The following is a 144,179-nucleotide window of genomic DNA, read 5'->3' on the forward strand; positions in this document are numbered from 1 at the left end:
TTATATCAAAAAGGTGGCAGTGCATGCTGGGATGTGTAGTTCCACAGCAGCTGGAGGGCCAAGGTTGAAGACCCCTGCTTTACAGTGTTTGAAAAATATGACAGGAGCCGATTGGTTGGTACCTTATATCTCTCCAAGACTTAGTATGTAGACCCCTAAGTTCCAAAGGTCTATCCACATGGTCTCTTTATTCCTGAAAGTTTGTACTGACCAGGTCAGTCTGATCTTCATTTACTATTACATCTTTTGAGGAGAAGATGGTTATGCAAAATATCCTAGTTTGTCTTCTATGGAACATCTTAACTAGAACATCACTCTGCACAATTTCTTATTTATAGCATTATACAATAATACAGTACACAGATTTCCTATGGCTGTAGGTGCTGCTATATGGACACAGTGATAACTTTCAGCCCTGGATATCATTTATTTTTTTTTACTTCCTGCAATTGCTGCATATTACAAACAGTAGGGGTGTAGGAACAAATTTTCGTGGAGGGTAAAATGCCAAGGACTACTATAGGGTCTGGAGTTCCTTTTTTCTTTCGTTTGGCATCTCGTTTTACGACAGTTGTAACAGTGACTGGATATATACAAATACTCCTATTCTTATGTTAATTTTCATCAGTGTTTCTGGGTTTGGCCAACCCCAGTTTCATTGTAAATAAATATTCGTTAGCTACCAATTAGTACAATAGTTATTAGAAAGATAGAAATATTCAATTGTTCATCTTAAAAATGTAAACATTTTTCATAATCATTAACCTAGTTTTAATTCAGAGTTTGTTGACAGCCTAATAAATACAAATAAGGTGTCTGCGCTAATCACTATATAAAAACATAGGCTGTGAAAATTATTATATTATTATTTTATTGAACATATGAAAAAAAATTAACTGCAGTTCAACTCTAAAATCATATAAACATTGCACATTAAATGAAAAAGTACCTTATATACTCGAGTATAAGTCGACCCGAATATAAGCCGAGGTACCTACTTTTACCCAAAAAAAGTGGGAAAACTTACTGATTCGAGTATAAGCCTAGTGTGGGAAATGGCAGCAGCTGGTAGTGCCCCCAGTAGTAATTCCCCCTGGTTGTGCCCCCAGTAGTAATCCCTCCTGGTAGTGCCCCCAGTGGTAATCCCCCCTTTCAGTGCCTCCAGTAGTAATCCCCCCCTGGTAGTACCCCCAGTAATAATCCCTTTTAGTGCCCCCTGTAGTAATCACCCTTTTCAGTGCCTCCAGTAGTAATCCCCCCTGGTAGTACCCCCAGTAGTAATCCCCCCTTTTAGTGCCCCCTGTAGTAATCCCCCCACTGGTAGTGCCCCCTGTAGTAATCCCCCCACTGGTAGTTCCCCCAGTGGTAATCCCCCCTTTTAGTGCCCCCTGTAGTAATCCCCCCCTTTTAGTGCCCCCTGTAGTAATCCCCCCCTGGTAGTGCCCCCTGTAGTAATCCCCCCCTTGTAGTTCCCCCAGTGGTAATCCCCCCTTTTAGTGCCCCCTGTAGTAATTGCCCCCTGATAATGCCCCTTGGTAGTGCCCCCTGTAGTAATCGCCCCCTGGTAGTGCCCCCTGTAGTAATCGCCCCCTGGTAGTGCCCCCTGTAGTCATCACCCCCTGGTAGTGCCCCCTGTAGTCATCACCCCCTGGTAGTGCCCCCTGTAGTCCCCCCCCCCTAGTAGAGAGAGATGTGAAAAGAATTTAAAAAAAAAAATCACTTACCTGTAACTCCCGCTCCTGGTCTCGCCGCTGTCCGCTCCTCCGGCCACTTTGTATGGGAGAGACGTCGTCATGACGACGTTTCTCCCATCACCCACTGCGGGAGCCGGAAGATGGCTCCCGCAGTGGGAGCAACAGCAGCCGCTGAGAGTCTGACAGACTCTCAGTGGCTGCTGATTACACCAAACACGCAGCTGCCAGCTCCGGCGGCTGTGTGTTTGGCAGTGTGTAGCGCTGACCGAACTCCGTCCGGTCAGCGCTACACTTGACTCGAGTATAAGGCGAGGGGGTACTTTTTCAGCACATTTTTTGTGCTGAAAAACTCGGCTTATACTCGAGTATATACGGTAATTGATTTTTACATTAATAGTCTAAACACATACTGTTTCCAATAGATCATAGGAAAAAAGATAGATGTTTTAAAGTCTATGTAGAGCCTTGATGGTAATCAGCATATGTTGCTATTGGCAACCAGAATATCAATCTGTAAAGTAGGTATAGTCACTCTGTTGAAACCTGATATAGGGTACAGTGACTCCCTAAATTGCGGAGCCATGGAGCTAACAAAATCTCGTTGTGAATATAGTAGTGGGGAGGGGGGGTCTCCAAACCAAAACCCGCAGTCCAGTATCTCACCTGTCCCAGTGGACTCAAAGCTCCAAAGACTCCATAGGAACAAACTGCTCCTGCGACTCCCAGACAAATAAACAAGCAGGTGTGATGTTGGTCCCTGTGACCAGCGCCACTCCGGCGGCTAACTGTGGGACTGTGCGTAGCTCAAATGACTCACAAGCAGGGAAGTCGTGCAGGATGGTGAGCCGTTCACGCCTCAGCAACTCCCGATCAGGCTGCAAGGAGTGAAGGCTGGACAGTCTGCCTCTGTAGGGAATCCCCCCGCCCAGCGGAGGCAACAGATAGCAGAAATGGTGGTCCGCACAAACAGGCTCAGCAGTGTCCGTGTGTCTCAGCAACACTGGCGGGCAATTAATATGCAGGTAGTGCAAATCACCAAACAATGGTTCCACAGATGGCATACAGCAGTGTAGTTGGTCAAGAGTTGGAAAAGCAGTCCAGAGAGCACCTTGACATGTTTCTCGCCTCTTGCAGGGATTTTTTCAAAAGGTAATGAAGTCACATTCCACTATGAGGACAGCCTATTTATCATGCACCTCATTAATTAATTAGAAAGCATCTGTGTAGCTACCAATTAGCAATCTGATTAACACAGCCTTTGAAATGCAATTCATGCACAGAATAATAATAATAATAATAATAATAAAAACAAAAAAATTTTACATTAAATATATAAATTGACACAGCCTTTGAGATACATTATAATACAAACAGAAAAGGAGACAAGACTAATAAAAACTAAACAATACATCACTAAAAATAAATATATAAATGAATATTAAATAGCATTGATGTTTATATAAAAAAAAACAAAAAAAACAAAAAAAACAAAAACACTACAGCTAGATCTTTCTAGCCTATAGGAAAGAGTGCAATGCACACAGAAGAGGAGACAGAGCTATTAAATTAATAATGTACAGTATAACACTATGAACTAGAAATATACCAATAAATAATATTTATAGGTATGCTGATCCAGTAGGATCCATGTGGCTAAAAAAGGACCATTAAATTAACCCACGCACATATCACAGATATTAACATTCACTATTAAGACTTAACAAGTTATTCACCACACCAGGATTTTGTTAGCTCCACGGCTCCGCAATTTAGGGAGTAACTATACCCTATATCAGGTTTCAACATTCGCAGCTTCCCAGTCTTGTGTGTCTATTTATGCTTACTGCAAATTGAGATATCAAAATAAGTGGATCTTCTAAGAAGGTAAAAAAAAAAAGTGTTTGCGAAAACTTCATTTTTGGTAAACAGAAACGAGAGAGGGTAATTTGCACAGTGTAAACGACAATAGTTGGAGAGTTCAAATAAAGCTATTATTGCTTCATTCCCAGTTTCATTTCATTCATCCCCATTCATTTTTATGTAGAAGTTCATGGTGGGGGCAAAACACAGTCTTCACCCACCCAAGAGAAATCATGGGGGGCAGCTGCCCCCCCCCCCCCCGCTCCTGCCACCTACACCCCTGACAAGTAGTATGTTTTATTGTTACAATACAGGCCTTTCTGTTTATGCAATAAACTGTGGATAGTAACCCTAGTACTCCCCTCCAGATATATTATTACAATGTACGGCCTGGGTGAGGCAGTAAGAGTGTGTTGGCTCCAACTTGCTAGAGGGTGGCAGTCCCATTCAATTTACTTAAGGCAGCAGCAGGAGGTATTGTGGGTAGCAGTGTGGTGCTGATGGCACACATTAAGTGCAAGTATTCCGTTGAGGGTGCCTAAAAAGGAACAACAATGAGATTAACAATCACCTTTCTTCTCTGCAGATCTTTTCAATAGACAGGTAGCACTATAGACATGGGTAAACTATACCCAACAAGGAACCTCCACCCAGACAACTCACAGAGTGTTGCAAAGGCAAGAGTAGGGTTAAAAGTGGAGACTTCTTTTGGATATTTCTAGACAATGACCCAGGGTGGTGTTTGGGAGATTGGGAGGCTGTTACAGCCCTAAAATGCTAGAACTGCATATGACCCAAGGCAAATTCCTGACTGTTCCTTATGGTCTGCAATAAAACAGTACAGCCTTGCATTGCTAGGCATTTAAGGACATTCAGTGATCTATCAAGGCGGATATGCAAACTAAGGTACATTGGAGGTCATGATAGGGACAACCTGTGCGCCTTACAGAGAGCGAGAAATCATGCAGTGCCATCATTACTCGTCACTCCCTGCCATGCAAACAGGGGTCTCAGGAAAGAATGAGGCAGACCAGATTCAATGGGCTTCATTGAAAAACTGGAAATAAAAGGGATCAGATATGAGGCAAGAAGGGTTTCACATGGCACTGTTCAGTCATGTTCCCATGGCATGGGAGTGTTGTGTAAGCAGATTTCCATGCTCATTTGTAGTGTCTGGAAGGAGATGTGACGCCTGTTTCAGATGGCTCTTTTGTACACAGCAAGGGATGGGTGCAAGTCAAAATACTGACGATGATGGCTATGGATGTAAAAGCAGTGCAGGTTAGGCTGCCACATGCAGATGCACAGATTTTCAGTATACATGGATGGAATATCACATTAACAAAGCAAATAGGCTGCCACAGCTGAACCAAAAAGCGCCTGCATATGGAACGGACTCCGAATCAGGTTACCCACCAATTCCCACTGTCATACAGGGCACTGGGGTCATAACCTATGGGCCTGATTCAGTACGGTTCGCAATTGTAACAGCGGACACAGATCAGTAGATGGTGCATACTGCGCATGCACCGCAGTGCGTGTTAGTATTGCGATCACTTATGCAGATACATAGCCATCACAGATCATGGTACGGGCCGTCAGAGTTTGGGGGGTGGTGACAGGGGAGTGGTAGGAGAAGCGCATGCGTGCCTGTCCGTTTAAACACATGCAGAAATTAGCCACTACGACAGCTTACGCAGCTTGAGTACTTACTGTGTGCGATGAGCGTTGTCATTTCTGAGTAAGGTCAGATCTTCTGTAATTGTGTGTGAGGGTCCGATGTTACAGATGTATACACAGGTCTGCGAGGTATTACGGATGTGAGATAGCGGTAGTGGGTGTCTCTATGCCGGCTTTGCGATTGCAAACATTGCTCTTGTTGCACACTGCTACAATAAATATATACATATTATGAACGGAGTGCTACACCATTGGACATTGTATGTATGTATGTATGTATACACACACACACACACACACAGTCACTGTATATATGTATGTGTGAAACTATGCTTGTGCATGACTGTACACATGTATGTGTATGTATGACTATGTGTGGGCTGCATGTTTCCATTCATGTTTTTCAAGGCTTAAAATGTTCAAAAGTTTCTATTGATTAATCCTCACTTTAAACATGGTATTTTCAACAAAATCAAATAATCTAAAGATTTTATTGACCATTTACATTTTGATTCCCATGAATGGGTGGGTAGGGGTCCCTGTGCATCCAAAATGACTGAATGCTAATTAAGTCATCTGTGCTCAGGCATGGATATCCTTAAAATCTGGACAGAGATTTCTGCATATGTGGCGTTGTTGAAGGGGCATACTCACATGATTTTGGGAACATGGCTATGCCTCGCTGGCAGTAGGGTGCCCCTGCATCGCCCCCAGCACTTTGTACTTGCCCGAGTACACCTCTGTGACTCAAAACACCTACAGGCAACCAGCAGCACAGAGTGGGAGGGTGAGAGTTATTCCCCTCATTCCCTGACAACTACCACTCTGAAAAGAACAATATCGCGGGAGATATGGCTGGAGGTCATCATACAGTATGGGTATGCTTTATGGGAATCGGTATGAAATACCGCCGGCCACATGGTTCAATTCCCTTCAGCGGCAGCACGACAGTGCTGGAAATCCCGAACGTCCTGAGGTAAGTAATAACTTACCTAACCTCCCTAACCCTCCTTAGGGGTGCCTAACCCTAACCTCCCCCCCCAAGTGCCTAACACAAATCTCCCCTCTAAGTGCCTAACCCCCCCCCCCCTTCCCCACTGCCTAGACCTAAGTCCCCCGGGGGGATGCCTAACCCTCCCATAGGGGTGCCTAACCCCAAGTCCCCTCCGGGTGCCCTAAACCTAAACCTTCCCACCCACGGCTGTCCGCTCGCGGCGCCTAGCATCACTACGATCGGGATGCCGGGCAGTTGTCTCCCGGCGTCGGGAAAATGACAGGAGTCTAGATATAGACGCCTGTCGTTTAACCCACACCGGGATAAAGCATTCGGGAAGCCGGCTGTCGGGATCACGTCAGACGGTTTCCTGATTGCATCCCTGCATTAAATCAAATCAAATTTATTGTCACATCCACATAAAATGCGTCAGCGAAAGTGAAATGCAAGATACTCACAGTCAACAGTTACATAACACAGTTTAAAATATTTAAATTAACAGTAGCAGCAGGGAAGAAAAAAAAAAATTATTCCGCATCCTACTAGTACGACACTTAACACATCTAAAACACTTTCCAGAAGGCAAAAGTGAGAAAAGAGAGTGACAAGGATGGCTATGGTCGGCAATCATCTTGTTTATATTAAAAGGTGTGCTTCTAAAGCAAATGTCTACAAGCCTAGGTAAAGACTGACCAATAATTCTTTCAGCTGCCCTGATCACTCTAGACAATGATCTATGCTCCAAACATGTGGAATTACCGTACCAAACAGTGATTGAATAAGTTAAAAGGCTCTCAATTATAGCCCGGTAAAAATTTACCAGCAACGGCCTAGATAATCCACTTCCTTTTAATTTCCTAATGAAGTACAGGCGTGGCTGAGCCTTTCCTACCACTGAAGAAACATGAGACGACCACGACAGGTCCTCCGAAAAATTGATACCAAGGAACTTAAAACCACCCACCCTCTCTACTTCAACACCATTCAGAAATAAGGGACGGGGAGCGCTTTTCCTTGACCTCCTAAAATCAACCACTACCTCTAGTTTTTTTACTGTTTAACAGCAACTTATTATCTTCACCTCATCTAGTCGATCAACCTCCACCCTGTAGCTATCCTCATTAGTAATCAAACCTACAGTTACTGTATCATCAGCAAATTTCACAATGAAATTAGATTCAGAACTGGAAACACAGTCCCTTCCTGTACTCCTTGTATACCTCAGACTAAGAACGCAGCCCTGAGGTACTCCTGTATTTACAGCAATTGGAGATGAAAACAGATCTCCCAACCTAACCGACTGCGAACGGTCAGACAGAAAATCCAATAAACCAATTGCAGATAGACACATCAAAACCGATTGCTAACAATTTTGCAATAAGTAAAGCCGGTACTACGGTGTTAAAAGCAGAACTGTAGTCCACGAACAACAGTCTAACATACAAATCCTTGTTCTCAAGATGGCACAATATCATATGAAGAACCATAAGAGCAGCATCCTCAGTAGATCTATTAGATCTATATGCAAATTGATAATTATCAAAAGCATCTGGGATGCTACCCTTAAGGCGTACCAAAATCAAACGCTCAAAACACTTCATAACTAATGAAGTAAGGGCAATAGGGCGAAAATAGTTTAAACCACAAATGGACGTGGTTTTAGGAAATGGAACAATTGTGGTAGTCTTAAAACAACCCGGGACAATACCTTGAGCAAGAGACAAATTAAAAATAAACGAGAGAATGCCAGATAATTGATCAGCACACTCACGCAAAACCTTGCGGAAATACAATCAGGGCCCGCAGCCTTCCTAGAACTGGTACCCCGCAAACAAGACCTAACATTGGCCTCTGCCAAGATCCAAGAACCCCCTGGATCATTAATCGGGATAGCACAATTATTATCCACAACATCGAGCCTAGCATAAAATTTATTAAATTCATCAGCCGAAGGGGCACCCACTTTAGGACCACCCGAATTCAGAGCTTTATAGTCGGTTAAGTGCTTAATTCCCTGCCACAAGTCCTAGAGTCACTAGATTCACTAAAGTGACCCACTATCCTATCAGAGTAAGCCTTCTTAGCCAGTCCAATACCCTTCTTCAAATCAGACCGGGCAGTAGAATATGCTAAACAATCCCCAGATTTAAATGCGAGGTCTCTAGCTCGTAACAAGGAAAGTACATTGCCATTCATCCAAGGCTTATCATTGGGGAAGAAACGTATGGCTTTCTTAAATGTTACACTTTCTATACAACAGTTCAGATACAATAGAACGATTGAGGCTAACTGGTCCACATTTATATCAGAACCCATCCTAGCATCCTCTAAAAATAAATCCCACTCGGTACAATCCAAGCAACCTTGTAGTTTCAGTAAGGCCCCCTCCGGCCAAAACAGTAACATTCTTGATAACCGCCCCAGATCGCCTAATCAAAGATAAATATTTTGGCACTAAAAAAAGGGAAACCTGATCGGACTGCCGAGGACACAAAACAGTTTTATACGCATTCTTGACATTAGTATAAATATTGTCTAATATTAGAACCCGGCATTGGTTGCTCCACATTCTGAATCAGTTTTGGAAAAACCAATCTCAAATTAGCCTGATTAAATTCTCCGGCAACAATAAAAGCACAATCCGGATGTTGAGACAATTGTTTTGAAAAAAAATGAAACAAAATATCCAAAGCTAAAGTAACATTAGCCTGCGGCGGGATATATACTGCTGCCAACAAGACCACAGAAAATTCCCGGGGTAAATAAAAAGGCCTACATATAAGTAGCATAAACTCAACATCAGCTGTACACTGCGACTCAATCATAACAATATTAGTGCACCATTTATCATGGACATAAACACAAAGTCCACCACCCCTTTATTTTTCTGGACTCCAGGGTCCTATCAGCACGGAACAAAGTTCTTTCTGGTAGCTGGAAAGGATAATCCAAATCACTGTCACTTAGCCAAGACTCAGTCAACATTAATAAAGAACAATTGTTAAGAGACTGATTACAATTCAGTCTAAGTCTAATCTCATTCATTTTATTGTGAAGAGATCTGACATTAGCCAACAATAAACTAGGGAGAGAGGGATTGAAAGGATGAGATCTGAGTCTCACCTGAATGGCAGCTCTTACCCCTATTTTGCCTCCTCTGCCTGCGAGGATGTCTCTGGAGCAGTCCCTGGTTCCACTTCCAATCTTGCATCCACCGCTGACCACCAAGACCTCCACTCCATCTCCAGTGTCCCCAGCTTTGCTCCTCCTGGCTGCCCAACCGGCTATTGCCGGTCTCGCCAGAGACAGCAGAATTGACCCCAGCACCTTCATCAATGGCGCCATCCGGACCTCCATAGCACTAGCCACCTGCTTCGGAAGCCCACACAGCAGCCCCAACGCCGGCAGCGTCATCAAGCCTGGACGCTGAGAAGGACCCATCCGAAGAACCCGCCTACAAGCCAGCCCTCGTGGATCCCAGACCCCGCAGCCTCAACAAAGCCAGCCGGGGATAGCAGATACGCCCGGAGCCTCCCTGCTGGGGACATGCCTGGATCAGAAGGAGGAGCAGCAGCAGCGGCCGGCACCCTCCCCAAACCCCGACTGAGTTCAGCAGCCGCAGCGTGTAGACGCGCCGCCATGCCTGACCATCAGCATCTTCCTTATGCCCGGGCCTAAGATAAGTGGGGACAGCTTTATGTATTGCGTGCGGTGGTCAGGGCTGTCATCAGAAATAGTGGGGCCTGGGACTGACAAAATAGGCAGGGCCCCCACCAGGGGGGTTTGGCAGAGGTGGGTGGAGCTACGCCAGAGGCTGGGACACCAATTTGTGCTTAAACCAATTTAAAAAGCAGTAAAGCAGCGAACATAAGCATAGAAAATGGAGCGCACTCAGCTCAAAAAAGAAACAACAGGTGCAGGGTCAGAGAAGTTCATAATAGCAAGTGGTCCACTATGGCTTATTAAATGCATCATATTGACGGTGGGCTGGTCCTGGCTCCTTTTTCTCCAGCAATTGGGGCCACTTGATTATATATATAGGGTCACAGGCGCCACCCACAGGTCTTAGTAGCAAACTAGCAATAGTAGTAAATAGGGAGACACTACTCCATATGGAATCGGTATGGAATCCCGGCTGCTGCATGGCCGGCAGTTCGATTCCCGGCAGCGGCAGCCCGACAGTTCAGCAGAGGAAGCCAGACTGCGCTGGAAATCCCGATCGTCCCTAAGGTAAGTATAAACTAACCTAATCCCCTAACCCTACTTAGGGTTGTCTAACCCTAACCTCCCCCCCAAGTGCCTAACCCTAATCCCCACCTTCCCTGCTGCTTAACCCTAAATGCCCCCTGGGGGTGCCTAATGCTAACCCTCCCTCCCCCTAGCCTGACCCTAACCCTGAGATGGAGATGAGGTGTGCTAAGAAAGAAAAGTGGGCTTCATTACACCGGCGTGCGATCACTCTGCCATCTCTAAGACAGAGGGCATCCTTAAGCCTGGCCATGTGATCGCAGGGAATCGGTATGAAATACCGCACGGTTCGATTCCCGGCAGTGGAAGCCCGATCGTCAATAGGTATGTTCTAACCTAACCTCCTAACCCTCACCTCCCCCCCAAGTGCTTACCCCTAATCCCCCCTCTAAGTGCCTAACTCCCCCCCTTCCCCGCTGCCTAAACCCAAGTCCCCCAGGGGGATGCCTAACCCCAAGTCCCTCCCTAACCCTCCCCCCTGCGGCTGTCCGCTCGCGGCACCCGGCATCGGGGAAGACACGTGTCTATAGCTAGACGCCCGACATTTCACCCTCGCCGGGATATGACAGTCGGGAGCCGGCTGCCGGTATTAAGGCAGCCGGTTTCCCGATTGTATATCCTCCATATAGTTGATTAATCAGAATCAGCGCTGAGAGAGCAGAGAGAGGGGGGGGGGGCCCGGGTGGCTCTGGCAGTAGCGCTGCATCATGCATCTGCATTTCAAATATGGCGCGGCCGTGAGCCAATCACAGCTTGCGGACCAGCAGCCAATCAAGAGCGGCTGCTCCTGATTGGCTGCCGGTCCGCGAGTTCCGGCTGGCTTGCGGCAGCACCATTAATGACATGCAGCCGGCGGCATTGCATTTCAATTGTAAGTGGCTGCCAGTGCAGCAGGAGCTATTAGTAACTGGTTCTGTCCTAGGTTATTAGTTCTCTATATACAGCACATTCAAAGAGGAATGGCAAAACAAAGATAGGTGTGCCAAGCTTGTGGCATCATATTCAAAAAGACATGAGGCTGTAATTGCTGCCAAAGGTGCATCAACAAAGTATTGAGCAAAGGTTGTGAATACTTATGTACGTGTAATTTCTTAGTTTTTTTTTAATGAAATTTGCAAAAATCTAAAAAAAAAAAAAAAGTTTTAAACGTCATTATGGGGTATTGTGTGTAGAATTTTGAGGACAAAAATGAATTTATTCCATTTTGGAATAAGGCTGTAACATAACAAAATATGGAAAAAGTGAAGCGTTGTGAATTCATTCCGTATACACTGCATTTAGAGAAACAATTTTTCATAGATGGAATTGTTTAATTTGCCTACTTACATTGATACAACTTATTTTAGAATTTGTTCAAACAAACTGTGAAAGAATTTTCTCACTCCACGCTCAAAATGGGGCATACAATATGACTTGAGAAAACTGCTCTAAAATAAAATTTCTGCAAGTTGGGATCAAGGATCCTGGAATTGAGTATTACAATGCAAGAATATGTGAAAAGCCGACTCAAAGCATAGTGCTAGTAGATCACACGTGAGCAACTTTGCAGCATTTTGTACTGACCAGCAGTAAAATTTATTATGTGTAATCAGAAAATGCATGCAGGCATAGGAATCCCAGTGTTGGCAGTAAAATATTGATATATAAAAATTATCTACACAGTTATCAATTAGAGATTTTTAAATTCATGTACACCTACTCATCTAAAATAATTATCCTAAATTGTTGTGAACTTTATACCTAATTTATGGATATTGTGTGTCAGCAGCTGATCATTATCTCTTAGAAAAAAAAGAGGCTGATATAAGATCAAAAGGCGCTATTCAAATTAAAACAAGAAATCCACAAAACCATATGCAAAACCATAGAATAGCCAAGGAATTTATATTATTCCCTTTTGTTCCTTATTGGAGTTCTTCTCCTCATGGAAGATGTATGTACATAAAAAGGAACAAAAGAGAAGAAAATATATGTCTAGTACAGTATATTCAAAAATACATTTCAAAAACCACCCGGAGTGATGATATAGGTAAAGTTGTGTACTCAGAGATTCTCCAAAAATAGGACCAGAATTGCCAAGGTTACAGGAACCACGTGGAAAAAAAAAAAAAAAAAACTTCTTAAGTGGAGGTAACAACAACGGTATCATACCCTACTCTACTCACTTCAATAATAAGTGAGCAAATCCTATCAAGGTTTCTTTATAGAGTAATATCCCCACTTCATACACCAATCTCTCAAGACAAATAGTTACTCATTCATACTCCAGAAGTAGCCGTGCATACCAATAAAGATTTCATATCTTGTGCGTACCCCAACTCACAATCAAAAAGGGTCGGGGTACTCATGTAAAGGTTTCTTTCCCACGTTCCTCTTTATTTTATGGCCCCTCTTTCATTGGAGCATAGATCATCCAGGCAGACCAAACTGCAGAATTCTTAGAATTTATTTTGATAGAAGACCTTATCAATACATAACAAGTATATATAATACCCTTTAAAAATTACTAATAAAAGTCCAAATTCCAACAGGAGGAAAAAAAGTCAAAACAGTCCTTCCATATACAGTGCCGTGCAAACGTATTCACCCCCTTTCTATTTTTTATGTTTTGTTGCCTCACAACCTGTAATTAAAATGGATTGTTTGAATGTGTGCATCATTTCATTCACAGAACATGCCTACAGCTGTGAAGTTATGTTGTTTGATTCACAATATAAAAAAACACAACAGTAAACTTCAGTGTGCATAACTATTCATCCCCCTAAAGTCAGTACTTTGTCGAGCCACCTTTTGCGGCAATTACAGCTGCAAGTCACTTTGGATAAGTCTCTATGAGCTTGCCACATATCTTGCCCCTGGGATTTTTGCCCATTCCTCAAGGCAATACTGCTCCAGCTCCTTCATGTTGTATGGTTTCCACTTGTGAACAGCAATCTTCCAATCTGACCACAGATTCTCAATTGGATTGAGATCTGGGCTTTGACTAGGCCTTTCCAACACATTTTAAATGTTTCCCCTTAAACCACTCGTGTGTTGCTTTAGCAGTATGCTTCGGGTCATTGTCCTGCTGGAAGGTGAACCTCCGTCCCAGTCTCAAATCACAGGCAGACTGGAACAGGTTTTGCTCAAGTATATCCCTGTATTTAGCACCATCCATCTTTCCCTCTACTCAAATCAGTTTCCCAGTCCCTGCTGCTGAAAAACATCCCCCAACATGATGCTGCCACCACCATGGTTCACTGTGGGGATGGTGCTCTTGGGGTGATGGGTTGTGTTGGGTTTGCGCCAGACATAGCGTTTTCCTTGGTGGCAGAAAAGTTCAATTTTGGTCTCATCTGACCAGAGCACCTTCCTCCATACATTTGGAGAGTAGTCCACATGCCTTTTGGCAAACTCAATTGTGGTTTCTTATTTTTAACACTTTGGTTCATATTCAATTAGCCGCGGGATTTCACCCGCGGCTAATTGACAGGCTAAAGTCCCGCAACGCAGGGTTTAGCTATTTAATTGAATAGATATTTCCCCGCGTCATTAGACCGGGACTCCCGCGCGAGAACACACTGATTCCGCAAGAACTGCGGAATCAGTGTGTAATAACCTCTCGCGCAAGGCCGAATGGGGCGGCATCACGCTGATTTTACCTCGCACCTACATGAGGTAAAGTCAAACAGCGGGGACTCGCGAGCAGGGGTCTCAGGGACACCCGCGCATGGAATCCCCGCTGATTGAATCCCATCCAGCTCGAGCATTAGCCACGGGGTAAAACCCACGGCTAATTGAATATGCCCATTGGTAATGGCTTTTTTCTGGCCACTCTTCCATAAAGCCCAGCTGTATGGAGTGTACGGCTTATTGTGGTCACATGCACAGATACACCAGTCTCTGCTGTGGAACTCTGCAGCTACTTCAGGGTTACCTTTTGTCTCTGTGCTGCCTCTCTGATTAGTGCCCTCCTGGCCCGGTCTGTGAGTTTTGGTGGGCGGCCCTCTCTTGCACATGCCAATTTTCAGAATTTTATTTATAAAGATTCTTTTTTATATATGTTTTTCTAATTTCACTTTACCAAATTAGACTATTTTGTGCAGATCCATCACATAATATTAAGATAAAAAAAATAAAAGTACAGGTTGTAACGTAACAAAAAAAAGGTAAAAGCCAAGGGGTGTGAATACTTTTGCAAGGTACTGTACATAGAGGTACTGATAGGGTAAGAATGTCCAGTTACCCACAGATGTAATAGATCAGTGTTGGCTAACCTTGACACTCCAGCTGTTGTGGAACTATATATCCCAGCATGCCCTGCCAGTTTTAGCATGCCCTAATAGCAAAACTGTAGCAGTGCATGCTGGGTTATGTAGTTCCATAACAGCTGGAGTGTCACGGTTAGCCAACACTGTAATAGATCATACTTCCACTAACACAGAAAAAGGAAAGGGGTCCAAGCTGTATTACCTCAGGGTCCAGAGTCTCCAGTACCAACGCATTTTGATCATACATGATCTTTATCAAGGCATCCTGGAGGAGTCAATGTACCCGGTATTTATTACGGCTAATTAAAATTAGTGTAACCAGAACTAAATTGACTTCATCCGAATAGATCTAATGTACACCTAATCTCCGTCGCGAGGAGACTTCGGATTCCTTATTAGGTATCTGGCGGTCTCTGTGGTAGATAGGGGGTCTGTGGATATGATGCATCCACAGACCGCCAGATACCTATTAAGGAATCCAAAGTCTCCTCGCGACGGAGTGAGTAGAGCAGCTGTTACCCCCGCTGAGCCTGGGTGCCGCAAGATCACGCGACACGTGACACCCAGAAGTCTCGCAGGGCACAGTGTGAACTGCACGATACAGGTGCGGAACATCAGAGACCAGGAGGACATAGCGGAGGACAACAAGTACATCTGGAGGTGTACAGAAAGGACGCAGAGGGTAAGTGCACCTGGGGGATACGGGACACCGCCCCACCAGACACTGCTTACACACCTCGCGTAGTGAACACACACCTTTAAAGCCAGATTTACCCCATTCTGAGCAATCAGCACGGACTACACTGCATGCTATATACCTAGACACCATATTTACCAAAGGAACTATCCTAAGATTTGGTCAGTCAGGTAATTCAGCAAAGAAACTATCAATGATAGACATTGATCCATAACCTGTACTCATAGTATACACACTTATTTTTGGACATACATCCATTGTTTTAATGAAGGAGCAGTGTGACTCCTAATAAACAGCATAAGACAGACAGTTAGCCTCATTTGTGCACACACAGAATACCCATTTCATTTAAGCGCAGTACCCCCCTCCATTTATCATAGACAGTCGTCCAATATGACGATTAAGTGCATACACACTTACCAATCATCAGCCCGATGTGTTGTTCCTGATGTCACAACTGGGCGGGCAGTTACATGTGTCCTCCCAGTTGCATTGTCAGGCACCAGTGGCCTCTCCATCAAGTGTACGAGAGGTTGGCTGACCTCCCGAACGCACAGCATGAGCAGATATATTGGCCATTGGCTGTGCTGCACAACCGACGCAATATGTCTGAACATTGTTCACAGACATATTGCTGGTACACACCAGCCAAGGCATCCATGATATATCGGCCGTTTAATGGAATAGCCAGTATATTGGCCAGTATGTACAGAGCATAAAAAAAAATTCAGGGAGTTCTCCCAAACTACTGTAACAGGCGGCTAAGTCCCAATTATTTGCTGCGAAGGCAATTCTCGGCATGGTGAAGCTGGGGGCAATACAATAATGATGAAAATTATGTTGCCACGCCCCCTGCATCTCCACTCCAGGAGCCCCTGAAAGGGAGGTGATAAATCTGGTCTAGAATGCTGTAAACTCATCAGGGGTTTGGCTGCAGTTAAAGGGATTATGGGACAGAGACAGAAAAAAAAAACAAAGTCAATAAAGAATTTACTATTCACATCATATGCAAATTAAAAAACCAATGTCCTTAATTATATGCCTCACACATTTTGGAACATCCACTTTCAAAGAGTTCTATGCCAGCTTTTGCATGTTTGTGGATCTGACTGGAAGGAACATAGATTAAAAAGTAAAGACCTACACCGGGCTGGAGCAAGTTTCTCATTGCCCTAGATCAGCGTTTCCCCAAGCTCAGCCATTATAGCCCAGGTTTTAAGAATATCTATTCTTGATTACAGGTGACTTAAGCTGGCCACACATCTAATGGAGCATACACACGGTCAGATTTGTCAGACTTGTCAGATTTGTCAGATGAACGATTGAACGATTAAACGATCTGAACGATTTGAACGATTTGACCAAAGTTTTGAACGATTTGAACGATTTGAACGATTTTTGACTGCATTAAAATGAATGGAATCGTCCAAGTCTGACTGCAAACCCATCAGATGTCAGATATCGTTATCTGACAAACGGGAACGCGCATCGTTGATCGTCCATCGTTCAGGCATGTCAGATATGAACGATTTTCCTTCAGATATGAACGATTGAACGATTTTTAAATCGTTATCGTCCATATCTGAAGAAAAAATCTGATCGTGTGTATGCACCATAAAGATTATCTGTCCAACCAGCCAACTAGTTGATTGGTTGGAATGAAAATCTGGTAAGGAATACAATCAGCAATTTGCTCCCAAACGCTGGAAAATGGACCAAAACTGTTGTTTGAACAAATAGTTTAGATCAAACATTTAACAAACTTGTCTGACAACCATTTTCATCTCTTCTGGCATTTAGGAGCAAATTGCTGATCATCATTTGCTCCCATACGTTACCAGATTTTCATTCCAACCAATCAACAAGTTGGCTGGTTGGATGTAAGTTGGTCTAGTGTGTGGCCAGCTTAAGTCAGTACCTCAGTCAATTTGATTTAACTACTGTATCTATACAAGGGCTGCCTTTGTATAGATGTTACCCTCTATACCAGACAGGTCATGTTGAAGGGGATATACTCATTGATTTTGGTACCGGGCCAACAATCTACCACCTTTTCTCTGCTTGTGAAGTGTTCAACAACATAACCACCTCTAACTTTCTTGAGCAAACTCACAAGGAAGGCAGAAGTAGCTGAGGAAGGACTCCACAAATAAAAAAAAATAAAAAATTATGTGCACTACGCTTTAAACGAATGAATTATGTGCACTATGCTTTAAACAAAGGAATTAGGTGTACTGCGCTTTAAACTCTAACAATAAAGTTAGCACATTACCTTAGGGCACAGGTTCTCAAACTCGGTCCTCAGGACCCCAAACAGTGCATGTTTTCCATGTCTCCTCACACAATCATAAGTGTTATAACTTCACCAGTGGAACATTCAAAAAGTGTCAATGAGTAATGAATACAAAATAAAAAAAAACTTCAAGAAGAGAAGAAGGCGGCGCTATTTAAGTAGGAAAAAAATACTCAGTTAAAATAAAACACATTTCATATATAAGAACAGTAATTCATATTGTATATTCACAATTTTAGTACCTAATCTAATGATCTTTACCTTAATACTTCCAATGCATATATTTATAATTATTCATATATACTCCATTAGCTGCATACACACACACCGATTTTTTTAATGATTATCGTTTAACGATAATTGATGGCAAAAATCGTTCACTTTCTGAGTCAAACGATGAACGATTATCGTTCATGCGCGTTCACGTTTGTAGTTTGTCGTTCAGTGAGACTTGTCAACTCAACGATTTTCATTAAGGGAATATGCAAAAATCGTTTGTAGTTCATAAAAATCGTTCATGACATTTAGTAAATGAACAACTTTAGCAAACGATTTTAGTAAATTTTTTCAAGGGAAAAAATCGTTTACTCAAATCGTTCATTAAAAAAATCGTTGTGTGTGTATGCAGCTTTATACTCAGTATTTCTAGTACATATAATTAAAGCCTTTACACAATAATTTTGTTCACGAAAATACACAATCACTTTAACAATTACTAAAATGGCTTATACTTTCACTACTTATTGACTAATACAGTGCATCCGGAAAGTATTCACAGCGCTTCACTTTTTCCACATATTATGTTACAGCCTTATTCCAAAATGAATTACATTTTTATCCTCAATTCTACACACAATTCCCCATAATGACAACGTGTAAGAAGTTTTGAGATTTTGGCAAATTTAAAAAAAAAAGAAAAAAATCGCATGTACATAAAAGTATTCCCATCTTTTGCCATGAAGCTCAAATTTGAGCTCAGGTGCATCCTGTTTCCATTGATCATCCTTGAGATGTTCCTACAGCTTAATTGGAGTCTTCCTGTGGTAAATTCAGTTGTCTGGACACGATTTTGAAAGGCATACACCTGTCTATGCAAGGTCCCACACATGACAGTGCATGTCAGAGCACAAACAATGCATGACGTCCAAGGAATTGTCTGTAGACCTCCAAAACAGGATTGTTTAGAGGCACAAATCTGGGGAAGGGTAAAGTAAAATATCTGCTGCTTTGAAGGTCCCAATGAGCACAGTGGCCTCCATCATCCGAAAATGGAAGAAGTTTGGAATCTCCAGGACTTTTCCTAGAGTGAGTTGGCCGGCCGTCTAAACTGAGCGATCGTGGGAGAAGGGTCCTAGTCAGGGAGATGACCAAGAAACCGATGGTCACTCTGTCAGAGCTACAGCATTTCTCTGTGGAGAGAGAATTTTCCAGAAGGACAACCATCTCTGCAGCAATCCATCTAGGCCTGTATGGTAGAGTGGCCAGACGGAAGCCACTCCTTAGTAAAAAGCACATGGCAGCCCGACTGGAGTTTGCCAAAATGCACCTGAAGGACACTCTGGTCTGATGAGACAAAGATTGAACTCTTTGGCATCAATGCCAGGTGTAATGTTTGGAGGAAACCAGGCACCGCTCATCACCAGGCCAATACCATCCCTACAGTGAAGCATGGTGGTGGCAGCATCATGTTGTGGGGATGTTTTTCAGCGGCAGGAACTGGGAGACTAGTCAGGATAGAGGGAAAGATGAATGCAGCAATGTACAGAGACATCCTGGAAGAAAACCTGCTCCAGAGCGCTCTTGACCTCAGACTGGGGTGACAGTTCATCTTTCAGCAGAACCCAGACTTGAATCCGATTGAACATCTCTGGAGAGATCTGAAAATGGCTGTGCACCGACACTTCCCATACAACCTGATGGAGCTTGAGAGGTGCTGCAAAGAGGAATGGGCGAAACTGCCCAAAAAGATAGATGTGCCAATCTTGTGGCATCATATTAAAAAAGACTTGAGGCTGCAATTGCTGCCAAAGTATCGAGCAAGGGCTGTGAATACTTATGTACATGTTATTATAGTTTTTTTTTTATTAAATTTGCAAAAATCTCAATAAAACTTTTTACACATGGTCATTATGGGGTATTGTGTGTGTAGAATTTTGGAGGACAAAAATTTAATTTATTCCATTTTGGAATAAGGCTGTAACATAACAAAATGTGGAAAAAAAGAAGTGCTGTGAATACTTTCCAGATGCACTGTATATGTAATGAAAAAAAAAAAGATTAAAAAGAGCATGCACATAATGTTTTTGCGAAGAAAGGCCTTTCTTATTGGAAAAACAGTCACTTTTGTAACCATAGGCTCTCAATAGCCTTTTATCCAACTATTGGTTGAGTATTGTAGTTGTTACTTTGTATTGTGAATTGCAGTATTACAGATACCATATATTCTCTGGTAGGTTCCTTATGGTAGCTGCATAAGAACACAGTCCAGACTCCCAGCGAGTTAGTCAGTCACTTGTACCTCCTGCAGCTGGTTATTGTACCAAAACACACAGCCAATCTGGAGTAAAACGCAATATAGTGTGTGTATATATATATATATATAGTGTATACTTCTCTCCTGGGTTTGGTCATGTTAGCAATCAGACTGTGCAGTCTCCTGTGGATAATGGTGTTGATAGAACGTGTTTCTCCACCTACTTGTGGTATCAGCGGCTTCCTCAGATATAAAATGAGTCCACACTGAACTTCTATTTATAGCGGGAGTCTACCTGCCGTTATTAGCTGGTCGCACATGCACTATCTTGCGCTGTACGTTCCAAGCCTCACTTTGAATGTTGTCCTTAAATAGACTCCGGCAGCCATCTTGAAATGTGTTCCAAGACTCATTTTGAAGCTCCGGTGGCCATCTTTTTCTCAGTGCCTTTCAAGCCTCGTATTCAGTGCTATCCCTGGACTGACTTCTGTGGCCATCTTTAAATATATTCCAGGTCTCGTTTTGGTACTATGGTGGCCATTTTTATTTTTCCAGACATCTATATAGCTTTTATAATGTCCATCTTAACACATCCGAAATTCACGGCAGCCATCTTTGTTTACGTAGGGTTTCACTAGGGGTAGCCATCTTTCTCCACCCATATTCCCCGATTTATAATTCATAAAACTTTTATTATTCCTAAATACTTAACATAAAACGTATGCTCAAAATTTAAAATACTAAAACCCTAAATAGATCCTATTAGAAGATCCTACCTTTATAAGAATGACGAGTAAAACAGACATATCCCATAAGGCAGGTACTATATACCAATTACTAATATATTCCTTTCATTAACTATATAATATAAAAATATATACCATTTAAGTATTAAATTCCTATATTGTCACCAGTACATTTTTATAGTTAAATACATATATTTATTCCCAAAAGGACCAGACTCCATCTGATAACATTATACTACTCAATAATACATGCATGCATATAATACAGTGCGTTATTTCTCATTTTCTTCACAATATTTGTCTTGTGCTCCATAAATCTAATATGCAGGGTTCTTGTGGTTCGGCCCACATACTGTAGACCGCAACCACAAGTTAATACATATTACAAAAACAGATCTGCAGTTCATAAAAAAAAGTTTTAATTTTACATTTTTCTAGAGATGCATAGGATCCAATTTCTAATGTTTTCCTTTCTGTGTGCTTACAGGTGTTACAATTTAGTCTCCCACATTTGTGGAACCCTTTCGGTCTTTGTGGCATCCAAGTATTTGTTTGTTCTACAGTCTTCTTACTAAAAAAAAAAAAAAAAAAAGCTGGGGGCTAATTGATGCTTAAGGTTATCAGGATTTCCTGAAGACTACTTGATCACAATCCTGGGATTTTATTAAGAGTTTCATCAAGTCTTAATAAAGAAAAATTCCTCTTAATGATTCTCTTAACCCTATAAGGCCTCACTATGTTTAGTCACGAACACCATGGACCTATATTTTCCCCCTTCCTTATTCTAATATCACTCAATAGTGCCCTTCTGTCAATATCTTCGATCGATTCAAGTGCTTTATCCAAAACCTTTTTTGGATATCCCTGTTCCACAAAATAATTATATAAATTAGATGCTTATTCGGAATATAGGGCCTGATTCAGAGCCGGACTCTCAATCAGAGCAGACGGTCGTTCTAAAAAAAAAAGGGGGCGGATATTTAAATTGAGTGCTCGCTCTTTGCAGTGTGTTGATGCCTCTATGTCTGAGCAAGCGTTCGAAAAATGCGCTTGCTATTTTGTAAAGACGCCCCTTTGCCGTTCACATCACAAGTCATCTCCAGTATTTATTAGATTGATCGGGAACATCGAAAGACATCTGAACTGCTCGCAGTGGTTGTGGTAGGATTTTCTTACCGCTATCACTGCGAGCAGTTTAGACTAAAAGACAACCAAATGACATGGTCGATGACGCTCCTTTACTAATTATGCACTCCCATTAAACTCCCTTTTGACAGTTAGGCACGCCTGCGTTCGGATCTCCACTCCGTTTTTAAGCACCTTCCCGTTACCACCCACGAAACGGTACATTGTCAATTAAATTAGCAGCCCCTCGCTGTTTTACGAGCGCATGATTTCCGACCACAATGACTGTTTTGCGCATGCGCATTACGACCCATACGCATGTGCAGTTGTACGAACATCGCTCAGAGCGAACGAACGGCCGCTTACGAGCGGCTCTGGATCAGGCCCATAGTTCAAAACGTAGAGCAATTTCCTTTTTAACCTAAGCAATTGTCCTTTAGGTATGTTATTTTTCCACTGTTTCAAGTGGCTACTTTTATCATTTATATATTTATTTTGATTTACCTTTCTAATATAAAGTTTGTTACAATGGTTTTATCCCTGATGGTCAGCGCAATATCCAAGAAGTTAATCTCAACCGGGTGTGTATTACTGGTGAACTTAATTCAAAATTCAGTCGGATTCAGGGCTTCTAAAAATAAATAACTGGGTGATAGTGCTTCATCCCAAACAAAAAATGAGATAAAAGGGTACGTTCTTACCAGGTTCTCTCTTTCTTCGAAGTACATAGGGTCCACAGGAGTTGACCTTGGGGTTATAGGTTGGGAACCAAATCCGGGCACCATGCAGTTAAGCTTTTAGCTCCCAGGATGCACTGGGTCCACTCTCCCTATAATCCCGCCCCCAAGCCATAGGCACCTCAGTTTGTAAGAAGCCAAAGGCCGGAGGAGGAAAGAAAGAGAGAAGACTGGAACACTCAAGAACCACACCCACAGAGAAGGGGAAACCGGTGACCAGTAACACAGGCCATATGAAGCCAGGTGCGTCAGGGCGGGTGCCCTGTGGACCCTATGGACTTCCAAGAAAGAGCTAAGGGCAAGTTCTTACCATATCTCTCATTTTCTTCTTCAGAGTCCACAGGGTTGACCTTGGGGATGTCCCAAAGCAGTCCTTATAAACGGTGGAGATGCTCCTGTGATGAGAGGAGAATCAGTCGCCCAAAAGGAAGCATCCTGAGAGGCAAAGGAATCCAATGCATAGAACCTAAGAAAGGTGTGGACAGAAGACCACGTGGCCACCTTGCAAGGCAGAACAGCCGAGGCGATACAGCGAGCCGCCCACGAGGGGCCCACAGCCAGAGTAGAATAAGCATTAACAGAAAGGCTGTCCTATGTGTAGGCCCCTGCCATCTAGGCAATTTCCGTTTATCGGCCGGCCATCCGTTCCTGTGAACTTCATCAACCAGAAATTAGGAGTCCGATGTCCTGAAGGAACTTGAATGGACCACGTAAATCCGGAGAGGCCGGACCACAGTCGATAAAGGCCACCCCAGCTGAGAGAACAAGAAGTTCCTGAATAATATGGAACTTAAAAACCACTTTAGGAAGAAACACAGGGTAAGTGCGACTCACAACCATGTCTTGGTGAAATATCCAGAAAGAGGGAGCCACATGAGAAAGCTCCCAAATCCGACACTCTCCTGGCAGAAGCAAACACCAAACGAAAGAGTCTAAGCCATAAACCACGTAAGGGCTATTAAAGCTAGTGTTTCAAATGGAGGCCACAGGAGGACACGAAGAACCACTGCCAAATCCCAAGGAGCCCCCAGGGGGGATAAAGGGAGGTAGAATTAAGGAAACACCCTGAAGGAGGGTTCAGATACCAGAGAGTGGAGCAAATCCACATCCGAATGAAACGGATAGTGCAGAGACCCGCACTTTCAGGAAGGCCAGGCGGAGGGCGAGACCTAAGCCAGCTGGAAGGAATGCCAGAAAATCCTTAACACCTGAGGATCATAGCTACAGGTATGATACCATAATAATGATGCATGCCACAGTCTGTGGTAGATCCCAGCAAAAGTTGGCGTACGTGCTGGAAACATCCCGACGATGGCAGTGTCAAAGAAGCCTTAGGACCACAGTAGGAACGCAGTCAAAGACAAATGATCCCGGACCAGGGAAAGGCGAGGACCCTGAGACAACAGATCCGAATATTGAGGCAACAGGAACGGAGTGTTGATGGGGAGACTCCGAAAATCTAAGTACCAGTGACGTCTGGGGCAATCTGGAGGCATCAGCAGGAGAGTACCTCCATCTCAAGTGAACTATCTTAGACCTTGAGGAAGAAGGGAGACCGAAGGAAACAGGTACACAAAGTGGAAGGTCCACTTCACAGACAACGCGTCACCAAAGGTTGCTGCAGCACCTCTAGTACCAGACTAACACCAGCAGTGTGTTACAGAGTCAGAAGGTCATGAGGACCCTCTGCTCACTAGGAGTTGAAAGCACTCTTGAAGAGACCAGACCTCGGGATGCATGTCGTGACAGCTGAGGAAGACCACTTCCCAATGGAGAACTCCCGGAGTGAACACTGCAGAGATGGCAGGGAGGAGACCACTGGAACATTCTTGTCATTGCTGCCCAACGACCAGTGTCTCCTAGATGAAAGCCACTGTTGTGACATTGTCAGACTGAACCTTTACAGGTTTACCGTGAAGTATGTGTTAGGCCAGAGTGAGGGCCCAAGACAGCTTAAAAGTTCCAACAAGTTAATTGGCAGGGCGGCATCGACAGATGTCAAACTGCCCTGAATGGAATGCGGACCAGACACTGCACCCCAGAGACTGGCGTCAGTTGTAAGGATTACTCTGGATGAGATGGCCATAACCACTCTCCGGAGAGCATAATGGTCTGAACAGTGATCCGATGGAGAAACCCGTTCCATCTGGAGAGGATCAGATCATGCAAAGGCCTGGAATGGAACTTAGCATACTCCACCCTGTCGAGGGTAGACACCCTGGATTCCAGAACGCGCATTACAGAGTGTAATGACACTTGTCGACTGTTTAAGACATCCGTGCACTTGTAGTTGGAGTGGAGATCTTGTCTTACGTCCGAAGAATTCTCAGATTCTGAGAATACAGCAGTTCTCCCAGATGAATCATACCTTGTAAGGGAATCAGGGAGGACTTTTTCCCAGTTGATTAACCATTTGTGCTTGTGAAGGAAAGCAATGGTTAATGTGAAATGACTTTAAAGTACCTTGGTGATCCTGCCAAGAGCAGGATGCCGTCCAGATACAGGAACAGTCTGATACCCTGAACCGGTGGGCTGTTATGAAAGCCACAAATCTGGTAAACCCCGGTGGGGCTGTGCACAGTCCAAAGGGCAGAGCCCGAAAATTGGAATTGTTGCTGTTGCACAGCCAACGCTGATGAGAGGGCTCTATAGGTAGGCGTCCTGTACATTCAGCGATACCAGAAACTCCCCAGGTTCCAAATCTCTGATTATGGAGTGTAGGGGTTTCCTCCTGAACCTAGGCACCTTATAAGAACTGGTTTAGGGATTTGAGATAGAGGATAGGCCAATGAGGACCATCCGGCCTCGGCACCAGAAAGAAAGTTAAATAACCAGTGCCTTGCTGAGACAGTGGGGTTGGCATAAACATTCCTGCTCCACGTGAGAACTGTATAGCTTTCTGGATCTATAAGGCCTTGTTCGGATCTGAAGAAGGGCCTGTGTAACAATACATGTGGGGAGGCTGTCTGAGCAATGCGAGGGTGTACCCGTGAGAGACGTCAACTCTTACCCAAGCATCCATGGTGCCTTGACACCAGCACTGGGTGAACTGAAAAAAAAAAAAAAAAAAGTCGGTATGTCACTCTGGGATCCCCCAGATGAAGACCTGTCCAGTCAGGCTGAAGGTTCATCCTTAGGTTTAGAAGCAGGGCGTCTGGATGTGTCCAGGTTTGCTCGGTACCGGGTATGGCGGCCCTCATGGAGGTAGACAACCTATGAAAACACCGGCCTTTAGGCTGTCCCTGAAGATAAAAAGACTTAACAGATTTAGTCTGAGGCGTGTAGTAGGAGCAGCTGAAGGTGGAAATTTGCGTTCATGATACTGTGCTGCAATCTTGTCAAGGCCAGGACCAAACAAGATCTCCCCAAGATAGGATATCCATTTTTAAGGCCCATCTTTGAGTCCACTTCTGCCATCCCTGAGCACAGCAGCACTCTTAAGCAGCCGAGTAACATGAGAATCCACCCCATGAGGTGATTCTTATGACTTGCAATGACCCTCAGGGAATGGAGATACCTCCTATCTGGCGATTGCCAGACCCCCGCCATGTTATCCACCCACTGGTCAGAGAGGGGGAAAAACAGCCAAAGACACTAATGCTTAAACTGAGGGTGATTTGATGTGCCGGTTCGACATCCTCTATAACTAGGATGGCTTGACCGCCCTCACCCAAGCAGAGATAATACTTGTTTCATGCTCCCCCTCATGTGAAAGGGATAGGATTCCGAAACATCATAACCACAGGGCTTTTACTACGCCATCTTTTACTCCTTAGAAACGACATCCACCCACGGTGGCTGTCATGGTAATCCCTGCAAGGGAAATGACAGACTGCTGTGGAACCTGAGGGAATTTGAAAAACCCCGGTAGGGAGCGATAGTCTGTGTCGCAGGGGTAAACCGCAAGAACTGCGAGATACCCTGAGAGGGAAGGGTAGCATGTTGAGGTAACCCCAAGTGGGTTACAACAATGGGGGCCGCCAGGTGATCCGCAATGCAGGCCTGGGTCTTGAGAAAACAAACCGCCCAAGGGGGTTGCTTTAAAGGGGCCAGGCCCCTTACACATATCCCTTCCTGAGTCAAATCCTCCATACTCACACCTGCAGTCCATGACTCACAGGATAGCAAAAAAAAAAAAAAATAGGTGCAGTATCGTGCTCTAATTCCTGGTCAGACCTATCTGACTGACCAGCCACGTGGAAATATCAAACAGCGCTACACTGCTCCTGACTGATGCCAAGATTAGCTGCAGGGACCCATTATCAGCGTATGCAACACAATTCCATCTAAAATATGGCAACATGCAGCACGCAACAGTATGTGACAAACCTCACAAATATTGACAAGTATATACATCTGAGGTCTCAGAACCACCCTAAGTACACCTGTATTAGGGCAGATTGTAAAGAAAAGGGATAGACATACACTGACAGGTGAGAGACAGTCAGCACTAGCATAAGTCACATACAATGCATATATACATATATATATATATATATATATATATATATATACACACACACACACACACACACATTACATATAATATACTGCAAATGTCGCTACATTCAACTGCCCAGATTCAGTGTCTGGGAAGGCTATAGCGCTGTGTACACTCACCCAAATGGCCAGGTACGCAGGGGGACTGGGCTCACTGTTATCCTAGGAGTTCTGCTGCTGCACCATAGAGAAAATGGCTGCCTGGAGACCTCAGAGGAAGCGTGGCCCACAGAGGAATAAAAATCAGGGACGCCAGACCACACACAGGAAAGGCGCACTGAGCTGAGGGGGAGCTGCTAGACAGGGAAGGCTGCCTCCCCTGGCTAGCAATTAACCCCAAAGACTCCGGCTCCCGCTGCCGAACTTCAAGTCCCTGGTGGTCTAGCGATCACACGGGGTTTGCCTCTACAGAGGGGGAGCCTGTCACTGCTGCTAGTGCCTCCGGTCTGTCCCCAGAGACCGGAGGCTGCATGTTACACATGCGGGTCACCGCGACTTACCTGATCCCCATCGACCTCTGGCTTGGGGGTGGGATTATAGGGAGAGTAGACCCAGTGCATCCTGGGAGCTAAAATCTTAACTGCGTGGTGCCCAGATTTTGTTCCCAACCTATAACCTGCAGTCAACCCTGTGGACCCCCTATGGACTCTGAAGAAATTAAATCAATATACCATCCGAAGAGGACCAGTCCTTCCCCCAGCCTGCTCCCCACACATGCAATGTTTATTATCCATGTCCTGTATTGTATTGTAAGTCACTGGTTACTTATTTGTCTATGTACGGCGCTGCAGAACACTTGTGGCGCCATATAAATAATAATAATAAGTAGTGTTCCTCGAACCTGCCCATGAATAGGTTTGCGAAGCTGGGGCGAAACTGGTCCCCATTGCCGTCCCCTGGATTTGTAAATAAAATTGATGATCAAATACAAAATGAATTGTGATCTAATATAAATTGGATAGCTTGCAGAATGAATTTCCTCATATCCTGTGTCATGGAACTATCCCTTATTAAATAAAGATCTACCGCATTTATACCCAATTCCTGATCTATATTTGGGTAGAGTGATTCTACATCACATGTAATGAATACATAAGTGGATTTCCATTGAATAGTCTATCAATTTCAAAAAACCTTGTGTGTCCTTAATATAGGCTCTCCAGTTCCTTTACATATTTTGTAAAAAAAACAAAACAAAAAAAAAGGTGACTAATTATAGAACCCACCCCCGAAATAATAGGTCTCCCCGGTGGACAACTTAAAGTTTTGTGTATCTTTGGTAAATAATAAAATGTTGACATGACAGGATGAGATATAAATAAAAACTTCTTTAGCTATCACGTTGACCACCAGGGCATCTTCCAAGATTGATTTTAATTCCTTCTGGAATAAAAATACCCGGGTTTCCCGGTAATTTTCTGTAGAACAGGGCATCATTTAACAGTCTATAAGATTCAATCAGATAAACGTGTTCAAGATGACAACTCCCCCTCCTTTGTCCGCCTGCTTAATATATTTGGATCACTGGACAATGTTTTTAGGGCCTCTCTTTTTATCAAGATTGTTTTACAGTTTTTTTTTTCCTCAGTTTCACTACATAACTTTCTAAACTCTTCTAAAGTGCGCTCTTAGAATTCTATCTGCTAAAATGTAAAGGGCCCTATGTAGAGAGTTTCTGACTTTGGTTTAAATCTGTTTAGGTTATTCTTTTACATCAAAAAGTAATTCTGTTTTGTTCCTTTGACTCTGTAGCTAAGGAGCATAATATTTGTAATGCCAAATCATCAGTGGAATCCAAGACAGGAGACCCTGTCTCTCTTAAAGCAAAATAGCGCTTCCTGCTCAGAGTTCTTGTGAATCTATTTAGATCTACGAAAAGATCAAATAAATTAGGCATATTTGTTGGCGCGAAATTTAATCCTTTTCCTAATAATTTCAATCCATCTTCACTTGAAGTTTTAGAAGAGAGATTGAATACACCTTTTATATTTAATTTATACGTAATTGTTTTCTGGATTTACCTCTACCGCCTCTTGTTCCTCTCTTTATTGGTCCCTTGATCTTTTTGTTGGCCATTTTGATCTCATTTGGGTTCGCTATGGGTGGTTTGATAATCCCTGGGCTTCCCCTAAAAAATTACCTATTTTAGGGGACCAGTCATAATGGGTAATGATTGCACCTGTTCACCTTCTGGGTGACCTGGAAAATGTGAACTGTGTGGAGTCCTGAGGACAGAATTTGAGAATATCTGCCATAGGGGTAACCAGTACCCCAAAAACATTATTTTAGACACATGGGACTATTTAATGGCTTTTTGGCCCTTTAGGGCCTGTATATAGACGTGTCCTCACTAGTCTTTGCTGCAGTCACGCCAAACAGACCCTCTTGGCGTACCTGGTCCCGTGAGACCGTTCTAGCATGGGCATCTTTGTCAAAAACGTGGTCAAGTTGCAATACGATGCAACTAGGATGCACCAGAAGATTGTGGTGATTAATTGGATATGCGAATATATATATATATTATATATATATATATATGTGCGACTGAGTCTGTAAACTGAACTTTGCGAGAAACAAAGTCTGCAGCCGCTCCATCGCAGTACTTCACATGCTGATTCAGCAGCTCAGTCGCACACAGATATACAAAGTTTCTCATATCAAATTAATCAGCACAGTCTCCTGATGCCTCCTAGTTGCATCGCATTGCAACTTCGCCGCATTTCCGCAAAAAGATGTCCAGCGCTAGAACAGTGTCACAGGATCAGGTGCACAGAGAAGGGCTATTTGACCTGACTGCAGCAAAGACCAAGAACCAGGGCTCACTGTGGACCAATCTGCATTTTATTTAAGGGAAGTTCTGGTTATATTTTCCTACTCTATAATGGTTTGTTTGTGTTATCAGTGGTGCCTTGAGGGTTTCCACCTTACTGTAATTTGTAGTCATCCCACACAAAGCCATTCTCATGGCAATTGCACAACTACCCTAGTAGTTAATACACAAAGCAGATCTCCAACCTGTTAGTTCACTTATAAAACAGACAGCTAACCTAGCGATTAACATATTAAACAAACCCCCATTCCAGTGGCTAGAATACAATACTGATCTCCAATTTGGTAGCAAGTGTTAAAAGTAGACAACCAATTTAGTGGCTACCAAATAAAGCATTCTAAAAAAAATAAGGTTGTCTGTTTATAAAGCAGACCTCCTATCTGATGGCTGATGTTTAAAGTAGACCTCTAATCCAGTGGCTAATATATAAAATAGACCTTTAATTTGGCAGCTTGTATTTAAGGCAGACTTCCACGTGTTTCTTTTTTTTTTTTATTCATTGATGCAATCTGTATGTGTCAGTACCTGCCATAATTGACCAAGTCACATGCAAGTGTAATAGTTTCTCAACTTCAAAACAAATTGTAAACTTGCATCATATTAGGCTATGCAGAACTGATTTGCTCATTAAAATCCCAGCAGCTGGAAGTGTGGCTGGAGACCAGACATACATGAAGGGTCATGGCCAGAGGAACCTGGTCGGAGGGAGAATACACATGTAAAGATTTAAAACTAAAAAAAGGGAATTCATTACTATACACTTGGGGGTCGAGGTTTTGAAGGTAACTTCCAGCCACATGTAGCGGAAATAGGTTCCTTCACTGCATGCAACAATTCTGTAACGGCTAACCTAGCACTTTAATACAACACAGCCAAGGTCTCGATTTGAGGATCGCTACAGTTAAAAAGCATGTATTACAGTATAACATTTACTTAGCAAGAGAGATGGAATAAAAGGCATTTAATTTTAGATTAGTCAAAGATATAAACATGAAAACATGAGTGTAGATCCTTGTGCTGCAGTATTTACTGCATAGGTCTATAATATTAATTTACCATCAAGATAAAAAAAAAAAAAAAAGTCAGTCAGTCACAGGTTTTTTTTAATTAGGTTCTGAAAACCAGATGTGGCTCCAATTGGAGTGTCATCAATATTGATATGGTTTGCAATGCACTACCTCCTGGCCACAGTTATTGTACCCGCCCTCTAATTGTGGCTTTCAATCTGGTAGAGGCTTACCTGACAGACTTAATCTGTTATTGCATCAAAAAGGTGGTTCTACCAAGTACTAGTCTGCATGGGGTTGAATACTTATGCAAGCAGCATTTTTTTTCCCAGTTTTATTGAAGAGAAAAAAAAAACCTCAAGTTTCAAAAATAGAGTTAAGGATAACTCCTTTTCTTCAAGGTCCATAGGGATACCATGGGGATATTGTGGTTGAAGACCAGGCACCAAACTGTTAAAGCTTCAGCTCCCAGGATGCCTTGGGGGTTCTCCTCCATATATACCCCACCTCTAGCCATAGGACTTCAGTTTAGTTAACAAGCCTCAAGGCAGGAGAAGGAAATAGGAGAAGGAAGAGCAATCATACACAAGAAACACCCTTACACAAAATGAGGGAATCTGTGAGCAAAAAAACCCCATACAACCAGGTGCGTCAAGGTGGGTACCCTGTGGACTTCAAAAGATTAAGAGTTATCTAGGTAAGTCTACCACAACTCTAAAAATTTTCTTCTTCAGGGTCCATAGGGATTATCCTAAAGCAGTTTCCCTAGTGTGGGGGACACTCCTGAGCAGAAAGGAGAACTCGTTGCCAAAAGGAAGCATCCTGAGAGGCAACAGTATCAAAGAGGCATAAAACCTAAGAAAAGTGTGGACAGAAGACCACGTGGCTGCCTTGCACAATTGTTCAGCAGAGGCACCACGCCTAAATGCCCACAATGGTCCTACAGACAAGAGTGGAATGTGCTGCCACCATGGAGAGAGAGAGAGAGAGAGAGAGAGAGAGAGAGAGAGAGAGAGAGAGAGAGAGAGAGAGAGAGAGAGGGAGAGAGGGAGAGAGGGGGAGAGAGAGATCCGTAGCCATACCTTCAAAGTCTGCTTATTAGCTGCCCATCCTCGTATGTGAAAACCATATAATACAAAAAAGGCATATCTGATTTTCTAACAGTGTTTGTGCGCTCCACATGGACATGGAGAGCATGAACTACATCCAGGGAGGCTTCACCTACAGAAAGGTCTGGAGCCTGAAGAAATTGTAGTTTCTGCTTTTCATTTACATGAAAAGATGACACTACCTTAGGAAGGTAACCCTCCCTTGTACGAAGAACAGCTTTATCCTGGTGAAAAATCAAAACTGGAGAGTGACAAGAAAGCATTTCCAAATCAGAGACTCTGCGAGCAGACGAGGTAGCGAGAAGAAAAAGTGTCTTCTCTGTCAACCACTTCAAGTCTACAGGTCCAAATGGGAGAGCTTGTAGCCCTTTAAGAAACAAAAGGCAAATCCCACGGGGGAACAAAAGGAGACTGAACTCGCAGAACTCCTTGGAAAAAAATTCTAAAACATCTCATAAAGAGGCAATCTTCCTGTGGAACTATACTGACAGTGCAGTCTCAAAAGTAGCCAGGCGGAGATCAGTCTAAACCTGCCTGGAGAAAAGCTAGCAGCCTGAAAATCCTAAACACCTTAGGATCATACTTTCTGTGGGAACATCATTGACCAAAACAATGCCAAACTCTGTAATAAATGCTGGCAGAGGCAGGCTTCCATGCTCTAAGCATCGTTTGACGCAGAGCTGGAGAAACTTTTGGATCTTAGGATGGAAGATTCAAGAGCCACGCTGTCAAAGCCAGACGAGGCAAGTACATATGCCGGCAGGAACCCTGCATTAGCAGATCCTGCCATAGAGGAAGAGGATATGGACTGTCTATTGACAGATTCTGTATGTCAGTGAACCAGTGACGTCTGGGCCAGGCAGAGCCACCAGTATTACTGTTCCACCTTCCTGCTTGAATTTCCTGAGAACTATTGGGAGGAGGGAGATCGAAGGAAAGAGATACGCCAGCTTGAACTCCCATCTTACTGCCTATGAAGGTTGCTGATGGGTCTCAGGACCTGGACCCGTACCTGGGGACCTTGTAGTTGTGACGTGACGCCATGAGATCTCTCTTGGTAAACAAATGGGGTTTACCAGAGCTGAAACTCCCGGATGGAGACCACTCTCCAGCGTGTATATTCTGGAGACTTAGGAAGTCTGCTTCCCAATTGAGTACTCCCAGTATGAATATTGCTGAGATGGCCGGAAGGGGGCTTCTGCCCAAATCAGAACCAGTGTCACTTTTTTCATGGCTGCGTAACTTCTTTTGCCTCCCTGATGATTGAGGTAGGCCACTGTTGTCTCATTGTCGGACTGGATCTGGACCAGTTTGCCCTGGAGCAGGTTCTGTGTAAAGACAAGTGCTTTGTATACTACTCGCAGTTCAAGAATGTTTATTGGCAGATGACTTTCCTAATTTGTCCATCTTCCCTGCAAGGTGTGACGCTCTGTCACTGCTCCCCATTCACGAAGACTGGTGTCTGTGGTGAGCAGCACCCAATTTGGAATCCAGAATGGGCGCCCTTTGTTCAGATTATTCTCTCTCAGCCACCACAGGAGGGAGTGACAAACCTCTGGAGTCAGAAGGATCCTCTGGCACTTTGATGATACTATCTATTCCACAAGGGAGAGAATCAATCTTTGCAGAGGCCTGGAATGGAACTGAGCATACCCCACCATGTCGAAGGTTGTTACCATTGATCCCAGGACCTGCATTGCTAACAGAATGGATACCATTTGCTTTTGAAGCAGCTTGAGTATTTGCAATGATAGGGTCACAATCTTGTCCTCTGGCCGAACCATCTGTACCCGAGAATCCAGAAGAGCTCCCAGATGTACCATCTGCTGTGTTGGAGAAAGTGATTTCTTCCAATTGATGATCCAGCCATGCTGTTGTAAGCAGGTTATGGTCAGATGAAGAGGGTTTGTAAAACAACCGGAGTCTGTGCCATTATCAGAAGGTCATCTAGATATGGCAGAATTCTGACTCCCTGGTGCCTGAGACAGGCAGTCATGACTGCCATTATGTTGGTAAATACCCGGGGAGCCGTAGATAGGCCAAAGGGTAGAGCCTGAAATTGGTAATGTTGCTGAAGGACAGCAAACTGTAAATATTGCTGGTGGGATGGTATAATCGGAACATGCAGATATGCATCCTGAATGTCCAGGGAAACCATGTAATCCCCCAGCTCCATTGCCAAAATAATTGATTGGAGAGTTTCCATACGAAACTTGGGTACATGGATAAAGCGGTTGAGGGTTTTTAGATTCAGTATAGGACAATAAGCCCCATTCGGTTTCTGAACCAGAAATAGATTGGAATAATAACCCCTTCCCTATTGAGACACAGGGCAGGGACTATTACCCCCACATGCAATAAGAAGTGAATGGCTTCCTGAAGGGCCAAAGCCTTTACAGCATCTGTGCAAACAAACTTCTGGGGAGTATGCCTCCTGAAAGTGGGTGCATACCTCTGATAGACCACTTCTCGGACCCAGGCATCTGCTGTTTGACGCCAACACATGGCAAACTGAAGAAGTTGGCCTCCCACCCAGGGATCCCCCAGAGGAGGCCTGTCCCATGAGGCAGAGGGTTTGTTGTCCAGTTTAGAAGCTGGACATCTTGCCGGGCCAAACCTCTTAGCTTGTCGCCTTGATATTTTGCAAAAACTAGGTGTCTTAGAGTAAGGCTGTTCCCTTGCTCGTCCCTGAGAACGAAAGGACTGAAAAGGAAACCTGCCTAGACTTTATAGTCACCGTAGATGGCAGACATGCTGACTTTGAAGCTGCCAGAGTAGCTATTATTTTATCCAACTCTGCTCCAAAAAGTACTTTTCCACAGAAAGGTAAAACCTCCAGCGCCTTCTTTAATCCTGTATCAGCTTTCCAGGATCTTAACCAAAAGGGCCATGCGTGCCACTATTGAGGCTGCTGATGCTTTAGAAGCTAAAATTCCAGCACCTACAGCTGCTCCTCCCAGATAGGAAGCCACTTCCCATATATGGGAGATATACATCATCTGCTCTCTGGTAGCATTTGGAAAAGAATGGATGGGGAGCACTGGAAAACTCTCTAACAGCTTTGGCTACCCAGGCTCCAGCCATACTGTAGCAGGACGAATAACAGCTCCAGATGATGGAAATCATTTTAAGATATGCTTCAATATTTTTATCCGTGTAATCCTTCAGGGAAGATGCCAACGGAATAGGCAATGTAGCATTTCTGATTAAATGCATCAGATGAGCATCCACATTAGGAGGTACCGCCCACTTAGTACATACAGAAGCCGGGAAAGGATACAATGATGTTATTCTCTTATCCACATAAAAATGTGTTTGTCAGGGTTACCCCATGCCTCATCCATAAAGCTCAGTGAGCTGTTCAGAAACTCTAAACTCCGTTTTGACCACCTTCCGGTGGTGATTAAACACTGGAGCCTTCTTACTAGGAGCTGGTTCATCATCCAGAATGTCTAGGATTGATTTAACTGCCCTTACCAAAGGAACATCCACTGTGGACGGATGGTCGTCCTCCCCCGAGCTAGACCCTGGAGAGGAACCTTGCGCATCATCTGAATCCTCTGATGATGCGTCTGAATCCACATTGAGCAGATTGATAAAAAGCTAACTTGCGCTTAGGCGCCTTAATAACTACCAGTCTGCGATCAACATTGGCAAATACTCTGACTAGAATGGTCATCAACATCCTTTCAGAAAAAAATGCATAGGAGGTGCAAACATAGCCTGCTGTCGACACCCAATTCCAAGAAGTCATAGTGGAAGCAGCCATACAATCCACAAACTGCTTCATAACCTGGGACAAAGAGGCTACCCAAGAAGGCTCTTGTCCAAGAACAGGAAAACTGGACCAGTTAGGTGGCTCTTTAAGGATGGTTTGTGTGTTGTTGTCATAATGTCCTGAGGGGACAAATAAGCCATACATGAATTACATTAAACCAGCACAGAGGGCTACCCCTCCTTTATCCCTTTATGTTTTGACATGTTCAGTAAAGGCAATACTTGCAATGTTATGTGACAGCCTTCACAAAATCTAAATTAATGTGAACTACTCACAGAAAAACCTCCACCCAAAGAGGATGGAGAAAAAAAAAAAAGTGATAGTTAAAATTGACAGACAGAAATAAGAGTGTCAACACAGCAGCTAGCAAACAATCACATACAATGCATATGTAATAAAATTACAATCGACTCAATCAACTACACAAGCACAAAAGGAAATGGTAGGATATATAGAGCACTGTATACTTTAACCAAGGGAGAGGTACACAAGAAGACTGACCCAAACCCTCCTGAGACAAACAGCACCAGGGCGCACTGAGCGTGGAACTTGAGCGTCTGATATACACAGAGGGCAACCCAGACACACAAGACCCTTCGTAGGAACTGCGTCTGGGTCGGAGCTGCAAGGGGAGCGCCTACCTCCCCTAAGCTGAGTTAACCAGCCAGGAAAGCTGACCTCGTGGCAGCAGAAGAGTCTGCTGCCGGTCCCCGGCTCAGACGATAAGGCCCCGGTGGTGTAGGGAGGACACAGACAATCCCGGGCCCCGACACCAGTGGCTTCTGGTGCATCTGAAGGCAAATACAAGGACTGCCACGTGTAATTCCCCATAAGCTAGGAATCGCATTACCCTACATCTTAGTGTGTCCGGTTGCAGTCCAGGTCGCACCATTGCGGCTAGCAAGCTTAGAAGTGATCCGCCGAAATCACCAGCCCAGTTACTGGTGTTCCGGCCCGGCGGAAGTAGATGGAGTTGCAGTATATGAGTTAATTCAGATGCTTAGTACTGCCAACCCAAAAACATAAAATAAAAGCTTAGGACTGCCAGAGCAGTCCTGTTACAAAGGTGCATCTTGATCCTGCAGCACCAAACGAACAACTGAAGTCCTGTGGCTAGGGGCGGGGTATATATTAAGGAGGATCCAGAGTCATCTGGGAGCTGAAGCTCTAACCGATTGGTGCCTGGTCTCCAACCATAATATCCATGTGGATCCCTATGGACCCTGAAGAAGAAAAATAGAGTCTAGTAGTTTGCAATAAAAAAATAATGCCTGAAACAACCTGTTTGTTTAAGTCTCATTTGCAATAGGTAAATCTGTTGACAGTTTAGGTGTTGAATACTTTTGCAAAGGTATTATATAAAGACACAAAAAACCTTTATATTTGCTCATAGGACAATGTTTGAATTTGTTGCCAATTGCTTTTCTAAATCACCTACAAATCTGTATACAAAAGAGGAAATACCCAAAAACAGACTGAATATGCATATACATTTATTTTTATCTTAACACATGAGTAATTGCATATACATGTATGACAGTTATACCACAGTTAAGGCCTCCATACACTGTGCGATATGCACCTTGCGGTGAGACGGCCAATCCGATGGCCATCGGGTGGTACTCACACATGGAGCGATAGGGTGGCAGACCGCCTGATATGCTGGCACCCCCCTCCCACACCCGCATAGCGCTGCATGGAATCATATATCGCATCACCAGATCTTATGTGCAGCATGAAAGATCTGGAGGAGCGATGTACGATCCCATGGGAGCGTGCACTGGCCGATATAGTTCCAATCAGTCGGATTGGCTGCTATATCGCACTGTGTATGGGGGCCTTTAAACTATATAGTGACCAGTAGTAAAATATAAAATTGGTCAGTGCGATGACACAATGTTCCTTAATTAAGCACTTCGTGATCAAATCAAACAAGATTCAAGGCTTGAAAGTGATTTAGTAAGATAGTGCTAAAACGGATAGTGGCCAGGAATGAGCAATTTGTTGCTGATTGCAGTCACATGACTCAATCATATTTGCAAAGTTCTAGTAAAATCATAACTGCTGGCAGCAAAGTAAACAGGAGTACATGACCAGATGGAAGCAGTTGAGGATTGATCTTTGAAACGGATATAAAATATGTGAAAAAATTCAATGATGTAGCTCAGTGTATTATTCACAACATAGAACAGATGCAGAGCAGCATATTTAAAAACAGTAACTTATCCACAGAATAAGGATTTTAAAAATAGCCAAATGTGTGTACAAATACACACGACTCAAAGCAAACAGTTTTATTGGCTACTTAATAATCATTACTCTATGGAATATCAACCAACCTGTATTTCACAGTTCGTAGTTTTTAGATCCCGAAGTATCATTACTGTGACTTCAATCTATAGAATAAACAAAGGGTGCACTCACCAGATTGTCTTTTGAGACAATCTGGTGAGTGCACCCCTCGTTTATTATACACTATGGATGTTAGATGAATATCCCCACTCCATAGCGCTGTTTCCCAGTGATAACAGCGGCCCAAATAAACTATATTATATAAGCAATACAATAAAAAAGGTACACACAATTAATGCTGGGCATACACTCTACAATTATCTGTCAGATATCTGTCAAATCTGTCTGGTGGGAAGGAAAAATCTGGTCCGTTTTCTAGTGTTTGGGAGCAAATTACTATTGTCATTTGCTCCCATACATTACCAGATTTTCATTCCAACCAGCCAGATTGGACAGATATCTGACAGATAATTGTTGAGTGTATGCCCAGCATAAGCAATTAAGTTGGTCTTGACGATCCGAGTACTAAACAGAGTCCTCTGCAAGTATACAAAACAATGTGTCTATTACACAATTTAAACATTTAATACAAAATTTTGGAAAGCGGAAACCACACAAAACAAAAGCATGTTCTTTAGGGTAAACGTTGGATTATGCAGTGGCTGATGGAACACCACCACATTTAGGCTACTAACCCAAAAAGTGTTAAGAAAATGCCAGCGATACCACATCATGCCAGATAATTGTACTTGACATCACCAATGTGTGAGTCATACAGGTTTTTAGTGGTATAAACATTAAAAAAATAAAAGATGATTTTTGTAATGCCCTTAAATATTCCTTAGCACAAACAAAAAGGGAAATTATACTATATATTCCATAATTTTAGCTGAAAAGGCACGGTGGTAGGTTAAGACCACAACATTAATCATAATGCAGATGACTGGTTTAAAGTGCAAGAACAAAACAAGCACTCACTCTGTAGATCACGATTCCATCTACAACACTACTGAGACTGATCAGACCAAGAAAATATAGCTGCCAACTTAAACTTGGATTATATGTGTTTGCAGTAAAAAATATATTGGTCTAGTTAGCAAGCAGTCACCATCTCTTCCCCAACAATAGGGAGTTGATATACTCTTCAAAAAAAAAAAAAAAAAAAACACAGCAAATACTGACAATGCACTCACGCACGTAAACCATTTTTCTGTAAACATGTGTTCATAGGACATATCAATGTGTTTGGCACAATGATCGCACAAAATGAGGCAACAGGTGTTATATAAATGGCCATATCACAAATAGTACATTCATTAAACTGGGCTGCTTTAAATGGAGCTAGGTTTTAATTAAATGTGATTAGTTAAAATCTTGCATATTAAATAAATCATGTAAACACAAAGCCATGAAGTTCTACTAAACAAGAGAATAGTCTCGAAAAGGCTAAAACTGCAGCAGAACTAAAGCAGATCACTAAGACATATTTCAGAAACCTGATAAAAAAAAAATACCTATGATATATTGATACTTCTGGCAGCTTAACTTTGCTTTAGAAGATTCAATGTATTGAAATGTGAATTCACATTTACAGAGAGTGAACCAATTGCCGTAATCGCTGACTTGTTCAGTCACTGGCCATAGTATTCCCTCTCAAGACCAACATTCAGCAACAGCAGTAGCACAGCAACAGGTGGAAGATTAGGGCCATGACACAGGGGGGTAATGGAGCATACACACGGTCAGATTTGTCAGATGAACGATTTTACCAAAGTTTTGAACGATTTTTGACTGCATTACAATGAATGGAATCGTCCAAGTCTGACTGCAAACACATCAGATGTCAGATATCGTTATCTGACAAACGGGATCGCGCATCGTTCAGGCATGTCAGATATGTCAGATTTTCCTTCAGATATGAACGACTGAACGATTTTTAAATCGTTATCGTTCAGATCTGAAGAAAAATCTGACAGTGTGTATCTGTACTAAGGGTTCACTATCTCAGACATGCTAAACAAAAAAAACCAAAACATTACTTCGGAATATTTGGATATGGAGGACTCAACCTGTATAAACAACCTGGGGGTGAAAGCAGAAAATATTTAAAGACTAAGGGTAAAAATAAAGTAACCATCCAAACTGTAATCTTCACACAGCAGACAAGAAATACAGCAACATGAATAGTGTATATTTATATAGAAAACATACTAAAATGTATAAAATTCACGTGATAAAATCTTAAACTTGAATAGTAAAATGCAAAAAAAACAAAAACACAGAACTGATTTTTGGAATCTGTTGGCGTGCTTGAAAATGCATCTTCAGATTTTAGTGTTTATGTCCAGTTTCTTCGAAAAACATGAAATCCTGTGAGAGAAAATTTAAATATGAACATTAGTGAGCAAATTTCATATATTACAGCTCAAATAATTCTACTTTCACAATTTATTTCACAATTCACTGATTGGTTATGCAACACTTAAAGATAGATATCAACGGGTCTATGTACAAATAAACGCAGAGAATATTTTCATTTTTCATGAAAATATCCCAGCTATGTACAAAGGGGAGCTCGCAGGGACAGCTGTTGCACGGCATTTAGCAGAAGTGAGACTTCTCTGGGGGAAGTGGACACTGCTCATGCGCACAGTGTGAGCTTCCGGAGCCAGCCTGGGCAGTGAGAGAGATATCGAAAGATCTCTCTCCTGCCCCTGGAGCCTCCATAGGCTTACATGATCACTTTTTGGAGTTTAGTACATAGGGTCAGATCGTAGTCCTCATTGACAATAATGACTGCGATATTAAGTGCTAATAATTTCTGTGAAATATCCTGCATTTTGACACTAGTATATAGGAACAATGCATACTTCACATTACCTGGACTTTAGCATTTATGAGCCCGCTATAAGCATATGCTTAGTTGGTTATTTCCTCATTGTTTATCATTTTAAAGAGTTTTTCCTATATGTACAATCTGTACGTTTTTGCACCTCTCAGAGTAGTGTGGATTTATTTGTTTTCTTGTTTTGTTTTTATTTTGTTTTATTTTATGATTTCACACAGCCTTGGATCTTAGGACCTCTGTCATAACATTACTCAAGTAAAAGTTTAGTATAAAACATAAGTTGCATTCATAATTTCTTATTTTGACATTTTTAGCCGTTGCATTATAGCAGTTGCTGGAATGCATTTTTGCTATACCTTGAGGCATAAAATTATGCAAAAAACACAGTTTCTGCATAATTTAATGTAAAAATCAGCTTGATACATATGCCCCTTTGATTATATCCAGCCACCAGCATTGTTTATCTGCATTGCCGTTACACAGTCACTTTTAAATGTTTTTTAATGCTTTAGAGAGCATTGTATAAAGCTTTTATTTCCTTGTAAATATATGTCTATTATAAGGAAGACTCAAAATTCATAGCTGGACAGCCTCAAGGCCCCCATACATCTGTGATGTACTGGGCAATTCCCCGATCCCTGCACACCAGGGTCGGGGGATCGGTGAAATCCAACAGGTTTGCTTTCCCTGATTTGCCAATCCCAACCAAAATATGATCACAATCAGCAAATTTTTAATAAGAATTTCACAGATGGCCGCCGATCAGCATTTACAACCAGGGAATCGGCCGGCAGATGTATGAGGGCCTTTACTCTTTTGAAAGACACTCAAATGAGCCAAGTGATAGTTTGTTTTGCTTATTATAAAACACTACAGTAAGAATGAATGAGATTAAGGCTACAAAAGTGCTGGTTTCATACTGAATATTCATGCACACAAAGAAGACCTTCAATATACATAACTTGCCTGTTTTATAGAGCAGAGTTTAAAAGAAATATATATATTTGGCAACTTTAGTAGTTCGTACACTGTGCCACAATTAACTACACAGATGAAGCTAATCTTAAAAAGTTGTGCAATAAATATTTGGTAGATGCAGTAAGGTATAATGTGTTTAGCTTAGTTTTCAGAGAAAGAGGAGGAGTTTGCTCATTTAGAAACAGAGCTTGCAAATAAATTATTAACTTTATATGGCACCACAAGTATTGCGTAGCACATACACAGTGGAAGGAACATACAGCAAAATTACATCAAAGAGGGCACTCCAGGGGTTTGGAGGAGCACATGGCAGAAACCATGAAGCTGGACGTGGGGCGAAGAGATCAGGGAGGTGGAGAGGCAGCTATAGATGTAGTGAGGGGAGGAGTGGTCAAGTGCATTGAAGGGGAGTAAAAATTGCACACACTATCCTGATAGCTGACAGTGTCATGGGACTAAGCCAGGCAAGCCAATGTCCTTACATTTTATAAGGAGATTTATTTTTGTCATGAATATTAACATTATGCAGCAATAGGTGTAGCTAGCATCCAACTGGATGGGAGCAGTGGTGAAATGTAAAAAAAAAACAAAAAACCTCAATGTTATTCCTTGTTTAGACTGCAAGGATGAAATGTAGATTGTAAGCTTGCAAGCAGGGCCCTCTTACCTCTATGTCTGTCTGTTATTACCCAGTTTTGTTCTATAAATGTTTCCAATTGTAAAGCGCAACGGAATATGCTGCGCTATATAAGCAACTTAATAAATAAGCAACTGTTAATAAAATGTAACCTTGTTATCCATTTGTTGCCAATGACGAGGGCCCACACCACACACCTTGCACCCATATATATTATAATTACCACCACGGCATTCCATCAGCCGGCACTGCTGACATAAATCACTGGGAAGATGGCATAGCGGCCATTTTCCTGGAAAAATGTGCAATAGAGAAGTCTCCCATAACATAGCATGGCCGCCATGTTCCCAGAAGCCTGCGCATGCGCAGTAGACTGGCTTCTGCTACACTGCTTGAGAGGAGTGGGCCCACATAGAGGCTGCACATGGGACACCTCTTGCCAGTAGGCATAGTGAACTTAAAGTTTAAAACTATAGTAACTAGACACAATGTGTGCCCATATTATCATTATGGAACTTCAGTACTTGTTTCCAATACCCCACAACTTTCGCAAAATGGCCATAGACAAGTGACATGCGGTGAGGTCAATGGCTGGGGAAGCACATATGTAGATGGGTCTGAGTGCTGGGTGCCTGTCTCGCCCCCTACGCATCGTAACTCTCCCCTCACTACACTAAGCTTCAGTGTCCATTTATTCTCCTACCTGCATCACTGGAACTTCTTTTGCTGACTGAGCTCCAATCTCTAAACACTGCAGTGCAATACCTGGCCACATGACACATCCAAGGTGTATCAGTGCTCAAGGCATGCCTCGATTTGCTCTCTTTCTGTGCAGCTTAGTGCTCGTGGTGTGGCCCCTCCCCCAGCTCTGCAAGCAGTGTATGACTATGTAGAAGCAAGGCTGAGCTGTTGCTGCCTCATATCTAGTCTCGCTACAGTCCCAGGGAGCTCCACAAAGCTGATGTGTTAACTGAAAAAAAAAAAAAAATTACTACAATAAACAAAGATGATGTTTATAAGCAGGGGTTTAAGTGGGCCGGAACAGGGCAGAACTGCGTTCCGTCAGTTCTATTTGGAAGCAGAACTCCTCCAGCCCACCTTACCTGGCCAGTCACCCTGCGCCACAGGGAGGTGCTTGGCTGTAGAGGCACCGTCGCTGCCTACTCCATTTGCCGGGTGCCCGCTCCTTCCCTACAGCAGTAGCCGGAGGCTGGAGTTCACTCCTGAGCTCAGTCTTCCAGCCTCTGCAGTGGTTGAAGGGAGAGATGCATAGTTCAGAGCAGTAGTTGGATCGGACGGCTGTGGACGCAGGAGCGGGGCTTAGGGTAAGTATTGTGCGTTTTGTGTGTGCAAGGGGCACTACTACTGGGGGCATTACCACTAGGGGTACTACTAATAGGGGGCATTACATAGTGGGCACTTCTAATAGGGCACCACTTCTGGGGCATTGTGTAAGGGGCACCACTACAGTGGGCATTGTATAAAGGGCACTACTGCTGTGGGCATCGTATAAGTGGCACTACTGTGGGCAATGTGTATAATGGGCACTAATGTGGGTATTGTGAATAATGGTTACTACTGTGTGTCATAACGAATAAGGGACACTACTATATGGTGTAATGTGAATCAGGGGCACTATGTGCAGTGTAATGTGAATAAGATTGTGCTACTGTGTGGCGCAATTTGAATTGGGGATACTATTGTGCAACCATGCCCATTTCTTTTGAGAAAACGCCCCTTTTTGTGGTACGCACTGTCCCTTTAATGAAAAGGCACAGACAACGAAGGGGGCGGGATATAGGAAAGAGTTCTACCACATCTTTAGGACCACTTTATGCACGTTTTGTAAGTTACAAATATCCTCTGAGTATTATTCCAATAATTTTTATATAAAATCTCAGGAGTATGACAGGGGAGGCTCTGGCTACAACTTTTTTGTCCCCTGTTACATACAATAACGAAGTAACACACAGGATGTGGTAAACAGATATTGTTCAAACTATTCTGATTTCCTGCAGCACTTTCATTTTTCTGACAAACAGCTAAACATTAGAAAGTCCTATACTGTGAAGAGAAAATTGTATGTATATTTATTGTTCTGCTGTTTTTTTTGTTTCAACATTCAAACCTCTCCTCTTAACAAAATCTGTTGTTGCCTGCAAAGTTCAGTTAAGCTGGGTACATACTGACATACATTTACCGATCAATTGATCGGCCAACGTATCTGCTGCCCGTCGGGCAGTGTGTACCCACGATATGTCGGTGAACGTCGGCGTTCACCGACATATCGTATTGGCTGTGCTTCACAGCCGATGGACAGATATGTCTGCAGACATATCTATCCATCGACAGGTGTGTACAGGTTGTGTGCAGACCGCCCGTACACACACAGCGGCAGCCGCGAGGAGGGGGGCGGGACACGCCCCCTGGTCACCGGGACCCGCAGCAAGACACAGATGATGGCCGTTCACTGTGTATAAATGACCGTTATCTGTCAATATATCTTTAGTTTTAGGGACTTTCTTCTGAATCCCTAACACCCCCACCCTAATGACTAATTAAGCAACTGAAAGTTTGCAATTAGCATAATTAATCAAAAATGACTCACCTTCTGCAGCGCTGTCCTCCTCCTCCACCTTTCAAAGATGCTGAAGTGTGTCATTCACCGAGCCCTATGTTATGAGACCCCACCCCCCATCATCTAGGTGAAACCCAGTCATCCCCAGTGTGTGAGAGCTCTGTCAGTGTGCGAGCGCATTTCACCGGAGTGCGGAGTATGCGACAGCCGGGCAGAGCAGACTAGAAGCGGCCAGAACACAAGTTCCAGGGGTGTTCTGTGACCACATCTCCCCCCGGCTGTTTTTTGGCTGCAAAAAACTTTACAACCAATTTTTTTATAATTCAATATTGCAGGTATCCGGAGCACACATACCTGTCGCAGTTCAAAAGTGGTTGCAAAGTCTGCAACGATATGAATATGACGCAACTAATTGAATATGCCCCTAGGTGTGGTCATAATTGCTAGCTTACAGCAAGGATGCACAGTGTGGAAAAGCGGAGGGGTTTCCAGGAGAAGTGTGAAATCTTTAATTCAACATTTATATGCTCTCAATTATAGATAACTGGGTATTTATAACAACATTCTGGACCAGATGGAGCCACCAAGTAGATCTGACAGTGGTTGGAGAGGACAATTGGATGCTTGATCCAAAAAAACAAGCTATCAAGAAGAAGAAATACATCCAGTGTCGCACAGCAACATTCTGGAAAGGAATTCCAGACATTAAGATTAAATTTACAACAGGTGCCCTAACTGGACTTTTGCTCTCAACTATATAACCCCATTTTATTTTCCAACACACCTCTGAACATTGATTTTGGCACTTAAGCTTCATGAGTCATACTGCAGGGTGCAGCTAGAGGACACTTTAATGTATTTGCTTTTAAAGATACATTTGTAAACAACTGATAGTGTAATTTTTCCAGTTGTTACCTCACTATCCACTTAAATTGAGCTTTCTGAGGCAAATGAGGCCCTCAGGTGCGGCAAGATACTGCTATCCCATGAGTTTTGGCACTTCAGTGTACAAAATATGAACAATTACCTATTTAATAACAGACTGGCCTCCTGCAAGATTTGAGATTTTCACTAACCTGTCTGTACAGGTTATGACTATAAATTTACCCTTGGCTGGAAGTAAAATAAAGATTAAAAAAAAAAAAAAAAAAAGTCTCACAGATCTGTTTGGTATAATAAAAATAAAAAAATCCTTGTCCAATCGTGCTGTCAGCATGGAGGCCTTGCTAATTAGAGTCAAACCGGATATTTTGTTTATAGGGAGGGGAAGCAATTGGATCATGTACAAATAATGCGTATTTGTGCCATTGGTCTTGAACAGGAATCCAGTTGTACTGGATACACCCATAGACACAGCAACTTGATAGTGGAACATCTTACACACCTCATCAATACCAGGGTGTGTGTTACATAGGACAGCTGTTACAGTAAAATTTCCAGCCTTTATCAGCTAAAGTCCACTTTGACTCCTACCCTATGGATTCTAGATTGTTCCTGCATGGGGAATATTAGACTGAGGATGAATATTTTACTAACAATTTTCTACCTCCTACAAACCTTCCCCATTCATCTCCTAGAACACTTTTGGAGACTCAGGTTATTTTTGTGGAGAGAGAGAGAAGGCAAAAGTATCAGACAAGACATACAAAAGAGACGCAAAGATTTGTTAGCACTTAAAGCAGGAGATTCATTAAAGTTGGTATAGAAGCAATAAGGAGTTTGTGCTTACCTGTTAAATCCTTTTATTTGATTCCATAGGGGGACACAGGCTTGTTGATTGCCCATATACACTTGCTGATGGACAGATGTGTCTGCAGAGTGAATGCAAATCGGGAAGCCGGCGGACGAAAGCCCGACGCCGGCTTCCCGACTGCCTTATACCGGCGAGGGTTTAATGACAGGTGTCTAATTCTAGATACCTGTCATTTTATCAAAGTCGGGAGACCGGCGCCCCGATCGAAGTGATTCCGGGCCTCGCAGGGGGGGTGTTAAGCTTAGGGGACTTCGGGTTAGGCATCCCCCCGGGAGGTCAGGTTTAGGCGGCGGGGAAGGGGGAGGTTAGGTTTAGGCACCCCTAAGGAGGGGGAGGGTTAGGTTAGTTGATACTTACCTGGGGACTATCGGGATTTTCAGCCATGTCAGCCTGCCGCTGTCAGGATTTTAACCGCCGGACACAAGGAATATGTATTCCCTGCAGACATATCTGTCCATCGGCTGTGCAGCACAGTCAATGCGACAGGTCAGTGAACAACGTTCACCGACATATCGCGAGTACACCACACTTGCCGACAGGCAGCAGATAAATTGACCAGTCAATTGATCGGCCAATATATCTGTCAGTGTGTACCCAGCTTTAGCCTAGGTCCCCTCCCCCTCTATGCCCCGCCCCCAGCCACCTCAGTTAACTAAACAAGCCTAAAGCAAGGAACGAGAAGGCGGAGAAGGAAGACCGGCATGCACTCAGGTCCAAAACACACAACAGATGTGGACAGGGGAACCAGAAGCAAAGCAAGGCCCCCCATTAACCAGGGGCGTCAGGGTGGGCGCCCTGTGTTCCCTATGGAAAAAAAAAAAAAGGATTCAACAGGTAAGCATATAAATCTCCTTTTCTTTTTCCTCCATAGGGAACACTGGCTTTATTCTGGGACGTCCCTAGGCTAATCCCCTAAGGGAGGGGACACTCCTGGGCTGTGCTGAGAACTCTTCGCCCAAAATCTGCATCAGGGGAGGCAAAGGTGTCATAGGAATAGAACTTTAGAAATGCAAGGGCAGAGGACCAAGTGGCCGCTTTGCACAGCTGCTCCGCAGACTCACTACGTTGCACTGACCAAAGAATCGGTGCAGGAAGGTCCGTCGCCGCATAACCGTGACGAATAGTCAAACGGATCCATCTGGCCAGCAACTGCTTAGCTCAGGTTGTGAAAGTCATACAGTCCTTAGTCCTGATTACATAAATCCGGAGGGCCCGCACCATATCCAAGGCGGCCTCCTCCAGAGTAGAATCTGGAACCTAAAAGAAGGAACCACAATCTCTTGATTAATATGGAACCTGGAAACAACCTTAAAAAGGTAGCCTAATCGCATACGATGGACAGCCTTATGCTGATGAAAGATCAGAAACGGGGAGTGACAGGACAATGCGCTCAAGTCAGACACCCACCGGGCAGATGCTATGGCAAGAAGGAAAAGAGTCTTCAAGGTAAGCCAACGAATGTCCACTGTCTAATGGTTCAAACGGCGAAGACTGAAGAGCCATAAGAACCAAAAGGAGCCACCGGTGGTACAAATGGAGGCTGTACATGGCGGACACCCTGTAGAAAAATCTGCACATTAGGTAACAGAGGAGACACCATGGGATGGAATGCCTCTAAAGGGATAACACCCAGGGGCAGGGAAGGAGCTAACGGGGAGAGTCTACCTCCCCCTCATAGCATGGACCCCAAGGCAATATGGCCGCCTACACTGTGGCACCCTGTGACCCAGCTGCCCTGGTTGTCTAGTGGGGATGCGGAGAGGATCTGGATCCCAACTGCCAGCACCGCCGGTATCTCCCAGACCGGGGGTGAGAATCAGTGATCACACGGCTCCCTGCAAGCAGGGAGTCACTCTTACACTTTCTACTTTCTGCACTGGCTGCAGCTTCCAGCTCCCTGTGTGCGTGGAGCTCAGGCCGAGGACACTAGCCCAGTCGCCAACGTGGCGACGCTGGGGTGATTGAGCAGCAGCGCGTGCATCCTTTTTAGGACGCCAAACACTGCTTACTCAGTAAAATAAAGTTTAAAAAAAAAATAAAAATTTTATAAAGCTGTCTGCACAGCTTACATGTCCTAGAGCTGCAGGCACCAACACTAAACTGAGGTGCCTGTAGTGGGGGTATAGGGGGGGGGGGGGGGGTTGGGGGCAGGAAGCTGGGCTGATGAATTTCATGTATTACCTGTGTGGTGCCCAGGCTCCATCCCACCAACCTATACCCAGACTACAGCCAGTGTCCCCCATGGAGGAAAAATACATTTATTTAACAGAATGTTCTACAGGGCCCACAACACCTTCTGGAAACATAATGAAGTGGCAGGCAAACCCCTTTATATACACGATGGGAATGTCCAAACATTTCTGGCTTTTGGATAAGCTTGATCAACACCACTAAAATTATAATTGGTGAGAGGTCTCTAATGATTCAGAATGATGATATCTTCTGAACTGGACCAAGATTTCATTAAAAATAAATAGTACATTTTAAGACATTTTAGATAAATCTGCAAAAGCCACAATACCCACTTGATGGAGATACTCCTCTCCTTCAGCCCTGGAAGAATGGTTCATGAATACAGATGGCAGTATATTCTACAGCAAATGACAGGCATCAGGATCTCTGTGCTATGCGTTTGTAAGCAGAGGAATCCTCAATGCCTACCTACGTTGTGTGCTGTGTGAATCATTCCGTGCAGTTGGTGGAGGTTAGCATACCTGGCAAACTTGAGCCGCGAAAAGGATAACTAGATACAAAGTAATTGCTCAGATAAGTCTGGTAAAAGGGAATAGGATGCAATAAGAAGAATGGGCACAACTACATATTATACCATGAATCCAACAGGCACTGCAACTACATCCCCACAAATTCCCCAGTCCCTTTCCATCAAGGATATTTTTCCCTTTAGCCACTCTGTTAATAACCCAGGTTTTATAACTTAAGGAGCATGGGTATAAATGTATGCAACCATTTGACACAGTATGTGTGAATTGCTGCTATTGACTAGAATTAAGTCATATTGTGTATGACAGTGATAAGTTGCAATTATGTTGTTAAAGTGATTTGTGTAGAAATGTTACATATGAATAGTATGATCTAGGATGGACCCATTCTGCTTTTTTCTTGATGTATTGTTTTACTCATTAAAAACAGATTGAATTAAAAAACAAACAAACAAAAAAAAAAAAAAAACACCCCACTAACAATACTGGTCCATTCCCTCACATATAGTTCATACTTTCCCTCTATAAACACAGGTTCTCAAACTCAGTCCTCCAACAGTACATGTTTTCCAGGTCTCCAAACAGAAATCGCAAATACAATAATTAGCTCCACTTGTGGATCTTTTAAAATGGGTCAGTGAGTAATGAATACACCTGTGCACCTGCTGGGTGACCTCGAAAACGTGACCTGTGTGGAGTCCTGAGGACAGAGTTTGAGAACCACTGCTCTATAAAGCATCCTACTACTGTGAGAAGGCCATGCCCATATAGATTAATACACCAGTGATTTAAAAAAAAAGAAATAAATTGGAGTTATGGTAGACTTACCTAGATAAGTCCTTTTCTTTGAGGTCCATAGGGTCCACAGAGATACCATGGGGATATTATGGTTGGAGAGATCCAGGAAACAAACAGTTAAAGCTTCAGCTGCCAGGATGCCTCAGGTGGTATGCAGTTGTGATGTCGACGGTCTAAATGCTGACCGTTGGTATCCCGAGTGTCTAGTGACAGGCCTCGAAATTCCGACGCCCGTCATTAGACCTACGCCGGGTGCCCGACACCTTTGATCGGTAAGTCGGGCGCGGCAACCACGCGGTGGGGAGGGGGTGGGGGGGTTGGTGCTGGGGGAGGGAGGTTAGGGTTAGGCACCCCTAAGGGAGTATTAGGTTAGTAAATAGAAAAAAAAAAAAAAAAAATACTTATCTGTCGGGATCTTCACTGCCGGGCTTCCGCTGTCAGGACTTGAACCGCCGGCAGAGTCATACAGATTCCCCTTGGGTCCTCCTCCATATATACCCCGCCCCTAGTCACAGGCCTTCAGTTTTGTGAACAAGCCTCAAGGCAGGAGAAGGAAAGAGGAGAAGGAAGAGCAATCGTACACCAGAAACACTTATACAAGATGAGGGAATCCTTGGCCGAAAGAAAAAAAAAGAAAAAATTACCCATACAGGCAGGTGTGTCAGAGTGGGCGCCCGGTGGACCCTATGGACCTTGGAGAAAAAAAAAATAGTTATCTAGGCAAGTCTACCATAACCGCTTTTCTTCTTCAGGGTCCATAGGGATCATAGGAATACCATGGGCATGTCCTAAAGCAGTTCGTTCCCCTAGGGTGGGGGATGCTCCTGAGCAGAAAGGAGAACTCGTTGACCAAAGGAAGCACCCTGAGGAGGCAAAAAGTATCAAAGGCGTAGAACCTAAGAAAAGTGTGGACAGAAGACCACGTGGCTGCCTTGCACAATTGTTCAGTAGAGGCATCAAGACTAAATGCCTACGATGATCCTACAGAGAGTAGAATGTGCTGTCACCGTGCTTGGGACAGGGAGAGAAGCCCGTGTGTACACCCGAGAGACAGTCATGCGTAGCCATCTCGCCAGAGACTGCTTATTAGCTGACCATCCTCGTTTGTGAAAACCATATAAAACAAAGGCATCTGATTTTCTAACAGAGCTCCGCATAAATATGGAGAGCACAAACTACATCCTTGGAGGCTTCACCAACAGAAAGATCTGAACCCTGAAAAGCTGGAACAACAATTTCTTCATTCACATGAAAATGGGACACTACCTTAGGAAGATAACCCTTCCTTGTACGAAGAAAAGCTTTATCCTGGGGGAAAAAAAAATGGGGAGCGACAAGAAAGCGCTGCCAAATCAGAGTACTGCGTGCAGAAGAGATAGCAAGGAGAAAAAGTGTCTTTGCTGTCAACCATTTCATATCTACAGAGTCCAGAGGTTCAAATGCGGGAGCTTGTAGCCCTTTAAGAACCAAAGATAAATCCCACGGTGCTACCAGTGGAACAAAAGGAGATCCATTTCTGGTAGACCCCATTTGTTTACCAGGAGCTGAAAAACACTCCCGGATGGAGAGGCCACTCTCCGGAATGTATGTTCTGACGACTTAAGTAGAGCACTCCTATGTTTATTGGCAGATTACTTTCCTGATTTATCCAGCTTCCCTCAAAAGGTGTGAGAACATGTCACTGCCAACCATCCGCAAAGACTGGCATCTGTGGTGAGAAGCACCCAATTTGAAATCCAGAATGGGTGCCCTTTGTCCATATGATTCTTTCTCAGCCACCACAGGAGGGAGCGACAAACCTCTAGAGTGAGAATGATTCTCTGGGACCTTATTAGATGATACTGTCCGTTTCACTTGGAGAGAATCATTTTTTGCAGAGGCCTGGAATAAAACTGAGCATACCCCACCATGTCGAAGGTGGATACTAAAGATCCCAGGACCTGCATTGCTAACAGAACGGATACCCTTCGCTTGTGTACTCACAATGATAGGGCCACAATCTTGTCCTCTGGCAAAAACAGTTTGTGCCAGAGAATCCAGAAGAGCTGCCAGATGTACCATCTGCTGTGTTGGAGAAAGCACCAATATCAGAAGGTCGTCCAGATTTGGCAGTATTCTGACTCCCTGACACCTGAGATAAGCCGCCATGATTGCCATTATTTAGGTAAATACCTGGGGAGCCGTAGATAGGCCAAAGGGTAGAGCCTGAAATTGGCAATGTTGCTGAAGGACAGCAAACCATAAAAATTGTTGGTGGGATGGTGTAATACGAACATGCAGATATGCATCCAGAATATCTAGGTAAACCATATAATCCCCCCGGCTCCATTGCCAAAATAATTGACCGGAGAGTTTCCATACGAAACTTGGGTACAAGGATAAACCTGTTCAGGGTTTTTAGATTTAGTATAGGATGAGCCCCATTAGGTTTCTGAACCAGGAATAGATTGGAATGATAATCACTTCCCTGTTGCGACACAGGAACGGGGACTAATACCCCCGTCGGCAGCAGAGAGTGAATGGCTTCCTGAAGGGCCAAGGCCTTGACCGCATCTGATTGAGGATCTGTGCAAAAAAACTTCTGGGGTTGGATGCCTCCTGAAAGTGAGGGTATACCACTAAAAGACCACTTCTCGGACCAAGACATCTGTTGTTGTTTGACGCCAATATTCCGCAAACTGAAGAAGAAGTCAGCCTCCCAGCCTGGGATCCCAAGGAGGAGACCCGCCCCATCAGGCCGAGGGTTTGTTGTCCGGTTTAGAAGCTGATGTCTTGCCGGGTGAGACATCTTAGTTTGTCAACTTGTTGTCTTGCAAAAACTAGTCGGCTTAGAGGAAGACTGGTCCCTTGCTCATCCCTGAGTATGGAAGGACTGAAAAGAAACCTGCCTAGACTTTAGTTATCGTAGATGGTAGCTACTCTGGCGGCTTCTAAGTCAGCAGGTCTATTATTTTATCCAACTCTGCTCCAAAAAGTACCTTTCCATAGAAGGGTTAAGACTTTCAGCGCCTTCTTTGATCCTGTATCAGCTTTCCAGGATCTTAACCAAAGGGCCCTGCATGCCACTACTGAAGCTGCTGATGCCTTAGAACAGGGGTGGGGAACCTCTTTTCTGCCGAGGGCCATTTTGATATATATATTATTCGCAGGCTTGGTGCAGGCCGGGCAGGGCCACAATCACTGGTGATCCTGAGGATGCTCCGGGGGAGCTGTAAGGGCAGCGGTGTGACCATCTGAAGTATCCCAAGGATGCTCCAGGCGACACTGCTGCATAGATTCTGGCTGCAGGGTGCCATTCTAGGCACCCTGCTAGTCAGATGAGGCTAAAAAGAGAAAAGCTCCGTGGGCCACACCAAATGACTCCGCAGGGGCCTTATACGGCCCCCGGGCCTGAGGTTACCCATCCTTGCCTTAGAAGCTAAAATTCCAGCATCTACTGCAACACCTCCCAGATAGATACCCCACATGTGAGAGATATACACATCATCTGTTCTCTGGTAGCATCTGGTAGATAATCTTCCAATGCCCCCATCCATTCTTCAACAGATTTGGCTACCCAGGCTCCAGCCATAGCTGGACGAGTAACAGCTCCAGATGATGAAATCATGCTTAAATTTTTCAATTTGTGGAACCCTTCAGAGAAGTTGCTAACGGAATAGACAATGTAGCATTTCTGATTAAATGCGTCACATGAGCATCCACAGTAGGAGGTACCTCCCACTTAGTACATACAAAAGCTAGGAAAGGATACAACGATGTTGTCAAAGAGAACCACTCCCTAGTATCTCTAGTACCATACTTCTTACCCCGAGAATCATATCCCGGGCAACATCTGTGCACACCATTAATTAACTACAAATCAAATTATCACTACACTGAGCTATCCTGGACATAAACACCCCCCCAAGACTTTCTATTGTGGTCTCCATACCCACTCAACTTTACACTGACCAAATGGGTCTATTACTTATAGGATCTTAATTCTGCAACAAGTTATTTGTTTCCCGTTTTCTCTTCCACTTTCTTGTTCCTCTTTAACATTGTGGAGGATCTAACAGTGCCAATACAGCAGCTACCAAACAGTCACATACAATGCATATGTAATAAAATTTACAGTCGACTCAAAATCAACTACACAAACAAACACCAGGAATGGTAAGGTATAGAGCACTATGGGGGTCATTCAGACCCACTCACGAGCGGCAGTACGCTCGCAAGTGGGTCGATGGTCCCCACTGCGCATGCGCACGACAGAGGGAGCTCCGTCGTTCGCATGCGCGAGACCCGGCGAGCGAAGGACTTTCCATCGCTCCGGGTCTCGCACCAAAGGGGGCGTGCTGTCTATGTTGATTGACAGCACGCCCCCTTTGGTGGGCGTGCCGGGGGCGTGTCTGCTAGAAGGAGGCGTTCTCGTGGGAACGCCTACCGTCTGAGGCCGGCCCCACTGACATCACTAGCTTGTGGTTGAGAAACCCGACCACAGGGTTTCACTCACAAGTCCGATGGTCGCGATGGTCAAGACCATCGCGACCATCTTGTTGGACGCTCGTATTTGCTGTGGGTGGTGACCCACAGCTATACGAGTGTCCAGGAGGACGCTCCATTTTAATGGAGGGCCCTGATTCAGAGCGAGCGCTCTGGTCAGAGCGTCCGGCTCTGAATCAGGGCCTATATACCTTAACCAAGGGAGAGATATACGGCTTAAAAAATTGCAAAATAGTATTTAATCACCCAGCATTCACTTATTAATGTAGTTAAATACAGATAATGGCCTTACCCTTCTAAGCTTAGGAAGATACTTTTCAAATATTCTGAGCTGACAGCAAACAGAGCAGTCTGCATGGCCTCCATTGTAAGCAACACATGCAATCTCTACACCTTGGTATACTCACATCTAAACAGGCAATTATAGTGCTGCCACAAAAGGGTACAAAGTGCCAAACAACCCGATATAGTTAAGAAATGTAAAAATTGTACAAGTAAAAAAAGAAAAAAACAAGCCAAAACTATATTATGCAAATTGTTTGTTGAACTGATCTTTAAATAAAGAAATAGAAAGTGTAGCGCAGTATGGATTCAGTAAAGATTACACAGTATGAGATATGGTAAGAACTTACCCTTGTTATCTCTATTTCTACGAAGTCCATAGGGTTCCACAGGATACCTTGGGGTATAGGTGATGACGTCAGTCTTCAGGCACCACAGAGTTAAAGTTTTCAGCCTCCCAGGATGCATCTGGGTCCCTCTCCTATATCCCGCCCCCGGGCCAAGGCATCTCAGTTACGTCACAAGCCATAGGCCGGAGGAGGAGAAGAAAGAGAGAGAAGAAAAAAAAATCTGGACACTCACAAGAATCACATTCTCACCATAGGGAGACGGAAAAAACGGTGACCAGAATAAAGCCCATCTGCAGTACAGGTGCGACAGGGCGGGAGTCCTGTGGAACCCTATGGACTTCGTAGAAATAGAGATAACAAGGGTAAGTTCTTACCATATCTCATATTTTCTACTTCAGGGTCCATAGGGTATCCACAGGATACCTTGGGGATGTCCCAAAGCAGTATCCTTTAAGGGTGGGGACGCTCCTGTGCTGAGAGGAGAATCTGCCGCCCGAAGGAAGCATCCTGAGAGGCAAAGATGTCAAAAGCGTAATACCTCACAAAGGTATTGACAGAAGACTACGTAGCAGCCTTGCAGATCTGAACTGCAGAGGCACCACTTCTAGCTGCAAACGAAGGACCCACAGACCTAGTGGAATGAGCCCTCACCAAGGAGGGAACTGGAAGACCTTCATGAAGATAAGCTTCTGAAATTGCCATACGAATCCAGCCTGCCAAAGTCTACTTTGAAGCAGGCCAACCCTTTTTACGGAAGCCATAGAGGACAAACAAGGCGTCCGACTTCCTAAAAGAAGAAGTGCGGTCAACATAAATTCTCAATGCCCGCACAACATCCCAAGTGGCGTCACCCACTGAAAGTCCAGGTGAATTGAAAGCCAGCACAACAATTTCTTCATTGATGTGAAAACTGGATACCACTTCGGGAAGGAATCCCGGACGAGTGTGAAGCACCGCCCTATTCCTATGAAAAATCAGAAAAGGGGGTCTACAAGAGAGAACCCCTAAATCCGAAATCCGTCTGGCCGAGGCAATGGCCAGAAGGAATATGGTTTCAGCTGTAAGCCATTTAAAGTCCACTGAGTCCAGTGGTTCAAACGGCGGTCCCTAGAGAACTCTCAGGACCACAGCCCAATTCCAAGGCGCCACCGGTGGAACAAAAGGTGGCTGAATGCGAAGAACACCTCGCATAAAGGTGTGCACATCAGAGAGCGCAGCAATCCTACGATGAAACCAGACTGACAGGGCAGACACCTGCACTTTCAGGGAAGCCAGGCGAAGCCCATGATCCAGTCCAGCCTGTAGGAAAGCCAACACCCTAGACAGGCGGAACTCCCTAAGGGAATAACCTCTAGGTCTACACCACCGGAAGAAAGTATGCCACACACGATGGTAGATTCTTGCCGAGGAAGGTTTACGAGCTCTTAGAATGGTTTGCACCACGGAGCTAGAAAAACCCTCTGGACCTTAGCATGACCCTTTCAACAGCCACACCGAGTCAGGTCCGGGTGAAGACAAGGACCCTATGACAGCAGATTCGGTCGTAATGGTAACCTCAGAGGAACGTCTACTGACAGACTCTGGAGGTCGGAGAACCAGTGCCGTCTGGGCCACTCGGAAGCTATCAACAGCAGCGTACCTCCTTCTTGATTTGAATTTCCGTAATACCCGCGGAAGAAGGGAAAACGGAGGGAAAAGGTAGGCAAACTGGAACGTCTACTAGACGGACAGGGCATACACCAGAGACGCCTTTTCTACTTCAGGGTCCATAGGGGGTCCACAGGGTTGACCTTGGGGTATAGGTTGGGAACCAAATCCGGGCACCACGCAGTTAAAGCTTTTAGCTCCCAGGATGCACTTGGGTCCACTCTCCCTATAACCCCGCCCCCCAGCCAGAGGCACCTCAGTTTAAGTTGGTGCCCGGCCGGAGTCGGGTCACCGTTACTGCAGGGGGGCTGCTTAGCAGCCCCTAAGCTTAAAAGAGTTTTATTTTATTATTTTTTTACTACTCTTCAGAGCGGCAGCATCAGACTGTCCAATGGACGTCTGAGCTGCCGCTCCTACACCCCGCCGGCGCTGCGACGCCAGTACAGATCTGGGGATCGCAGCGGGACCCCAGAGTCTGTACTAGCCGGGCTCTGGAGGAATCCCTGGGCTGCTGCCGGATCGACGGGGACAGGTAAGTCGCGTGGTCACCGCTTGCGGTGACCCGCGTGTACATGCAGCCTTATGCCTCCGGTCTCTGGGGACAGACCGGAGGCGCTAGCGGTGGCGGCGGGCTCCCCCTCCATGGAGGCATACCCCGCGTGTCCACAGCCCACCAGGGATTATAGCGGCAGCGGGAGCCGGCATCCCGGGGGGTTAATTGCTAGCCAGGGGAGGAAGCCTTCCCTGTCTAGCGGCTCCTCCCCTCAGCTCAGCGCGCCTTTCAATAATACAGTCTGGCGTCGCTGAGCTGCTTCCTCCGCGGGCCACGCTTCTTCTGAGGTCTCCAGCGGCCATTTTCTCTCTGTGGTGCTGCAGAACTCTTAGGATGTCAGTGAGCCCAGTCCCCCTGCGTACCTGGCCATTTTGGGTGAGTGTACACAGCGCTATAGCCTTCCCAGACACTGAATCTGGGCAGTTGAATGTAGCGACATTGTGCAGTATATTATATGTCATGCTTATGTATGTATATATATTTTTCTGCATTGTATGTGACTTATGCTAGTGCTGACTGTCTGCTTTTTCTCTCACCTGTCAGTGTATATCTATCCCTTTTCTTTATCTGCCCTAATACAGGTGTACCTGGGGTGGTTCTGAGACCTCACATATATATATTTGTTAATATCTGTGAGGTTTGTCACATACTGTTGCGTGCTGCACGTTGCCATATTTTAGATGGAACTGTGAGTTGCGTACGCTGATAATGGGTTCCTGCAGCTAATCTTAGCGTCAGTCAGGACCGGTATGGCGCTGCTTAATATTTCCGTCAAGATAGTCAGATATATCTGACCAGGAGATTGCACACGATACTGCACCCATTATTGCTATCCTGCAAGTCATAGCCTGCAGGAATTAGTGCGGAGGATTTTAACTCAGAAAGGTTTACGTATGCGGCACCATCTGGTGCCGGGCCCCTTGCACGACCCCCTTAAAGGGCGTTGTTTCTCAGGATCCTCTCCTTTGAGGATCGCCGGGCGGGCCCCATTGTCGTCACTCGCTGGGAGTTACTTCACCATACTGCCCTTTTGAACTCGGGGTATCTCGCAATTTCTTGCAATTTACCCCTGTGTCACAGACTATCGCTCCCTGCCGGGGTTTTTCACAGTACATGAATTACCTCCGATACCACATCGGTCTGTCATTCCCCTTGCAGGGATTACCACAACGGCCACCCTGGTGGATGTCGTTTTATACGAAATACTAATTGGCGTGATATACGCCCTGTGGTTACTGACCAGTGGCTCTGCCGTGAACTGGATGGTATATTCGGCTCTTTCCCTCTCACATGGGGGGGAGCCGATCTCAAGTATTATTATCCCTGCTTTGGGGCTGGTAGCCAGGCTCATTCTGGATATAGAGAATGTCGATCCTGCACCAGTATCATACATCTCCCGTTTTCTGCCCAGCGGGTGGATCTCATAGCGGGAGTCTGGCTGTCCCCAGATACGAGGAGTCACAAAGGCCTCCTGTTTCCCATTCCCTGAGGGTCCTCACAAGTAATGGAAATCCCCTTCTGGGATGGATTTGTATGTTAATCATCGGGTTACGGGCATTAATACGCCTCCCATCCCGGCCTGGACGAATTTTACGGATCCGTAGGTGGTAACTTTGCCTGAAATCAATGTACTCAAGTTTTCAGGGCCTGTTGCCCGTCCTACCATGGCCATCGCATGGTGATGCTTTTGTGACGTTTTTCCCCTCCAACACGTCTGAGGTTCAAATATCTTTTTGCCGCTCACAAAATATGCAGTGGTCATATGTGGGATTACCTCATGGGATGCCGGTCTTCTAACTTTCAGGGTTTCGGCGGCGTCTGTATCCGCCGCAGTACCCTATGGCTGCGTTATGGGAAAGCAGAGGTGCACACTCCTTCCAGGGGGAAGTTCTTGTTTGGTCCTGACCTTGACAAGATCGTTGCATCATTGGCAGTATCACTAATGGGGAGATACCGTCTTTAGCTACTCCCACTACATTCGGACTAACTCTGTTAAGTCTTTTTGTCCTCAGGGTCAGCCTAAAGGCCTGTTTTTTCCTAGGCTGTCGGCCTCCACGGGGGCCACCGTATCCAGTACCGAGCAGTCCTGGACTTCCGGACGACCCTGTTTCTACACCTGAGGATATACCCTCAGCCTGACGGGACAGGTCTACATCTGGGGAATTTCCAGAGTGAGGTACTGATTCTCAACGGCCTCTCATTGCTCATGCAGCCTCCTCACAGGCATTGTTACACGGGCCCTTCTTCAGAACTGATCAGGGCCTTACAATCCCAGAAAGCTATACAGTCTTTGTGGTAAGCAGAGCTATTTCGGCCAACCTCACTATCTCAGTGAGGGACTGGTTGTTCTACTTTCTTTTTGGGGCGGTGACCGACTGGTCCTCCTTTGCCTATACTCTGTCTCAAATCCCTGAATCAGATTCCAACGGTGCCTTGACTCAGGTGGAATCGTCCATGCTCCATCATCCGATGTTTGGAACCTGGGGATTTTATGGTATATCCGAGTATTCAGGATACGTACCTACGGGTACATACAGAGCCCTCTCATCAGCATGGGTTCAGGTTTGCTGTGCCACAGCAACACTTGTAAGTTTCGGGCTCTGCCTTTTGGGGCTGTCCTCAACTCCACCGGGGTTTACCAGCTTTATGGATTTTCTGACAGTTCACCTGTTCAGTGTATCCGAATGCTCCTTTCTCTGGACGGTCTCCTACTTTTAGCAGGATCACCAAGGTACTTTACCGCCAGGTCAGGATAACCGGGGCTTCTTCTCGTCACAGAAAAGTCCTCCCTGCATCCCTCACAGGGTTTTCTTCATCTGGGAGCACTGCTGGATTCTCAGAATCTGAGAATTTTTCTGGCGTAAGACAAGATCTCCACTCTTCAACTTCGAGTGTGCGGATATCTACGCAGTCGACATATGTCATTACTCTTTGTGATGCGCGGTCTACCAGAGTGTCTACCTTTTGGTAGGGTGGAATGTGCTCAGTTCCATTCCAGGCCTTGCCATAATTGACTCCCCTCCAGATGGATCGAGTTTTTTCCATCGGATCGCTGTTCGAACCATGATACTTTCTACGGAGGCGAGTTGGTCTCTGTCCGGGTGGCTATGGCCATCTCGTCCAGGGTGTTCTTTGCTAAAGACAGTGTCTGGTCCGCATTCATTTCGGGGCAGTTGGACGTCTGTCGCTTCTGCCCTGCCACTTAACTTGTTGATACTTTAAGCTGTCTTGGACTTTCACTCTGGCCTAACCCATTTGTCACGGTTAACCTGAATAGGTTCAGTCCGACAGTGTCACAACAGTGGCTTCCATCTAGGCAACACTGGTAGTTGGGTGGCAATGTTAGGAATGTCACCCATTCTGACATAGTCCAAGGGTCTTCTCCTGGCCAACTCTGCGGTGTTTATTCCCGGAGCTCTCCATTGGGAAGCGGGCTTCCTCAGCCGTCACGGCGTGCATCCCGGGGACTAGTCTCTTCTCCAAGAGAGGTTTCAACTCCTGGTGAGCAGAGGGGGCCTCCCTGAGGGGATTGATCCCCATGGCCTTCTGACTCGATCACACATTACCGGTGTTACAGTCCAGCTCTAGGAGTACTGAAGCTACCTTCAGTGACTCTTTGTCAGTGAAGTGGTCCTTCCACTTTGTGTACCTGTGTCCTCCGGTCTCCCTTCTTCCTCGAGGTCTTCGGAAGTTTAATTCGAGACGGAGGGGCTTTCCTTCTGGGGGCTCCAGGTCGTCCCAGACATCACTGGTACTAAGATTTTCGGAGTCTCCTCCTCGATGCTCCGTTCCTACTGCTTCACTATCTGGACCTGTTGTCTCAGGGTCCTTGTTTTTCCCTGGATCTGGATCGCTTGTCTTTAACTGCGCCCCTACTGTGGTCCTCGGGCTTCCCTGGCTCTGTCTTCATTGAGATGTTTAGAGCAGATAGGCCAGACTTTGCTGGGATCTGCCACGGACTGTGGCATACATAATTCTTATGGTATCGTACCTGTCGATACGATCCTCCGGTGTCCAGGATTTCCAGATATTCTGGCATTCCTTCCAGCTGGCTTGGGTTTCACCCTTGGCCTGGCCTTCCTGACAGTGCGGATCTCTACACTGTCGGTATGGTTAAGATATGGAATTGCTCCGCTCTGATATCCAGTTCATCCTTTGGAGTGTTTTCTGGATTATGTCTCCACTTGTCCTCCCTAGGGACTCCTGGGGAGTTAGTAGTGGTTCTTTGTTCCCTCCGGGGACAGTCAATGGAACCGCTGGTTGTGATAGCCATTACATGGTCTATTGTTTAAGCTCTCTCTCTCTCTCTCTCTCAGGGTGTTTAAATCAACCAGGAGAGTGTCTGAATGGGGAGCGTTCTCATGTGGCTCCCTCTTCTGGAGGGCATCATGTCAGGGTGTGAGTTGCTCTCGCCCTGTGTTTCTTCTTAAAGTGGTTTTTAGGTTCCATATTATTCTGGAACTTATGGTATGGCCATTCAGTTCCCAGTCCTCTCGGCTGTTGTGGCCTCATGGACTGTGGTCCGGCCTCTTTGGCTTTATGTGATCCGTTCAAGTTCCTTATGGTAAGCGGACTCCTTATTGGTGGTCTGCGGTTTCTGGTTTTAACAGGAAACGATGGCCGGCCTATAATGAAATGTTGACTGGATGGCCTCGTATGTCTTCCTCAGGGGCCTACCCATGGGTGGGCATTTCTGTCGTTGAGGCTTGTTTTTTTCTCGGGCCGTGTAACCCTCGTGGGCGGCTCGTCGTGGCGCCTCGGCTGTTTTGCCTTACTAGGTGTCCACGTGGTCTTCTGTCCATACCTTTTTAAGGTTCTAGGCATTGGTTTCCTTTGCCTCTCAGGATGCTTCCTTTTTGGCGACGGATTCTCCTCTCAGCACAGGAGCGTCCCCACCCTTGGTTGAACTGCTTTGGGACATCCCCAAGGTCAACCCTGTGGACCCCCTATGGACCCTGAAGTAGAAAACAAGAGATATGGTAAGAACTTACCTTTGTTATCTCTGTTTCTATGAAGTCCATAGGGTCCACAGGGCGCCCGCCCTGACGCACCTGGCTTCATATGGGCTGTGTTACTGGTCACCGGCTTCCCGTCTCCTTTTCTGTGAGTATGGTTCTAGAGTGTTCCAGTTTTCTCTCTCTTTTTCTCTCCTCCTCCGGCCTTTGGCTACTTACAATCTGAGGTGCCTCTGGCTGGGGGGCGGGGTTATAGGGAGAGTGGACCCAAGTGCATCCTGGGAGCTAAAAGCTTTAACTGCGTGGTGCCCGGATTTGGTTCCCAACCTATACCCCAAGGTCAACCCTGTGGACCCTATGGACTTCGTAGAAACAGAGATAACAAAGGTAAGTTCTTACCATATCTCTTGTTTTCGTCTCATGTTCGAGACCCGTACACCGGCAACTTGTTGTTGTGCCGGGACGCCATGAGGTCTATCTCTGGAAGACCCCACTTGTCCACCAGACTCCGAAAGACGTCCTGGTATAAAGACCACTCTCCCGGTTCCTCCTTGCTGGTTTAAATAGGCCACCGTGGTGGCGTTGTCCGACGGAACCTGCACAGGGTGACCCTGGAGAACCGGCTGTGCCCGCTGGAGAGCTCTTGACACCGCATGGAGCTCCAAAATGTTTATTGGAAGCTCCGCTACCGCCCGAGTCCACCTGCCCTGAAACAAGTGTGGACCCGTGACAGCTCCCCAGCACCGGAGACTGGCGTCCGTTGTTAACAGGACCCAGTTCGCCACCCAGAACGGGCGTCTGCAAAAACCAGGTTAGAGACAGGCGAACATCCGGAGTGAGCCCCATCGTCTGGGACTTGAGACACTGAGGCAATCCATTCCATCTGGACCGGATCAATAGCAGCAGAGGTTTGGAGTGAAATTGGGCGTACTCCACCATGTCGAATACCGACACCATTGAGCCCAATAACCTCTTTGCCAAGTGTATCGACACTCGACGACACTGCAGACAACTGCGCACCCTCAACTACAAAGCAAGGATCTTTTCCTCCGTCACAAAGATCCACTGCTGCCTGGAGTCCAATAAGGCCCAGAGGTGCAGGATCCTCTGAGACGGGGTGAGAGTGGACCTCTGCCAGTTTGTCAACCAGCCGTGACGTTGCAGTACCGCAATCGTCAGATCCAGATGGTGTAAAAGAAGCTCTGGAGACCCCGCTATCAACAGGAGGTCGTCCAGATAAGGCAACAGTCGGACTCCCTGCGTCCGCAGGAGAGCCGCCATGACCGCCATGACCTTGGTGAATACCTGTGGAGCAGTCACCAGGCCAAAAGGCTGTGCCCGGAACTGGAAATGTTCGTTGCAGATTGCCAATCTGAGGAACTGCTGATGGCGCAAAAGAATAGGGACATGCAGGTAAGCGTCCTGGATGTCCAATGACACCATGTAGTCCCCAGGTTCCAGTGCCAGAATAATGGACCGCAGGGTCTCCATCCGAAACAGAGGCACCCTCAAGGACTTGCTGAGGGCCTTTAGGTTTAGTATTGAACGGTAAGACCCATTGGGTTTCTGCACCAAAAATAGAATGGAATAGAAACCCAGGCCCCTCTGGGAAATTGGAACATGCACTGCGACCAGCACCGGGCGAACTGAAGCAGGCGCCCCCCACTTTGGGGTCCCCCAAAAGGCGGCCTGGACCGTCAGGCCGCAGGTTTGTTATCTGACCTAGGAGCCGGACGTCTGGTACTCCAGACCTGATTCTTGGGCTTGGACAATTTCTTGGCCCCAGCCTGCCGTGGACAGGACTGTACTTTAGGCCTACCTTGGGCCCTGTGAGGCCAAAAGGACGACCCACCAGCACTAGAAGGAATCGTAGCAGACAGAAGACATGCAGATTTTGCTGCTGCCAACGTAACTACAATTTTGTCCAGATCTGGACCAAATAGTACCTGTCCAGACCTTCTAATCCCTTTTTGGAATCCGCGTCCGCTTTCCAAGAACGCAACCATAAGGTGCGACGAGCAGCCACGGCTGCAGAGGAGATCCTAGAGGTGAGCATACAAATATCTAAGGCCGCTTCATTAATGTAAGTGGCCGAGTTTCGGAGATTGCCCACCAACTCGGTCTGTTCAGCCGAACAGTCAGAGTCCAAAGACGCCTCCAAATTATCCGCCCAGCGCTCCATAGCTCTGGCTACCCAACACACGGCCAGAGCCGGTCTGGATGCTTCCCTGCAAGGGAATAAACGGCTTTGAGGCAGATCTCCACCTTGCGGTCAGTGACATCCTTCAAGGATGACATCGAAGGCATAGGCAACGTGGCACTTTTGACTAGGCGTGTGACATGTGAATCCACTTGCGTAGGGGATTCCCGCTTAGAAAAATAATTGACCGCAAACGGATAAGCCACGGCTAAGCGTCTCTGGGGCTGAAACCGTTTACCTGGATTTTTCCACGCCTCCTCTAAATGATCCACTAATTGATCAGAAAGAGGGAACACCGTAGCCTCACCCTTAATATCCTTAAAAAGGCATATATGAATGTGGCCACCAAAGGATCAATATCCTCAATAACTAAAGCCGAGCGGACCGCTCGAATAAGACTAGGGATATACACCTTGGACTTAGCGTCCGGCTCTTTGGTACGGAGAGGTTCTTGGTCAGATAGATCCAGAATCTCCCCATGATCTGACGTCTCATCGTCATCCCCATAAGGAGCAGATAAAGACGCCACCGGCCGTTATGAGGCCGCAACACAGACTCCCCCTGTAAAACATCGGACAAATGCTGAACCGATGTAGTTAAGAGTATTAACCCACGCAGGCTCAGGAGAAACCTGGGAAGGGACAGGGAGACTGTGGGGTACCATCAATTGTCTCGGGAACTCCCGCATGGGTGACGACACCACTGACTGCTGGGACAAACCCGTCTGGGTAAACGCAGGTGGCGGAGCTAGCTGGCCCACAAGGGTTGTAAGCGCCTTAGCGAAACAAGCCCAGGGAGGTTCCTGTACCGGGACCATAATCGGCCGTGACAGTGCCAGGCACTGGGGGCATAACCCCTCCGCGTTACCCTCCCCCTCCGCTATTGGTACCTTACATTTAGTACACATGAGCTGGAGAGGAAAATCAGTCTCAGACATGATGGTAAGTATGTGACACTCACACCTATACGTATTGGTATAGTGTGAATAACACCCTGCACACCGCAAGGGCTTTGAGCAGAGCAAGATCAGGGACAGTAATAAAGCTGACAGTAGAAAGTGAAAGTACAGACAGCAGGCTAGCAGTTCAGTCACATACAATGCAGAAGAAACAAATCCCTGCACTATTAGCGCTGATTCTCAACTACTCAGACCCTCAGGCTGGTAGGACTCAGCGCTGCATACACTGACCTGTGACAAACAGAGGAGAGGTATGCTGGGGGACCCAGACCGCAATGCCACCGCTCACAGGCTTCCAGCAGTGTTCACCATGCTTTAAAGATGGCCACCGAGGAGCAGAAGATGAAGGAGGCCGGCCTGGGGAGGACAGCTGACACACTGTGGCCAATCAGGGAGAGCAGAGAGGCTGTGTGCAGCAGGGGAGGCGCCGGCTGTGAGACAGGGAAAGCGCGCTCCCCTGGCATGCATTTAACCCCTGGGACACCGCAGCGCATGCCGCTCAGCAGCGGCCCGCTGTCCCAGGGGGTAGTGGAAGCGCAGGTTGGTCGCCTGGCTCCACGCTGCAGCCAGTCCCCAGGGAGCCCCCTGCCTGGGGACTCAGGACAATGTGACCAGCGGGGACCCACCGCGGGACCCCGCTGCTTACCTGCATCCCCTTTGATCCGGCCATGGTCCAAAACATCTGGGGACACTGCTAGCCATGACCCCAGATGTCTACCAGCATCCCCGGATCAGTACCGGCGTTCTGGTAACGGCGGGGTGTAGGGGAGACGGCATGGACGTCAGTACTGACTGTCCATGCTGTACTCCCAGATGTGCAGCCAGCGCTGCCTTTAAAAGAAACTTCAGGGGCTCTTCATAGCCCCCCTCTGCACAGTGCCTCCGACTCCGGCCAGGCACCGACGAAACTGGGATGCCTTAGCCCGGGGGCGGGGTATAGGAGAGGGACCCAGATGCATCCTGGGAGGCTGAAAACTTCAACTCTGTGGTGCCTGAAGACTGACGTCATCACCTATACCCCAAGGTATCCTGTGGATACCCTATGGACCCTGAAGTAGAAAGTTAAAATTGTTCTCAACAGTAGAGTATATGATAGAAATTGATAAACAGGATACGTAGGTAGCAATAGTAGCAATATATTGTCAACATGTAACAAGCAGAAAAAAATAAAATGGAAAATGTTATATATATATTTTTTTTCTGCTTGTTACATGTTGACAATATATTGCTACTATTGCTACCTACGTATCCTGTTTATCAATTTAGAGCATTCCCGCTAGGCTGTTTTAGCGGGGCGCGGCGCCCTGCCCTCCTTCTGGAGGACAAAAAGCACCCTGCCCTCCAGAAGGAGGGCAAAAAGTGCCCTGCCCTCACAGCCTACGGGTGCCGTCTTTACCCGCGGGTCGCAGTGTCCCACGGGTGAAGAATTGTGCGGTGACCCTGTCACCGCCGGAGAATAGACGCCGGGCGCATGCGCCCGGCATCTATTCTCACTGTCTGCAGCACTTGGGGGCTGCCCGGTGTGTCCGTAAGTGCCGGGCACACCCCCAAGTATGACGAAAAGGGAACGCGTCTTATAGATACGCCCCCTTTTCATGACCACACCCCCTTTTCAGGCGCGCACACAAAGTTGCTTTTTCTAGCTCCGGCGCCCTGCCTGCCGCCGGAGCTACAGTGAACACCACTAAATTTATATCATATAATCTACGGTTGAGAACAATTTTAACTTTTTACTGTGTAACAAATCTTTCTTTACTAAATCCATATGGCGCTACACTTTCTATTTCTTTGTTTCCATATATTGTGGGTTGCAGAGCCCGTGAGAGCTGCCGAATTGTATTCAGGATAATATTGTCTGCAAACAAGCGCACCTTTCTTTTACTTGATCTTTAAATAGAAAGGAGGTAAAAGCTTGTGGAAACTTACAATAAGGAAGCAGGCACCAAGAATGACAGCTTTGATTTTCACATCAAGGTCCATTGGGAACTGTACTCCAAAGTTATCAGCATCTGTAAAACTTTCCTTGATAAGGCCAGTCCACTGCTTGGAAATCCTCCCAATCACAGAGGCCTCGTCCAGGGATTTCAACTAAATAAAAAGGGGGAAAAAAAAAAAAAAAAAGAGTTTAAAAATATACGAGAGAGATTGGAAACTCCAAGAATGTCCTAAACAGAGAATATTGTGGTCAGCATCAGGCCCTGCTCCAGTTTAGTTTGCAATCTATAATCCCTATCCACATGCACAAACACAGATACACACTAGTGTTAATTAAGATACAGGTATGTTTTTGGAGCGGAAACTGGACTACCTGGAGATCGCACACGCAAACTCCACACAGTTAGGGCCTGGAGATATACATTACACAACTGAATTAGTCCAAAATCCTTGGATGATAATTAATATTATGCAATGTGGCATTTTAACCATGATATTGTTGTTTATGATAGGTAATGCAGATAACTGCCTCACTGAAACCTATTCCCCTGTGTTCAGACACTCTATGCTCCAACTACCATCATTTTTTAGACTCCCTGTGGTCTCTCTGTAGGCAGGAAGCATACAAAATGAAAAAACCCACACTTACACGTGTATGTTTTGTGGCTGTAATAATCATCTATTTTCTATGAAGTGTTTTTGCAGTCCTTCACCCCAATTGTGACAACTCTGACAAAGTTATTATTACACACCTCAAAGTTCACATCTGAACAGCAGCTACATGGTAAGCAGGGCCCCTGGATCTTCATGACGTTTTCCTCTCGCTCATTCTGAACAGTAAATTTTGGCAGACACGGGTGCCAGTTCTGCACTACGTAGCCGACTGTTGTCCCAGGAGGAGCCTGCACTTCAAGCTGCGTACGAAAGAACACCACAAATTATTTGGTCGTGAAAAACAGCTAAATGGATGCTGCAAGATTTTTCTTAATTCATTACATAATTAATTCTTCCTTTAGTCTACATCAGACAAGGCTAGAGTGCATTCCAGGACTTTAACTGTCCATTTTCTCAGAGGGTTATTCTAATACTTTCTGTACTATAACTTTCCTTCTTAAGGAAAGGAAACACATTAAAAGACCAGCACTAAAAAGTAAGTGTGTGTGTGTGTGTGTGTGTTTCTATTTTATAACAACAAATTTTATGCAATGAATTGTACTTTGGCAATGAAAAAAGTAATATTGTTAGTGTATGCCAAGTGTTCTATCATTTACTACAAAAATAAGTTCACTATGGGCACTTCCACTGGAGTTTATTGTATTGATTTACACTGCAGTGTGACAATGTCACCAAGTCTCTCTCGATGGTTACAGTAATTTTCCTACAAGTTTTACTTGTCATTTCAGGACACAAGATTCTGTAAGAGATCCTCAAACGATTACACTTACTTTCTGCAGGCAGCAAGGGAAACAGCACGAGGAGCATCTGAAGGGTCGAGTTAGCCTGATTATTTCACGACCACTGTTATCAACGATCGTAATAACAAAGGATCGACTAGCCCCGCAGAAATTTCGAGTACAGCAATCATTTTGCTCGGCGGCAAAGTAAACTCTCTGGCCCATGCTGTTCTTTATCTCATATTTGTTGTTGGTTTCGTAGCCAATCAAAGCTGAACAGTAATAAAAAAAATAGATACAATAAAAAAGTAAAATTTTTTGATTTTCTGTTTATCTAAATCTCGAGATAATGGTATGGTTGCACCCATGAAATATTGTCCGATAGTGCTGCACGTTTATAAAATAGGATTCTTCTAAACCAATCACTGAGCACCTGCCACAGGATATTCTTACATTGTGTAGGCATAGAAACTTGACACTCTGCAAGCTAGTGAATTTTTTCTATACATTTTTAGAATTATATAGCTGGACCAGCATTCTAGGAATGCTAAGCAGATACATAGATTAATCTATGTATCTGTTTAGCATTCCTAAAATTGAAGGGTTGCATAAAGTTTGATTTAAAAAAAAAGAAAAAAAAATCCTATTTAAATGCAAATAAATCAGTTTTTTATTTTTACATCAAAATTTTATGCAACCCTGCATGGGACACAGATTACCTGTATGCAACTCAAACCTTGCGCATATCTAAAGGGCGAGAATAAAAGTAAAGTATTACAGGATTCACCAATGAAATAAATGTGCTGTCTCCCTGAAAGGCCAGCTGGAATAACAAACCAGGCATTGGTATTCATACTTGTTGCACAATCAGTGATCCACAGAGTAAGGGCGTTTGTAGGTACTGTTCATTTATGCTTGTTTAAAGAAACCAGAGCCTAGGCAAGGGGAGCTGAATATATAACAGACGTTTCCTATGCGGTGCATTAAGAATAGTTCATGTTACTTTGGTAGAGCAAGCGCTAAACTTCTTAGTACACCTGGCAGGAGAAATAAATAATGTACAAACCTACACAAAATCCACCCTGTACTGCAGTGTTATTGTTCAACCATTGCTATCTAGGGCTTGTTCACACAGCACGGTGGCATAGTGGTTAGCATTATTGTTTCACAACACTGATGTCATGAGTTAAATTCCAAAAAACAGGGCCGTATCTGTGTGGTATTGTATACTGTGTATTGTGGTGTTTGCATGGGTTTCCTCCCACACTCCAAACACATACTGGTAGGTAAAGACAAACATCAACTGCACTGTGCAGGTGTGACAGTTTGTAGACTGGGATATTTAGACTGATTTCCAAGGAAGCAGGGGCTGAAATTAATGACAAATTCTCTGAACAATGCTACGTAAGATGGTGGCACAATAGAAATAATGTACTTGGAAAAATACATACAAAAACATAAAAAATTGATACTTAGTGATGCATTTTTCCCCATTAATTTCAATAGACTTATTGCTCTCCAATACAATATATTATAAGGGTAACAGAAGTTCACATAGGAGAAATTGGGTACACTGTGTTTTAAAGTGTTAAATAAAGCATACAAATTAGAATGCAGTGGTAAAACATGCTTTAAATGCATGAAATGACCAGAAAAAAAAAAAGGCAGCTGTGTGTGAATGGCTCTTAAAATGGAATTGGTATGAAATACCGCCGGCCGCATGGTTTGAGTCCCGTCAGCGACAGCCCGACAGGAGCAGAGTGCGACGCAGCGGAAGCCCAACAGCGCTGGAAATCCCGATCGTTGATAGGCAAGTATCCACTAACCTAACCCTCCTTAGGGGTGCCTAACCCTAACTTCCCCCCCAAGTGCCTAACCGTAACCACCCCCTTCCCCGCTGCCTAAACCTAAGTCCCCCGGGGGGGGGGGTGCCTAACCCTAAGTCCCCCCCCCTAGCCTAACCCTCCCGGGGGCTGCCTAACCTAAAGTCTCCCCCGAGAGCCCTAAACCTAACCCTCCCCCAACGCGGCTGTCCGCTCGCGGCACCCGGCATCACTACGATCGTGATGCCGGGCGCCGGTCTCCCGGCGTCGGGGAAATGCGGGCGTCTACATCTAGACGCCCGGCATTTCACCCTTGCCGGAATAAGACAGTCGGGAAGCCGGCTGCCGGTATTTAGGCAGTCGGCTTCCCGATTGCCTAACCTTAAAATTGCTGCTCAAACATCTAGTGTGATTGTTATAGGCGCCGATAGATGAAAGGTCATAAAGCTGAATTACCACTTGGAGCCAAAGAGATTCTCCCCACTCCCATGTTTTGTTTAACAGCCAGTGTCAAAACAATAGAAGAATATTTGATATCTTTATTTAGATGGGATAAAATCAAAAATATATATATATATCTATATCATTACTAAATTATTAGCCGTGTTTGGCAATTTGACTACACAAGTGTAATGCATATTAACCATCCAAATGTACTCTAACATACCTTCTAATAGCTCCACTTGTTGATGAATGAGAAGTTGATCAATCTACCAAAACAATGAAGACAATTATTTTTGTATTAAAAATGGGAAAAGTTACTGGTTGACAAAATACATGAATGTTCAAAGAAAGTCAGTAGTATTTGTTGTCTAGTACGTCGGTGAAAGTCTCCTCACAATAGTCTCATTCAATATCCCGAAAGCAGTGTATGATACCTAGCACAACTTTCAGGAACACTTACAAAAGTGATTAGTTATTCTTCAAACACAATTCAATAAGAGAAGAAAAATGTGTAAAGGAAGGTTATGCAAGAATATTTCCAGTTAAATAGAACAGTACAGTGGGGTCCTAACTCTTAAGGTAGCATGTGCCAAGGCTTGATGTCATTAATACTAGGAAGAGAGACCCTTATGTATGGGCATACATCTGCACCCCCTCAAGCCCCATTACTTTCTTACAATTCAATATACCATTTATGAATAGTGTTAAAAAGAATGCCATTTTGAAGTCCTAGAAAAAAAAAAATAACTAAAAGGCCTCAGTGTCTATTAGTAAACTCGTTACCTGATTCAGATATTCTAATCCTGGTGGACAGTTTGGATTGGCTTGAGGTGCTGGCATCCATGCAGATGGTTGGCCACCTGGACCCATTGGCTGGTTTTGGACCGGTGGGCCGCCTCCATATGGACTATAAACCGGCTGACCTGATGAATTAACTAGAATAAATTTCATGTACCATTTATAGCTAACCACAAGAGTATTTAATGACAATAGACCCTGCATGAGGTAGCAAATCAACTGTGAACCGACGCTGAGTACATACCATGCAAAGGTGCAAACCAGCGATGATGCAGTGCAATGTAACGATACATTGCGTGCGCCGTACACACTGCACGTTCTGGTGTACGACAGCACGATGTGTTGTTACATGCTGTATGTAACAGCACCGCATCATTCATTGTATCATCCCATTTGCTGTGCAAAACAGCAGATGGGACAATGCGATGGACAGTCACGATAGACGGATCGGACTTAAAGATTATACGATGTGTACGATATATCGTTCCGATTCGCGTCGGAGCTATACATATTGTATAGTGTGTACACAGCTTAAAGTGTTATCTACCCATCCCCAGGTTTTAATTTGCCAGCAAAGAAAGCAATTGAGAATTTGAAGCTTGATGACCATCAGGTAAATGAAACAAAAGGTAAAATAAAAGTCGCCCCTACACTGTGCCAAGGTAGCCCAACAGAGGTATCTAAAAAGTGTGTTGCCACTCAACAATACATAAAGTATAAAAATTATAACCTCACAATCCTGGGGCCATATTTAGGGCGATAGATCCAAATGAACAAAACGATCATTACTTAATAAAAGTATAAATAAATATAAAGAACAGATGAACAACGGTTCTCAAATTTTTAGAGAGGCCTGATGGATATAGGATGTTCTCTCGAGTATATATGCAAAAGGAGGAATAGAACATATAAAAAACTAGTAATATGTCCATATTAAACATAATCCAGTGTCCACACTGATAACATAACTTATGCAATTCTTTGTGAAATAGAAGTGTTCTGTTCCGATGGAAATGAACCTACAACCATATGTCCTATTCCTCTCCCTTTTGGTATTACACATCGGGGGAATTCAATTAGCCCCATTAAGTTAACTGGTGCCAATTGATCACTGGGGGCTATTCTATGAGTCCGAGTTAATAAGGTTTCTTTTTAAATCTCATTATTCTTATTATCATTTATTTATATGGCGCCACAAATGTTCCACAGCGCCTTACAAGGTACATAAACAAGTTGCAGACAAGCGACTTACAGAATAGGACATGGATAATATATATTGCCACATAAGTGACCACTAAGACCCAAACATAAATTCCCGATAAGCATGCCGTTAACGGGTGAAAACACCCAGCTAATGCATAGGTCAGTTAACACCTGTTAACTGCACTTAAAAAGGGGTTTAGGTGCAAAAAAGGGAGTCTAAATGAAGGAGTTGTTCACCCCTGAAACATTAAATGGGCTTAACTGAATTCCTCAGTCAGAGGATCCTTAAAGATCACTCCTTTTTAATAGGGAATTCTAAAATCGTATCTGTCAGGGAAAATACCTCCTTTCAGAGCCAAATGGACAATGTTTTAACAAAAGTAAAATAAAAAAAAATAAAAAATTCCACATAGTGTAAAACTAATTTTTACATTTACTCCAGTCCGAAGCAGGTGTGTATTTTACATGCTGGATGAATGTCTCCACTGTAGCTTCTGGTGACTCAAAACAAATCCCACACATCTTGTAGTTGATTTGTGGGGACACAAGGAAGTCGCAGGGGGCCAGGTCTGGACTGTATGGCGGATGACCAAGCTCCTGGATGCGTTCATAGGCCAGAAAATCCACCACTTCCTGGACTTGTGCACACTGTCAAGATGGAGTAGGGCACTATAAGCACGGGTTCTTGGATGAAGCCTGGAAAAGGCTTTCAGAACTTGTGACAGGAATTGGTTGGCGTACCAGTCCCCAGTGACTGTGCGCTGCTGCTCGAGTGGTATTGTAGCTACACGATACAATTTGGCCACAAAAACAGCCACCATCTGCTTGGCCACACTGCGCTCACGCCGGAACTTCTGTTGTGGCGCACCTCCAAATGGGGTTCTTGGGTCAACTGTTTGGTCTTGGGGCCGAAACTTTAGATCCAGGACTCATCACCACTGATTATCTCCCAGAGTTTGAGCGACCGCCATCAAACCTGGCCAGCAAACCACCTGAGCCTCCTTTTGCTCTTGGGTCAGCTGATAGAGGATACAGAGTGTGCAGAAACATTGCTCAGGCTAAGCTTTTAGTGGAGTATCGAGCGGATGAATCTCCTTCTCTAACTGGGCCACCTCAACTATGGCCCACACAGCAGCGATGTTTTCCTCGGTGATCGCAGACACAGGTCAGCCGAAACGCTACTCGTCTTCCAGGGACTGTCGCAGTTGCCGAAATTCTGCAAAACCACTTAAAACACAATGGTTCGGGACGGTGCTTCCTCCCCAAAAGCAGCTTGCAGTTGGTCAAAACTCTCCTGATGTCGCAGACCACTCTTGTAGTCATATTCTTTCAGTGACCAAGCCTTGGTCACTGAAAGAATATGACTACAAGAGTATTTGCAAACATTTGCTTTAAAACACTCTAAAGCCAGGTATAGACTAGACTTGTATATCCAGCGACGGCAAAATATATTGGGTGGTCCATACACAATACATGATCTGGTGTACGACTGCCCGATAGTAAGAGTTATGGTGTATCATACCTTTGTTAACTCTTTCTTCGAGGTCCATAGTGTCCACAGGAATTACTTTGGGGTATGTGGTTAAAGTGATCCAGGCACCAAACAGTTACAAGCTTTAGCTCCCAGGATGCACTGGGTCCTCCTCCATATATACTCCGACCCTGGCTACAGGCACTTAGGGCCTGATTCAGACCAGCTCGCGAGCGCTGAGAGCTCGCAAGCGGGTCAATGGTGGCCCAGTGCGCATGTGGACGACGGAGCCGGCTCAGTCGTGCGCATGCGCGAGACTCCGATAGTGACTGCCAAGCCGTCACTCCGGGTCTCGTACCAAAGGGGGCGCGCTGTCGATGTTGAGTGACAGCACGCCCCCTTTGTTGGCGGGCCAGGGACGTGGCTGCCCAGACGGAGGCGTTCCCATGGGAACGCCTACAGTCTGGGGCCGGCCCCACTGACATCACAAGTGATGTCAATGGGAGTGCTTCCGGCTCTGTTAGAGCCGAAAGCACTCTGGGGCTTGCGGCAACGAGACCCTACCACAAGGGTCTCGTCGCAAGCCCGATGGTCGCGATGGTCTTGTCCATCGCGACCATCTTCCTGGCCGCTCGCTATAGATTGATCGGCCAATATATCTGCTGACCGTCAGCCAGTGTGTACCCGCTATATGTCAGTGAACGTCGGTGCTCACAGTCATATCGCATTGGCTGTGCTGCACAGCCGATGGTAAGATATGTCTGCAGACCATCGGCAAGTGTGTACGGGCGGTCTGCAGTCCGCCCGTACACACAGTGGCAGCCGCGGGGAGGGGGCGGGACACGCTCGCCGCCTGCCGGGACATGCCCCCTGGCCGCCGGGCAGACACAGATGATGGTTGTTCGTACACACTGAACAACAATCACCTGTAGATATAGCTGCAGATCACTCGATCTGCAGATAAATCTGTATAGTGTGTACCCACCACTAGAAGAGGGAATCATTGAAATCCAAAAGAAATATTACCCAATAACACCAGGTGCTTTAAGGTGGGTGCCCTGTGGACCTCAAAGAAAAAGTTAAGAGTTATGGTATAACATCTTTTGTTATTTTCTTCTTCGGGTTCCATAGAGTCCACAGGAATTACCTTGGGGATGTCCAAAAGCAGTTTCCTTAAGGGTGGGAATGCTCCTGTTTAGTAGAAAGGAGAATCAAGACACCCAAAGGAAGCATACTGAGGAGAGGCAAATGTATCAAAAGAAGTCATGGAGCGTCTATGGAGAGACTCTGAAGGTCAGTGAACCATGGCATCGGGGCCAAGCAGGGGCCATCAGTATTACAGTTCTGCCCTCCTGCTTGAATTTCTTGATGACCCTTGGAAGGAGGGAGAACGGAGGAAAAAAAAAAGATACGCTAGATTTAAGTCCCACTTCACTGCTAGAGCGTCCACAAACTCGGGAGAGGGATCCCTTGTTCTGGACCCGTACTTGGGGACCATGTGTTTGTGGCCTCAGGCCACAACGTCTACCTCTGGTAGTCCATTTGTCCACTAGGATCTGAAATACATCTGGATGAAGGACCCATTCACCGGCGTGAATATCCCGTCGACTTAGGAAGTCCTCTTCCCAGTTGAGGACTCCTGGTATGAATACTGCAGAGATTGCTGGAAGTTGACATTATGCAAAAAAAATAAAAAATAAACCCAGAATGTTTGTCACTTCCACCATGGCTGTCGAACTACGCTTGCCTCCCTGATGTTGAGGTAGGCTACTGCGGTTGCGTTGTCGGACTGTACACCTGAACAGGCTGGCCCTTCAGTATATCCTGTGCCTGAACGAGTGCTCCAAATACTGCATGCAGTTCCAGGATGTTTATGGATAGGAGACCCTCCTTGGTCGTCCAACTTCCCTGAAAGGTGTGACGACACGTCACTGCGCCCCATCCAGGGAGGCTGGCATCAGTAGTGAGGAGCACCCAATCTGTAATCCAGAAGGGGCGACCCCTGTTCAGATGAACCATCTGCAACCACCAAGAGAAGGACAGCCGAACCTCTGGAAAGACTGAATGTCTGACTTTAACTGGTACTCCCCGTTCCACTGGGAGAGGATCAGCTGTTGCAATGGTATGGCGTGAAACTGAGCATATTCCACCATGTTGAAGGTGGACACCATAACCTGCATCACCGAGTGTAGAGACACTAACGGATTACAAAGAAAACTGCAAATCTGCAATTGAAGGGCCACAATCTTGTCTCCAGGCAGAAATATCCTTGGTGCATGCCTGGCTTGTCTGGCACAATCTGCTGTACTGGAGAAAGATTACAGTTTCCAATTTTCGATCCAGCTGTGTCTGTGTAGGCAGGCAATAGTCTGGAGATGATGCTGCAATAGCTCTAGAGACTGTGCCAATATCAGGAGATCGTCCAAGTATGGTAGAATCCTGACTCCCTGACACCTGAGGTAGGCAGTTATTACTGCCATTATCTTGGTAAAAATCCGCAGGGCTGTTGACAAACCAAAAGGCAGCCCCTGAAATTGGAAAGGTTTCTGCAGAAACCTTTGGTGGGAAGGTGTAATTGGCACATGCAGATACGCATAGTGAATGTCCATAAAATCCCCCCGTTCCATTGCCAGAACAATTGACCGAAGAGTTTCCATACAGAACTTGGGCAACCAGATAAATGTGTAGAGACCCTTAAGATTCAGAATAGGTTGGTGGGATCCATTGGGCTTTTGGATAAAAAATAGATTGGAATAATAACCCCTTTGTTGATCCAACGGAACCCGGATTATTACCAGATTCCAGCAGGGAACAAATAGCCTGCTGGGTGGCCAAGGCCTCTGCAGACTCTGCTGGAGGAGTTGTGCAGAAAAACCTTTGCGGGGGACTTCTCCAGACAGTAAGGGCGTACCCTCACGAGACCACTTCCCGGACCCAGGCGTCTGTTGAGAGATGCCAGGTATCTGAAAACTGAAGAAGTCTGCCTCCCACCATGGGCTTCCCCAGGGATAGGCCCCATCAGGCTGTGGGTTTATTATCTGACTTGAAAACTGAACATCTGATTGCCCAAGATCTCCAAGTTTGCAGTCTCTTACGAGAACTGGGTTGTCTAGAGGAAGGACGACCTTTTGGTTTTTCTTGCGTGTGAAAGGCTCGAAATGACGACTGCCTAGGTCTAGGGGTAGTCAAGGCAGACCAGCCACCTTGGAAACTGTCAAAGTAACTACAATCTTACCCAATTCTGTGCCAAACAGAATGCCTCCCTTAAAACGGCAGGGATTCCAAAGCCTTCTTAGACCCTGCGTCTGCTTTCCAGTTTCTTATCCATAGAGCTGACTTCTTAGAAGTCTAATGCCACCTCTCCCATATAGGAGACAGCTTACTTGATATAGAAGAGAATTGTCAGCTGTTCCCTGGAAGCGTATTTTCCAGTGCCCCTATCTATTCTTCAATGGCCTAAGATACCCATGCCGTGGCCGGGCAGGTAACAGCCTTCGACAGAGAAAAAAAAAAAAAAAGGGAAGGCCAAGCTTCAAGTATTTCTGTGAAATCCTTAAGGGAGGATGCAGATGGTATAGGCAGATGTGCCACAAGAGCATCCACAGTCAGCGGAACTTCCCACTTAGCGCATTCGTGGGACGGAGTATAAAGCGGTAACCTTCTTTGTAACTTGGAATAGTCTATCCGGAGAACTCCATGCTTCCCCCATAAGTTCAGAGAGTTGCTCAGATTTAGAAAAAAAAACAAAAACTCAGCCTCAACAACCCTCTGGCATTTGAACACCGGAGCCTTCCTAGGTTCTGGCTCTTCACTATGTTTAAAAACAAGATATGGTAAGAACTTACCTTTATCTGTTTCTACGAGGTCCATAAGGTTGACCTTGGGGTATAGCTGGATCCATGGGCACCACGCAGTTAAAGCTTTGCTGCTCCCAGGATGCACTGGGTCCATCCTCCTCTATACCCCGCCCCAGCCACAGGCACATCAGTTGGTAAGTAGCCAAGGCCGGAGGAGATAAAAACGGAGAAGGAAGACTGGAACACAAGAATCATACTCACAGAAAAGGGAGACGGAAAACCGGTGACCAGCCACATAGCCCATATGAAGCCAGATGCATCAGGGCAGGCGCCCTGTGGACCTCGTAGAAACAGAAATAAACATAAGTTCTTACCATATCTCTTGTATTCTACTTCAGGTTCCATAGGGGATCCACAGGGTTGACCTTGGGGATGTCCCAAAGCAGTACAACTAAGGGTGGGGACGCTCCTGTGCTGAAAGGAGAATCCGGCGCCCGAAGGATGCATCCTGAGAGGCGAAGGTGTCAAACTTATAGAACCATAGAAAAGTCTGTATGGAAGACCAGGTGGCCGCCTTCACAGCTGAATAGCTGAGGCACCACGGCCAGCAGCCCACGAGGGACCCACAGACCGAGTGGAATGAGCCTTAACAGAGGCCGGAACAGGTAAACCCTCTTGTGAATAAGCCTCACAAATAACCAAATGAAGCCAACGGGCCAAAGTTTGTTTGTTGGCAGGCCAACCTCTTGTGAATACCAAAGAGGACAAACAAATCATCAGACTTCCGAATGGAACTAGTCCGGTCCACAAACTTTGAGAGCACGGACAACATCTAAAAGGAAGCCTCACCAGCCGAGAGATCAAGTGACTGAAACACCCGCACAACTATTTCCTGATTAATGTGGAACTTAGAGATCACATTAGGAAGAATACCCGGATGGGTGCGAAGCACTGCCCTGTCCAGGTGAAAGAAGTTAGAAAAGGAGAACGGCAAGAAAGCACTCCTAATTCGGGCACTCTCCTGGCCGAAGCAATTTCCAGGAGAAAAACAAAAACAAAAGTCTTAAGGGGCATCCACTTGAGTTCCACCGACTCAAGAGGTTCAAATGGAGGACCTTGCAGTGCCCAAAGCACCACTGCCAAACCCCAAAGAGCCACTGGTGGAACAAAAGGAGGTTGAATCCTGAGAACACACTGGAAAAAGGTGCAGACATCAGGCAGAGTAGCAATCCTACGCTGGAACCACACAGAAAGTGTAGACACCTGAACTTCCAATGAAGAGAGGCATAACCCTAGGTCCAATCCAGACTGAAGGAACGCCACAATCCTAGAAACACAAAACAATTGAGGATCGTAGTTTCTGGACTCACACCATTGAAAATAAGTACGCCACACCCTGTGGTAAATCCTGGTGGAAGCAAGCTTGCGCACCTGTAGCATTGTGCTAATGACTGAGCTGGAAAAACCCCAGGCCCTTAAGACGGATATCTCAAGAGCCACGCTGTCAAAGACAGATGACCCAGATCCAGCTAAAGGCAGGGCCCCTGAGACAACAGGTCCTGATGTTGAGGCAGAAGAAACGGAACCTCGATGGAAAGGCCTCAAGGATCGGAGTACCAGGGACGTCTGGGCCAAGCCGGTGCCACCAGCAGAGGCGTGCCACAGTCCTGTTTGAAGGTCCGAAGGACCAGAAGCAGCAAGGCTATCAGAGGGAAAAGATACGCCAGCTGAAATGTCCACTTCACTGACAGCGCATCCACCAGGCTTGCGCCGGTGTCTCTTGTCCTGGACCCGTACAGAGACAATTTGCGATTGTGACGCGAGGCCAAGAGGTCCACCTCCGGCAGTCACCACTTGTCCACGAGCAGTTGAAATACATCTGGATGAAGGGACCATTCCCCGGGATACACGTCGTGATGGCTGAGGAAGTCCACTTCCCAGTTGAGAACTCCTGGAATGAAGACTGCCGAGATAGCCAGCAGGTGGCACTCTGCCCAAGACAGGATGAGTGACACCTCTGACATGGCTGCTCGACTGAGAGTCCCCCCTTGACGGTTGATGTACGCCACTGTGGTGGCATTGTCGGCCTGAACTTGCACTGCCTTTCCACGAAGAGCGTGACCGGACAACTGGAAGGCCCTGTATACGGCCCTAAGTTCCAGAATATTGATGGGAAGAACTGCATCTTCCGCTGTCCAACGGCCCTGAGGGAAAGTGGCCCGGCACTGCCCCCAACCCCGGAGACTTGCATCAGCCATGAGCAGGACCCAGTCCGGGATCCAAAAGGGGCGGCCCTTGGTGAGATGAGATGTCAGAAGCCACCAAGCCATCGACAGGTGCAACTCCAGGGACAACACAAGCATCCGAGTCCTGATTCGGTGTGGCAAACCGTTCCATTTGGATAGAATCAGCCCCTGCAGGGGCCTGGAATGAAACAGGGCATACTCCACCATGTCAAACGTCAACACCATGGACCCCAGAACTCTCATTGCCAAGTGAGCAGACACTTGGGGAGTCTTTAAACAACTGCTCACTTGTAGTTGGAGGGAGGAAAATTTCCGGAGTCAGAAAGAGCCTTTGCTGACGAGAGTACCCCTGAGAGACCACTTCTCGTACCCAAGCATCCATGGTGGTATTGCACTGGGTAAATTGAATAAGTTAACCCCCCACTCTGGGATCCCCCAGAGAGAGGCCCATCCAATCAGGCTGAAGGCTTATCTTCTGGCTTGGAAGCAGGGCGTCTAGTGCTCCAGGCCTGCTTCTTTGGTTTAGGGGCAGTCTTGGTTAATGACTGCCTCGGGAAGGACTGACCCGGAGTCCGAAAGGACCAAAAGGCTGAGGTCCTAGCTTTAGAAGGCGGAGCTGCTGATGGCAGAAATGCCGATTTAGACTTTGCCAAGGTATCAACAATTTTGTCCAGGTCAGGGCCAAACAAAGTCTCCCCATTAAAGGGTAAGGGCCTCCAGGCCTTTCTTGGAATCCGCATCCGCTCTCCAAGAACGAAACCACAAAGACCAGCGAGCAGAGACCGCTGCCGCCGAAACTCTAGAAGTTAGAAGACTGGCATCCAAAGACGCTTACCCAATATATGAAGCGGCATCCCTCATCTGACCAACCAAACTTCTCTTAACCTCCGGAGCTTCTTCTGGAAACGTATCCTCCAGTACATTGGTCCAGCTCTCAATGGCTTTAGCCACCCAAGAGATGGCCATGGACAGATGGGCCACCACCCCAGAGAGAGAATAAATGGACTTTAAACAAGTCTCCACTTTCCTATCCGTGGGATCCTTTAGGGATGAAATGAACGGCATTGGCAAAGTAGCACTCTTGATCAGGCGAGTAACTGAGAATCCGCTGGCGGTGTTTCCCACTTCTTGCAATGACTAGCATGAAACGGATAACTACTGCTTAAACGTTTCTGCGGCTGGAACCTCTTACTAGGCGACTGCCAGGCTTCCGCCATATGATCAGTCAGCTGGTCAGATAAAAGGAAAAACAGCCGAAGTCACCTTTGCCTGTTTAAAATTTGGATACTTGGACTTAGGGGCGGGGGAGTCATCCTCTATATCAAGAATGGACCGAACAGCCCGCACCAATGCCGGCACATTAATGGTAGATTTAGTCTCCACCTCCGGAGCAGGGGAATCTGAATCAGAATCCTCATGCAATTCGCCCTCAGAGGACCCATCAGAGTCCGATAGCTGCACAGATTGGGATGACTTAACAGTGCGTTTCGACGCCTTGTGCGGCTTGTCATTACGCAACATGGTTTGAAAAGCCGAAGAAGAGGCCGCCAAACTCTGGACAGAATTGGAGAACACATCCACCCACGGTGGGTTAGCTTGCGGGAGACCCTGGAAGGGAATGACAGACTGCTGCGTCATCGGAGGAGACTGGACATACATAGGGAACCCCGCATATGGATGAACTGTCTGAGGCCCATGTGGAGACTGCAATAATTGCAGTACACCCAGAGAAGAAGGGGGGGGGGGGTGTGTGTGGCTGGTTTGGGTAACCCCCTATGGAGAGCGCAGTCCGGACCGCCAGGTGGTCCACGATGTAGGCCAGCACCTGCGAAAATACCGGCCAAGGGGGATCCTGTCCCGAAGGTGGGGGGTTAGAGGGACCAGGTAACTGACGACATCTCACTCACAACCCATCCTATGATAAATCCTCCATATTCCCCACTGCAGTGCAGCATCTGCAGGCAAGCAGATTGGGAGCTGTCGAAGCTGGATAATTGGCTGAGACAGAAACAGTTTAAAATTAGATTGGAACGACGCCATCTTGCGAAACACAGTATTCACGCAGTTTAGTAAAACAGCTTCCTGAGAAAACCATGTAATTGAGAGACCCCACATGTGGACAGGTGTAGCTGTGGCAATTTGAGACAGACAGACAGAGAGTCTCTCTCTCTCTTATATATATATATATATACACACACGCACACACACGATATGGATAGTTATAGACTGACAGTAAAAAGAGAAGAAAGCAGAAACACTCAGCACTAGCAAAAGTCACATACAACGTAAAAAGTTAATGCTCCCTGCACCTTGCCACTACAATGAACTGCCCAGATTCAGTGTCTGGGAGGGCTATAGTGCTGTGTACACTGACCTTCTGCCGGGGAGAGGTACACAGGGAGATCTGACCACACACTGCCTGGAGAGATCTGCTCTGCCCAACCAAGAAAAGATGGCTGTCAGAGACCTCAGAGGAGGAGGTGTGGCCACAGGAGGAAGCAGCTCAGCGTCGCCAGACCCAAGCGGAAAGGTGCACTGAGGGGAGGAGCCGCTAAACAGGGAAGGCTCTCTCCCCTGGCTAGCATTTAACCTCCGGGAGACCAGTTCCCTGCTGCCGGCATTTAACTCCCTGGTGGTCCCGCAGGGTATGCCTCCGGAGAGGGGGAGCCCGCCGCTACTAGCTAGCGCCTCCGGTCTCTCCCCAGAGACATGCAACTGCATAAGGCACACACGCGAGTCACCTCAAGCTGTGACCCACAGCTTACCTGATCCCCAGCACTCCGGCAGCAGTCGAGGGAGAGTACAGAGCCCGTGCTAGCACAGACTCTGGGGCCCCGCCACGATCCCCAGATCTGTACTGGCATCGCGGTGCCAGAGGGGTGTAGGAGCAGCAGCTTAGATATCCAATGGACAGTCTGAAGCTGCCGCTCTGAAGAGTCAAAATAAAATTAAAAGAACTCTAAAAATAAGCTTAGGGGCTGCCAAGCAGCCTCCCTGTGCCAAGGTAACCCGACTCCGGCTGGCCACCAACTAAAACTGATGTGCCTTGGGCGGGGTATAGAGGAGGATGGACCCAGTTCATCCTGGGAGCAGCAAAACTAACTGCGTGGTGCCTATGGATCCAGCTATACCCCAAGGTCAACCCTGTGGACCCCCTATGGAACCTGAAGTAGAAATAGTTTTTACCGCCCTAATCAAGGAAGGAACATCTGCTGTTGGAAAATGATCCTCCTCTCCTGAGAGAGAGATTCCTGAGAGGAGCCATGCATGTTCTCACACTCAATTGAAGATGCAGAGTCTGCAGGCTGGCCGGAGTTATAGGAAGAGCAGACCGACTTCTGGTTTTAGGCCACATATTTGCTGAAATGCAGCAGGGGACGAAGCCATACTCGAGATAGAGAGATATAGATCTTTTAATCAACTAGTAAACAGCACAAAGGCCTAGTAGGATATGGAGCTCTGTATAACCTGGCCACTTAAGGAGAGGTATACAGGGAGACTGACCAATCCTCCTGATATTCGCAGCTACCGAGAGCACCTGAAAGTGGTCTCTGGGCGTCTCATAACAGGGAGGCAGTGAGGAGCAACCCAGACGCGGGAAACCTAGTCTCTATGAACCAGTGTCTGGGTCAGGGGAGGGGCCGCTAGGGAGAGCCTACCTCCCCTAGGCTGTATGAAACCACCAGACACACTGGCTATACAGGGCCTTTTACTATCTGCAGCGCCAGAATTTTATGCCTCGGTGGTCTAGTGGGGAAGCGGCCTCCGGCAGGTCTTCACTGCCAGAGGTACGGACCTCCACGTGGTTCCCTGTCAGCAGGGTCCACCTTACCTGGATCCCCGATGTCTCCAGCTGCAGTCCTGAGCCCAGCTCTTTTAACTCCGCTGACGCCTTCTGAAATCCCCAGTTCCCTCATTGGTGTTGCGGGCACTGCTAGACTGAGCAGCAGCACGGGCATCCATCCGGACGCCTAGTGCTGCTCACTGTCAGGAGGGGGGTGGGAATTAAAAAAAAAAAAAAAAAAAAACACCTTGCTTGGGACTGCCACACCTCTATGAACGGGCCTGTTCAGTCGTGTTGCGCTATTCATACTTATCTTACAGTGACATCACTCATACTTATTATCAAATGTAATGAACTGCAATCCACTGCATCAGCAGATTACCTTGGTATGGTCCTTGTGGGGTTGGAGCATAACCATAAGGAGGAGCAGGGTAGGTGGTAGGTGGATATCCTGCACCGGGGTAACCTGGACCCATATTTCCCACGGCTGGGTTGATTGCAGGAGGGCAATTTGAGCTGGCGTTTGGGGCATTAACTTTGTTACCATCTAGTTGTAAAAATGAAGATAATCATTTTAGAGTAAGATCCAGTAAAAAGAGACTCAGCCAGTTAATATGTTACATTTACCTCATATCAAGCAACACGTATACAGAATAGAAAGTTGCAACTCACAGCTAGAAAAGGCCATCAAACATTGTTTATTAACAACGATGGTCGACGGTTTAGCCATCAATTGCGGTGATCCAATGAGTCACCGCCATCGATGGCACAGAGCTGCATGACATTTTATTTAATCCCCTCCAAGTGCCGGGACACAGAGCTTGGCTCCGCTCCCCAACATGACCCGCGAAGCCCCGTCCCCACTGATTGGCCCACTGCCCAGCCAGTATTTACATAGGGATGACCATCGGTGGGTCACAGCCAATTTCATACATTTGATGTAATTCACTAATGAATGGTACCATTGATGGCAACCATCAACAGATAACCTACAGATGGCCATCCCTACTCACAGCTCTGCGACAAAAATAGACTGCTGATTAAACCCCTTTAAAACAAAAAGATCAACTTTGTTTTATTGGAAGAATGTACTTTACAGGGATAAGTGTTAGTTTATTCTTCCCTTGCTATGGTAACCTGGGGCCTTCCATACATCAATTTTTTGTTCCTGGTGCTCCACCAGTTCTTTGCATAGGCCTAGCGCCCCAGCTGTGTGATGCTGCAGGGAAAGTGGTAGGACAGTGACTTGTAATCAGTCCTCACACTCACCCTCCAGCTCATGCTATTTTAATGGGAGACAAAAAAAATTGGAGTAACCCTGGGAATAACAGCAGCACAGGAGGGTCTGGCTAGGAGAATGAGGAAGTGATGGCTTTATGTATTAATGTTGCAATAACAGTGGGAAAACAATGTTAAATTAATTAGTTATAGGAGTAAAAATGGCTCTACCTTTCATTTCCATTGTCTCGTAAGCAGAGAAACCTGTAAAAAAAAAACAAATATATATATTTATAAAGAATAAAATATAACTATGCAAACACTGCGAGATGTATTTGAGAAAATTACCATATCAACTTCTACCCTTCCTAATCTGTCATCACTGGAGCTCTCCAGGGTTAGTGTGACTCTCTAGAGATGTGCACTGATGTATTTGTGTATGGAGACTTAGAACAAAAACAGCCAATTGTTGTCGTTAGTTACCTGATGTAATCTACCCAACTACAGCATAATTAGAATTCATTTGTTACTTAAAAAAAAAAAAAAAAAAAGTAAAAACATTGCAGCTTGATACCGCTTAAAATGTACATTTAACTTTGGCGAGTGTACACACAGCAAGCACGGTTAGTACACCTTTCAGCTTGCATATAAATAAACCTTTTGGTCAGTGCCTCCATTGGACTTAAATCATATAAAAACAAAATTAGTGTCACACATCCCTTTTCTTCCCTAAGCTACAGGCTTCTAAGTACATTGTGAAAACTTGCAAGATTTTAAACAAGCAGCTGAAAGTTATGCTTTCCAGGAAGAGCAGAGAAAACACTTTAGGTATTAGACGCATGCTTTGCTTTTAAAACCTTGCACTAATAGACTGATTATCACAATAGTGATGCTAGTACAGAGTTTCCTCTGAAATAAACTGTCTTATTGCCCCAAACTCGCAGCTCCCCTCCACCTATACTCTGACTCCCCGATTCTTCCTGTTTCCGGCTACCCACTTCCTACACCTATCCCTGGCTGCCCGCCTCCTAATCCTGTCCCCGGCTCCCCGCCTCCTAATCCCAACTCCACCTCCCACACATCAAGAAGACGATGAGCCATAAGGACCTGGAGCATGAGTGCTGCTGCCCCCATCCAGCGCACACAAAAAAAAAAAAACACACACCACACAACAGAACAGTACACAGCTAGAATAAGAGAATTCTTTGAGCACTTTTGTTCAATAGTAAGAGTAGAAAATCTTTGATATTTTTTAAGTGTATTTATTGGTATGTGGTTTTCATAAAATTATGCAGAAACTAGTTTCTGCATAATTTTATGTATCACCGCTATGCAGGAAGTCTAATGTAGAAGATTTCACAGAAATCTCCTGCAGAAGGCTAACTACCGCAGCAGACTGCAGTCCCCATTACTGTCAATGGCTACTGAAGTCTGACATCTATTTACAAAACGGACATGGGCGTATCTATAATGGCTGCAGGGTGTGTGGGGCACACGGTCCCCTCGGTCCAGGGGGTTCCCTGCACCGCACATCCTGCACCCATAGCATTACTTACCTCTCCGGAGTCCCACGTTGGAACAAGGGTCAGGCGCTCTAAAAACGACTGGAAAATGGCCGCTGTGGCCATTTTCCCGTTGCATGCGCAGTACAGGGAAAGCGGCAGCCGCGGCCATTTTCCCGGTGACCTGTGCATTCTCTATCAGTGTCGGTTCTAGACATTGTGGAGCTCAGGGCGAAAGTTCCCAGTTGCGACCCCCCCCCCCCCACAACCCAAAAAAATAAATAAAAAATAATCATTTTTTTAGATAACATAACATTATGCCACACACAGTAATGGCCTTTATAACACATTATGCTATATGCAGTAATAACCTGTATAACACATTATGCCACATGCAGCAATGCCATGTATAATACATTGTGCCACACAGAGTAATTACCTTTATAATACATTATCCCCAATTCAAATTATACCACACAGTAGTCCCTTATGTTGTGACACAAAGTGGTGCCCCTTTTAAATAATGCCAAAATTAGTGTACCTTCTACACAAGGCCCACAGTAGTAGTGCCCCTAATACAATGCCCACAGCAGTGGTGCCCCTTACACAATGGCCCCAGTAGTGGTGCCCCCCCATGCAGTGCCCCAATTAGTAGTACCCCCAGTGGTAATGCCCCCAGTAGTAATGCCCCCTATAGTAAAGCTCCACAGTAGTAATCCCCCAATTAGTAATGCCCCCCAGTAGTAACGCCCCTTATAGTAGTTCCCCCCCAGTAGTAAAGCCCCCTATAGTAGTTATGTCCCTTACAGTAGTAATGCCCCCTATAATCGTGCCCCCAGTGTTTCCGACTGAAAAAAATATAAATTAAAAAAAATAAATAAATAAAAAAAAAAAAACACCACAATACTTACCTTTAGCCCCGCTCCTGCTTCCGCTGCCGTCCGGTCCGACCGCGGTTCCTCAGATCTATGAGAGAAATGTCATGACATCATGACGTCCCTCCCATAGTACTCTCTGCCGGAAGCCGGAGCTCAGAAGTGAGCTCCAGCTTTCGGCTGCAGGGAGGGAGCCGGGTGCCTGCAGATAACAAATATCAGCGGGTGCCCGGCAATTGCAGCCTCCCGGCGGCGGCTGGGGTTTTTTTTGGGTCCAAGGGGGGGGAGATTTAGACTCAGTGGCACCCTCTAGGTGTCGGCGTACCGAGCGACGGCCCTGTTAGCCCGCAACTAGAACAGTCACTGTACTCTATACACCCTGGGCGCACTCTAGTGATTGCTTACACACTTACCAATCGTAGGCTTTTATAGCAATGGGCTTTGGAACATATTGCTAGTTTTTTTATTCTAATAAATGATCAGTCGCATGCATATACCATGGTGTGAGACTGATGTGGAGGAGTGGTAGAGCTTTGTATACGTATTGTTACCACTTTCACCCCCCCCCTCCACTCACTGCAGCATTTATTAGTGCAAACAGATAGGAGAAGCTCTAATGTCGCTTAAGAAAGTTTAATTTTCATAAAAAAAAAAAAAAATCTAGAAGTTTTTTAAGTAGAGGTTCAAGGCTAGTTGTCTGTTGGAACGCCACTATTAAATAAAACCCCCACAATGCTCAATTAGGAGCATATTATTTTATTTAAAAAAGATTAAGGGGTCTATTTACTAAGCAGTGTTAAGAGAAAGTGAAATGAGATAAGGTACCAGCCAATCAGCTCCCAACTGTAATTTTTCAAACACAGCCTGTGACATGGCAGTTAGGAGCTGATTGGCTGGTACCTTACCTCATTTCACGTTGTCTCTTAACACTGCTTAGTAAACAGACCCATAAAGACAGATTTGAAAGATTTGAGTGAGTCAATAAGACACATACAGTGCATCCTGAAAGTATACATAACGCTCCACTTTTTCCACCTTGTTATGTTACAGCCCTATTCCAAAATGGAATAAATTCATTTTTGTCCTCAAAATTCTACACACAATACCCCATAATGACAACGTGTAAAGTTTTGTGAAATTTGCAAATTTAATTTAAAAAAAAAAAAAAACAAAAAAAAAAGAAAACACAAATCACACATACATAAGTATTCACAACCTTGGCTCAATACTTTGTTGATGCACCTTTGGCAGCAATTACAGCCTCAAGTCTTTTTATGATGCCACAAGCTTGGCACACCTATCTTTGGGCAGTTTTGCCCATTCCTCTTTGCAGCACCTCTCAAGCTCCATCAGGTTGGATGGGAAGCGTTGGTGCACAGCCATTTTCAGATCTCTCCAGAGATGTTCAATTGGATTCAAGTCTGGGCCACTCAAGGACATTCACATGGTTGTCTTGAAGCCACTCCTTTGATAGCTTGGCTGTGTGCTTACAGTTGCTGTCCTGCTGAAAGATGAACAGTCGCCCCAGTCTGAGGTCAAGAGCGCTCTGGAGCAGGTTTTCATCCAGGATATGTCTGTACATTGCTGCATTCATCTTTCCTTTTATCCTGACTAGTCTCCCAGTTCCTGCCACTGAAAAACATACCCACAGCATGATGCTGCCGCCACCATGCTTCACTGTAGGGATGGTATTGGCCTGGTGATGAGCGGTGCCTGGTTTGCTCCAAACAGAACACCTGGCATTCACACCAAAGAGTTCAATCTTTGTCTCATCAGACCAGTGAATCCTTCAGATGCATTTTGGCAAACTCCAGGTGGGCTGCCATGTGCTTTTTACTAAGGAGTGGCTTCCGTCTGGCCACTCTACCATACAGGCCTGATTGGTGGATTGCTGCAGAGATGGTTGTCCTTTTGGAAGGTTCTCCACGCTCCACAGAGAAATGCTGTAGCTCTGACAGAGTGACCATCGGTTTCTTTGTCACCTCCATTACTAGGGCCCTTCTCCCCCGATCGCTCAGTTTAGACAGCCAGCCAACTCTAGTTAGAGTCCTGGTAGTTCTGAACTTCTTCCATTGACGGATGATGGAGGCCACTTGGACTTCATGCTTGGATTGCACTCTGACATGCACTGTCAAGTGTGGTATCTTACAAAGGTTTATGCCATTAAAAATCATATCCAGTCTATCAACTGAATTTACCACACGTGGACTCCAATTAAGCTGTAGGAACATCTCAAGGATGATCAGTGGAAACAGGATGCACCTGACCTAAATTTTGAGCTTCAGGGCAAAGGCTGTGAATACTTATGTACATGTGACTTCTTATGCTGGGCATACACTATACAATTATTTGTCAGATATCTGTCCAATCTGGCTGGTTGAAATGAAAACCTGGTAATGCATAGGAGCAAATAACAAATCGACCATTTGCTCGCAAACACTGGAAAATAGATAAAAATGGTCATTCAGACAAATTGGTTAAAAAGTTAACAAACACACACACACACACACACACACACACAAATATAACCAATTTGAACAAATAGTTTTTTTGTCTTTTTCCCAGTGTTTAAGATCATATGATCGACTGTCATTTTCTCCCATACACAACCAGCCAGATTGGACAGACAATTGTATAGTGTATGCCCAGCATTAGTTTTTTTTTTTTTTTTACTTATTATTACATTTGCAAAAATCTCCCAAAAAAAAAAAACACTGTACAAGTCATTATGGGGTATGGTGTGTAGAATTTTGAGGACAAAAATGTATTTATTCCATTTTGGAATAAGGCTGTAACATAACAAAATGTCAAAAAAGTGAAGCGTTGTGAATACTTTCCGGATGCACTGTACGTAAATTTATAACACACTTTTCTCCAGATTATTATGAACAGATTATGTGGGCAACATTTCATTCTCATTTGTGCTGTGTTCAAATTCATTATTATATATTAATCATTCACGGCTTTCTCATGTAGAAATGTTGAATGTCTACCCTCCTATTAGATAATTTGATGTTGTTGCTGTGTCATTACACAAACTAACTTCTAGAAAGTGCCTGAAAGAATCTTTAGAGAGCTTGCTTGGGTGTGATAGCTGTTTCATTCTTAAAAAAAAAAAAAACCACACACACACACACAACTTTGGCACTAAGGCGCTGGGGCTCGCCCCATACCCGGTAACCACAGTCCCAGAGGGCCGATGGGAGTGGAGAACCGGGTCCCAGCTACCGTGCGACACCGGAAGGAAGGAGGTCTCAGGCAGCATCCAGAGTGCATCCGATGGGAGTAGAGAGGGGAGAGCCGAGGACCCTCCTACTTAGTGACACCTGATAGGAGGGGAAGACTGAGGCTGCTACGATTGGACGGTGAGACGCTGCCACTGGTTAGGGAGCCTCCGACAGCGCATCCTGCAGGACCCGGCATTATTAAAATCTGGGTGTCTCTGCCTGTAGCATGTAAAAACGTGCTATAGCACAGATATATGCAGATCACTGCAGATGGCATAGGTCAATGAACAGCGTCACTCAAAAACACATTCGCTGCACTCACGCGTCGCACTATAGATATATCGCCAATTCAATGGAACAACTTTAAGCTGGGTACACACTGAACAAATAGAACTGCAGATCTAGTGATCCGTCCCCCTCCCCGCGGTCTCTGCTGCAAGTGTACGAGTGGTCGGCAGATCCCCCGTACACACTTCACGATGCCCCAATATATCTGCATATATATCTGCCATCGGCAGAACTGTGCAGCAGAGCCGACGCGCTATATCTGAACGACATCGTTCACTGACATATCGCTGGTACACACTGACCGACCTGCACCAGGTATATTGGCCGATCAATTGATCGGCCAATATATTTGTCAGTGCGTACCCAGCTTTAGCCTACATATTGATTAAATACAGCACTTTACAGTAATTAGTGCTGTGGGTAATCGTGCACATCAGTCATTCCTGAGTCTAGTTTACATGGTTCACAAATGTTTCACCTTCCCTCCCTAAGTTTCCATTTGTATGGAAATATTCAGGAAATGAGTAAATACAGCCTGAGTTTATGAGCAAATTGTATGTAAAACAGTGGCATATAGTGTTTTCTGTGGCATCTAGACCATAACAGGATCATAACAGGGGGGGAGGGGGGGAGATGTACTAAGCTCTGAAAAGTGATAAAATGGAGTGTGATAAACTAGCAACCAATCAGCTTCTGTCATGTTACAGGCTGTGTTTGTAAAATGACAGTTGGGAGCTGATTGGTTGGCAGCTTATCACTCTCCATTTTATCACTTTCCAGAGCTTAGTACATCTAAATATGCCGACCATCTAAAGACTTGAAAATGAAGGTTGCCCATAGCCAAACAGCTTCAAACTGTCATTTTAAAGACTATGGGCTCCATTCACAAACGAGTTTCAGCTGTTAAAACTCATTGCACATGAAAAAATATGAGATATGGTAAGAACTTACCCTTGTTATCTCTAATTTCTACGACGTCCATAGGGTTCCACAGGATACCTTGGGGTATAGGTGTGACGTCAGTCATCGGGCACCATAGAGTTAAGCTTTCAGCCTCCCAGGATGCACTAGGGTCCCCCTCCTATACCCCGCCCCCGAGCCAAGGCACCTCAGTTAGTTACCAAGCCATAGGCCGGAGGAGGAGAAGGAAGAGAGAGAAAAAAGATCTGGATACACACAAGAATCACATTCTCACCAGAGGGAGACGGAAAAAACGGTGACCAGAGTAAAGCCCATCTGCAGCACAGGTGCGACAGGGCGGGAGTCCTGTGGAACCCTATGGACTTCGTAGAAATAGAGATAACAAGGGTAAGTTCTTACCATAGCTCATATTTTCTACTTCAGGGTCCATAGGGTATCCACAGGATACCTTGGGGATGTCCCAAAGCAGTATCCTTTAAGGGTGGGGACGCTCCTGTGCTGAAAGGAGAATCCGCCGCCCGAAGGAAGCATCCTGAGAGGCGAAGGTGTCAAACCTGTAATACCTCACGAAGGTATGGACAGAGGACCACGTAGCAGCCTTGCAGATCTGGACTGCAGAGGCACCACGTCGAGCTGCCCACGAAGGACCCACAGACCTAGTGGAATGAGCCTTCAGAGAAGGAGGAACCGGCAGACCTTCATGAAGATAAGCTTCAGAAATAGCCATACGGATCCAGGCTGCCAAAGTTTGCTTTGAAGCAGGCCAACCCTTTTTACGGAAGCCATAGAGGACGAACAAGGCGTCCGACTTCCTAAACGAAGAAGTGCGGTCAACATAAGTCCTTAAGGCCCGCACAACATCCAAAGTGGCCTCACTCACTGAAAGGCCAGGTGAGTTAAAGGCCGGAACAACTATTTCCTCGTTAACATGAAACTGGGAAACAACCTTGGGAAGAAATTCAGGCCGAGTGCGGAGCACTGCCCTGTTCCCATGAAAAATCAAGAAAGAGGGTCTACAAGAAAGAGCTCCTAAATCAGAAACACGTCTGGCCGAAGCTATGGCCAGAAGGAAAACAGTCTTAGCTGTTAGCCATTTAAGATCCACTGAGCCCAGGGGTTCAAACGGAGGTCCTTGGAGAGCCCTCAGGACCACAGCCAAATCCCAAGGCGCCACAGGTGGAACAAAGGGTGGCTGAATGCGGAGAACACCTTGCATAAAGGTGGATTGTAGCAATCCTACGGTGAAACCAGACAGACAGGGCAGAAACCTGTACCTTCAAAGAAGCCAGGCGAAGCCCATGATCTAGTCCCGCTTGTAGGAAGGCGAGTATCCGAGACAGACGAAACTCCCGCGGTGCATAACCTCTCGGTCGACACCACTGGAAGAACGTATGCCACACGCGATTATATATCCTCGCAACATGGTACGCACTACAGAGCTGGAAAACCCCCTGGACCATAACATGGCTGTCTCAACAGCCACGCCGTCAAAGACAGCCGAGTCAGGTCCGGGTGAAGACAAGGACCCTGCGACAGAAGGTCCGGTCATAGCGGCAACCGCAGAGGACTGTCCACGGACAGACCCTGAAGGTCTGAGAACCAGTGCCGTCTGGGCCACGCGGGAGCTATAAACAGGCGCGTCCCTCCTTCCTGTTTGAATTTCCGGATTACTCGTGGAAGAAGGGAAACCGGAGGAAACAGGTAAGCGAACCGGAACGTCCACCGGACGGACAGAGCATCCACCAGAGACGCCTTTTCGTCTCTTGTGCGAGACCCGTACACCGCCAACTTGTTGTTGTGCCGGGACGCCATGAGGTCGATCTCTGGATACCCCACTTGTCCACCAGAAGTTGAAAAACGTCCGGGTGCAGGGACCATTCCCCTGGATGAACGTCCTGGCGACTGAGAAAGTCCGCCTCCCAATTTAGCACTCCCGGGATGAAGACAGCTGATATGGCCGGAAGATTGCGCTCCGCCCATACCAGGATTCGAGACACCTCTACGAGAGCCGCCCGGTGGAAGCGTTGTCCGACTGGACCTGCACTGGGCGACCCTGGAGAACCCGATGTGCCTGCTGGAGGGCACTGAAGACCGCTCGGAGTTCCAAGATATTTATTGGAAGCTCCGCTTCTGTCGGAGTCCACCTGCCCTGGAACAAGTGTGGACCCGAAACTGCTCCCCAGCCCCGAAGACTGGCGTCCGTTGACAACAGGACCCAATTTGCTACCCAGAACGGATGTCCCTTGGTGAGATGGGTCGTCTGCAACCACCAGGCAAGGGACAGGCGAACCTCCGGGGTGAGCACTATCGTCTGGGATTTGAGAGACTGAGGCAGCCCGTTCCACTTGGACAGGATCAGATGCTGCAGAGGTCTGGAGTGAAACTGGGCATATTCCACCATGTCGAACACCGAAACCATGGAGCCCAGTAACCTCATCGCCGAGTCGAGAGACACCCGGCGACTGTGCAGACAATTGCGCACCCTCGACTGTAAAGCAGAGATCTTTTCTCCCGTCACAAAGATCCTTTGCTGTCCAGAGTCCAATAAGGCTCCGAGGTGCAGAATCCGCCGTGACGGGATTAGAGTGGACTTCTGCCAGTTTATTAACCAGCCGTGCCGTTGCAGTAGCACAATGGTCAGGTCCAAGTGGCGCAGAAGGAGCTCTGGAGATCCTGCCACTAATAAAAGGTCGTCCAAGTAAGGCAACATGCGGACTCCCTGCAGCCGCAGAGAAGCCGCCATGACCGCCATCACCTTGGTGAACACACGCGGTGCTGTCGCCAGGCCAAAAGGCAACGCCCGAAACTGAAAGTGGTCGCTGCGGATTGCAAACCTGAGGAACTGTTGATGGCGCAAAAGAATAGGGACATGCAGGTAAGCGTCCTGTATGTCCAATGACACCATGTAGTCCCCAGGTTCTAGCGCCAGAATGATGGACCGTAGGGTCTCCATCCGAAACTTCGGCACCCGCAAAGACTTGAGAGCTTTGAGGTTGAGAATCGGACGATACGACCCATTGGGTTTCTGCACCAAAAAGAGATTGGAATAGAAACCCTGGCCCCTCTGGGAGAATGGAACAGGCACTATAACTCCAGCCTGGAGCATAGTGTGCAAGACCTTCCGCAGCTCCGTGGCCTTGTTCCGGTCTGATGGTAGACCCGTGGTGAAAAATCGAGAACACAAGTGTCTGTCGTGGTGACCGACCAACACCGGGCGAACTGTAGCAGGCGGCCTCCCACTTTGGGATCCCCCAAAGGGAGGCCCGGACAGTCAGGCCGCAGGCTTGTCATCTGGCTTAGGGGCTGGACGTCTGGTACTCCAGGCCTGCTTCCGGGGCTTGGCCGATTTCTTGGGACCAGCCTGTCGGGGAAAAGACTGTGGTCTGGGCCTGCCCTGGGCCCTCTAAGACAGAAAGGACGATGGTCCTGAACCAGAAGGGACAGCGGCTGACGGGAGTCATGCCGATTTGGCTGCCGCCAGTGTGGCTACAATCTTGTCCAGATCCGGACAGAAGAGAACTTCTCCGTTAAAGGGCAACGCCTCCAAACCCTTTTTGGAATCAGCGTCCGCCTTCCAGGATCGCAACCACAAGGTGCGACGAGCAGCCACCGCTGCTGAAGAAATTCGAGACACCAGGGTACTAATGTCTAAGGACGCCTCATTGATATAAGTGGCCGAATCACGGAGATTACCAATCAACTCCGCCTGCTCAGCCGGAATCGAAGGACGCCTCCAACGAATCCGCCCAGCGCTCCATAGCTCTGGCAACCCAGCATATGGCCATAGCCGGCCGCGCTGCCCCCCCCCCCCCCCCGCAAGGGAATAGGCGGACTTCAGGCAGATCTCCACCTTGCGGTCCGTAGCATCCTTAAGGGAGGACATGGATGGCATTGGTAATGTGGCACTACGGACAAGACGTGTCACATGAGAATCCACCTGTGGAGGGGAATCCCACTTAGCAAAATAATTATCCGCGAACGGATAAGCCACCGCCAGACGCCTCTGCGGCTGGTATCGCTTGCCAGGTTGTTTCCACGCCTCCTCTAAATGGTCCACCAACTGACCCAAAAGAGGAAAGACTGTGGAGTCACCCTTCACATCCTTAAAAAAAGGCATACTTGGATTTAGCCGCTGGGGGAACTTCGTCCCCAATCACTAAGGCTGTGCGGACTGCCCGAATAAGTCCAGGAATATACACCTTGGACCTAGCGTCTGCGTCCTTAGTATGGAGAGGTTCCTGATCGTAAGGATCCAGAATCTCCCCATCATCAGACGTCCCTTCGTCATCCTCATAAGGAGCCGACAGACGCCACCGGCCGTTTATGTGGCCGCATCACAGACTCCCCTTGCAAGACATCCGACAAGTGCTGTAAAGAACTCGTTAGGGAGTTAACCCACGCAGGCTCCTGAGAAACCAGGAGAGGAGAAATAGGGAGACTGCGGGGTACCACCAATTGTCATGGGAAACCCTGCATGGGTGACCACACCACTGACTGCTGGGACAAACCCATCTGCGTAAACGCGGGCTGCGGAGCTAACTGGCCCACTAAGGTTGTAAGCGCCTGAGCGAAACAAGCACAGGGCGGCTCCTGTACCGGTGCTGTAACCGTAATAGGCCGCGCCATTGACACACACTGCCGGCAGAGGCCCTCCACGCTACCCTCCCCCTCCGCTAAAGGTACTTTACAAGTAGTACACTGTAGTCGGAGAGGAAAGTCACTTTCAGAAATGATGGTAGAAAAAGTATGTGACCCCTCTCACCAATTGTTTTAAAAAGACGAGACCACCCTGCAGCACCGCACCGCAAGGGCTTTAGCAGAAAGAACAGGGACAGTAATAAGGCTGACAGTCAGAAATGGAAAGTACAGGCAGCAGCGCTAGCACAGTCACATACAATGCAAAGAAACTCAATTCCTGCACTAACCAGCGCTGATAAATCAACTACACAGACACAGAGTCTGGTAGGGCACAGCGCTGCATACACAGACCTGACCACAGCGGAGGAGAGGTATGCGGGGGGACCCAGACCACGATGCCTCCGTCCAGACTTCCAGCAGCGTTCACCATGCGTTCTTGAAGATGGCCGCCGAGGAGCAGAGAGGAGGCTGGCCTGGGGGAGGAGCGCTGCCACAGGGCCAGTCGGCGTGTTGCAGAGGGCTGTGTGCAGCGGGGGAGGCGCCGGCTGTGAGACAGGGAAGGCGCGCTCCCCTGGCATGCATTTAACCCCCGGGACGCCGCAGCGCTACCGCTCTGCTGCGGTCCGCTGTCCCAGGGGGGGTAGTGGAAGCGCAGGTTATATACCTGGCTCCACGCTGCAGCCAGTCCCCAGGGAGCCCCCTGCCTGGGGACTCTGGACCATGTAACAGCGGGGACCCACCGCGGGACCCCGCTGCTTACCTTGCTGTCCCCCTTGATTCTGGCCATGGTCCGGAACATTTGGGGTCACCGCTAGCTGTGACCCCAGATGCTCACCAGCATCCCCGGATCGGTACCGGCGTTCTGGTACCGGCGGGGATGTAGGGAAGACAGCATGGACGTCAGGACTGACTGTCCATGCTGTACATCCAGATGTGCAGCCACAGCTGCATGCAGAAAACTTCAGGGGCTCTTCTTAGCCCCCACTCCAACAAGTGCACCCGACTCCGGCCGGGCACCAAACTAAACTGAGGTGCCTTGGCTCGGGGTATAGGAGGGGGACCCTAGTGCATCCTGGGAGGCTGAAAGCTTAACTCTATGGTGCCCGATGACTGACGTCACACCTATACCCCAAAGTATCCTGTGGAACCCTATGGACCCTGAAGTAGAAACAACACTTCATCCTATTTAGTAATGCACGTTTAGGGTTTGGGCATAATAGCGCTATTTGTTAGCGTTTTAGCATGAGAACAAATGGCAACCTTTATTTACTAACGAACGGTAATGATAACTTACCATTCGTTTTCCTTAAATGAACTCGCCAGGTGCTGGCTTCTGATAAACAGCGCTCACAAGCGCTGTGGTCCGTCCGATCCAATCAGTGTACAGCACCCGCCCGCCGAAGTTACAGAAAAAAATAAATAGTCAGCACCATCTGCATAGGAAAAATAGCACTAACAGGGGCAATCTTCATTAGCGCTCGCACCTAGGATGTGTTTTAATAAATAGACATTAAAAAATGAAAAATAACGCAGTGAGCCATAATGAAAATTATCACTGCAAGTAGAACTAGTTAGTAAATGGAGCCCTATGATAGATAAATGATAGCTAGAAGCTGAGTGTTGCTATGGGCAACTTCTCCACTTTTTCACATTTAATTTGTATTCAACTGCAGGGATATTCAGTCAGGTCCATAAATATTGGGACTGACAGAATTTTCAGATTTTGGCCTCTATTCACCACCACAATGGCTTTGAAATGAAACAAACAAGATGTGATTTAACTGCAGAATTTCAGATTTAATTTGAGGGTAATTACATCCAAATCAGGTGAACGGTGTAGGAATTACAACGGTTTCTATATGTGCCTCCCACTTATTAAGGGGCCAAAAGTAATGGGACAAACTAAACAATCCTAAATCTAACTTTCACTTTTTAATACTTTGTTGCAAATCCTTTGCAGGAAATTACAGCCTGAAGTCTGGAACGCATAGACATCAGAAGACGCTGGGTTTCATCCCTGGTGATGCTCTGCCAGGCCTCTACTGCAAATGTCTTCAGTTCCTGCTTGTTCTTGGGGCATTTTCCCTTCAGTTTTGTCTTCAGCAAGTGAAATGCATGCTCAGTCGGATTCAGGTCAGGGGATTGACTTGGCAATTGCATAACATTCCACTTTTTAGCCTTAAAAAAACTCTTTGGTTGCTTTTGCAATATGCTTCGGGTCATTGTCCATCTGCACTGTGAAGCGCCGTCCAATGAGTTCTGAAGCATTTGACTGAATATGAGCATATAATATTGCCCGAAACACTTCAGAATTCATTCTGCTGCTTTTGTCAGCAGTCACATCATCAATAAATACAAGGGAACCAGTTCCATTGGCAGCCATACATGCCCACGCCATGACACTACCACTACCATGCTTCACTGATGAGGTGGTATGTTTTGGATCATGAGCAGTTCCTTTCCTTCTCTTCTCTTCCCATCACTCTGGTACAAGTTGATCTTTGTCTCATCTGTCCATAGGATGTTGTTCCAGAACTGTAATGGCTTTTTTAGATGTTGTTTGGCAAACTCTAATCTCGTCTTCCTGTTTTTGTGGCTCATCAATGGTTTGCATCTTGTGGTGAACCCTCTATATTCACTCTTGTGAAGTCTTCTCTTCATTGTTGACTTTGACACATATACATCTACCTCCTGGATAGTGTTCTTGATTTGGCCAACTGTCGTGAAGGGGTTTTTCTTCACCAGAGAAATAATTCTTTTGTCATCCACCACAGTTGTTTTCCATGGTCTTCCGGGTCTTTTGGTGTTGCTGAGCTCTCCAGTGCATTATTTCTTTTTAAGAATGTTCCAAACAGTTGATTTGGCCACACCTAATGTTTTGGCTATCTCTCTGATGGGTTTGTTTTGATATTTCAGCCTAATGATGGCTTGCTTCACTGAGCCTAATGATGGCTTGCTTCACTGATAGTGACAGCTCTTTGGATCTCATATTGAGAGTCGACAGCAACTGATTCCAAATGCAAATGTCACACCTAGAATCAACTCCAGACCTTTTACCTGCTTAATTGATAATGAAATAACGAGGGAATAGCCCACACCTGTCCATGAAATAGCTTTTGAGTTGATAGTCCCATTACATTTCAAAACCATTGTGGTGGAGAATAGAGGCCAAAATCTGAAAATTCTGTCAATGTCCCAATACTTATGGACCTGACTGTATAAAACGTTGAACATGATATACCTTAATATGTACATATGAACGTACTTCTGCATGTGTTTATTCCTTTAACTGCCAAACAATTCATACCTATAGACCAGTGGTTTTCAAACTATTTTATCACATGGAAACCCAATAAGGTGAGAAAACTTAAGGCAGGTATCCATTTGCCATTTAAAAAAAATTATCGATTGAACGATAATATCGTTACCATTCAATCGCTCATTAGTTGTGCACAAATCGGGCAGGAAAATGTCGGAAACGACCAGCGATGCGCGCTACCGCTGGTAGTTTCCGACATCAATCATCGCCTGAACATGCTGGGCAATCTGACGATAACAGATTGACCATGTTCAGGGATGAGGGAGGGTGCCTGCACTGAACGACATATCGTTCATTGTAGGCTTGGAAAACTCGGTCGCCAGGAGTAAAATCTTTGTCGCCATGGATTTCTGCATAATTTTATGTATAAAACAGATTGATACATAATCGTGGTACGGTCCAACTCGCAGTGAATATTTTCATTTTTACAGACTTTCCCGGGGGAAGCTGACACTGCACATGCGCACAGTGTCAGCTTCCGGGACTGGCTGGGGGCAGATATCGAAAGATCTCACTCCTGCCCCTGGAGTGCTCATAGGCAAACAGTAGTTTACACCATCTAAATATGGTGTAAAACTACCAGTGTTAAACTCTGAAAAGCATTGCTTTTTGGAGTTTAGTATATAGGGGTCAGATGGTAGTCCATATTGATAATAATGAGGACTGCGATCTGAAGTGCTAATTAGCACTTTGCCAGAGATTTCTGTGAAAGCTCCTGCATTGTGCCATTAGTACATAGGATCGATACATTAAATTAGGGGCATATGTATCAAAGCTTGATGCGAGATAAAATTGTGAGATATATATCACCAACCAATCAGCTTCTAACTGACAGTTTGCAGGCTGTTTTTAAGAAAGGACTAAAAAATTAAATGTAAAAAGCAGCGCTAGAACTTTAAATCATTTCATGAGTGATGCTAAAAGCACATTCAATCACATATAGTAAATTAAATAACATCAAATGACATCCAACTTAGAAACAATACTTATGAGTAAATAAAAGAAAAAATGTATGGCACAAATAAAAAGGCACTATTAAGATAAAAAAGACATGCATGTCAAAAATTAATGTAGACTTGATATCCTCAATATACACCTGTATGAGGCAATATAAAGTATACCGCACCAATGGTTTAGCACTGGAGTGGATCCCGTGAATGGAACTTGATGGATCAATCAGCCAAAAAAGGAAATCCTATATAGGACTGAGCACATACTGTGTCTTCACCGCATGGACCCTCCTGCATGGACAAATATTACCTCTGAGTCTCTGAGGCGTGGTCCAATAACTTGTAATAGCGGTGGTCTGTGAAGAAAATGTTCAAAGTCCCAGAGCAATGTCCACAACTCCTGATCCCAGGCGGAAGATCATAAATTCTTCCGATAGGGACTCAATCCCAACAATGGTCGATATCCAAATAAAGTGCAAGTGTGGGTGATGCCTATGTCCTGGTGTAACACCAACGCGTTTCACTGCCTCTCTGGCAGCTTTTTCAAGGTTGTGTTTAAGAAAGGATAGCTTGGAGCCGATTGGTTGGTGATATATATTTCACATCAGCAACCAATCAGCTCCAGACTATCATTCTTAAATACAGCCTGCAAAGTGTAAGTTAGAAGCTGATTGGTTGGTGAGAAATATATAAACAATTTTCTCACAACAAGCTTTGCTATACATGCCCCCTACATCAGCGGCTGTTTGTCGCGATCCAGCGATGCGAAATGCCGGTGTTTCCTGGTGGAAACTCCGACCTCCCACCATCGATGTCCTGCGATCAGTCACCGGATCGCAGACATTTGTCATGTTAAATGTCGGCGATTTGACAATTGCGATCATTTTTTGATCGCGATCGTCAATTCGCCGAAACCCAACATGTTGGATTTCTGCAATCCCGGGTTGCAGCATCACGGATCGTGGCAATCCATCGCAGTTGATGGGGTCCATTAGTCTATTAAGGAGTATCACAATAGCATGTGAGCAGGCCCCTATTACCATTTTGTCTATTAAAGACCCACTCTTGTTTTATTACTATTTTGTTCCCAACTGTTAAGTGCAATAAAATATGCTGGAGCTACTGAAGTAAATGTTAATTAATAAATACAGTATTTGGGACTTTTTTTTTTTTTTTTTTTTTTTTTTAAAAGAGACATTTTGCTGTATTTTGTTTTACTTACATAAGGATGACATTTTTATTGAAATAACATACTTTATCTACAGTCATAACAAAGCTTAGATTCGGTAACATCCATTGTCTAACACTAGCAAAACCATTCTGAGAGCGCCTCTGGGTCTTTCCCAAGAGCTCTCAGTACTCTGTGAAACCTCAAATGGTGACATACTGTAATCAATACATCCAGAGGAAGAGGAAGGATGTCAGTGCATTGCATGCAGTGTTCCGTATAAAAGGCTGGGGATGGTTGTGGTTCCAATCAGCATAGAGAAGCCATGTTTGTTCCAATGTTCTGAGCAGTTGCTCCCCCTATTTAGATGCTGGTAAACACCTCTTAGTGCATATTTACACCATGGTATGTCAACAAGTTAAATTGACAATATACACAGAGTTCATTGACCACATTAATTAACAGCATTGCTGTATGCAAATACTTCAGCTATTTATAAGAACTAATGCCCCAGTGATTAATGTACCCTTTAAAATATAAAGTACACAGTTGTGTATTCCCTTATAATAAATAAGCCTGTGACAAATCCTTAATATCTTCCCTTAAAAACGTGAAATACTGTTATAAAAAACAAAAACGAAAAAAAAAAAAAACAACCACATAATTCACAAATACACCAAATCAATCAACAACCCACATACAGGAAATTGTAAGATTATCCTATTTTAGAGGCCTGGAGTAACAAAGCTAAAGTAAAACCATCGACTGCCTGTATAATTCAATTACCCCTTCAAAGAAAACACACCCATCCCTGATACAGATCCTCAGATAGAACAGTCAGGGGGAGGTGGTGCAAAATGTTGGAATATCACATTCCAGATAACAGACGCGTATATACTGTACTAATGAGCCTGTAACTTACCGCACGTGTTATCAGCGCCAGGAAAGTTTCTTGTATAAAAGTAACGTTTATCTTGCCAGATGGGTAGAGAGAGACACCATGCAGGACTGTTTATAAAACATATATATATATATTTTTTTTTTTTTACTACAACAACTTTCCTACAGGCTGTGAAGAGTACGCACTAGTATTCCTAGAACGCACAGACATACATTATATATTTATAAGGACTTGATATATAAAAAGTCATAAAGGAGTGCTGCACTGCTAATGCATATTATATATACACGCAACAGATTAGATAGATAAAGGTGTAGAATGTGATAAGGCTAGAACCCAATGTTACAAAGCAGAGAGTAAATACTCAATGTCACCTGAGGCTGAACACCCACATACTTGCCTGTAGTTTCTGCAGAGAAGTGATGCTTATCCTCTAAGCACGGACAGTGACTCTTTTCTGCTTGTTTCGTTTCCTCTTTACGTTTACAAACTGCAGCAGCCTGTGTGCAGGTTACTTAGCCAGGGAAGAACTTCAGCTTGCCCCTGCTGCACGTCACAAGGAGGAGGAGAGCTGGCTGAGCAAAACAAAAGGCATAACTAAGGCCGGTAGGGGAGGTGGCCACTTTCTGGGAAAGTCGTCCCTCGTCACTAATTACAGCAGCCTGGAGGTAATTGGGAAATAAGTCCAGGAATTCGAAATATGAGATGGGATAATGGTAGTGCAGAGGTAGAGGGGCCTCAATGTGAGCAGTGGGGATAAGCGCATGGTTGCTGGTGCTGCTTTACAAAGCCCTTGGTTTCTCTAGGAACAAATCTACATAAATGAGGTAGTACTGATTACACTCCATAGGCAAACGCAGGGGGGTTTGTCTGCCAGGAAACCCCCCTCCCCAGCCCACACCATGGCCACAACAGAAATAGTAATAGAATTGAATTTTACTAGAGCTGCATGTTCTTTTAAGTATCACAAATGAAACAATTAGCACCACCTGTGGATCTTCTAACATCTTCTAACATGTATAAGCCAGTAATAAATAACCTGTGTACCAAATAGGATATCTGGAAAACATTCACTGCTATAGAGCACAATATGTACATATTTGTCCAGGGCAGTGCTAGGTTCTTCTGCTGCTCCTCCAGGCTCCCGAACTTGCTCCAATGCCCTGGAATGTGCTCACATCTAAAATAAAAACATTCAACTCAGACAGGATGGCCCTACTGCCACATCTAATGGCTTACTGTGATCGCTGGTCCTGTATATGCTGGAATTATGATACACAATACACTTTGTATGACGCATATTAAAGCTGGTTAAGGGCTAATTCTACCCTCTTCATGGACTGGCCACACTCACTCTAAAATCAAGCATTTGGAACCTCCCCTCTAGAAATCCTGCATTTGCCACTGTACTCCATTATCAAGAATACAGGTAAAGTTTCCAGAAATAATACATATTACTGCCCATCACATATAGGGACATCAGAACCTCCAACGTAACACGTTCCATCAGATACAAAACCTCTGCTCCTGGACTTCCCACCTAATTTATAATTGCAGTCACCTGTGTTGCACTAGCATACCTACTGTACCAACATAGACGAGGCTGAAGTTAGCTTCTTATTCACTTCTTATTCATGCTCCAGCATCTTATTCACTTATTCGTGCTCCAGCATCTCATTCACTTCTTATTCATGCTCCAGCATCTTATTCACTTATTCGTGCTCCAGCATCTCATTCACTTCTTACTCATGCTCCTGTATCTTATTCACTTCTTATTCGTGCTCCAGCATCTTATTCACTTCTTATTCGTACTCCAGCATCTTATTCACTTCTTATTCGTGCTCCAGCATCTCATTCACTTCTTATTCATGCTCCAGCATCTTATTCACTTATTCGTGCTCCAGCATCTCATTCACTTCTTATTCATGCTCCAGCATCTTATTCACTTATTCGTGCTCCAGCATCTCATTCACTTCTTATTCATGCTCCTGTATCTAATTCACTTCTTATTCGTGCTCCAGCATCTTATTCACTTCTTATTCGTACTCCAGCATCTTATTCACTTCTTATTCGTGCTCCAGCATCTTATTCACTTCTTATTCATGCTCCAGCATCTTATTCACTTCTTATTCGTGCTCCAGCATCTTATTCACTTGTTATTCGTGCTCCAGCATTATTCACTTCTTATTCATGCTCCAGCATCTTATTCACTTCTTATTCATTCTCCAGCTTCTTATTGTCAGAGTTCAGCCGGGGATCGGCCGTCCCTTACCGTCCTGCCGGCTTCCTCTGACTTCCCGGGCAGTCAGGCGGCTGGTGCGGCGACGTGGAAGGTGCTGAGCATTCTCCCTGATGCTGGTGTCTCGGGCGGCCTGGTGCGCGGGGATCGGAGTTCCTGTCATGGGCGCCGCCATGACACTTCCTTCTCTGACTATCCTTCCTTCCCTGACAGTCTGGCCGTTCAGCTGACGCTGTGGACCAATCAGTGGGCTTCCAGGGGTATATATCCGGCTCCTGTGTATCAGGTAGTTGCCTGAACAACCATTGTCGCTGCTAGTGTTACTAGTGGTCTCTCGTTCCAGGTTCCCTTGCTTCCAGTGATCTATTCCTGTGTGCAGCTATATCATCCATCTCACCAGTGCTTTACCACCTCAGCCTGTGTGCAGCTATATCATCCATCTCACCAGTGCTTTACCACCTCAGCCTGTGTGCAGCTATATCATCCATCTCACCAGTGCTTTACCATCTCAGCCTGTGTGCAGCTATATCATTCATCTCATCAGTGCTTTACCATCTCAGCCTGTGTGCAGCTGTATCATTCATCTCATCAGTGCTTTACCATCTCAGCTTGTGAGCAGCTGTATCATTCATCTCATCAGTGCTTTACCATCTCAGCCTGTGTGCAGCTATTTCATTCATCTCATCAGTGCTTTACCATCTCAGCCTGTGTGCAGCTATTTCATTCATCTCATCAGTACTTTAACCATCTCAGCCTGTGTGCAGCTGTATCATTCATCTCATCAGTGCTTTACCATCTCAGCCTGTGTGCAGCTATACCATTCATCTCATCAGTGCTTTACCATCTCAGCCTGTGAGCAGCTATATCAATCATCTCATCAGTGCTTTACCATCTCAGCCTGTGTACAGCTATACCATTCATCTCATCAGTGCTTTACCATCTCAGCCTGTGAGCAGCTATATCAATCATCTCATCAGTGCTTTACCATCTCAGCCTGTGTACAGCTATATCATTCATCTCACCAGTGCTTTACCACCTCAGCCTGTGTGCAGCTATACCATTCATCTCACCAGTGCTTTACCACCTCAGCCTGTGTGCAGCTATATCATTCATCTCATCAGTACGTTACCACCTCGCCTGTGTGCAGTATACCTCCATTCCACCAGTGCATTACCACCGCCACCTGTGTGCAGTATACTATCCATTTCACCAGTGCTTTACCATCACAGCCTGAGTGTAGTTATACGTACCCACCTCACCAGCATCATAATCTCTGGCTGGCTCCAGTACCACTACCCACCTCGTTACTGGACTCTGTGGTCCCTACCTACGTGTTACAGTATTGCACCGTGGTGCACTCTTTCTATCCGGCAACCCGGTAGAGTGTGTCCGCAGTGCACACTTCTTTGTACCTCAAGTACAGTGTCCCTACGTGCCCCTTACTGGCACAGACCCTTTGGGCCACGAGTGTTCGTCTCTCCTTTTTCCCACGGGCTTTGGTCACCTAGTCAAAGGACCGCGACCTGCTTACGAGGTGCAGCTCAAGCCCATATCCTGATTGGTGGGGTCACTGGCGAACACCATCTCGTGGGTTAGATTCCGCACCTTTGACTAGGTCTCGCCAATGACCAAGACACATGGATGCGGAGGTCGTACATTCAGGTCCCTCATCTCCGTTTCCTCCCGCAGCCTCAGCTTCCAGAATACCGCCTCCCAGCGTGACACTTATTAACTTCTTATTTGTGCTCCAGCATTATTCACTTCTTATTCGTGCTCCAGCTTCTTATTCACTTCTTATTCGTGCTCCAGCATCTTATTCACTTCTTATTCGTGCTCTAGTATCTTATTCACTTCTTATTCATGCTCCAGTATCATATTCACTTGTTTTTCATGCTCCAGCATCTTATTCACTTCTTATTCGTGCTCTAGTATCTTATTCACTTCTTATTCATGCTCCAGCATCTTATTCACTTGTTATTCGTGCTCCAGCATCTTATTCACTTGTTATTCGTGCTCCAGCATCTTATTCACTTCTTATTCTTGCTCCAGCATCTTATTCACTTCTTATTTGTGCTCTAGTATCTTATTCACTTCTTATTCGTGCTCCAGCATCTTATTCACTTCTTATTCGTGCTCCAGCATTGTTCACTTCTTATTCGTGCCCCAGCATTATTCACTTCTTATGCGTGCTCCAGCATCTTATTCACTTCTTATTCGTGCTCCAGCATTATTCACTTCTTATTCGTGCTCCAGCATTACTCACTTCTTATTCGTGCTCCAGCATCTTATTCACTTCTTATTCATGCTCCAGTATCTTATTCACTTCTTATTCATGCTCCAGCATCTTATTCACTTCTTATTCGTGCTCCTGCATTTTATTCACTTCTTATTCGTGCTCCTGCATTTTATTCACTTCTTATTCGTGCTCTAGTATCTTATTCACTTCTTATTCATGCTCCAGCATTATTCACTTCTTATTCGTGCGCCAGCATTATTCACGCAGCGCACTTTTGCAGCCGTCAGGGGCCGGGTATTCAAATTCTGCGATCGCACGGCCAGGCTTAAGGGCGCCCTCTATGTCTTAGAGATAGCAGAGTGATCGCACGCCGGTGTAATGAAGCCCACTTTTCTTTCTTGGCACACGTCATCTCCAGGAAGTGTATGATTATTCAGTAACATCGAGAGCCATCAGAGCTGCTCGCAGCCTTTGAGGTAGACCATACCCTGCCACAAGTACTGTGATCACTGCAGGCTGAAATACAACCAGGTGACGTGTACAATGATGCCTTCATGCTAATTATGCACGCCCATGAAACACCGTTAGAACACACAGGCACGCCTGCGTTCACACATCCACATCTCCGTTTTCATAGACCATCCCCTGACACCACCCACAAACTGCACTATCTGTCAATCAAATTACCGCTCAGTCTGTGTACTTCGAGCTACGCATTCCCGATCGCTATGACTGGCTTGCGCATGCGCACTGCAGCTTATACATATGTGCAGAATGTGAAAATCGGCCAGCTACGAGCGAATGCCGCATTGCGTTCGTGTCTGAATCAGGTCTAAAGTGCAACTGACCCATCCCACTGTGCATCTGAATAAGAACAAGAATATGTTAGTGTTGCTGTTACTTATTGATGTCAAGGTTCTGGTATTCTGTAGATCTGGCATGAGGTCCTGGGTATTTAACTGAGGATTGCAGGAAATGGTAGGCTTCAAGTTTCCACGATTCATAGGTAAAACAGGCAATGGCAGACTAGAGACACTAGGAATCACCAACCAGAGCAATAAATCGAGGTGCATCTTATTCACTTGTTATTCGTGCTCCAGCATCTTATTCACTTCTTATTCGTGCTCTAGTATCTTATTCACTTCTTATTCGTGCTCCAGCATCTTATTCACTTCTTATTTGTGCTCCAGCATTATTCACTTCTTATTCGTGCTCCAGCATCTTATTCACTTCTTATTCGTGCTCCAGCATTATTCACTTCTTATTCGTGCTCCAGCATCTTATTAACTTCTTATTCATGCTCCAGTATCTTATTCACTTCTTATTCGTGCTCCAGCATCTTATTTACTTCTTATTCGTGCTCTAGTATCTTATTCACTTCTTATTCATGCTCTAGTATCTTATTCACTTCTTATTCGTTCTCCAGCATCTTATTCACTTCTTATTCGTGCTCCAGCATTATTCACTTCTTATTCGTGCTCCAGCATCTTACTCACTTCTTATTTGTGCTCCAGCAGTATTCACTTATTATTCGTGCTCCAACTTCTTATTCACTTCTTATTCGTGCTCCAGCATCTTATTCACTTCTTATTCGTGCTCCAGCATCTTATTCACTTCTTTCTTATTCATGCTCCAGTATCATATTCACTTGTTTTTCGTGCTCCAGCATCTTATTCACTTGTTTTTCGTGCTCCAGCATCTTATTCACTTCTTATTCGTGCTCCAGCATTATTCACTTCTTATTCGTGCCCCAGCATTATTCACTTCTTATGCGTGCTCCAGCATCTTTTTCACTTCTTCGTGCTCCAGCATTATTCATTTCTTATTCGTGCTCCAGCATTATTCACTTCTTATTCGTGCTCCAGCATCTTATTAACTTCTTATTCATGCTCCAGTATCTTATTCACTTCTTATTCGTGCTCCAGCATCTTATTCACTTCTTATTCGTGCTCCAGCATCTTATTCACTTCTTTCTTATTCATGCTCCAGTATCATATTCACTTGTTTTTCGTGCTCCAGCATCTTATTCACTTGTTTTTCGTGCTCCAGCATCTTATTCACTTCTTATTCGTGCTCCAGCATTATTCACTTCTTATTCGTGCCCCAGCATTATTCACTTCTTATGCGTGCTCCAGCATCTTTTTCACTTCTTCGTGCTCCAGCATTATTCATTTCTTATTCGTGCTCCAGCATTATTCACTTCTTATTCGTGCTCCAGCATCTTTTTCACTTCTTATTCGTGCTCTAGTATCTTATTCACTTCTTATTCATGCTCCAGCATCTTATTCACTTCTTATTCGTGCTCCAGCATTATTCACTTCTTATTCGTGCTCCAGCATTATTCACGCAGCGCACTTTTGCAGCCGTCAGGGGCTGGGTATGCAAATTCTGCGATCGCACAGCCAGGCTTAAGGGCGCCCTCTATGTCTTAGAGATAGCAGAGTGATCGCACGCCGGTGTAATGAAGCCCACTTTTCTTTCTTGGCACACGTCATCTCCAGGAAGTGTATGATTATTCAGTAACATCGAGAGCCATCAGAGCTGCTCTCAGCCCTTGAGGTAGACCCTACCCCGCCACAAGTACTGTGATCACTGCAGGCTGAAATACAACCAGGTGACGTGTACAATGATGCCTTCATGCTAATAATGCACGCCCATGAAACACCGTTAGAACACACAGGCACACCTGTGTTCACACATCCACATCTCCGTTTTCATAGACCATCCCCTGACACCACCCACAAACTGCACTATCTGTCAATCAAATTAGCGCTCAGTCTGAGTACTTCGAGCCACGCATTCCCGATTGCTATGACTGGCTTGCGCACGCGCACTGCGGCTTATACATATGTGCAGAATGTGAAAATCATCCAGCTACGAGCGAATGCCGCATTGCGTTCGGGTCTGAATCAGGACTAAAGTGCAACTGACCCATCCCACTGTGCATCTGAATAAGAACAAGAACATGTTAGTGTTGCTGTTACTCATTGTTGTCAAGGTTCTGGTATTCTGTAGATCTGGCACGAGGTCCTGGGTATTTAACTGAGGATTGCAGGAAATGGTAGGCTTCAGGTTTCCACGATTCATAGGTAAAACAGGTATATGCAGACTAGAGACACTAGGAATCACCAACCAGAGCAATAAATCGAGGTGCATCTTATTCACTTGTTATTCGTGCTCCAGCATCTTATTCACTTCTTATTCGTGCTCCAGCATCTTATTCACTTCTTATTCGTGCTCCAGCATCTTATTCACTTCTTATTCGTGCTCTAGTATCTTATTCACTTCTTATTCGTGCTCCAGCATCTTATTCACTTCTTATTCGTGCTCCAGCATTATTCACTTCTTATTCGTGCTCCAGCATCTTATTCACTTCTTATTCGTGCTCCAGCATTATTCACTTCTTATTCGTGCTCCAGCATTATTCACTTCTTATTCGTGCTCCAGCATCTTATTCACTTCTTATTCGTGCTCCAGCATTTATTTGGAGAGCTTGACACAAAGACCACCAGAATATGGCAACGAATTGCACACCTTGGTCCACACGATATCTTCTGGACACCCATGAAGACGCAAGATCTCTTTGACAAACAATTGGACTAAAACAGGAGCAGAAGGAAGACCACGGAGTGGAACAAAATGTGCCATTTTAGAAAATCTGTCTACTATTACCCAAATAGTAGTGTATTCATCAGAACTGGGTAAGTCTGTAACAAAATCCATAGATATAGGGGTCCATGATCGATGAGGAATTGGCAATGGTAGTAGTTCGCCTGCAGAATCCAGTCGAAAGCTTTTACGTTGGGCAAAGATGGCATAGGTGGATATAAATTACTGGACATGTCGACGAAATGAGGACCACCAATAACTTCTGGAAATGAAGGTATAAGTTTTACATACCCCAGCATATCCTGCAAATTTAGTGCAATGAGCCCATTGAAGGAGTTTGAGTTGAAGATCTACTGCAACAAAATTTTTACCAAGAGGTGGAGAATCTGATGAATTGCTCAATGCTATGCTGAGATGTTAATGATGTGTTGTGGTTCAAGGGACACGGAAGTCTCTTCTTCCATCATAGAACGTGACAGAGCATCAGCTTTACAATTCTTGGTACCAAACAGAAAAAGTGACTCGTAAATCAAAATGTGAAAAGAATAATGCCCATCTGGCTTGTCTTGGATTCATTCATAGGGCAGTTTTCAAATGCAATAAGTTCTTGTGATCAGTGAAAACTGTAATAGAGTAGTGGGCACCGAAGATGTCACCATTCTTCTCAAGCGAGTTTGATAGCTAGCAACTCTTGATCGCCTTTGGCATAATTCTGTTCAGCTGGGAGGAATTTCCAAGAAAAGAATCCACAGGGGTACCATAGATCATCATCATACTTTTGTGACAGAACTCTGACAGAGGAGGCATCAACTTCCAGTAGGAACAGGCTGTCAATCTTGGGTTGTCTCAGAATAGGAGCTGAAATAAAAGCTTGTTTGAGTTGTTGAAAGGCTAGCTGTGCCTCTATGGGCCATTTAGCTGGCTTGGCACCTTTACGGGTTAATGCCGTGATGGGTGCAACCACAATGGAATAACCTCAAATGAATTTCCGATAATATTTGGCGAACCATAGGAAACGCTGAATGGCCCTTAAGGTGGTAGGTTGAGGCCAGTTCAGGATGGCTTGCACTTTCTCTGAGTCCATGGCAAGTCAAGTGCCAAATATGATGTAGCCAAGGAAGAGTATGGATGTTACCCCAAAGGTGCATTTCTCTCTATTGCAATATAACTGATTTTGTCGAAGTCGCTTAAGAACCTCTTTCATGATGAGTTTGAATATCTGGAGAAAAAATGAGTATATCATAGATACACAACAAGAGTCTTGTACAAAAGGTCACAGAATATTTAATTGACATCGTTTTGAAATACTGCAGGTCCATTACATAGTCCAAACAGCATTACAAGGTACTCGTAATGACCGTCCCTGGTATTAAATGCGGTCTTCCACTCATCACCCTTTCTTATTCATATCAGGTTATATGCTCCATGATGATCTAATTTTGTGAACACAGTGGCTCCTTTGGCACTATAGAATCATTCGGTGATGAATGGCAACGGGTATTGGTTCTTGAGAGTCATATTGTTTAGGCCCCAATAATCGTTGCAAGGTCTTAATCCGCCATCTTTCTTTTTTACGAAGAAGAATTCTGCCCCAGCTGGTGATGAGGAGAGCCGAATAAAGTCACTTACCAAGTACTCTTTTATATAATCCGCTATGGCTTGGGTTTCAGGAACGAATAACGGATACGCCCTTCCACGAAGAGGAATTTTACCTGGGAATTAGATCGATTGGACAATCCCAAGGTTGATGGGGTGGCAAAGTCTCTGCATCCTGTTTGCTGAACACATTCGCAAATTGTCTGTAAGGAACAGGTAATTCAGATGCCACCTCTTCTGTTGTGACACAGTGAGGAACAACAATCTGTAAACAAGTTTTGGGACACTTGGGGCACCGGGCAAGAATATGGAGTCAAGACCAGTTGATGTGTGGGTTGTGATATTGTAACCAAGGATATCCAAGAACAATTGGACTTTGTAGACTCTGGAATCACTAGGAAGGAAATTAATTCAGACTGTAATACTCCCACACCCAAGGTCACAGGTTTGGTTTGGAACGTAATACGGCCTCCAGGAATATGGCTACCATCCACAGCAGTTAAAGTAATGGGAACTGCTAACTTCTGCAGAGGTAAAGAAAGTTCTTGAACAAGTTTGGCAGAAATAAAATTTCCTGCAGCTCCTGAATCCACTAGAGCTGAAAAGAAATGGGAACCTATTGGATGCTTCATTTGTACAGATATAGCACAGTATTTTAAAAAATGACCAGGGTTGGCACAATAGATACAATGGGCCAAATGTAATAGGGTGAGAGTTTAGAAAAGTGAGAGTTTCTGACACTTTTTAAACTTTGCCAATGTAATAGAGTCCAAAAACAAAGTAACAAAGCGAACATGCATGTTTTTTTAGACTTAAAAAACTCTCACGATTTAAAATCTCATTCAGATGTTTTCCCATTTTGAAGATAAAACTCAACCAATGTGAGAGTTTACTGCTAAACTCTCACATTTTCTAAACTCTCACTCTATTACATTTGGCCCATAGTCTCTCTTTTAACTATCGTTCACGTTCTCTGGGTGAAAGATGGGCTTTGCCAAGTTGCATTGGTTCAACAGGGTGAAAACGATGGTGAGCCCTCCCGGGGAACTGACTGGGATTTGGGTTGTGCAAACTTATTCTTTTCCAACTGTCTTTCTCTGAAGCGAATATCCACTTGGTTACACATGGTAATTAATTAATCCAAGTTAGATGGTAAGTCTCTGGATGCTAATTCATCCTTAATACAATCAGATAGTCCTTGCCAAAAAACTGCCACCAAAGCCTCGTTGTTCCAAGAGAGTTCAGAGGCAAGAGTTCTAAACTGGATGACATACTGACCCACTGTAAGATGTCTCTGTCTCAACCGTAAGATGTCAGCTGCGGTTGAAGAGGATCCACCTGGCTTGTTGAACATTCTGTGGAAGTGAGACAGAAACATTTTGATATCTGAAAGAATGGGATCAGATTTCTCCCACAAAGGTGAGGCCCAGGATAGAGCTTGTCCAGTTAGCAAAGAAATAATGTAGGCAGTCTTGCTTCTTTCAGGAAAGTTAGCAGCTTGTAACTCAAAGTGAATACAACATTGGTTCAAAAAAGGTGACAATTCTTTGGGTTACCATCAAACTTGTCAGAGGTAGGTAACTAGATTCTGGATTGGGAAACAGTAGTGGCAATCCCCTCCACTGGATTCTGAAAATGTTTTATCAGGTCAGATAACTCGTGAAGATATTGAATAATCTGATGCTGCACTGTCTCCTATCTGGTTACTCGTTCAGACATGTCTGCCCTTGGGGGTAAACCCTCGGCCGGATCCATAGTGCCTGAACAAACTGTCATGGTTCTGATATTCTGTATATCTGGCATGAGGTCCTGGGTATTTAACTGAGGAGTGCAGGAAATGGGGAGGCTTCAAGATACTACGACTCATAGGGAATACAGGTACTGGCAGACTAGAGACACCAGGAATCATGGACCAGAGAAATGCAAGGATAGTACAATTGGAACAGGTACCCAAGCCACCAGGCAGCCTCTCACCCAATGGTTCAAAGACCAATCAGGCCAGAGAACTACTCCAGTGAATAGAAGAACCTGAACTCAAACAGTATAGTACTGACAGTCTGGACCTGGGAACCAAGCCAGGAATCGGAGTCTGAAAAAACTTATGAAGCTATATCCCTGGTACAGCTCTGACGCAAGACCTGGACCATAATCCGGAAAGGAATTCAGGATAGAGAGACACTTCAGGTACACACAATACTGAACACCTTGATGCTAAAAGACTGTGACCCGGTCACGCCCTCCAGACCTGGAACCCCAATGCTGTCAGCACAAGAAAAGAGCACACAGTACAGGATAATCAAAATAGTCAACCTAGATTATGCAGTAACCCACCATAGCCACAGATTGTAGTGATATTTGCAACACAGTCTAGATGATGCCCGCGCAATGCATAGTGGAAACCACGCAGGTGATAAGATGAATGGCAGCAGCAGATGGTATGCACCGCAGGTACACCGGCAGAACTGGAGTTGGAAGCGGCTAGCTGTGCAGCATGAGAGCCGCAGCGCCGGCTAGATGGTACACAGCGGTAGATGGAATGCAGACAACGATGTACAATATGTGTGCGGTGTGGAAGCCACGGCGAGGTAATACACAGCGGTAGATGGAATGCAGACAACAGCAAGCGGTCTGTGTGTGGTGTGGGTGCCGCGGCACTGAGATGATATACAGCAGCGATACATGGAATGCAGACAACAGCAAGCGGTCTGTGTGTGGCGTGGGTGCCGCGGCACTGAGCTGGTATGCAGCGGCGATGGTAAACATTCCATGGGCAGCACAGACGGTGTAATGGTAGCATTACTGCCTCACAGCACTGAGGTCATGGTTTCAATTCCCACCCTAACTGTGTGGAGTTTGTATATTCTCCCTGTGCTTGCGTGGGTTTCCTCCGGGTACTCCGGTTTCCTCCCACATTCCAAAAATATACTGGTAGGTTAATTGGCTCCCAACAAAAATTAACCCTAGTGTGTATGTGTGTGTGCATGTGATAGGGAACATAGAGTGTAAGCTCCACTGGGGCAGGGACTGATGTGAATGGCCAACTATTCTCTGTAAAGCGCTGCGGAATATGTGTGCGCTATATAAATAACTGGTAATAATAATAATAATAATAATAATAATTCCATCTACACAGAGGTAGATGGAATGCAGACAACAGCAATCAGTCTGTATGTGGAGTGGGAGCCGCAGCCCTGAGAGGCTCCCACTCCCACTGAGCAATGGTGCAAGTTGGTAATGGTTAGAGTTTCAGCAAGCAAAGTATCCACAGGAGAAAGCTCTGGAAACACAGGAGACACTGATCCTGGAACGATCCTCAGAAAGGAACACAGGTTTTCAGGCAATGGAAATATGTAGGGAGTGGTAACAGGCAAAGGCATAACTAGACTTTTTGGTGCCCTATGCCAGAGAGAGCAGTGGCGCCCCTCCCCCCCATTTTTTAAATAGGGACATAAGATAGTGCACCTGAAAAAGGGCCATGGCCTCATGGGGAAGTGCCAAGGAAGAGATCGGGGAGGCCAGGAGCTGCTGGGGATAAAAGAAGAGGAAGCTACAAGTGAGCATGATAATAAACAAGAAAATTGACAAGCCCAAACAGCGCCCCCTGCCTGTGGTGCCCTGTGCCATGGCACAGGCCGCACTACCCTAGTTATGGCCCTGGTAACAGGTAATTGGTCAGGCTAACCAGGTGAGCAGCCACGTGAGCGGTAATCACTGGGATAGTCTGTTGGAGGTTTTAGACACAGCAATGAATGAATGTTTAACCCTGTATAGGCGGCTAAGACCACGATTCGTGACATTTGTGCCTCAAAAAAACATAGTCAATGAGGTTCTTATTAGCATATTTAATATATTACTACTAGAATCGCTTATGTCTGTCATGTTGGATATACAGTATATATATATATATAAGCAGCAGTTCCTGGAAATGTCATCTACATGTGTATAGTTGAAGCTAAACATGTAACAATGTAAGTCCCAATATCCCATCACTCATTATTAATTTAAGACATAAATGAGGTTAACTTTTCAGTTTGAACAAATGCTGCTAATTGCGAGCTTTACACATAACAGGAGAACACATTACGGATTTTGTAAGAGCACCAGTACAAGAACTCTATACCAGAATTTGCAACAATCATGGTGAACAAGTAATAATCTGCTACTTCTTAAGACCACTTTTTCATTAATTTTAACTTTCCATATGTCTTTAATAATGAGAGTAATGGGATGTTAAGTCTTTATTACCCTGATCACATTTGTATGTTTGCATGTTTTCTTTACATCTATAGTATTGCTCCAAGAAAATGAGAGCAATGCTATAAATGTAAATTAATACTTAACTGATTTTCATCTCTCCTCTCTGTGGGGAGATGCTGGTGGCCAGTTTTGGGGATGTGGCAACACAATTCTAGTCATCATGGCAATGATGACACAGTTTATAGAGAAATGCATCATGATGCCGCAACACCCATGCATTTCAGTAGAAAGTGAGCAGAGTGCAGGAAGGTGACCTGCTTTCCCCTGGGTCTGGGTAAGCAGATCAGCATCAAAACTAGAGTCTAATGAACTTTTACAGGAGTGTAGTTAAGTATGATAAGGCTAAATGCATCTGGAAGGATACAAAAGGTGTCTTTTTAAAAGTGTTGGCCAACACTTACTGTAGTTTGCACCATCTCCGAGGGCATGTTGAAATGAATATAGCGAATATCTCACAAATATGCATTCTCTACAGGTTGAATGTAATTAAATTCAAAAATAGCTCATTTTTGTACATATACTGTAACCAAATAGGTGACTGGTAGATAAAAAAATAATTTAACAGGTAACATTATTATTAAAGGATAGGGAAATTGTTTAAATTAAATTATTACTAATACTTAAAAGTTATTTTACCACAGGACAAACAAAACTTTTCTGCTAATTGCTCAATTGCCAGAACAAAAATTAAAGTGGATAAGGTGCATCCCTGTCTGGTTACATTGGTTATAGGGAATCTGGCAGACAAGAAGCTGCCATTAAACCCTTGCACAGAATACAGGGTTAAAAAAAAAACAACTAAAAACCTACTATGGAGTCCAAATTTCATTAGCATTATCTCCATATTATCCCAATGGAGCCTATCAAAGGCTTTTTCAATGTCTATGGAGAGTAGGAGGTGCAGGTACCCAGTAAAATCGTGGACTTGTACAATAGCTAGAGCTATTATTGTATTATCCAGGGTTTGCTGACTCAAAACAAACCCAACTTGATCAGGGTGAATCAGACCAGGAAGAAGAGGGGTTATACTATTAACTATTATATTTTAATATAGTTTAGTATATATATTGGAATTTTAGGAGAGCAATGGGGCAATAATTCTGGCTAAGGGCGGGTCCTTCCCTGGTTTTGGTATTGCTGCTATCTGAGGGGAAGGAACCAGAGATCTCAGGAGCAAATTGAAAAATATAACATTAACAGAGATAGGCACAAAGGAGCACAAGAACAGATATACAAATATCTATAAGCATAAAAATAAACAAGAAACAGAGCAAACCATATGAAATACAATAGTAAAAAAGGTTAAAACTGCAATCAAGTCCCTATTGAGAGGAGTGAGGAGACTGTCTGCACATGGTGAACTGCAATTGGCCAGGTCCCCTCCTTCCCCTCAACTGGAGTCAACACAGAGCTAATAGGTGGAGATGTCTGACCTGGAGACTGAGCAAATATATATACCACAGTAAATAGAAAACCCATTATAAAACTATCAGAAGAGAACTATGCAACAGATCAGGTCTGTCCAACTCTAAAAACCTTCGGATGGGTGACTCCAGGTTAAGGATCGCATCAGAGGAGAGGGTCGCAGTATATTAGCAGGTTAACACGAATACCTCTTGGCCAAGGTATCTGCTGAGGAGCAGAGGGATCAGATTGTTGGACTGCTTGGATAAAATGGTCTTTGACGTGAAAATAATGCATTTTCAGGAGAACATCTCTAGGAGCACCTGCAGGGGCACCTCTGGCCTTGGTGAGATGGTGAATCAATAAGTGAGGAATTGTGAGGATAGATGATGTGTAAGAAGTTACGAAACGCATCGGTGGTAAACTGGTTCCAAACAGTGGGCCTAATTTATATGTGGACAGTGTTGCACAGACGCAAAGAAGCAGCTGTGCAATACTGTCCAAGTAATTGCACAGCAGGTGGTGTCTGTAGGAAATAGACACCTCCTGTATACATCTATGATCTGAGTGCAGCGTCCGTAGACGCTGCTTTGGATCACCATCATGACTGGTCACGATGGTCACTGCCCTCGGTCAGGCTGTGTATGCTGAAGCTTATAAGAGGAATAATGATTAGCTTTATTCTAAACTTCAGTGTAAAAACAAAGCTGCTCAGTATGTGTGCACTACATACAAAAGTATGCAAAAAAAACTGCATTTGCAACCATAACATTTCAGAAAACTGCTCATTGTAGCTCCTTTATTTTGTTTTGCTACAAACTCTGTATATTAAGCCCCAATGTCTTTAAACATGTGTTCCCTCCCTTCCCATATAATGTAATTATCATTGATAAATATGATTTGTGTAATTTCTTCCAAAAGCCTAAGTATAAGTTTGCATAGGTCGGAGCACATATAGAGCCTGAATCAGAGATGGCCGGTATTGCACAGCCGCAAGGAAATAGACACCTCCTGCATGCATCTGTACTGTAGATGCTGCTTCGGATCGCCAGGCTGTGTACGCTGAAGCTTACAAGAGGAATAATGATCCCACACCAGATTACAAAGTGGCATGTGTATATGTAACTCAGTTATCATATAAACCAACAATAACCAGCATTTGTACTAGGAAAAGCCCAGTCAAGTTTTTTCCATAAGTAGTTATTTCTGTTGTTGGTACTCCCCTGGTTAAATTGAAATATTATATAGTAACAGGAGTTCCTGCCAGTGTGCGGGGCTAAAGCAAAAACCTCTATTTGGGATCACTCTTCAGGGGCACTGAGGGAGGGAGAGCGGGTACTAATTACCTGTGCCCCTTGTTGGAGGGGTCCACCGCCGCCCCCGTCCATCTTACCTGTCAGCATTCTGTGTTTACAGCTAAGCTCACGCTGCTGTGTGCCGGGGTGCAGTGGGGCCAGGCAGCAGCAGTCTCCTCTGCCTGTGTGGGGGGTGGAGCGATCACACTGATTATCCTTACACCCCCGGACCTGCCCCTGGCTGAGGGACTCACAGCGCCCCCTCCCTTGCCAAGCATGCAGAGCTGCAAAGACTTTTTTTACTCTTTTTTTTTTTCTAATGGGGAGTGGTCATGCTCCACGAGAGTACCCCGCTGCATTGTGAGGAGGAGCCATCGGAAAGAAAAGGTAAAGGACCTGTGGCCATAGAGGCTGCACTACCACAGCACGGCACTGCCGACCACCAACCAAACTACTGCTTGTGTTAACACATAGCCGCACTGGGACTGGGCTCTGGGGAAGACACTGTGAGCACTGTGACAGTCACTGAGACTGCATGCTGGGCTAGACGGCCCGGCCAACGCTTCCTACAACCCCACGGTGGCCGGCCTGCAGTATATTAAAGGTAATGACGGCAAGCGGGGTCACGTGCCCAAGCCCTGCCACCATTACATCCGGATTCGATCATGCGCAGTGGGGAATCCTGGGGATTGCATTACTTTCCGGGGTAGCGGGAGCTCCCACCTTAAAGCGGGAGGCTCGCGTGGGATGCAGAAGGCTAGGCAAGTATGCCCTGTAGTAAGGGTAACACGTTTGACATTCCCCTCCCTCACCTGTGTAGTAACACATTTTCCTCTCTCACCTCTGTAGTAACAAATTTCCTTTAATCACTATTCAAATAGGGGAGCCACACCAAATTGCCAGTGTTGTTTGGCAACACTTGTGGTGACAGTTGGTGTTTGAATATGAACTGTGCTGCAGCCAGGACAGTGCACAGGGGAGGAAACATTTTATCCCTTTTCACTCCCTTAGGAGTCAAATTTCTAAAAATCCATTCTTATGGCGGGTACACACTCACAGATACATTGGCCGATCAATGAATTGGCCAATATATCTGCTGCACGTCGACCAGTGTGTACCCGCGATATGTCGGTGAACGTCATCATTCACCAACATCCGACTCGGCCGCCAGGACCCGAGGGCACAAGCAGATGATGGCCGTTCAGTGTGTATGAACGACCATCATCTGTAGATATATCTGCAGATCACTCCATCTGCAGATATATCTGTCAGGTGTGTACCCACCTTTAGAGGGCACCTACGTTATACTGTGCAAGCACTATTTGATTCATACATATATATTTTCTTTCATATGTGCAAACACCATTTAATTTATGTATATGTGTTTTCTATTGCTCCAGATGAATCATTGCTAACACCTGAATGTTGTCTAGATAATGGTCTTATATATGTACTCTACAGATGGGTTTTTCTAAACATGCTGATGGTGATTTATACTATTAACCCATAATGCTGTGATTTATTTTTGACCTATTTGCAAACAGCAACCTGGTGCAGTCTCACAGTGTTTTCTAAACTACAGAGAAACATCCTACCCTCCAACATGCCTCATTCCACCAGGTACAAAATACTCTGCTCCTGGACTTCCCATCTAATTTATGATTGCAGTCTCCTGTGTTGAACTAGTTAATTGATGAGAAAGGTGTTTCACCACAGGTGGCTGCAATCATAAATTATGTGGGAAGTCCAGGAGCAGATCATTTTGAACCTGGTGGAACGGGTCATGTTGGAGGGTCTGAAACATCTGTGTTCTATGATATAATTTTATATGGGTTTCTGAGAGATGCCATATAGCACAGGTTCTCAAACTTGTTCCTAAGGACCCCAAACAGTGCATGTTTTCCATGTTTCCTCACAGAATCACCAGTGAAATAATTAGCGCCAACTGTGGATCTTTTAAAATGTGTCAGTGAGTAATGAATACACCTGTACACCTGCTAGGTGACCTGGAAACGTGAACTGTGTGGAGTCCTGAAGACCATGTTTGAGAACCAGGTTCCCAAACGCGGACCTCAAGGCACCCCAACAGTTCAGGTTTTAGAGCGATCCATGGTTGAGCACAGGTGGTTAAATCAAATTGACTGAGGTACTAATTAAGTCACCTGTGCTCAACCATGGATATATCTAAAACCTGAACTGTTAAGGAGCATTGAGAACTGCGTTTGTGAACCTCTGTTTTACATCATACTTCCCAACTCTCCATGTTTGTCAGGGAGACTCCCTGAAATAGTAGCAATCTCCATGACTCCCTGAAGAGTCTAGAAATCTCCCTGATTACACATTACCCCCATTATGTAGCTGTTAAATACTCAGGGAAAAAAGAAATTAGAAATATATACATTCAAATGGTATAATCAGCAAATGTCGGTATCATCTGCAAACTTGACAAGGTTAACGGACTCTTAAATTGGCTCACAATCGTGGGTGAACAATGAATACAGTGTCGGGATGAGAACACATCCCTGCAGGACCTCTACGCTCAGCACTACCTCCTTCGAGATATCCCCTGCAAAAAAACCTGGGGTCTATCAGATAAAAAGCTTAGCAGCCACCTACAAGTAAAACTATTCAAACCCAACCCAAATTGTTTAGAAATCAATGAACTGGGTACAATAGTTTTGAATGCCAAACTGAATCAGGCCCAGTGTACAGTCTCAGGGATCCAGTGTAGTTTAATGTTACTTCTACGAGACCTGTCCTCAAAGTCAGCTATCTATCATAGAGCCACGATTATAGCCTAGGAGGAGAAATGGTGATTTTTAGATCATTATGGGAGTGTGCCAGTTCGCCCATCTTGCGTTCCTGTCTTAATTCACTAATAGATGATATATTGTCAGAAGAGATGTCGTTTTTCAGTTCCACAATCACCTGGAGCATCTTACGGTTCATGATAGGAGCATCTAGGTCCATCTCAGTGGAAGACATTGTAGTGGGTTCCTCATGAGGGGACTAGATGGGGCACTGCCATCAAGGAGTGAACTTGAGGCTGCAGAGCTTTCCCACAAGCCATGGCTGAAGGGGAAGGTTTGAAGAAATTGACTGGAAGGAGAGTTTGGAGTTTTAGGAGGCAATGGGACAACAAAATGTAACTGATAGCAAAAAAAGGCCATCAATAGCTAGAGTGTATTTCCAAAGTATAATCAGTGGTGGGGTATATATGAGTTATGACATCAGCAAAGCCATCACAGGTAAGGAGAGGAATAACACGGACTGTGTGCATACTTGTAAGAAAGGTCTAGCTGCAGCAGCCAGGGAGGTCCAAATATCAAGGCAGGGGCGTAACTCCCAGAGACAATGGAGGCGCCTGCCTCCGAGCACCAAGCCCTGAAGGGGCCCCTCCATCTGTAGCCATGTACAGCAGTACTTGTGTGGTTCACATGGGTAAATGAGTGTGACCACTGATCTTCCACTGCAGCTTTGCAGCGGTGCACCTGCTGCAGCGTTGATCGGCTCTGTCCCGGGATCCTTACTAACACCTGCAATAGGGGATAGGAAGGCTCCCATCTAATAACACTCAGCTTGCGCTTCATCAAGAGACGGTGCACCCGCTACTGCTGCTGGACAGTGAGCTGGGAGCTGTCACCTGATACACCTGTCTGATCTATCCCAGGGAGCCACCTGCCGGAACCACTTATTCCGGTTCACAACAAATGGTGGCTCACCAGAATATGCTGTTGCAAAGTCGGCTGAAACTTGGTGAGTTTATCTATCTCTGACCCACCAGCCATTGTCACACAGTGTACCTGGAGCTGTGGAACAAAATTTACATACCAGGCATTATTGTATATGAACTGCCAAGGCTAACCTTATAAAAACCACAGCGAAACGCAAGTCGGTGTCCAGCTGTTTGTCAAATGTCACATGTACAAATTGTGAATATGTTTGTACCTATGCGTTAGAAGAACTATCCCTAGGTCTTGAGAGCTTGGTAGCACTGAATCAGGTACAGACGCTCATATACAATTATACCTGATATGTAAATTATCATACACCTCTAGGCCCCATAGAATCATATTTAAATATTCTATTTAAGTAAATTGTGTGAGTATCTATCTAATATCTATCTATCCACACACACCATATTTGTTTTACTTTTTTGGGGGGGGGAAGGGGCGCCAAACTCTAACTTGCCCACGGACAACTTGGATGAACTTACGCCCCTGTCTGTAGGTGATAACTCTGGAGCCTCAGGGCCTGATTCAGACCCGCTCGCGAGTGCACAGCGCTCGCAAATGGGTCGATGGTTCCCGACTGCACATGCGCCGCCTCCGGCATGCGCATGTGCGAGACCCGTACTGAGACGGCAGCTCCGTCGCAACAGGTCTCGCTACAAGATGGGGCGGCTGTCGATGTTGATTGACAGCTGGGCCTGTTTTGTAGGCGGGGAGGGGGGTGGCTGCACAAACGCAGGCATTCCCTTAGGAACGCCTGGGGTTTGTGGGGCGGCCCTACTGACATCACTCGTGATGTCAGTAGTGGACTTCCTGCTCTATTAGAGCAGGAAGTCCACTCGGGCTTGCAAGAACTGAGACCCTACCACAGGGGTCTCCTCACAAGCCCGATGGTCGCGATAATCGCAACCATCGCCAGGCCGCCCGCGAAAGCTGTGGGTGGTCACCCACAGCTTAGCAAGCGGCCTGGAGGCCGAAATAAAAAACAAAAAAACCCCGCCCTGATTCAGAGCGAGCACTCGCAAACAGCGAGCGCCTCTGAATCAGGCCCTCAGTGTCCTGGGAGCCCTTTGACTAAGCTCCTCCATTGATCAGTGGTGCACCCAACAAGGAGCCTGCTGTTGCTGAAGGGAGGCACTGAAGGAGTACAGGGGAGATGACTCAGACAAGCCAGAGCAGCAGTGGAGAGTGTTAGCAGCCAGAGAGTAGTGGTGGATGCAACTGCTGCTATTGGTGGAATGCAATAGAGAACAGCTTGGCCAGAGGGCTGGATTCAGAGCCGGACGCTCTTTCAGAGCGCTCGCTCTGAATCAGTGCCTGCCTATTGTATTTTTAGAGCGGCCTCCTGGCCGCTCGCATAGCTGTGGGTGACCACCCACAGCTAGTGCGAGCGGCTAGGCTGATGGTCGCGACCATCGGACTTGCGACGAGACCCTTGTGGTAGGGTCTCGTTGCCGCAAGTCCCAGTGGACTTCTTGCTCTTACAGAGCAAGAAGTCTGTGGGGCCGACCCTAGACGGAAGGCGTTCCCATGGGAACGCCTCCGTCTGGGCAGCCACGCCCCGGCACGCCCACCAAAGGGGGTGTGCTGTCACTCAACATCGACAGCACGCCCCCTTTGTAGCGAGACCCAGAGCGACGGCTTGCCCGTTGCTATCCGGGTCTCGCGCATGGCTCAGTCGTGCGAATGCGCATTGGGCCAACATCGACCCGCTTGCGAGCGCTCAGTGCTCGCGAGCGGGTCTGAATCAGGCCCAGAGGCTGCAGTGGTGGGGAGCTAGAATGCACCATGGCACTGAGCAGCAGAGTCCAGTGTTGGCATCTCCTCACAAGGCGCAGGACAGTGGGCAAGCACTGGGGAAGGAGCGAGTCTGGAGCACAGTGGAAATGATCAACAGGCAGGTCACTACATGGATAGGTAGATGGTGGAGTAATCTATGGTAGAGCAGCATGCTGTTGTGTAGATGGCAAGGAATAGTGGAGTATGAGAAAGAGACATCCACCATCTTCAGCACCTAGGCCTATCCTGCTGGTTTATGATACCCTGTGAATGTCAACAGTTGGCATATCGACAATGCAGTTTTGCATTGGCGAGGTGAGTATCTCTAATCCTAACCTAACTGCAACCTAACCCTCATCACAGCCTAACTTTACCCAAACATCTTGATAAAATCACCTTCGACATTAGCAATATCAACATTATGTAATGTCAATATTATTATTTTGAATGTTGACAATATGTCAGTGCCAATTTGATATATGCTCATTGATTCTGGAATGTAATCGAGCCTTGGGTAATATTGCACTGACACACTATATTTGTTTTCTTCTTTTTTTTTTGGTAAAATAACCCACACATCTTGAGACCAAAGGTTGAAAAAGCTCTGCAATATTTACCTATTTTCAATGTCAATCAACACCAGTTTAGGTTGAACCAGCTGACACTGTAGTAAAAGGACACACAGCATAGCATCCCCCTGCCATATTGGCAATCAGCCCCAAACTTGACAACCCAAGGCTGGAATTCCTCAGAAGGTCAGGACCCCAAAAATAAAATTGAGTCTCTCCTCCTGAGCAACAACCAGCCCTTGGATTAAAACCTAAGGGTATTCCCCGCACTTCTGGTGGAGGTGGGTGTGGGGTTAGTGGTTAAATAACAGATAATAATATTGTTCATTACAGGTGGACTACAAGTTCCAGCAAGCCAGCCCTGGCATGATGATACTTCTGACAAAATAAGTTAGGACTTAGGGCCTGATTCAGCAATACGCACAGTTAAGGCAGGTCAGACCTCACTCAGGAATTGCTTCAGGCTGCGTCTGGTATCGCAGTGGCTAAATTACGCATGCCCATGCAAAGGTGTTGAAATGCACTGGCAGGCCTGTGTTCGCCCGACCACCTCTCCCCCTCGTAAACACCCACAAATGTCACTTCCTGTCAATCACTCTGTGATGGGCCTGCGTGGTCACTGCAATCGCAGTTCCGATCACCGTGGCTGGTTCACTCACGTACACATGGGCAGTATGCAGCAATTGGCCGATTGCATGCATATAAGCGACTGCGATCCTTGCTGAATCAGGCCCTTAATGTTCAATTTAGTTATGCAGAAAATTATGCTCTAGTTAACGCTTAAGTGCCACATTATGACACCCTTTTTGGCAGGCATGCTTCACGCACCTCAGCCAGGCATAAGAAGCAAATGTGAGGGGCTGCAATGGAGGCTGTTAATGCAGTCGTCCATTTTAAAAGAAACCATAGTCGGTGTGGCAAAGTTACTGGACATAGGGGTACATTTACTAAGATGGGAGTTCTATTAAGAAGTGATGTTGCCCATAGCAACCAATCAGAATCTACTTCTCATTTATCTAGCACCTTCTAGAAGATAATACCCGGAATCTGATTGGTTGCTATGGGCAACATCACTTCTTAATAGAACTCCCATCTTAGTAAATTTACCCCATAAAGTGAAAAGTTTATTCTAAAATCTCTAAAGAGCATCAGGCAGGATGCCAACTGGAGGTGGTTCCCCACAGAGGTAAAATGCATTGAATATGAGGAGAAGAAACAGGATACTGGACATGGGAGTACAATTGGTAAGTGAACTGAGAAGAGATGACGAGGACAGATGGCATGAGTTGAGATTAATGGCTTATGGACTTTAATAAATAAATATAGGTACACACTATGCAAATTTTGGCCCGATATGACTATGGGCAGTACTATGTATGTACTAAGGGGAAAATGCAGCCACAATTCAAAAAACTGCAGTTTTTGAGTTTTGGCTGCATTCCCATATGTACCAAGCAATACTTTCCAGAGCTTGGAACCGGTGGGCAACGTCTATAGATGGCATTGGCCAATTGAAGCCTATGGGCTTCTTTTCATGTTCTGACCTGAGAGGGATCCAATCAGATCCCTCCAAGCATCCCCTTGGTGTGCACATCATAAGACACATGCTCAGAGGGACTTCTGGGTCACAAACCCATAATTTTAATTGCAATTCTAGGTACATACCAGAGTTATTCCCATTGGTATGTACCCAATAAGTAGCAGGATGTACCGCATCCATAATGCAATGTTTAGTACACCCTGCCCTATATCTGAAAAAGAGGTAGTTTTGGCTCCCAATATAGTGGGTGCTGCACTATAGTGTGTTGTTCACGTTATTTTGGTATCATTCAGAAACTGCAGTGTGCTTACCTCAGCCCAATGTCAGCCATAGTCTATCATACACATGTCTAGCTTGTGGTCGTTTGTATTGAAATAAACTATGATGTGACTTCCATCAGCTTGTCAGCAGACGACTGAATTTATGTCAGTAGCGCAGGAGAATGTAGTGTGATGCACCCCATTTGCTGTGGAACTACACATCTCAACCGCTCCTTCTCTGTGTCTTCCTCCGGGCGCCACCTCCCCCCCTTCCACCCTTCCCATTGGTGTCCCACAGGGTTCTGTCCTGGGCCCACTGCTCTTCTCCCTGTACACTTCCAAACTAGGAGAACTCATCAGCTCCTTTGGCCTCCAATACCACCTCTATGCCGATGACACAGAACTATACCTCTCCTCTCCTGAACTCTCCCCTTCTGTCCTCTCTCAGGTAACCAGTTGCCTCTTTGCCATCTCTTCATGGATGTCCGAGCGCTCTCTGAAGCTCAGCATGGACAAAACTGAACTCATCATCTTTCCCCCTAATAGAGTCTCCACTCCAACCAATCTCGCTATCACTGTTGACAACACAATCATCTCCCCTGTCCCCCAACTTCACTGCTTGGGTGTCACCCTTGAATCCACCCTCTCTTTCACACCCCACATTCAATCTCTGGCTCAATCCTGTCGGCTCCAGCTACACAACCTCACTCGTATTAGGCCTTTCCTCTCCCAGAATGCTACCAAACTGATTATTCATTCACTAATCATTCTCGGCTTGACTACTGCAACCTTCTCCTTACTGGCCTCCCACGTTGCCATATTGCTCCCCTCCTGTCTGTTCTCAATGCGGCAGCTAGACTTATCTTCCTCTCCCGCCGTTCCACTTCTGCTGCTCCCCTCTGCCAAAACCTGAACTGGCTCCCATTCCCCTACAGAATCCTCTTCAAACTCCTCACCTTCACATACAAGGCCCTCTCTAACTCTACTGCTCCCTACATCTCAAACCTCATCCCCTTACATACTCCCTCCCGCTTCCTACCTCTCCTCCACCCTGGTTACTTCATCTCATGCACATATCCAAGATTTTGCTTGTGCAGCCCCCCTTAACTGGAATGAGCTCCCTCGCTTGATTAGGCTCTCCCCGACCTTGCAGAGCTTCAAACGTGCACTGAAAACCCACCTGTTCATCAAAGCGTACCCTTGCAACACATAACCACGTCACCAAGTCTCTGTCCCTCCTGCCTCAGCCATCGCTACCTCGCCTACTTCCTGCGCTCAGGTCCACCTCTACACACTCTTGCCTCATGTCATCTGTCAGTCTCCTCTCTCCCCTAGATTGTAAGCTCCTAGGAGCAGGGTCCTCTTCCCCACTGTCTCACAGCCTTCTCTAGCACTTCTATGACAGCCTTCACCTTCCCAGCTGTATTGTGTATGGAGAATTGTGTTGCTAATTGTTACTTGTGCTCTGTTTATAAGTTGGTTACTGTATTATAATGTAATGTTCTGTGTACCCTTTACTGTATGTACGGTGCTGCGGACCTCTTGTGGCGCCCTATAAATATAATGTAATAATAATAATCTCATCCTGTCTTTCACAGCAACATGTACTGTGGCATGAAGTTCCACAACATATGGAGTGCAACTGGTTGACTTCTCTAGATATATCCCTTGCAGATGGCAGGAGTGATAACAATGGGGTAGATGTACGAAGCCCAGAAGCGGTATCAGCGCACGTTATGTGCGCTGATACCGCTTCTCCCTGATGTATGATCGGGGGTCTGGGCGGTAATTGACAAGATAGCAGTGCCGATAGCTATGTACGAACGGTCACAACGTTACCGACAGCTACAGCCTGGCGCTAGCCTATCCCCACAGCAGGGACAGCGCTGTCCCTGCTGCGGTGGCTGCCGGCTCCACACTCCACGCGGGGATCTCGCGATACTTGCGAGATGCCGCGCATGCTCAGTGGTTCCGGCCGGGAAGAGACACAGCGCATCAGCACTAGGCTGATGCGCTGTTGTCTCTAGCGGGTAGCGCCGGAGGGGGGAGTTAACGCTCCCCCTCTCCGGCCGATGAGATGTTTATACATCTCATCGGTAGTGCTTCCTGCTTCGCCTCGGTAAAGAGGCGAAGCGGGTAGCGTTATAGCGGCACGGTAAGTGCCGCTATAATACATCTACCCCAATGTGTCATCTACATCAACCCAAATGAGTACACTCACCTGTGCCCAAGTATTACTGTAATGTGCTTCACCAGGCAGCTGTAGCATCCTCCTTCTCTTCAGTTGTGGAAACTGTCATACCTGCCAACTCTCTCTGATTATCAGGGAGACTCTCTGAAATAGCAGCAATCTCCATGACTCCCTGAAGTCTAGCAATATCCCTGATTGCACCTTACCCCCATTATGACACTGTTAAAAATATATATATATATAGAGAGAGAGAGAGAATCCAGAGTGTCCACACTCCAATAATTATCAGCAAAAGTGGGGTGCTCAATTAAAGACCAAAAGTCCATCAAAATATCATAAGTAACATTGGCACTCGCCAAGTTTTTGACAAAATATAAATGTTTAATTAGGCAGAGATAAAGTGCGTGAAGTCATCGTTTCGGTCCTAAAAGGACTGTCATGCTCTGGATAAGATGTTTCTCCGCCATGATATTAGAAGACGTGGACCCAGGTTGAGGAGCGAACAGGAGGCGAGAGACCTGAATTAGTGTCTTCCTCATCCACCAGTACCGGATGTTGGCAAGACCTGACCAAAGACGCGAAGTCTAACCTACTGGTAGCTGTTCACCAGTGACCCCTCTAAGTGGGATTTGGATTTAAGCTGCACCCAGTGGGCAGGTCGTGGCCCTTTGGTCAGGTATCTGGCACAAGTGGGAAAAAATGGAAGAACACTACCACAGGGCAAGCACAGGAGAAAGATATTGGAGGATTGTACTGAAGTGATGTACAGAGAACACACTTAGTGGTTTCAGTTGCAATGCTGGCACTGGTGATGGTATAATGAGCCGGTACTAGGATGATGTACTAAGTACACACACTGTGGCTTCAGACGCAGCACTGACAGAGGAGAATAGTATCACAAGATGGTATTTGAATGATGTACTAAGTACACACACTGTGGTCTGGGATGCAGCATAGAAGCATGGTATCATCAGACTGCAGAGTTAGCACAGAAGATGACTCTTAATAACTTGTACTCAGAAGACGTTCTGAGGGCCTGATTCAGACCCGGAGGCTATTTGCAGCCGCTCGCTGGCTAAAAGGGGCCGGATATTTAAATCATGTGCTCGCACTGCGTTGCGCAAAGCCGCCCACTTAGTAATAGCGAGCAGCCGCACTATGCACTCAAACCAGTATAAAGATGCCCCTTTGCCACTCGCAACACACGTCATCTCTGGCAGTTGTAGGATTAATCGGGAACATCGAGAGCCATCGGAGCTGCTCGCAGAGCTTGTGGTAGCCTTTTCTCACCACAACATTGCGAGCAGTTCAGGCTAAAATACAACCCAGTCACGTGTGTAATGTGTAGAGGAATCGTTTTTATATTTTATATTTATACCATGGGTTGTCAATTATTGAAGATGGAGTCTCCAATAATATAATTTATTTACTATACTTATAAAGATATTATAAATATAAAGTTCAACTAACATATGTTATATATATATTTGCAAATACATGCATACGTATGAATTAATTAATTATTTATGATTCCAGTGAGTTCAGACGTGAAGTTCAAGCTCTGATTTCTGATATTTATTTACAGGCAAATCAAATTATACAGATTGAGATATACACAGTAGTGACATATATACTAGTATATTTATGCTTCCTAAGACATAAAACTTAACAAACAATTAACAAACTTTAGACAATGAATAATAACAGAAATTCTGTACTTGCAAGTATCTATAGTTACCGTATTTCCTCCTGCACAAAACTTATGTTTCCCTGGACTGTATTGTCCTGTACTGTGGTGGCTGAGCTCTCCAGACTGACTCCTCTACTCACCATAACTCACTGACTTTCCATCTCCTCCGTTCTCCCTCTGTTCTCTCCAACTTCTCTCTAACTTATACTTCCAGTGCTGTCTTTTATCCCAAAATCTTTCAATACAATTGTGCCATGTCCCATTCTGTCCAATATGGCAGATAATTATGAGTTTCCCTAAAACCAGATTCTAAAGTGTTGTAAAAGTGTCAGCTGGACCAAGTTGGCTATTTCTGCTCAAACAACCATGGTGTCATAAAATGTGGAATTTCTATTCATTAATATTCCTTTGTGTTTGATGTGTAAATATATCTGTTAAAATATCTGTAAATAGAGCAGCTACATTGCCCCTATTGTCATTGCCCTTGGCTTGGACGATGGATGAACTGGGTTTATGATTGCCCCAGGTCTGTTATAGGGCCCATACACTATGATTCTGATCTTAATTGTATGCATACCAGTGTCTGTAAGCAGTAAAAACCTGTTACTTATACAATTACTAAACCTTACAATTAAAGCATATACTGTATCTAAATACCTGTTACTAAACATTTAACTTATACAGTATATTCAAACCTATTTAATCTTTTTCTCACTTTAATATATATATATATATATATATATATATATATATATATATATATATATCTACAATAACCATTAATGACATTTTGATTTAAACAATTTCCTTTTAATCCTAATATTCCAAAATGATGAATAATTACCTAAATATCTAAATGTCAAAATATCAACAAATGACGCTACTTTGCTAATTATGCACACCCATTTATAATGCCATTTTGATGGTTGGGCATGCCTGCGTTCGCACATTCACACCCCCGTTTACAAGCACCTTCCCCTGTTACCACCCACAAATGGCGCTATCTGTCACGCAAAATAGCGGCCCGACTGCGGGCTATGGGCGAGCACTTTACCATCACAATGACTGGTTCACGCATGCACATTGCGACTCATATGCATGCGCAGATTGAGAAAAATCGGTCAATGCGAGCAAGCGCAGCATAGCGTCCGGGTCTGAATCAGGCCCTGAGTACACACCGTGGAAACACTATGAACAAGTCACTAGAAGGAACGGAGCTTGGAACCGGAACTGCTGCAACAGCAAGTTAACACTGGACGTAACGACATTGTACAGACAACTTCCTGTTGCCCAGAGCCCGCTTATACAGTATACCCTAAGGTAACAGTCCATTGGAGGACACTGTCAGCTGATCACAACCAATGCTACCATTGGGTAAAGGGTTAGTCAGGTAAAAACAGACTGTCATGGCTGCATCCATGATGGTAACTGCAGAAACCACATCACGGAGCGAGCACATGGATGTCCTAGCAGACCCCAGGTATAATCCTCAGCATGCCACTCACTGCTATACCTGGCATCTGACTGCTCTAGAGATCAGGGGAAGGCGGTGCTGAGGTGAGTAATGGCTGATCCTAGGCCGCAACCTGACAGTACCCCCCTTTCAGGGTGGACTCCAGACACCCACAAGGCTTATCAGGAAACTTCTTATAAAAAGCTTGAACCAGTTGTGGAACATGGACATTGATCCATGCTCGTTCTTCAGGTCTGTACCCCTTCCAGTCAATGGGATACTGATGATGATTAAATTGGTGTCGAGAGTCAAGGATCTTTTCAACTTCAAATGCAATGCAACTCCCAGTTGAGTCTGTACTTGAGGAATCTTGGGTGGAGAACGCTGAAATTGATTAAGGATTAAAGGTCGTAAAAGAGAAACATGAAATGTTTTTGAAATCTTCAATTGAGGAGGTGGCTCTAATTTATATACAACTGGATTGATGATTTTAAGAATACGATATGGTTCAATGAAGCATGGAGCAAATTTCATGCTTGGAACCTTTAATCGAAAGTTCTTAGTTGACAGTCACACCCTATCTCCAATCTTCAGAAGAGCAACAGCCAAACGTTTTAGATCCGCAAACTTTTTGTAATTACTAGAAGCTGTTTTCAAAAAGGAATGAATGTTTTTCCAAGTTCCAGACAATGATTTCAGAAGATTAGTAACAGCAGGCACTTCCATTAGAAGTTAATCTTGGAAATCGGGAACACGCTGATGTCTTCAATAAACTGCAAAAAGTGGAGTAGCCTTTGAAGAAGAGTGGTACCTGAAATTGTGGAAAAACTCTACCCACGGCAATAAATAGAATCAGTCATATTGAGAAGAAGAAACAAAAGGTCTCAGAAATGTCTCCAATTCCTGATTCACCTTCTCAGTTTGGCCATTTGTCTGTGGGTGATAGGCGGAGGAAAACTTCAGTTTAATTCCACTAGAGGCACATAAAGCCCTCCATAATTTGGTCACAAATTGCACACCTCAGTCCGACACTATCTCCTTGGGTAGTCCATGAAGACGGAAGATGTCTCCAGTAACTCAGAGATAAAATCCATCTACAGCATTGGGAATAGGTAAGGGATGCAAAGGGCCAACCACTTTATTGCAAATGGATTTATGCTGGGTACATTTGGCACAGGAGATAATAAAATCCCAGACATCTTCTTTCATAGTGGGCCACCAGTAGGAGCACTGTAAAAACATAAACATCTTGAGAAAGCCTGAGTGACCAGAAAACAAGGAGGCATGAGCCCAAGTTAATAGGTTCTTATGCAACTGAGGTGCCACAAAGATCTTTCCAGGAGGAGGAGGCAAAGAAGGAGAAAGCAACTGGGTGTGAGCGAAGGAGGATCTAAAATAGGACGAACTTGAAATTGTTCTTCTTCCTGTTGAGGCAAAAAGGAATGGGAGAGTGCATCAGCCTTTTTATTTTGTGTGCCAGGCCAAAATTGTACTTTAATATATAACCTGGAAAATAAAAGAGACCAGTGAGCCTGTCTGGCATTCAAACGATGAGCTGTCTTGAGATAAAGAAGATTCTTGTGATATGTGTCAGAGTTCAGCCGGGGATCGGCCATCCCTTACCGTCCCATTGGCTTCCTCTGACTTCCCGGGCAGTCGGGCGGCTCGTGCGGCGACGTGGGAGGTGCTGAGCATTCTCCCTGATGCTGTGTCCCGGGTGGCCTGGTGCACGGGGATTGGAGTCCCTGTCATGGGCGCCGCCATGACACTTCCTGTTCTGACTGCTTTTCCTCCCCTGACAGTCTGGCCAGTCAGCTGACGCTGTGGACCAATCAGTGGGCTTCCAGGGGTATATTTCCGGCTCCTGTGTATCAGGTAGTTGCCTGAACAACCATTGTCGCTGCTAGTGTTACTAGTGATTTCTCGTTCCAGGTTCCCTTGCTTCCAGTGATCTATTCCTGTGTACAGCTATATCGTCTATCTCACCAGTGCTTTACCACCTCAGCCTGTGTGCAGCTATATCGTCCATTTCACCAGTGCTTTACCACCTCAGTCTGTGTGCAGCTGTATCATTCATCCCACCAGTGCTTTACCACCTCAGCCTGTGTGCAGCTATATCATTCATCTCACCAGTGCTTTACCACCTCAGCCTGTTTGCAGCAATATCATCAGTGCGTTATCACCTCGCCTGTGTGCAGTATACCTCCATTCCACCAGTGCATTACCACCGCCACCTGTGTGCAGTATACTATCCATTTCACCAGTGCTTTACCATCACAGCCTGAGTGTAGTTATACGTGCCCACCTCTCCAGCGTTGTAATCTCCGGCTGGCTCCGCTGCCACTACCTACCTCGTTACTGGACTCTGTGGTCTCTACCTACGTGTTATAGTATTGCAACGTGGTGCACTCTTTCTGACCGGCAACCCGGTAGAGTGTGTCCACAGTGCACACTTCCTTGTACCTCAAGTACAGGGTCCCTACGTGCCCCTCACTGGCACCGACCCTCAGGGCCACGAGAGTTCGTTTCTCCTTTTTCCCACAGGCTTTGGTCACCTAGTCAAAGGACCGCGACCTGCTTACGAGTTGCAGCTCAAGCCCATATTGGTGGGGTCACTGGTGAACACCATCTCGTGGGTTAGATTCCGCACCTTTGACTAGGTCTCGCCAACGACCAAGACCCGTGGATGCGGAGGTCGTACATTCAGGCCCCTCGCCTCCATTTCCTCCCGCAGCCTCAGGCCTCAGCTTCCCGAAAACCGCCTCCCAGCGTGACATGATGATTGTAATATGTAATTTAGCACCTTCCAATAGGTGCCTCAACTCCTCTAGTGCCAATCTCATAGCCACCCATTCTTGATCCCCTATGGCATAATTATTTTTAGATGGAGAGAATTTGCGAGAGAAGAAACCACAAGGATGATTCTTTCTATCTTCAGCCACTTGATACAGTACAGATCCCACTTCTACCGAAGAGGCATAGACTTCTAACGTGAAGGGTTTTTCTAATTGTGGTTGACAAAGAATTGGAGCAGTAGAAAAAGCTGTTTTGAGGGTTTGGAAAGCTGCCACTGCTGCAGGGGACCAACGGGACAGGTTAGCACCAATCTTGGTGAGAGCCGTGATGGGAGCAACAATCATAAAAAAGTTTTAAATGGACCTCCTATAATAATTTGATTAGCCAAGAAATTGTTGAATGGCTTTCAAGTAGTGCGGTTGGGGCCAATCTTGAATGGTTCTTAGCTTGTCTGAATCCATTTGAAGAGAATTCCCTGATATAATGTGCCTCAAATATGGCACGGAAGATTGTTCAAAAAGGCATTGAGAAATTTTCCTGTAGACATGATGACAAGACAGGACCTCCCTGACATGAAGGCGATGAGATTGAAAGTTCTCCTAAAAAATTAACATGTCTTTCAGATAAACTACAATGAATTTGTAAAGGACATCTCTGAAGATTTTGTTGACGTAACTTTGAAAGACCGCTGGCACATTACACAATCTGAAAGGCATCACCAAGTATTCATAATGACTGCCTCGCATATTAAAATCAGTTTTCCACTCATCCCCTGTCTTAATACGAATTAAATTATAGGCTTCCCGGAGATCCAATTTAGTGAAAATGGACGCTCCACAAACCTTGTCTAAAAGCTCCAAGATAAGTGACAAAGGATACCTATTTTTTTCTCCATCTTTTTTCTCGACAGCGAAAAATCCGGCCACAGCAGGAAAGGAAGATGGTGTTATAAAACCCTTGGCTAGATTTTCAGACTTAGACGCTGTTTCCCCAACTAAAAGAGGATAGATATGGCCACTAGCTGGCATCTTCCCAGGGATAAGATTGATGCCACAGTCCCAAGGGTGATGGGGAGGCAATTTGTCCGCAGCTTGTTCACAAAAAAACATCAGCAAAATCTTGATATGGTTTAGGTAGAGGAGAATGTAGATTAGAACTTAATTGGTCAGACGTAGAAAGCTTAGAGGAGGATTCGGTAGAGACTTGTTCGGTTCATACTGGAACAACATGAAGAAGAAACTGGTGAAAACAATTGGATCCCCAGGCCAGAACATGCATAGTGGACGAGTCCATCGTGGGGTTGTGGGTTTTCAACCAAGGCAGACCTAAAACTATAGCATGGGCAGTCTTAGGTAAGACCAGGAATTCTAACTTCTCTTGATGTAGGCAACCTACTTGAAGTGAAACAGGTAGAGTAACTAATGATATACCTGTTAGGGCCTGTGTTTGTTGTGGACCTGGGGTGGTAACAGGAGTAGACACTGGAACAGGTTTAAACTGAAAGGTAGGTTGTTTAATGTGAATGTTGGTAGACATGAACAATAAGATAAACTAAAGTCCAGTAATAACAAACTAATATATGTGGCAGAAGGGTACTGTAGTGAGTGGGAATAAACAAATGTCCAGATCAGTGATAGAGATTAATAAGGTGAATCCAGATAGACTGTAAGATATGAAATGGATATCCTGGTATGCTGAATAGTGGCTGAGAGGGATATCCAGAAATGCTATGATGATGGCTGAAAGGAGAATCCGGTAATGCTGCGATGATGGCTGAAAGGAGAATCCGGTAATGCTGTGATGATGGCTGAAAGGAGAATCTGGTAATGCTGTGATGATGGCTGAAAGGAGAATCCGGTAATGCTGTGATGATGGATGCGCAGGAATGGGTTAACTGCAGAGACAAGTTCAGGCAGGAGTGGCTCTGGTGGAAGGTGCAGGGCTGATATCCAGCGGAGTGCAGGGCAGAGCGGTGCAGGCTATGCAGGGAGCTGGAGGCTGACAAATAGCTAGGGCAAGCACCCGGAGCACAAGTCTCAGGTTCAGGAGTACAGAGAACTCTCTCTCACAGCTGACGCTGTGAACACATTGCACTGGCAACTACAGGATGCTCCAAATACCCTTAAGTACCCAGTAATGGAACGTGATAGACCAGAGAGAGCAGGTGACCCACAGACGATTGGCCTGCTATGTCACATGGCCAAAGACCAGATGGTGGCACCCAGTCAGCCGTGACGCGGAGACACCACTAGACTTACCCTTGCCAGGATGGCTCAAAGCTGGCAGACCTCTGCGTACACGCAATGCCAGTCTCCAAACGCCAGCTCCCCCACCAGAAGGACCGCAAACCTCCACGCAGCGAAACCCTGGTCATGAAAATAATGTCTCTGAGGATAAAATTGCCATCAACCCAGAAAGAGCCAACTTGTTTGGAAGAGGAAGAACTGGGATTCCTAGTTCATGTGTCAGAGTTTTAGAAATAACATTTCCAGCAGCTCCTGAGTGTACCAAGGCTTTAATATTTTTTGTCCGAGTCCTGAAACAAATAGACTCCAGTAGAAGACTCTCCATCAAATGGGAAGACTTGGTTAACACCCCCAGCTGAACGATCCCAGAGCGAGTTAGGGTCTCCCGTTTCCCGAGAGGAGAGGACAAAGTTTAAGAATATGATCAGGGGCCGCACAGTAGAGACAAAGCTTGTTCTGAAATCAATGGGTCCGATTTCATAATTAGAGATGAGAGGATCAGCTCGCTCCCATAATGGAGAGACCCAGTCCAAAGCATTCCCAGATAGTAGAGAAATAATGTATGCCACTTTTGACCTCGGAGTGGGAAAGTTCTGGGGTAGACACTCAAACTGTATCTCGCACTGAATGATGAAGCCCCGGCATCATCTGGGGTTTCCACCAAATTGCTCAGGAGAGGCCAACTGCAAACGAGACTTTGGAGTTACTGCTACCGGAGGGTTTACAGGAGCTGATCCAGAAGGGTTAGGAAGTATATTGACCATCGTCAACTGAATGGTGAGTAATTGACCAGAGAGTTTCTGGAGATATTGAGGCACCTGGTGTTGTGCTGCCTCCTGATCCTCGATGCGAGAGGTGAGATCTTGCAACACCACTGCACCCTGCGAATCAACGGCTTCCATAGGGCCTGTACAAACTGTCACGCTCTGGCCAAGATGTTTCTCCACCACGAGATTAGAAGATGTGGACGTAGGTTGAGGAGCTAACAGGAGGCGAGGGGCCTGGATTAGTGTCTTTCTCATCTACCAGTTCCGGATGTTGGCGAGATTTGACCAAAGGGGGGAGTCTAAACTACTTGGAGGTGTTCACCAGTGACCCCTCTAAGCGGGATTTGGGCTTAAGCCGCACCCAGTAGGCAGGTCGCGGCCCTTTGGTCAGGTATCCAGCACAAGTGGGAAAAAATGAAAGAACACTACTGCAGGGCGAGCACAGGAGAAAGATATTTGAGGATTGTACTAAAGTGATGTATAGAGGACACACTTACTGGTTTCAGTCACAATGCTGGCACAGGAGATGGTATAATGAGTGGGTACTTGAATGATGTACTAAGTACACACACTGTGGCTTTAGACGCAGCACTGACACAGGCGAATGGTATCACAAGATGGTACTTGAATGATGTACTAAGTACACACACTGTGGTCTCAGATGTAGCACAGGAGAATGGTATCAAGAGATGGTACTAGAATGATGAACTCAGTACCCATGCTGAGGATTCAGCCGCGGAATTAGCACAGAAGATGACTCTTAATAATTTGTACTCAGAAGACATTCTGTGTACACACACCATGGAAACACTAGGAACAAGTCACTAGAAGGAGCTTGGCCTGCCATTATTATAGCCTGCATTTTAAGCATGTCATCTGAAGCATGGAGTTAGAACCGGAGTTGAGTTTTAATATCATCTTTCATCTCTTTCCAGGTAAACTAATGCCATCTTCCATATCTGATGCTTTTTACTGCAAGAATAGTCTGTTTTGAAATTTTGTTTTACAACTGTGAGGCTGCATCTTCCCCCGACCATTAATTAGCTTGTTGAACAATCTGCTCAAACACTCCCTCCCATTGTACCAGCTAACCTAGCCTCTCCAAAAGGGTCTCATTCTAAAGCCTGTACACACAGGCTAGGCCTGCCATTATTATAGCCTGCATCTGAAGCATGTCATCTGAAGCATCTCATCTGCAGCATGGCGTTAGAACGAGAGTTTGAACTGGATTTGGACTTTTGACTACTTTGTAACCAAAAATTAAACCATTTCTCAAACACAGCAGCACAGGAATGCTGCCACTCCACCATCATCTCAACTCCCCTGAGACTGGGTTCAGCTGCTGTCTCATGCTGCAGATAAATCGAACTCCACAAACTGCTGGATGCAACAAGACCACACACTTGAGCGAAGGAGACGCAGTGGCTTTTGCAGATCACTCTATCATTTTTTAATTTCAGATTAAGTTTAACATGGTTTTTAACTTATAATGCGGTCACCCTTTTTGTTTTCCCTCCACCTGGACGTTATACTTCCACTACTTGCACACCCTGCCAGGTGTAACCTACGCAGTGCACCCCAGATTGCTGCCTCGGATGTTTCTTTCTTGGGCAGGATGTACAAATACGTGGATCTATTCATTCAGTTTATTTCATATTTCAATTGTTTCAGTCACCTGTATATGTCATGCCGAACTGCAGCACTGTTTGCTGTATTTGCTATTCCCTGTTTTTTAAAATGTACTTCCACCCCACTGTATGCTATACTGGTGTGCATGGGCAGAATGTACTTTACATGGATCTATTCACACAGGGTATATCATACTGCCACACATATGTCACTTTTTCCATATATGCCTTGGGTCCTTGCATGGTTCATCACCCACAGTACAACCTTAGTAGTGCGCCCATCATGGCTGCCTCACCTGGTACACTCGTTGATGGGATGAAAAATGCATGGACCTGACTATTATGGTGGGACCCTACTCCTGTCATCAGGATGCTGCAACCACACCCATTTTGTGTCATTTCTTCTAGGCGTAACCTATTCCACCCAGAGTAATCCTGCGTAGTGCGCCCAAGACGGCTGCCTCATTTGGTACCTTTTGTGGGTGGAATATATAACCCATGGAAGCTATTTCCCAAAATGAGCAACCACCAACCCTGCAATATGCTTTATTGTGCTCTCTAGGTTTTGGTTGATTTTAATTATCTCTGTGTGGTTTTGTATTTTTTTTTTGCAACACCAAATCCTTGTACAATGTACCATATTTTCTGATGTCTCTAAAGCGAACTTGAGTCCTAAGGGAGAAGAGCGCTATATAAATAAAATTATTATTATATGCGCCTTCCTCCCCGTCTACCCCATCTGTGTCTCACCTGTTTGTCTGCCCTTCCCATTTAGAATGTAAGCTCTTATGAGCAGGGCCCTCTACCCTCTTGTGCTTCTCCTTACTTTACTTTCATCTACTTCTTACTCCCCCTAGGGCATCTAACACTTGGTTGCTTAAGCTCTGCTGCTTATGTGGGTGTTTTGGTCGCTAATGTAGCAATGTATATTTTCCATGTCCTTGTCTTGCATTCTATTGTATTGTACGGTAAGTCTTTAGTCACTTATTTGTTTATATATTTTGTAAGGCGCTGCGGAACACTTGTGGCACCATATAAATAAATGATAATAATAATAAGGAACGGAGCTTGGAACTTGAAACGCTGCAACAGCAAGTTAACACTGGAAGTAACGATGTACAGGCAACTTCCTGTAGTCCAGAGCACGGTTATATACCCTAAGGTAGCAGTCCATGGGATGACACTATCAGCTGACCGCAACCAATGCTACCATTGAGTAAAGGGTTAGTCAGGTGAAAACAGATTGTCATGACGGTAACTGCAGAAACCATATCATGGAGCGAGCACATGGATATCCTAGCAGACCCCAGGTATATTCCTCAGCACATCACTCGCCACCGCAATTGGCGTCTGACCTCTCTAGATATCAGGTGAATTCAGTGCTGAGTTGAGTAATGGCCAATCCTAGGCAGCAACCAGACAAGGACCTTCCTCAGGACAGCAACATAAGCATAAGGTACTACATGACCTATGGGGAATAAAACCACTAGGCATAAACTGAATAAACAATGACAAACCATCTTATTAGCAACCACGGCGCCGAATCCGGAAGTAGCATGCGTTCCACCACTGTGGAACGCATGCAGCAAACCAGAATTGCTACAGTATGCTGCACAGATAATGGATGCTCCTAGTAGCTAAAAGTAATAGGTTCTCAAAGCATAGGGCACAACTGAAAAATAACATATATATAAATCAATAGAGCCTGGTGCGCTCCACAACCATGGAATGCAGCCAAGGTAAATAGTGCTGTAGTAATATGACTAAGTAATATAAAAAGTTATAATGCTATCCATAATGAGATATATCAACTGTGGATAACATGTCAGCATCACATAAATCAACCAGTTGGTGAATGATCAACAAATTAAACAACTACATATATACTCAAACACAAAAAATACTAATAAAACATAATTGTAATAAAAAAATAGAAAAAATTAACAAAAATAAAATAAGTAGAAAAAATAATAAAAAAATAAAGAAATAGAAAAAATTGTGTAGCAGGTCATTCAGAAAAGAAAATTATAATTGTTCCAAAAAATACACTATTTCAGAAAAACATTGTATGAATTGGACTCATTAAGATCCCTCGGAACCAAGGTGTCTAATTCAAAGATCCATCTTGCTTCACATTTACGCAAGGCATTTTCGCGATTACCTTCCCTCTTCAAACTTGGTACAATATGTGATCAATTATCATACATTTTAAACTGGCAACCGAGTGTCTGAGTTGTAGAAAATGTGACAGAACTGGTTTATCAGTTCTCTGTGTCTCAAATGCCTGATGACGACCGATAATATATATATATATATATATATATCTATGAAGTCTGTGCATTCCATAACCTTAGATTTTTTTCCAGACACATCGCTCGTGTATATAGCCCCACTGGCGGATCCAGGGGGGGGGGGGGGCGATTGTTGCGATCGCCCCCCTAGAAGTCAGACTCGGCTGCAGCAGGACAGCTTAAACTCTGCTGCCTCAGGACAGCTCTCCGCATCCAGCAGCCGGTCATGTCACGCTGCTGCAGGCATCAGGGGGAGATTCGGGCACTAGAGTGTGACTTAGTGTAGTAACAGGTGTCCCCTGTCTGTGTGCAAGACATAAGAAGTGGCGGCCACTTTCCCGAGGACCAGCCCCCATCAGGGTAACATGCTCGGCTTCTGAGTCCCATATGTTGCATCAACCAACCCCCCCTTCCTTCAGCTCTGCTATAGTAGGTTAGGCCCAGGAGCTGTGGGGAGTGAGCAACTGGTGAGACTGGAAGAGGGGACTGATGGGGGAGAGTGCCGGGGCAGAGACAAGCAGAGTGCAGGCTGTAAAAGTTCTAAAGTGCATCACAGGATAGTACTCGGCTCAGGCACAAAGTGGTACCATAACAAGGTAATAACAGCACATAAGTATCTGTATATATATATATATATATATCTAT

General features: G+C 45.3%; 1 protein-coding gene across 3 annotated transcripts; it reads right to left on the minus strand.

Moving 5' to 3' along the window:
- Positions 1–37,497: 37,497 nt before the first annotated feature.
- Positions 37,498–104,815, minus strand: PLSCR1 (phospholipid scramblase 1). 3 transcript variants are annotated; one of them, XM_088472039.1, is made up of 10 exons: positions 104,358–104,815; positions 103,979–104,064; positions 86,400–86,432; positions 85,333–85,497; positions 72,435–72,586; positions 71,875–71,917; positions 69,436–69,656; positions 68,743–68,904; positions 67,982–68,143; positions 37,498–40,683 (listed from the first exon to the last, which is right to left on the minus strand). In XM_088472039.1, exons 3-10 carry the CDS (start codon positions 86,410–86,412, stop codon positions 40,645–40,647), a joined length of 957 nt encoding a protein of 318 aa, XP_088328165.1. In that variant the 5' UTR covers positions 86,413–86,432; positions 103,979–104,064; positions 104,358–104,815; the 3' UTR covers positions 37,498–40,644. The 3 variants fall into 3 exon arrangements, with proteins under 3 accessions (XP_088328165.1, XP_088328164.1, XP_088328166.1); XM_088472038.1 differs by lacking the exon at positions 103,979–104,064 and having other exon boundaries at positions 104,358–104,813; XM_088472040.1 differs by lacking the exon at positions 103,979–104,064 and having other exon boundaries at positions 72,435–72,574; positions 104,358–104,804.
- Positions 104,816–144,179: the final 39,364 nt, after the last annotated feature.

This window comes from Taudactylus pleione, unplaced genomic scaffold, assembly GCF_031769625.1.
Source record: "Taudactylus pleione unplaced genomic scaffold, aTauple2 ptg000120l, whole genome shotgun sequence".
NCBI lineage: Eukaryota > Metazoa > Chordata > Amphibia > Anura > Myobatrachidae > Taudactylus > Taudactylus pleione.

Coding starts and splice junctions, on each gene's coding strand:
- PLSCR1 (XM_088472039.1), bottom strand. Junction 71,918..72,434: donor GATTAGAATATCTGAATCAG/GTAACGAGTTTA, acceptor TTGTTTTGGTAG/ATTGATCAACTTCTCATTCA. Junction 68,905..69,435: donor TCCCTTGCTGCCTGCAGAAA/GTAAGTGTAATC, acceptor TTTCGTACGCAG/CTTGAAGTGCAGGCTCCTCC.